Source organism: Peromyscus leucopus, chromosome 1 (genome assembly GCF_004664715.2).
Source record: "Peromyscus leucopus breed LL Stock chromosome 1, UCI_PerLeu_2.1, whole genome shotgun sequence".
Lineage (NCBI taxonomy): Eukaryota > Metazoa > Chordata > Mammalia > Rodentia > Cricetidae > Peromyscus > Peromyscus leucopus.
The window spans coordinates 81,242,175-81,356,604 of record NC_051063.1 but is presented as its reverse complement, the minus strand read 5'-3'; the positions used below and the strand labels follow the sequence as shown (position 1 = coordinate 81,356,604).

General features: G+C 43.3%; 1 protein-coding gene and 1 non-coding gene across 2 annotated transcripts; one reads left to right on the top strand and one right to left on the bottom strand.

The window, feature by feature from the left end:
• The first annotated feature begins 3,710 nt into the window (after positions 1 to 3,710).
• Lcmt1 (leucine carboxyl methyltransferase 1) lies at positions 3,711 to 68,427 on the top strand. The gene is made up of 11 exons (XM_028867890.2): positions 3,711 to 3,978; positions 29,987 to 30,078; positions 31,027 to 31,148; positions 35,839 to 35,915; positions 37,524 to 37,585; positions 49,870 to 49,972; positions 57,106 to 57,226; positions 61,161 to 61,262; positions 62,501 to 62,592; positions 66,116 to 66,213; positions 68,205 to 68,427. Exons 1-11 carry the CDS (start codon positions 3,872 to 3,874, stop codon positions 68,225 to 68,227), a joined length of 999 nt encoding a protein of 332 aa, XP_028723723.1. The 5' UTR covers positions 3,711 to 3,871; the 3' UTR covers positions 68,228 to 68,427.
• Positions 8,646 to 8,749, bottom strand: LOC114692245. The gene has a single exon (XR_003734373.1). It is a non-coding gene; the product is annotated as a U6 spliceosomal RNA (small nuclear RNA).
• Positions 68,428 to 114,430: the final 46,003 nt, after the last annotated feature.

The following is a 114,430-nucleotide window of genomic DNA, read 5'->3' as shown; positions in this document are numbered from 1 at the left end:
AGAAGATAGTGTTTAATAAGTGTTTCACAGGAGACTGTCAAAATGTAATGTCGTAGCCGGGTGGTGGTGGCTCATGCCTTTAATCCCAGCACTCGGGAGGCAGAGGCAGGCGCATCTCTGTGAGTTCAAGGCCAGCCTGGGCTACCAAGTGAGTTCCAGAAAAGGTGCAAAGCTACACAGAGAAACCCTGTCTCGAAAAACAAAACAAAACAAACAAACAAACAAAAAATGTAATGTCGTCCTATACACTTGGAGAAAGGCAGAGGTGTTAGGGTCATCCCAACAAAGGTTTTGTATAATGGCAGGGTTGTTCAGGTACCCTGAGGTATCCTGTCCCTTTCAAGGTGAAAGCAAATTGTGACTGAAGGGGCATTCAAAGAGGCAGAACATATTAATCAAATCTAGACTTTATGGGACTGATATCCCGGACAACTTGTTGATATATTTATTACCTACTGACACCTACAGGTGATATACAGTTCCAAGCTGGGACACTAAGCCTGTAAAGTGCTTTGCAGAGGACCACTTCAGGAAAAGGCGTGTTTGTTTCCTGTGATGGTTAGTGTTAAATGTCAGCTTGACGGAATCTATAATTTCTTGGGAGATGGGCTTCTGGAAATGTCTGTAGATGATTCTCTTGATGATATTAATTGAGGGAGAAAGACCCACACACTATGGGCGGCACGATTCTCTGGCTGGATCCTCCATTATATAAATGGAGGAATGGAACTGAGCCACAGCATGTATCCACTGCTCTCTGCTTACTGATTGTGGATTGGTGTGACCAGTAAGCCTCCTGGTCCTGCCGATATGCCTTCTGTTGTTGATTGTTTTTGCTCTTTTGGGGGGCCTGTCACCCAACTCTCCAATAAATCACATATGGAGGCTTATTCTTAATTATAAATGCCCGGTCTTTTTGCCCACAATCAGGACAAATCTTTGTCACCCGTCAGTCCCACAGCTGCTCAGACACAACCAAGTAAACACAGAGACTTATATTGCTTACAAACTGTATGGCCGTGGCAGGCTTCTTGCTAATTGTTCTTATAGCTTAAATTAATCCATTTCCATAAATCTATACCTTGCCATGTGGCTCATGGCTTACCAGCATCTTCACACGTTGCTTGTCCTGGTGGGGGCTAGCAGTAACTCCTTCTACCTTCCTGTTCTTTTTTTTCTCCTCTCTGTTAGTCCTGCCTATACTTCCTGCCTAGCCACTGGCCAATCAGTGTTTTATTTATTGACCAATCAGAGCAACACATTTGCTATACAGAACATCCCACAGCAGGTCTTAGTTTGGCTTGTTTCTTGCCAGCTTTTCTTAAATTATCCGTTTACCCTTTGCCTCTGGTTTTTCCATTTTCTTACTTCTGTGTATCTTTCTTTTACTCTGTGGCTGACTCCTAGCATCCTCCCCTCCTTCTCCTCTTGCTCTTTCTTCTTTCCTCCTAGATTTCTCCTATATATTCTCTCTGCCTGCCATTCCCGCCTTTCCTTTCTCCTGCCTTGCTATTGACCAGTTCTTTATTAGACCATCAGGTGTTTTAGACAGACAAGGTAACTGAGCTTCACAGAGTTAAATGAATATAACATAAACAAAAGTAACACACCTGAAAACAGCATTCCACAACAGCCGTCCCTGCCTGTTTCCATGTCTCTCTTGCCATTGATCCTTCTGGAGCTGTGTGCTAGTTGGAGTAAGAATGACCCCATAGGCTCATATCATATATTTGAATGCTTGGTTCCTAGTGGTGCAACTGTTTTGGGAGGGGTTAGGAAGTGGTTAGACCTTGTTGGAAGAGATGTGCTACTGGGGTGGGCTTTGAGGTTTCAAAAGTCTGCAGCAGGCCCAGTCTCTCTCTCAGTCACTCACTGGCTCTGCATCCATCCCTCCTTCTGTCCCTGCCCTTCCCCTTCACTCTCTCTCTCTCTGCCTCCAACTTTCAGATAAGATGTGAGCTCTCAGCTACTATCCCGGCACCATGCCTGCCTACATGCTGTCTTGCTCACCACTATGATAGCCATGAACTCATCCTCTAAAACTGTGAGCAAGCCTTTAATTAAATTCTTTCTTTTATAAGCTGCCTTGGTCATGGTGTCTCTTCACAGTGATAGAACAGTGACTAAGACACAGTGTAAGCAAAATACAGTATTTGTCCTTTAAGTTGCTTTCATCAGGGTACTTTATCATAACACCTCAGGATTATCTCCTACATTTCAAACTCCAGTTGTTTTATTGTCATCCCCCTGAAGTATCAGCGATTACTTGTGTCTCCAGTGAATAGTAAGTAAAACTAAATATATGAATACATATATTGATTTATTATTTTCTTTTTTAAAAGACTGAGTCAGGATGTAGTTCAGTTGGTATAGTATTTGCCTAGAATGCACAAAGCTCTGGGTTTGAGCCTCAACAGTTTACAAATTGCATGTGGTGATGCATTTCTACAGTCCCAGTACTGGATAAGTGGAGGCAGGAGGATTAGAAGTTCAAGGTCATTTTTGGCCATAGTTACAAGCCAGGCTGGGTTATAGGAGAAACCATCTACATTTTTAAAAAATTCAAAATAGATTCTTGCTATATTATCCATGTTGACCTCAATATGAGGCTCAAGGGGTCCTTATTACTCAAGTTTTCCAAGAACCTGGAGTGTGTGTGTGTGTGTGTGTGTGTGTGTGTGTGTGTGTGTGTGTTTCTAGTCTTAGACCCAAAACCTTGGAAATGATGGGCAAGGGCTTATCACTGCCCTATCTCCACAGAATTTTTGTGGGCATGATTCAAACTTCATAAAACTAGAGCCTATCATTTACTCACTAACAAACAACAGACAAAATGAAACATCCCCCCTTCAATTTTATTTAGAAAGTGTTTTATAGTGATGCATCATGAAATACTGTAATGCACATTTGAATATGCACAATTATGAAGCATATATACTCATTTGAGAAACTGAACTCCCTCTCAAGTTTCACCGGCTTCTCTCCTCCCACCTCCCTCATTTTATGTCATCTAGACCTTGATTCCTATTTACTAAGAATAGTATCGTTCCCATGTACTATTTTTATTACATACCTGTTATCAAAAATTATTTTTGCTTGGCTTGAACTTTATAAACATGTAAAATATCTCTCACGGAACATCTGTTGTTTCTGAAACAGAGGTCAAAGAATTTTTGTACTCCCTAGCCCTAGTTTACTGTCACGGTTACAGTTTTCCATGCTATTTTTTTACAACGTTTCCCCTCCGTTGCCGAGAACCCTGCTCAGGTAAACGTTCTGAGCTACATCCCTAGCCACTTCCTAACATCTCAAAGGCAAGGAACCTGGTACAGTGTTAACGCCCTCTAAAATTTGTTACATTGTTGAATGACACTGAGTCGCGACAGAAAGACTTTAAACTTGTTTCTTCTGGATGGGTTTTCTGCTCTTCATCCCAGTTCTAAGGATCCTGCTCCCACTTCTGCTCTGAGTTGACCGTATTTATAAAAGTTTCTGACCAGCGAAGAAGCAAAAGGCAAACTCAGAGCACCTAACACTACATTTCCCAGAGAGCATCGCGGCTCACCCAGCCGCTCTGGGCTCTCTTTAGAAACTTCCGGGTTGTGTAGGCGGAGCCTAAAGAGCCTTCCAATGAGCAGCTCCGTGGTCTGACTGGCGAGGCGCTTGGTCTAAGAACGTCACGACCCAGGCGCCAATCAGCAGGAAGGTGTCTGGGCGGCCCGCGGGGGCGGCGTCACTGGGCTGCGCCCGCCTAGCGCGCCTTGTCCCTGCTGCTCTGGTCTGTGTCTGTGTCTTGCCGCGTCTCCCACTGCTCGTCGCCCCCCGTTTCCATGTCTCTGGTGGGTGCCACACCCCAGAACATCCCACAATCATGGCCACCAGCTCGAGGGAGTCCTCGTTCTCTTCCTGCGCTTCAAGCTCTGACATTGATGACGAGGGAGTGCGCGGCACCTGCGAAGATGCTTCTCTCTGCAAGAGGTGCCTGGGGGCGCGGGGTTCAGGATGGGCGTCGGGGTCCCAGGCCTAGGTGGCAAGCGGGCCACTGTCCAAGGCACACGCTTGGACACTGGGAAGGAGCTGCCGCACCCACCTGGAGCGGCCCTCGCTTGACACCTGGGAAGTGCACGGAGCAGGGAGGGGTTCATTTAAGTTATAATTACCGAGCGTGTGTGAGTGAGTGAACCTGGGGTACCACGACTGGGAGTAAGGAGCTGAACAAAGCTTACTTGATCTTGGCCTTCAGGTAAGACAGGGTGTGTTGCAAGTATTAACTGCAGCGTTGATGGGTTGGAAATGCAAATTTTCTTTGCTTTAGGTTATAACCTGTTAAAATTGGTCATGATTTCCCACTGTGCACTTGAAACTCAGGCCTGTGAGGATAGATGGTAGGTCCTGGGCTCCGCAGTGTGTGTTTGTAGAGTCAGTACTACACACATGCCACAGTATTTGTGCAGTGGTAGCAGATGGTGGTGGGGCATTGCCAGTGCAGGTGTGCCTAGAGAAAACACAAAGTTTGCATGTCATTCATTAATTTTTCTTGCAGCGAAGTTATTGAGATATTACATTGTGCTGGGCCTTTATTTGAACTAATTGGTAGGGTTTCAGTGATTTTGAATACTTAAGGAGCAAAACAGACATGGTGTGGACCTACTAGACGACTCACAGCCTAGTTGGGAGGAAACACTCATCATTTAGTGTTGGGCTCTTGGAGATTCAGCAGCGTCTTTAGAGTTTGAAATTTATACAGGGATGTTAAAACTGGCAAGAAAAGACTGAAACAAGGGAGTAGGACAATGTTTAGAACAAGGGAGGAGTGTGGGCTTTAGAACAATTAGGACAATGCCCTGGAATAGGAGGAGTAAGCTGGGGGCCAGAGAGGTACTATGGGGTGGGGAATACAAGCTTTTGAGTGAAGTCTTTTTGCAGGATCCTAGAAACTAAGCATAGGGATTTAAAGCATCAATTCTGGAGCCAGACTCTGCCCAAGCTGTATAAACTTGGGCAAGTTCCTAACTTTAAAAAATGTGTGTGTTTGTGGTGTATGTGCACACATATGTATGTGTGGGTGAATATACCTATGGATGCTGGAGGGGGGATGCTGGGTGTCCTGCTCTATCACCCTGCCTTGTTTCCTTGAGATAGGATCTCTCACTGAACCAGAGACTCACCTTTTTAGCTAGACTGGCTAGGTAGCAAACCTTAGCAATCTCATCCTTTCCCTCTCCCCGCAGCTCTGGGGATACAAGTATGTGCACTCATGCCCTTCTTTTTAATGGGTGCTGGGGATCCAACTCAGGTCATCACGCTTGTACAAAAAGTGTTCTTACCCACTGAGCCATCTCCCCAGCCCCCTAACTTTTTTTTTTTTTTTGGCCTTAGTTTTCTTGTCTCTGAAGTAGGGTTGAACTAGGGCTGGGAGATAGCTTTATTGGTAAAGTGGACCTGAGTCCATATCTCCACCATCCATTAAAAAAACTGGGCATGGCATGCCTGTAACCCCAGCCCAGGGAGGTGGAGACAAGGAGATTCCCCGGAGCTTACCAACCAGCTAGTCTAGTCAAATTGGCAAGTTCCAGGTTCAGTGAGAAACCCTGAAAAAATAAGGTGGAAAGTGATAGAGGAAGACACCTAACACCAACCTCAGAGCTGTGCATGTGCATACTTAGTTACACACACCTGCACATACCGGTACACACGTGTATATCACACAGTACAAAACAAAAAACACAAAAGAAAGTGGAGATGACAGTGCTGGTTTCTTAAGCGCTTTTGAAGATCTAGTGGTATTTACTGTCTTTAGAGTAGTTGGGCATATAGTGGGTGCTTGTGTTACGCATTCAGAGCTTCTCTGCACTGGGTTCTCATCTGTGAGAATCTGTATATTTTTAAAAACATCTATATGTGTGTCTAAGTCAGTGCACACCGTGCTGACAGGGGTTGCCTGCAGAGGCCAGAAGAGGGTGTCCGGTCCCCTAGAGCTGGAGTTATAGGCAGTTGTAAACCACCCAGTGTGAGTGCTGGGAGTTGAACTTGGGGTTTAGTATTTGATCTTAACCACTGAGCCATTTCTTCAGCCCCCATAAATTAATCCTTAAGGTATACTTAAGGATTCGGTGTCTTTGGTTTTTGTCATACTGTGATCAGCATCCTTGAAGTTTTTTTTTTTTTAAAAATTACATTTATTCACTTTGTGTATGTCAGCAGATAATGTAGAGCAGTGGCCCTCAACCTTCATGATGCTGTGGCCCTTTGACACAGTTCCTCATGTTGTGGTGAGCCCCAACCATAAAATTATTTTCACTGCTACTTCATAACTGTAAATTTGCTACTGTTATGAATCGTGTTATAAATATCTGTGTTTTCCAGTGGTTTTAGGCAACCCCTGTGACAGGGTCATTTGACCCCCCTCAAGGGGTCGCAACTTGCAGGTTGAGAACTGCTGTTGTAGGGTGAGTCAGTTCTTTCCTTTTACCCTCCTGAGGATTGAACTCAGGTCATCAGATTTGGTTGCAAGCTCCTTTTCTTATTGAACCATTCTTGCCTGTGAGATCAGCATCTTCATTGTGTCATATAAAACTTTTCAATTTGCCAAAAGTTGTGATATCACTTGATGATTGCTTTTGGGACATAGGAACAAAGTATTCTTTTTGTCTAAGTCTTCCTCTCTCTCTCTCTCTCTCTCTCTCTCTCTAAATATGGGGATCATACAGTTAACATATCTTTTGGATGTGAGGATTAAGTGAGATAATTGATGCCAAAAGAAGATTGATGCAAATGTACCAATTGATAATTTGGTACAAAGTTAAGTTGTCAAAAACTTACTGGTAATAGTTTGGATTTTTGTTTTAATTGAAGTTGCTGAGCATGTAGTAGCAGTGGATCTGGCTGGTTCCTGCCACCCTGAGTTATAGCACCATATCCTGAAACAACAGTTACAAAGTCTGCCCACCTCCCAGGGCACCTACAGTTCTGTCACTGTGTTTTGGTTTGCTCCCTCCTTTGGTCCATGAAGTTGTGATGTGTTGTGTTGAAATGTTGTCTGTGTCAGAGGTTGGAGTGAGGATTGAGTATGGAATGTTTTCAGCAATGGCTCTAGCAGATGTTTCAGATTGTTGCCACTTTCACCCCTGGAGCCATCAAGCCATCAGCATCATGGCCCACTCTATACGTCAGGTTTATGTTTACCAGTTGATTTGCTATAGCAGCAGCCAATGGAAGACTGACCATCATAGCTGACTCTCCCTGATGTTGAATGTGGTTTAGCTCCAATCAGGTTGACAAGGCTTGATTCCTGCTGTGTCACTGTTGGGAGAGGGTACCTTTGAGAACTGTTGAGGTCTTTAAAATGACAATGCATTTTTTTTTTCCTTTTTGGTGTGAATGTGTATGAATATTTGTGTGTCTGTGGGTGTTGGTATTTGTGTGTGTGTGTGTGTGTGTGTGTGTGTGTGTGTGTGCGCACACACACACATGTGGAGACTGGAAAAGGATGTTGTAAATATTCTTTATCATGTCCTGTTCCTTTGAGGCAGGGTCTCTTGCTGAACCAGGAGCTTTTGTTTTCCAACTCCAGTTTACAACCTACAAGCCCCATCAGTCGCCCTCGCACCCTACCCTGGGATTACACAAATGTGCAAGACCAGGCTTGGCTTTTTGTGGGTGTGCTGAGATGCTTGCTTTTAACACTAACCATCTCGCCAACCCTGGATATTATATTTCTTGAAGGAAGGAGTTGTCATTCTTTGGGACTTGGTTGGTTGTTGTGAGAGTGGGCTGTCAGGAAACTCTCTTTCTCTCCTTTTTTTTTTTTTTTTTTTTTTGGTTTTTCAAGACAGGGTTTCTCTGTGTAGCTTTGCGCCTTTCCTGGAGCTCACTTGGTAGCCCAGGCTGGCCTCGAACTCACAGAGATCCGCCTGCCTCTGCCTCCCGAGTGCTGGGATTAAAGGCGTGCGCCACCACCGCCCGGCTCTCTCCTTTTTTAATATATCTTCTTCCCTATCCACTTCTTCACCTCATTATGACACAGTCAAGGGGTCCTTGCCAGGCTGCTGCCTTGCTGTTTGAACTTCTAGCCACCAGAATCATTTGCCAAAAGAACCTCTTTGCCTTTTAAGGTCCTAAGCCCAATTATTTTGTTATAGCAGCATGTGTCTTCTCCTCATGTTCATCATGCTTGCTCCAGTTGCTCTGGTTTTTGTTTACCGTGCCCCAGTGTCCACCATAGCTGCACTATTTCCTCTGGGATGAATGCTCCATATTCAGTAGCCCCCTTCAGTTCATCAGCCTCCTTGTAGCCACCGCTGTGCCTGAACGTTGATGCTTCCCCGTGGATGTCCTTTCCTGAAGCCTTAAGTGGTTCCTCTTGTTTCTCCTCTAGTATCCCCAAGGATGAGGTGTTTGAGATGTGTGTTCTCTGTGCTGTTTGTTACCCTTCCCATTTTCTGAGGTTCATTATGTCCTGCTGGATCACTTCCCCAATGGCTGTTGTTTACCCTTTCCCAGTTACTCAGCTGATTCCTTGAAGATTTGGGTGCATGGCTCACTTCTTCTATTCTTCCTTATTTCTTCTTTCTAGGCATGGGCCTTGGGGCAACCTCTCCAAATCCACAGCTGGTTGTTGTCAGACAACCTTTATAGGAAGGGTTCAAAATATGGAGCACTTCAAAACTTTTTGTATCCTCTTTGCACAAAGGCCATACTAACCTCTGTGTTGTTGAAGTTTTAGATTATGTGGTGCCGAAAGGAGCACCTTTCTTAATTCTTGATACAGCCCCTAGGTGAGCTCAGTGTCCCTGTAAGCGCCCAGTGAATCCTTTGTGACCACCCTTTCCCACCAGGATATCCTGGATCTCCATCCTGGGGTACAGCCTTCCTTCTTTGCAGTTGGCTTAGTTATTGGAGCTCTGCCCACTCTCCTCAGGATCTTGGCTTTCCCTATCCTCAAGTCAGAACCTAGAGTTCACAGTCCATCCTTTGGCAGTTGATTGGCAGTGCCCATATCTCTTGGCCTTTGGTCTTAGTAGACCTCTTCAGTGGAGTAGGTGAGTAGCTAGAAGGCAGACAATAGCAAGGAGTGGTCCTGCTGGGTATGGTGGATCTCAGAGAAATGTCACAACTTCTGGTTTCATTTCTTCCTGGAATACTTATAAAACACATAGTAGGGCAACTTGATACTACTGTGAATTTGTATCTGCTAGCCCTGTCTACTCCCCTAACAGGTTGTTATATAGTATGCTTCTCTGGACAACTCACTCTTACTCTTTTTTAAAAAATTCTGTTTGTGTCTGTGTCTGTTCATGCACATGTGTGCATATACATGTGTGTGCGCTCATTTGTGTACTGGCACATGTGCACATGTATGTGCATGTGGACATCAGAGTTGGATGTCAGGTGGCTTCCTCTGTTGTAGTCCACTTTATTTTTTGAGGAAGAGTCTCTCACTGAATCTGGAGCTCATAGATTCAGGTAAATTCTCGGGCCAGTGAGCTCCAGGGGTCTACTTATCTCTACCTCCCTCAGAACCAGGTGGCAGTTGCAGTTTCTGGCTTTTTCCATGAGTGTTGGGGATCTAAACTCAGGCCGTCTACTTTGCTTGCACAGGAAGAGCTTTGTTTGCTAGGAACTCTGGGATTATAGATCCTCATGCTAGGTGTCTGGCTGTTTGGGTGTGTTCTGGGTCCTGGGGGTTAAAACTCAGACCCTCATGCTTGTGTGTCAAGCACTTTTGCCCTCTAAACCATCTCCCTAGCACCTGGTGTGTTTGTTTTTGAGATAAGGTTTCATTGTGTAGCCCAGACAGGTCTTGATCTCCTGTCCTCTGTCTCAGTCTTATGAGTAGCTGGGACTAAATTTCATGACAACTGTATCTACTTCAAACTTGACTTTCTTCCCCCTCTAGTATACTGCTTACAAAGGCCACAGAAGCCTTCAAGTGGAACTGACTAATGTCCCTCCAGGAGCCTTAACAGTCCTTTCCTGTGGTGACATTTGTTTTTGTCCTATAGAGCACACCTGTAGCCAGAGAAGATGAGTTTAATAGTTGTAGTCTCTCAATAAGAGGGGGTAGGAAATACTTCTTAGGATGTGTGCTTCCGCTGGGTTGTTTGTAGGAGGATCCACGAAATAGATTTGCAGTGGCTCAAGAGCCAGGCAGCTCTGTTGGGGTGGGACACTCAGGCGTGTTAGAAGGTTTGTCTGGAGAAGGATTAAAACTGTAAAAGAAAAATTGTCAGCTGGGAGAAAGGGATGTATTTTTGTAGGTGACACAGTGCCTGTGCTAGTTAGTTTTTTGTCAACTTGATGCAAGCTTGGGTCATCTAGGAAGAAGAAACCTCAATTGAGAAAATGTCTCCATGAGTTTGGCTTGTAGGCAAGTCTATGGGGCATTTTTTGGATTCATGACTGATGGAGGAGGGCCCAGCCCACTATGAGCAAGTGACAGTGCTACCCCTGGGCAAGTGATCCTGAGTTATATAAGGAAGCAGGATGAGCAAGCCATGGAGAGCAAGCCAGTAAGCAGTGTTCCTCCAGGGCTTCTGCTTTGGGGCCGACCCCAACTTTCATTTATGATAGACTATGATCAGGGCATGTAAGCCAAAAAAATCCTTTCCTCCCTAAGTTGTTTTATCACAGCAATAGTAAGCAAACTAAGACAGTGATCTTGTCTTTAATCTGTGCTTAGAATTCAGCTGTGCACATATTCTGCATCATTTGTTACTCTTGCAGAATGCCTTGTGTTAGTGTTCTGTAAGATTGTTATGTCCAGCAGGAAAACAGCATGGCCTTGCTGTGGGTGCCAAGCCAGCTGCCCTCAGATGAAGGCCTGGCTCATGCTAGCCAGCCAGTTCCTAGAGGTCAAGGCTGCTTTCCTTGCACAGTGGAAGAGATGAATCTTCACGGTATACACAGAGGCTACCAGGTATGAGAAGAAGCATGGACATTGAGGCAGAGCAATATGTTAGGGGAACTTGTCAGAGGTGGAAAAGGGCAGCAGGAGAGGATTCTGCAGAGGGATGATGGCAAGACCCACAGAGGGTGGACTCTGTCCTCAGAGATGCAAGTGGGTGGGCCGACATGGTGTAGCAGCACTCTTCTGTTAGCTGTGCAGGAGGTGGCTGGTGACAAGGGAACTCTCTCTCTGCCACAGCCCAGTTCTTCACCTCCCTCCCTCAGTCCCTGAATGTGTATCTTTATTCTGCCTGCTGGCCAGGGTCATTTTTATAGTCACAAATAGTATCCTGTCACTTGAAAGTCTTCCAGATCTCAATCAACCTCAGGAACAAATCTACATACAGTGTGATGTTTTACCCACTGTGCCTTCTTATGATCTGCTGACTCTCCACTAGACATTTGTCTAATTAGAAATCTCCACTCAGATGTCTCAGAATGGCCTCAGATGCCCTACTGCTAACCCCCTGCTAAAGATTACCCTAGCCTGTTCTTCCTCTGCTGTCCACCCCTCAGCACAGTGATCTCTGGTCATCAGTTCACAGGAAAACATGGAGACATGGTCTTGGAAGTCCTCCATTTATATGGCGTGTTACCTAGATCTGTTATTTTTCCTCCCAAAGTATTTCTGGAATCTTCTTCTTTTTTTCCCACCTCTGCTTCTGGTTTCTCAGTGCAAGGTGAGGTGAGGTGTGATCTGAGTTAAGGCACTGGTTTGCCTCCTGGGCCTCCTTGGTCACGCTTTCTTCTAATATGTATGTCATAGTGAAGCCAGACGTCTGTGAAAGACTGGATGGATCATATCCCTTCCAGGCTTAATGGTTTCCTATTGATAATGACCTTACCCAGTTGGCAGGGTCCTCCTTGTTCTGAACTGTGCCCCCAGCATCACTTCATTTGACTCTGCCTTCATCTGTGCTCTCCTTCCTCAGAACCATTGAGCATGCCGGTCCCTCTGCTTCAGATGAGTTTATTTCATGTCATTTTACAGATCTGTACATTCATTCACCCAGAATTCTTTAGTGAGTGCCTGCTTCATTTATGGAAGTGGAGTTCTAGACTGTCAGTACAGAAGTGAATAAACCAACTGGAGCTCTCAGAAACCAGACAGGAAACAAGCCACATACCTGTCATGCCAGATGTGATTTGTAGGGAGGGTGACCAGGGAAGGTCCCACTGAGAAGACACATCTACAGCAAACACTTGCAGAAGTTGAAAGAGTAAGCCCTGGGGATATCTGAGGAAACAGTATCCCAGGCAGAAAAGGCTCCCACCCCTGCTGGACCTGTTCCATAAACAGCAATACAGAGTGATTGAGAGGGAGAAGAGTCTGTGCATGATACATTCTCATAACTTCAAAACATTGTAAATTATTTTATATGTATGAGTGGTTTGCCTACATGTGTGTATGTATACCACATGCACCCCAGGTGCCCACCAAGGTCAGAAGAGGGCATTGGGTCCTGTGGAGTTTCAGATGGTTATGGCTGATGGGAATCAAACCTGGGTCTTCTAGAAGAACAGCAAGTACTCTTAACCAGGGAGCCAGCTCTCCATCCCCTCTTGTAACCTTTCTCTTGTGAGTTAGAGTCCTTAGAGGATTCTGAGCTGGAGAATGAATTGCTGATGGGTTTTAAAAGGATCAGGACAGCTTCTCTGTGGAGAACAGACTGTAGTAGGCAGGGATGGAGGCAGGGAGATGAAGATTATCACTACCAGGAATGTCTTAAGTGAGAGCTGCACTGCAAATCCGTCACATTCTGGATGCTTTTGGAAGGAGGAACAACTGATATAAAGGCCAACAGATGGATGTGGGCGAGACTGAGGACTCTTAAGATGATTCCAGGATGTTTGACTTAGCTCAGCTGGGATGGGGCTCTCGCAAACAGATGCCTCTGATACCCACATGCCATGACCTGCATGGCTTTGGGATTGACCTGATTGGGGTGATAGGGAATGAAGAAATGACAGACTCATAGACGTACAAAAAAGATGGAATTGGATGGGCCTTGCTCTCTGAAAATACACTGGCGGCCCAGACACACCGTGTGCTTTATTATGTACTGCTAAAAGAGTTAAGTTAGCTGATCTTTGTAGGAGAGCAGTCTCAGGCTGTAGTCACCTTAGAGGAGGAAGCCATGGTCAATACTTTCAGTACACACTGTTGGCATTTGTACTAAGACCAGAAGAAGACCTCGCCATTCCTCCAAGCCTGACCTGGGCAAGGCCTTACCAGTACCATGGGTCTGAGGCATTAAGGTTCATGACATGGCTGTGCTCATATAAGCAGTAAACATTTACTCAGTACTTCATCTGTTCCCCATACCTGTAGTCCTAGCCTTCATCAATTGTTTGTCCAGCACTCCGTGTGTTTTCTTTGTGGTCAGCAGCTCAGGCATAGTTCAGAAATCCATTGCTTAATGTTTGTATCTCCCAGGAGAACAATAAACTCAACCCAGAGCAGGGATGCATACCTTTGAGCCACGAGACACAGGAGCACTTTATAGGGTTACCTGTAGGCAAAGCTAGATTTGCCCCTAGGGCTCTGGCCCAGGCCTTTCTGGTGTACTGATTACATCTTTAGAGCTGTGCACCAGAGAGCAAGGTAGAGATTTGGATCTAAAATATTTTCAAAGCAGGTTCTACTTTCCATTTCAAGAGAAAATACACTAGTCTAGAAGTGGACCATTCTAGTGAAGATAAATGAGCTTCAAAACTTTCCCATGAATGAAGTAAATTACATCCTGCTCCCACCTACCTGCCTGCCTTCCCTCCCTCTCTTCTTTCCTCCTTCCCTTCCTCTTTTGTTTATCTCTGTAGCCCAGGATGACCTCAGTTTATGACCTTCCTACCCAAGTTGGGAATGCATGCATACCTTCCTCAGCCTGCTTTGTGCCTTTCCAGTCTCTCTCTCTCTCTCTCTCTCTCTCTCTCTCTCTCTCTCTCTCCCCCCTTCCCTCTCCTTCCCTCTCTTTCCCTCCCTCTCTCCTTCTCCCTCCCCCCCTCTCTCTAATTTACATTTGTTTGTACATGTGTGCACATGTATTGCTGCTGTGGGATACATGTAGAGGCCAGAGGATAATTGATGGGAGTCAGTTCCCTTTCCACATGGGGATTGAACTCAGGTTGTTAATGCTTGGCAGAAAGCACCTTTAGCTGATAAGCTGTCTCACTGGTTCTGACAGTTTAATAAGTAAACTGTTAGTGGTGTGTTCTTTATATATTCTGGATATCAGTCCTCTGTCAGATGTGGGGATGGTGAAGATCTTTTCCCATTCTGTAGGCTGTCGCTTTGTCTTGTTGACGGTATTCTTTTTTCTACAAAAGCTTCTCAGTTTCAAAAGGTCCCATTGATTGATTGTTTCTCTCAGTGTCTGTGCTACTGGTGTTTTTTTTAGGAAGTGATCTCCTGTGCCAATGCGTTCAAGACTACTTCCTACTTTCTCTTCTATCAGGTTCAGAGTAACTGGATTTATGTTGAGGTCTTTGATCCACTTGGACTTAAGTTTTGTGCACGGTGATAGATATGGATCTATTTGCAGCCTTCTACATGTTGACATCCAGTTATGCCAGCACCACTTGTTGAAGATGCTTTCTTTTTTCCATTGTGCAGTTTTGGCTTCTTTGTCAAAAATTATATGTTCATAGGTGTGCGGATTAATGTCAGGGTCTTCAGTTTGATTCCATTGGTCCACATGTTGGTTTTTATGCCAGTACCAAGCTGTTTTTTTATTACTGTAGCTCTATAGTAGAACTTGAGGTCAGGGATTGTGGTGCCTCCAGAGGTTGTTTTATTGTACAGGATTCTTTTGGCTATCCTGGGTTTTTTGTTTGATCGGATGGCCAAACACTCTAACTGTTGTGGTAGAACTCTCATCCAGTGACTGATGGAAGCGGATGCAGAGATCCACGGCCAGGCCCCAGGTGGAGCCCTGGGAATCCAATCGGCGAGAAAGAGGAGGGATTGAATGAGCAAGAATTGTTGAGACCATGATTGGAAAAGCACAGGGACAAATAGCCAAACTAGTGGAAACACATGAACTATGAACCAATAGCTGAGGAGCCCCCAACTGGATCAGGCTCTCTGGATAAGTGAGACAGTTGATTAGCTTGAACTTTTTGGGAGGCCCCCAGGCAGTGGAACCGGGACCTGTCCTCAGTGCATGGCTGTTTGGAGCCTGGGACCTATGCTGGGACACTGTGCTCAGCCTGGGTGAAGGGAGGAGGGGACTGGACCTGCCTCCACTGAATGTACCAGGCTGAGCTGAATCCCCAGAGGAGTCCTTGCCCTGGAGGAGATGGGAATGGGAGGTGGGCTAGAGGGAGGGGGGGTGGCTCGGGAAGAGGGAGGACAGGGGAATCTGTGGCTGATATGCAAAATTAAATTATAAAACAAACAAACAAACAAACAAAACAAACTGGTAGTGGTGAGCACTCCCTCCCTTCACGCCTTAACGTGAGCATTTTGGACCTGTGGTTTCATAACAACCCACCTCATTCTCTTGAGCAGTTGTGCCGTGTCTACGGCATGTTGCACTTCGGTGCTTTTTTAAAAAGCTGTATTAAAATGGTTCCAGTGTTGCTAATAAAATCATACTATGTAGCCGAACAGTCAAGAGCTCAACAGGTAAGAGCACTGGCTGCTCTTCCATAGGACCTGGTGCTATGAATTACTGCGTGTGGGGGAGGGACGAGGGTATCCAGAGAAACATGCTGGGCAGGTACAGCAATGGGCTGAGTAGAAGCAGCACGCCATGCGGGCGGAGGCAGTGGTAATTCACAACCCAGACTCTGCAGACAGAAAGAGAGAGAAGGAGGGAGGGAGGGAGGGAGGGAGGGGGAGAGAGAGAGAGAGAGAGAGAGAGAGGGTGCACACCTCATAGGAGGAAAAGCAGAAGAGAGGGAGAGAGAGGAAGGGGAGGAGTTTTCCCTTAGAATGAGGCTTTTATGGCAGGATGCAGGGCGGAGCCAAAGGGTGGGATTTCAAGGGGCGGATCAGAATATTAACACCTGGGTTCAATTTCCAGCAACCACATGGCAGCTTACAACCACCTGTAACTCCAGTTCCAGGGAATCTGACACACTTTTCTGGCCTCTAAGGGAACTGCACACATGTGGTGTATAGACATATATGCAGAGAAAAGTCATACTCATCAAATTTCTAAAGAATAGAAAGGAGGAATAAAATCATGTTGTGGCCACCACCGCTTTTCCATTCGCTTTCCAGTAAAAGATTCCTGGGGTGAAGTTACAGAATCATCTCAGAAAGAGGCTATATGAGTTTGCCCAAAATAAACATGCTGTGAGTTATAGAATATTCTCAGTTTCTTAAGTTGTTTATCAACTGCCAGGTAGAAAATAATCTCTCTTGTTAATTTGTAATGAGTAATAGCTCTTATTTTAATTTATAGTTTCAACTTAGAATGTTCATTTTTTGATCTGTTCTCTGTTGGTTTTATGTGGATACTCACCATTTCATTTTTTCTATTGAATTGTCTTTTTTCTGCTCTCTGGTTTTTTTTTTATTATTATTTTATTTTACAGCATTGGGGATGGAACGCAGGGCCTTGGATTAGTTCTAGGCAAGAGCAGCGTTAAGCTACATTCTTATAATTGGTTATTTATATTTTTATTTTTTATTTGTAAGATCTTTTTTTTTTTGGTTTTTTTTTTTTTTTTTGGTTTTTCGAGACAGGGTTTCTCTGTGTAGTTTTATGCCTTTCCTGGAACTCACTTTGTAGACCAGGCTGGCCTTGAACTCACAGAGATCCGCCTGCCTCTGCCTCCCGAGTTCAGGGATTAAAGGCGTGCACACCACCGCCTGGCGATTTGTAAGATCTTTGAACACCAAGGATTGTAATTTTCCTTCTGTATTTGATGAAATATTTTCTGTAAGGCTGATGTGTGTCTTTCAGTTAAATTTGTTTGTTGCTTCCAACAGTAGTAATGGAATTTGTCAGTGTTTATGATGCTATTCCTGACACTTGTTGGGGGGTGGGGGGAGAGCGCAGCCCGAGAGTGCATATGGAAGCATGGAGATGTCAGGTATCTTTTCTTGATCGCTCTCTGCCTTTGTTTTTTTAGATAGGATCTCATGGAGTTTGAAGCTCGTTGGTCAGTTAAGCTCTGGCCAGTGAATGGCAGGGATCTGCCTGTCTGCCCCACCCAGTGCTGGGGTTACAGGTGTATGCCATTGTGCCCGAGTTTTTACATGGGCCTGGGGATCTCCACTCAGGTCCTTGTTGTGCGTGGCAGGCACTTTATCGAGTGAGCCACCTCCCCAGTGCAATCTTTACTTTCTGACTGATCCTTGGGAAGGATTGCCATTCCTATGTGTTCTAAGAGTTGCGTTTTAGCATTTTGGTGGGTTTTATGTTTTGAAATAAGGTTATATTATATGTGTTATAAGGATACAGTGTTAATTTTGCCCCTTATCTGCTGACTGTACTGATTTGAACCATATACTAAATTTTCATATTTTGTGTGTGTGTGTGTGTGTGTGTGTGTGTGTGTCCACCTTGTTTTGCAGTTGAGATTGCTTTTGTCACTTTGATGGCTGAAATCATTGACCTAAAAGTTACTTACTTGTACGTTACCCAGAGGCCCTTCCGTTGTTTATAAACTTCTCCTAGTTCAGTAGATGAGCTGTGGTTTAGGAAGGAAAAGCAAAAGCAGGAGACGCTGGCAGCAGATGTGTGTCTCGAGCCCCCTTCGTCAAGGGAGCAGTATCCTTTGGGGAAAGCCTACTGAATAGACTTGATGTTGTTTTGAGATTGTCTCTCCGTGTGGCTCTGGCTGTCCTGGAGCTTTCTGCTGGCCTCAGACTCACAGAGATCCGCCTGCCTTAGCCTCCTGACTGCTGGATTTAAGGCGTGTGCCACCATCAGGGAGATAAGAGCCATATCCCCAGCCCTAGATTTGACTATTCTTGGACAGTCTATAATGAATCATGTAGTACGTGTTCTTTCTTTTTTGACATAGGATTTCACTGTTTAGTCCTGGCTGGCCTGGAAGTTGCTGTATAGATCAGGCTGACCTCGAACTCAGAGAATGCTGGAATTAAAAGCCTTGTTCCAGTATGCTTTTGTATTCAATGTATTCTTTGAGGTTTATTCATATGTTTACCGTCAAAGATAACACAGACACAGATAATAAAGTAGATTTTAGTTGAGAAAACTCCTCCATTCCAACTCATTCCAGCATGAACTGAAACAGGCTTCTGGTTCCATAGAATTGGCTGGCTGAGTGTTTCAAGGAAGAACGAGAAAACAGGGAAGTATGCAGATGCTCAGTGGTGTTGGAGAGTTGAAAATCACAAACTCTGGGAAGGCAGGGTTGGCTCATGTCAAATCTGCCTGGTTTTGCTGTCTGGTGTTTGTGAAGTTAGGCACCCTTCCTCCCCCAACTCCCCAGGCTAGGAGACAGACAGGGCCCAGCTGGAAAGACAGTAACTTCTTTTAGCAGCCTCAGATTTTCTTAGACAGGTACCCTAAGGTGGGTTAGGGTCATCCTAGAGATGGGTCCTTAAGCTGTCAGCAATAGTGCTTGTTCAGATCTGTATCGCCTATGGCTAAGGCCTAGACAGCAAGCAGGCTCAGGAGCCTGGTTGGATATTTGGTTAGAAGTCATCCGCTCCTGTCTCTGTTGTCTGATTTGTTCATTCACCTGCACTCAATGGGTCATGTATGGGCCATTGTACATTGGCTTTGGTGAGCATTCTTTTTTCAGTCTTCCATTTCTCTCAGATTCTTTTTGTTTCAGAGTTGCCCAGTTGTGATTCAACATTCTGAAAATATCTCTTACATTCTAAGAGAATGGAACTTTCGCTGGACCTCACAGCCAGTTAATAATACACCTTGAGGTCACTTAAGACTTAAGACTGATAGCCTCCTGTGTACTCAAACTGTTTGTTTAACCTGCCTTTCGGAGAACAATGTAACAGTCAACTTTCTTTGCCTTGGGTTCCCATGAAATTAGCTTTTACACCCTTAGCTAATGCATAGCTGCCATCTTAAATTATACTCTTATATCCCCCTGACCAGAGTCATGCACGGGAGTCATTAGGTGAAAGCAACAAATACAGAAGCTAGAAGCAACTCCCAAAGATCTACCATAAAGGTTGAAAGCACCCACTTAAGGAGACTGGTTGATAAACAGTATTTGTTATCTGGTCAGGTGAGATCAGTTGGAGCCAGTGACTTAATCCCTGTAAAACTCTTGTTAAAGATTTCTGTCAAGTATCCCATTCCTTCTCCAGCTTTCTATGCTGTTCAGTAAGTACAGAACAAAGCCCTTTGTGAGGGACAGACACATAGACACAGACAGACACACACAGACAGAACATGCAGACACAGGGACAGATTCACAAGACAGCCTTCATCAGGCACAGATTTAGACTCATACCACAGACAACAGAGGACGGAAGACACAGCACAAAGCAGAGAATTCCGAGCTGGCCTTGGTTAAATGGCTCCAAGGGGAAGTCATTTTCTTCCTTTCCTTCATGCCACACTGATGCATTATTGGTGACTCAGTTAATCACTAGTGGCGTTAGAATTGATGAACCTAGTCATAGGGTAGGTTAATTTTCAACCACCACACTTCCCCAAACTTGTGTGTTTACAAGTCCCCCCAGCGATGCACTAGAACTCCAGTCTCTCTAGATTGTCACATGTAGCTTCGCCAGTGTATGTGAAATGCAGCTCATTATGGGTTTCAGTCATATTTTGCTGGTGACTAATGACATCAAGCACTTTTTTCTTGTACTTTTTGGCCATTTCTACATCTTTTGTCTAGTGTGTTCAAATCCTTTGTCTGTTTTTGTTGATGTTATTGTTCATTTGTTGGATGTCACATTATATATTCTAGGTAGAATCTTTTGTCAGGCAAATATGTTGTGTGTGCATCTATTTACATGCACAGGAAAATAAAATACTAGAATATCACTTATAATAGGACAAAAGATAAACTATGATAAGAATAAATCTAATGAGAGACGTGAAACCTCTCCCCACAGACAATTGCAGAATACTGATCAAGATTAAAGGTTTAAATGGGAATGTACCTTCTCACATTGGAAGGTAGGGTGTTGCTAAGATTTCCGAGTCAGGTGTGGGAATCATAGCATAATGGAAGTGGAGGCAGGAGGATCAGGAGTTTAAGGCCATTTTCAGCTACATAGTGAGTTTAGGACCAGCCTGGGACCCTGCCTCAGAAACAAAATAAAACAAAAAGTAGATTTCTGTTCTATTGAGATTGATATATAGAGTCATTGTAGTCCAATCAAAATCTTGTCCCATCTTTTTTTTTGAAGAAATAGCAGGTTCACTCTAAAATGCATATGAAAATACAAAGGATCTGGAAGAAAGATCCAGAGTGTCTTGAAAAGATCAGAATTGGAGAACTTACACTAACTAATTATAAAGCTTACTGTGAAACTGTGGAACGAACGGGGGCATAGAGATAGACAAGCCGGTCAGCACAAAAGCCAGGCAGTGGAGAGAGATGAACTCAGTTCCCTTCCTTTTATTCAGTTTAAAACCCCCAGCTCAAGGATGGCAAGGGTAAGGGAAATAGGCCCTCCTCCCCACCCCCTTGCCACCTGCAGCAGGCAGGAAAGCCGACCTTGGGGGCATGAGAATGGAACAGCTGTCCCTGCCCCTCACCCAGTGCAGCAATCCAGAGAGCAGACCCTGCACCTTGCCTGGGCAAAACAGTAGAGCTGGCCCTGGTGGTGTGAGTGTGGTGAGCTGGACCGAAGGTGTGAGGGCAGGAAAACTGGCCCCTCTCCTTGCTGTGTGCTACACTGGGTGAGCTAGCCAGGGCAGTGTTGGAGAGCTCCCCCAGGTGGTGATGATGAGGGAAAGCTGGCGGGCTGACAAACCCAGCTACCACCCAGGCCCAGAACTATAACTATAAGGTAGCCCACCCCAACACCCACCTCATGTATGAACTCTGGAGCATGTGAAGGGACAGACCTGCAGACCCAGAGCTACAGGATCTCCATGACACAAGGCAGCAAAAGGATATCCAAGGGGAGTCCCAGTGAGAGCCCAGTATCAAGGGTGTAGCAGAAGCTAGAGGCCTCGAACCAGACCAATGACTCATTGGAATGATCACTTACAAGTAAAGATTTACGGACTAAAGGGTATGCTGTGTGACTCACTGGGCCGCACTACAGCTTCCATACTGAGATTTTATTTGTTTCGTTTTTCTCTTTTGGTTTTACTTTTAAATTTTGTTTTGTGGGGGGAGGTTGCAAGAGCAGAGGGTGGAAGTGAGGGGACTGGGAGATGAGTGGGACCAGGGTGCATGATGTGAAGTCCACAAAGAATAAAAAAAAAAAGCTAAAAAAAGAACAAGAAAGCTCTTGCCCATGGAATGGTGCTGCCAACTTCTCTTAGTTAACCCAGTCTAGAAACTCCCTCAGGGGTGCTCAGAGATTTGCTTCTGTGGTGACCCCATCAAGTTGACAATGGAGACTGACCATCACAGCATCTTGGCCTTATATTACCTCTTGTTTTGCTAAGTTGGAGACATTGTACCAAGGGACCTTTCTGGTTGAAAACTCTCTTGCCGTTGCAGCCTGCTGTGAACGTTGGTACTGTTTCTCGGTGTTCAGTGACTGTTTTCAACAGTGCCTGGGTTCCTTTTCCATGACCAGATTGCCTGGTGTAGATAACTTAAGGGAGGAGAGATTTCTTTCGGCTCCCAATGTTAGAGGGTATAGTCCGTCCATGATTTCTTTGCCTCAGAAGCCTGAGTAGAAACATCATGGTGGTAGGAGCTTGTGGTGGAGGAGAAATGTTCTGGCCATGGCAGACCAAGAAGCAGAGAGGGAAACGCCAGTGCTCACTTGGCTTTTTTTTTTTCTCCTTCAATTCCATCTAGGCCCCCAGCCAGCAGCCTGGCACATCCCACGTTTGGGTGGGTCTCTGGAGGTATAGAGTTTCTTGTATGCTTCAAGAACTCAGATCTGGCAGGTGCACTAAGCCCTCAGAAAATGCTCAGGTACAGCCTATGACCCCGAAGATGCTGCTTTCTGCTTTCCATTTATAAAGCAAGAGGAAAATGCTCAGGCAAGGGAAAGGAAGAGTGAAATTGAAAGAAGTGAAAGAGCAGTAATAAAATTACAATTGGAGGCAGTGAGAGGCCTTGGAGACCACAAGCAGATTGCAGTTCACATCCAGGGTTGAAGTTTGGTACCAAGAACAGTCTTTGCAACCAAGAATAATATGTGTGTTATTTATATATCTAGATACACAGACACGTACACACACACACACACACACACACACACACACACACAGGTTTTCTACATTCCAAGAAGTTCCACAGCTTGTGATGTGCACCTTACTTGCTGCCTGTAAAGCAATACCACCCTCCAAGGAGAGTGTCAATATTTGCAATAATGCCTGGCATGTAGTAAGCATTTGGGGAGGGTCCAAACAGTACTTGAGGCACCAGCCTTGATTCTCAGGCTGGAAGGTCAGGAGGGCCCTACCCAGAACCTGTTAGAAGGGATTTTGCACCTCTCAGACGAAGGACTCGTAGTTGACACTTGGGCAAATTGGATGTGGTCAGTAAATGTTTCTCGAATGAATAGGTGGTTGGACTAGACTGGTGTTTCCCGTGGGAACAATGTGAGGTGGTTTTAGGTGGCACACAGACAGTTTACATCTTAATAAGTAAGTGTGTATTGCAGTGCGTGTTAGAAGAAAATACAAGGGAGCATGTCAGCTATGCAAAACAAAAAAGCGAGTCATTTAAAGACCTGCTGAATTGGGCAGGTCGTGGATGGGTGTTTAGAAATGAAAGCAAGAGTGAATTAAGTAAAGCCGGGCTAGCGCTCAGTGTCTTTCCGATCTGAGAGCTCTGTCTCTTTGGATGTAGACTTTGAAAAGGAAGGTGGGGTCTGCAGAGAAATGTTCTGGGGTATTGTGCAGGGGAGCGCTGTGGAACTGGCAAGTAGAGTTGGTGCTTAGCATCATGGGTGGCGAGGAGTTAACTGCTGCCGACAGCATTGCAAGCATTTGGTATTCCCTGGGGCAGTCTTGGGGACCTGTGGGATGTGGAGTTTCATGGGCAGTGTTCTTACGGAAAACTCGTTGTGCCCATTCTTGCTTATTTTCTTAGGACAAAATCCTGCAGTGGGATTGTTGGCTCACCACGTATGTGTGTATTCCGTGCTTTATATTCCTGTTGGCACAGCACCTGTGGCGGAAGTGTGCCCGATTGCTGCCTGGCAGGGATGCTTGAACGTCCTCTTTCTTCTCTAAACCCAAGGTCCACTCAAATGCTTTTGTTGCCAATTTGAAAGAGAAATAGCACTCTATTTGAGCTTTTATTTTACTTTTAAAAATTATTATTGAGGCTGAGTTGTGTTTGTTAATTAGCTGTATTTCTCTTCTGAGTTGTCCCCAAATATGTCTTTTCATTCACCTTTGTTTCTTCTGGGAATTCTGGGTGTTTTCTCCCTAATTTTTGAGAGTTCTTTATTTTTGAGGATATAAGTGCTTTGTGATGGGCTTTTGGTAGTTCTGGTTGAATCCTTGCCTTTTCTGTTTATTTGGTAGTCAGGTGTAAGTGTCTTCTGTGGGGAGGTCAACTATTGGATTCTGTGATGTGCAGGTCTTTGCACTTTACTCCTTTGGGGTCCGAAACCGTTTATCCTTTGTGTGTCTCACGGGCTCTGGCAGTAAGGGCCGCCATCACCCGTGCCTGTAGGTGCAGTAGGTATTTGCTGGCATGGCTGGGCAGTTGCCACTGTAGCCCCTGGTGCCTTTCTCAACATAGTGTTTAGGGGCCATTGAACACAGGCCTGAGTTTCTGTTTGAAACTCAGTGTTGATGCCTTCTGATCTGAGTCAGATGAAAGAGCTAACATCCAAACTCACAGAGTGAGAGTCAGAGGGTACAGCGACACTTTCTTTAAAAAGCCCCACATGGATTCTGTGCACTGGAACCAGTAAGCATTTCTTTTTGTAAATACACCAGTTCATTTAGCTAATCTCAGATTGATGGCCAGAAAATCCCAGAATTTGACGTTTCTCTTCCTTCCTTCAAGATTCTTTTTCTCCTTCTTTACCCATCATGTGTTGTAAAGTCCTTGTGTGTTGGCTGTTGTGCCGGATCAAATGGTGAGGTCCTGATCTAACAACTCAGTCTAGAACATTCCCTTCCCCTTCCCTGTGGTAAGGATTGGCAAGAACTGTTCTTGCTTCAGCTAAAGATATGCTTTTTGCCACTAGATGGCACTACAAGATTCCTCTGAAAACTCAGATAACCACCCACAGTGAGAAGACAGATCATTGCAACTCAACACATCTTCAAAACTTCTGGAAACAATCTTTGCTCTTTCTATGTGTAACACATGGTGGTATTTTCTATTTTATTCTCTTCTTCATGTTTAAAAAAAAAAAAGAAGATTTGTACACTGTTCAAATGGAATTTGATAGTAATGAGTCACACATTGTTGAAAAACACTTTTTAATTTTTTGTTTTTGTTTATTTATTTTGTGGTATTAGGATTGAATGTAGTGCCTTAGGCAAGAATGGTTCCACTGAACTGTTTTGTGTTTTCACTTTCTGAGACAGGATTTCACTCTGTAGCTCTGGCTGGCTTGGAACTCACTATGTAGATCAGGCTGGCTAGAACTCACAGAGATCCATCTGTGCCTCTCCTTCCCAAATGCTGAGATTAAAGGTGTGTGCCACCATGACTGGCTCTACCACTGAGCTTTACCCACTGTTTAGAGACTGAGTAAACTCACTGTGGTCAAACTCTAAGTGTGTTGTTTGCTTGGACTGTGTAGATATATGTAGCAAGGCCTGGGCATTAGTGTCTTGTATAATATTAGCCAGACCAGCCTTAATATTATACATCCCAGGGGCTCAGGAGAGAGAACAACTAACAGAGAGGACTATTTTCAGGAAATAGAATCTCAGCACACCAAGCTCTATCATCCACTTGCTTTAATTCCTCTGGCATAACCTCCTTTATACACAGCTTCAGTTCTGTTCTCATGTCTAGCTCCTTTCTTGCCTGATTTCTCTCTAAATTTATCTACTGCTTCCTCTAAGTTCTATTTTAATTCTCTCATCTTAATTCTGCCTCATCTAGGTCCTTTTCAGCTTGTTCTTACCCAGCTAATACTTCCCTATCTGGCTCTTCCTCATCTTCCATCTCATTCCTCTAGTACTCTCTTCTAGCCCTACAACTTAGTTCTTCCCCATCTCAGTTTGTTCCTCTCAAGTTCTTACCCGTCTGGTTCTTCCATTCTCTTTTCTCTTCTCTGTCCCCTGTGCCTTGGAAGTCCTGGTATATAAAGCCAGGCTTCCAGGGTCAAATGGAAGGGTGATACGAATCACATTGAGAGGCAATAACCGTTAATTATCATTTGCAACCCCAAAGGGAAGTGACCAATGGGGAAATGAATTAACTAAAGGCTAAATTCGGGTAATATCTAAGAAGAGGGAATCTTATGTGCTCAACTATAGTTGGTTGGTAGAAAATGTTAAGAATCTATAAGTTGCTAGGTCAATGGGAGAAAATAAAACTGTCTTCTTTTTTCCTGTGGCTCCTATCTGTCCAAGCTATCTGCCGTTTTTCTGCAGGGTGGGGGAAAGTGTGCTCAGTCACTAGGCAACCTGTGCACAGCTAGATGCCTCTGGTGATAGTTAAAGGGAGATCTGGAACCAGAGGTAAGGTTTGGGAAAGGAGGAAGTAAAGCTTAATTGGCACATCCGCCAGGCCTTCTCAAACAGGTAGCCTGGATGCTTAAGTCTGTTCTTAGAGAGTACAGAGGTATCTCTGATAGGGTACTTTCCTCCATCTGGGGATGGACCTGGCCGGATGCTGCCAATGATGATAATTACAGGGAGGCTTGAACTGGGGTTTTGGCTGAGCATAGCTATCAGTGCAGAGGGTTATCTAAATATTCCTAGAAGTGGTTAGGTAAGGAGTTAGCGGTCTATAAAGTTAGTAAGACTGTAAGAAAGGAGGGTCCAAGCTGAATTGTGTAAAGCTATTACTTAACGTCCACCTGACCTAGGTGGTGTCTCCTTGTGGAATTTACCTTAAATCAGGAGACTTGCATGTGGACTGTTACTACTGCTAGTCCTTGAAAGTGGCCAAGGGAGATATCTGATTTCAGAGCCTTTCCTGAGGCTCTTCTCCAAATACCTGGAATGTGTATGTCCAGAGAGTGATCAGTCCACACTGTTAGCCCTTCTTAGGGAAAAGTCAATTGGGAAAACTATGAAGGCACACATGATTTGTTGCTGGAGGTCTTCTCTCCAGGTTCCCCAAGCCCCACAGTCCCACAATCCACTTTATATAAAATAATCACTCAGACGCTTATATCACTTATAAACTGTATGGCCGTGGCAGGCTTCTTACTAACTGTTCTTATATCTTAAATTAACCCATTTCTATTAATCTATACCTTGCCACGTGGCTGGTGGCTTACCGGCGTCTTTACATGTTGCTTGTCCTGGTGGTGGCTGCAGTGTCTCCCTTCTTCCTGTTTCCCCAATTCTCCTCTCTCCTTGTCCCACCTATACTTCCTGTCTGGTCACTGGCCATCAGTGTTTTATTTATATAGAGTGATATCCACAACACTTCCCCTTTTCTTCTTTTTTTTTTAAAAAAGGAAAGTTTTAACTTTAACATGGTAAAATTACATATAACAAAACAATTATTGAGCAAGAATTACAGTTACAATATTAAAGATGTCCTATCTATCTTATATTTGTGAGTTTAAGGTTTTATATCTAACATCTTTTATCATAACTGAGGAAATTAAAACTATCTAGTCTTCAACCACATCAAAGACCTCAGAAGGATATAATGGTACCTGAGAAATGGTAGATGGATGCAAGCAACTTTCGGGAATCTTGCAAGAGTAGACGGAGACAGCTGGCAGCCTGGACAGTCACCTAATGTTTCTCAACATTGTTGGTACATTCAAATTGGCTACAGGCTAGAGTATCTGACAGACCATTTTCAGAAGCAGGAATTCTGAAAGACCATCTTACCCTGTCTTGGCAGAGTACAGTGGTCGCTTTCCTTGTGTCCCGCTTGCCCAGAAAGGACAGCATTGCATTTGTACTGTCAGCCATCAAGGCAAGGGCAGTTTTTGCCAGTAGGCCATTTTGTGCCAAAAAGACAAACTTCCAAATGGAAATGTCTTAGAAGCCCAACATTCTCTCGGGATCAAATTGGTGCAGCCAGGAGCAATTGTGTCTCACATCAACAGAATTCTAAGTTATTTAAATGCCATATTCTCTAGGTCTATGAAGTGTTTGAAGATTACCTATCTATCTGAAATATATCTATGTATACCTAGAAGACTTAACTAACATGGCTACAAATATGATTATCATAGATGACTAATTATTAATCTATTTTTAATTATCTATTACAATTTTAAATGAGTTAAACATAATACCTCAAACAAGAATAGAAATATATATATATATATATATATATATATATATATATATATACAGTATAACAAAATTAATTTCAAGTTTGTATCAATAAACTAAAGTCTATACCAATGTAAAACATTTTAAACATAAACTAAAATCTATACCAATGTAAAACATTTTAAACAAGTTGTTCTTTAAAAGTAGGTTCATTAATCTACCCTTTTATCTTATCATCTCTATATCCTCCTATATATCTATGTCATATCCCCTTTTCTTTTTTAGAAAGAGATCACATTTATAATCAACCTGTTTTAAATAAAAATAATGGTTTTTCTCTGTTCCACACCAGAGGGCTCTTCTGATTTGGGACACAAGAATCTCTTAACCATTTTTTTTTTTAAGCAATATGTCTGGGTTTAGATGGGGAGTGAGCCAATTCCACCTCTAAAGCCAGCTTGGTATATTTGGGAATTTGGGCGTAGCATCTCTTACTACTTCCTGCTGGAGGGGGGCGCTGTATCTTATGGGGAAGCAAAGAAAATTTTAAGCCTATGGGGTAGTCCGTGAGGCTGTATTGTGTGAACCAGTTGCCTTGAAACCGCTCTGGATGTTGGATCATCTGGGCCATGGTGTCATTGGAGACCTTTCAGGGGGTCTTGGCTGGTGAAACCTGATGTATCTTAATCTGGAACAAATCCACAGCCTCTGGCTTTCTGTGGAAACAAAAGCAGAACCTCTTTTCCAAAGCAACATATCCTTAAATCCAAATTTTGAAGTCAAGGTACCTTTAAAATATACATTTTGGCATAACTCAACAGCTTTTGCAATCAAATGTTTTTCTTCAGTTACGAATATCAAAGACAACATAATCCAGATTCTCTGTGTGGTAGCCATCTTTATGTGGCTTATTTTTTATATTACCTTTAGCCTATTGCTTTAAACTGCACCATTCTAAGACTGAAAAGGCGCTGTGGCTGCTGGTTCCACCCACTTCAGCTTTCCAGCATGGCAGTGGTACGTTTTCCGCTAGCTTTGGGAGTCATCAAGTCTTAGAAATAGTGGGTCTAAGCTTTTATCAAAGCAGTGTGTAGCCCAGAAACCTTTTTTTTTTTTTTTTAAAAATACTAGTAAAGACTAAATCTACCACACAGCTTAATGTGCCGCTGGCAGACGCCTCATTCCCGCCATACTGCCGGTCAAACGCACACGCCAGGAACCCGCCAGTGTTCAAACCTGCGTTTTGCGGCGTCTAACTGCCCGTATGAGACAAGAAGTAGGAACCTGGTTTTGGCTCTGTTTAGAATTGGTTATTAAATATTCTCAGGTTTAAGGTGGAAACTCGAGCCGTTGGGCACCATTTGTTGCTGGAGGTCTTCTCTCCAGGTTCCCCAAGCCCCGCAGTCCCACAATCCACTTATAAAATAATCACTCAGACACTTATATCACTTATAAACTGTATGGCCGTGGCAGGCTTCTTGCTAACTGTTCTTTTATCTTAAATTAACCCATTTTTATAAATCTATACCTTGCCACGTGGCTGGTGGCTTACCGGCGTCTTTACATGTTGCTTGTCCTGGCGGTGGCTGTAGTGTCTCTCCTCCTTCTTCCTGTTTTCCCAATTCTCCTCTCTCCTTGTCCCGCCTATACTTCCTGCCTGGTCACTGGCCATCAGTGTTTTATTTATATAGAATGATATCCATAGCAGTGATTTTCATAACAGAAGACAGCTGATATATAACAAGCCAAGTAACACCAAAAGCTCCTTGGGATTTGGCTTCCTCTGGAGGAATTCCCTGATTCCTCCAGGTAGTGACTTTGCCATAACCAGCTGAGTTCTTAGGATATTCCTGTGTCCTGCAGCATTAGTGAGTATTTTTGCATGCTCTATTAAATACCTCACTCCACATGCTTCCTCATGGTATCTGCACATGTGCAAATACCAGTGAGAGACAAGCTTATACAGAATATAATACCTACTGTGGCAAGGCAGAAGTCACCCTTGTTACTCCATGTGGTGTCGCACATCTGTAACCTCAGCCCTTGGGAGAATGAGGCAGGAGGGATGCCGGTGCCGAAACCAGCCAGGATGTATGGAGATCTTGTCTCAAACTCAAAATCAAATACGAAAAACAAGTCTGACTGGTAGCTACGGGGAAAAGATGTAGTGTCTGCTTCTGGTGACTTAGACTGTACTGCACACACCCTGAAGTCTTGTCATAGTTATTAAGGAACATGGGGTTGGAGGTGTGAAGACTCAGGGTGGCAGTTAGGAAGCTTTCTGGTATAACTGACAGTCGTGACATCACAAATCCATGTGAAGGGTGAGATGAGGTTATTTTTATTTAGGGTTTAGGGTCCTGGAATTAGCAATATGAAGAAGAGAGGTGAGACATGATGAAGTGGGAAACGTTCTGAGTGGCGTTGTGTTAGCGTGAAGATGGTAGGTGGGTCTTGTTAAGGGGGTTGTGAGGGAGTCCATGTCCATTTCTTGGCCTTTTGAAGTAGATGATTTCCCTTTGGATTCTCTACGTGGTTCTTGGGAACTTGACAGTGGTACCTAGGACTGGACAATCCATGCTCACTGCCTGCCTTTTCAACTCTTCCAGGTTTGCGGTGAGCATTGGCTACTGGCATGATCCATACATCGAGCATTTTGTGAGGCAGTCTAAAGAGAGGAAGGCTCCTGAAATTAGCAGAGGTAAGTGGCCAGCCATCTCAACACCATGAGCCCTAGGTTTTATAGATTCATTCTTAGAGAGCCTTTCAGGGTGTACTCTTTACACAGAACAGGGAAGGTCTTAGTTCCCAGTGTCCTCACCAACATGGTATGCTATAAAACTTTTTAATCTCAATCTGATCATAAAAATGGCATTACTGAAATTTTGTTGTCTAATTCTCCCATTTATAAAAGAGACTACATTTTCCTGTTTAAAATCTATTAATGGCTGCAGATGTGGCTAAGCACAGGTGCAGGGGTTCAATCCCTAACACTGAAAAATACACACACACACACACACACACACACACACACACACACACAACCTCTTTATAAGCCATATGTAGTGGGGCATGCCTGTATTTCTAGCACTCGGAAGGCTAAGATGGGAAAATTGTGAGTTTAAAGCCATCTGGGCTACTCAATAAGGCCCTGTCTTTAAAACAAACAAACAAACAAAAAAAAAAAACAACCCACTAAACAGAAGAAAACTGTTGTGTATTTTTTGCTATGAACTGTCTATGTGAGGGTAACTTTTTATGCCTTTTTATAGTGTTTAATAACACTGTTGGGTTTTTAAGTAATTTCATTAAGGATTTGAGGCGGAAACATGATTTACTTTCTGTCCCAGTGAAAACTGACTGAGCGATTTTAATTCATTTGTGTGCAGTGTCGGGGGACTCTTGGCCACTAGAGGTAGGTCCTTGCAGATAGTTTCTGTGAGCAGTGCAAAGAGATTTAAACACCACGGGTCCCTTTGTGAGGCCACGGTAGTTCTCTTGGCATTCTTCCCTGTGGTCTTGAGGCAGATTTCCTAATGAGTGTGCCAGAGCCACGGACCCTTGTGGTACCTGGTTCTCTGATGGCTTTGAGGGACAATGTGTTGTTCCTGAGTGACTGACAGCTTGTTTCTCTGGAATTCTCTTTAAGGATATTTTGCTCGAGTTCATGGTGTCAGTCAGCTTATTAAAGCTTTTCTCCGGAAGACAGAATGTGACTGTCAAATTCTCAACCTTGGGGCTGGGATGGACACTACCTTCTGGAAGTTAAAGGTAACGAAGGTTCTACTGCAGCTGCTGCAGTTTAATTCTTTGAAGATGACTACTTCATTTAAAATTTAAAAATACTAAAAGGGGGCTGTTGCAGCTGGTAAAGTATGGAGACCTGTGTTCAGGCCCTAGAAGCCATATAAAAAGCCGGGCATAGTGACTTGCTCTTGTGGTCCCAGCACTGGTTAGTGGGGGGCAGAGACCAGTGGGTCCCTGGAAGTTCTAGGGCCAGCTGGCTTAGCCTGCCTGGGGGATTTCCAGGCCAGTGAGAAATCCTGCTTCAAACAAAAAGTAGAATGCATCTGAAGGAATGACATTTGAGGTGTTCCTTTGCCTCCACATGTGTGTGCACACACAGTGACCATGCAAACACATGTGAACATATGCACATGCATAAATATGCACATGCATATAAATTTAAAATAGAAATATATTAAAAGTAATTCAGTGGTGGACTTTTTCATCCCCTTTTACCTGCCTAGATGTGCCTCATAGTCCCCTTATAGTAACTGTCAACTCTTTGTTTTTTTTTCCTCAGGGCCCAATAAGTTAGATTGTTTCTAATTGTTATTTCAAATGAGATTATACTAAAAATTCATGTATTTTCTTCTATGTGTTGATTGATATACAGCAGGAAGAAAAAAAAATCTTCCCCTAGAGTCACCGAGACCAAATCTATGAATTTGTTAGTTTGATAGTAACTAAGATCTGTTGACCACATAGTGTCATTTTGAGTAAGATTTAGAGATTTGTGAGATGGACGAGCAGGCTATGACGTTAAGCTTGTTGTGGTTGTTCTGGATCTCTGGCTACCCTGAGGGGTAGAGAGGAGGTTGATCAGACTCACAAGGAAGGGGACATGATTCTGCTGAAGTGCTGCTTTGACTCTGTGGCCTGGTTTTTCTGTGACATGTCCTCTGTGTTACATGTTCTTTTTACAGGTTTTTGTAGATTTCTTGACTTCTCTTTGAGGTCAATCATGTGCAATAATGGGTCTGTACATTTCCCTAGATTCCTTGTAAGTATAGAATAAAATAAATAAGAATGTATATACATAACCCTTAGATCTTTGGCCCCAATCAGGTCACCTGATAAGGACTTTGGTCATCAAAGCTCCCAGCTTTTGTTTTACGTGAGAAACCAGTGGTCAGTGTGATCTTGGTGTTCCTGTTTGCATCTACATTTTTCCTAGGATAAGATAACTGGCATTTATGAGAATTTTTTTTTTTGCTTTGAAATCTAAATTTCAAACAAGTTTTATTTAAGATCTGAAATACAATTCCTAAAATATCAACTTTTCAGAAAACTGTGGCTACACGATAATGCATTGCCTCTATCATGTTAGAACGTGCATTAGACTCAAAATACAAAAACCAGGAGACAAACCACCATCCTTCCACAATTTGAGCAAAGATAGAATGAATGCCTAAGGAACAACAAAGATGGATTTGCAGAGGATGGGCTGTTTACATCAAGCACCATTAAAAAAAAAAAAAAAAAGAGCACAAATGCATGGGTTTTCAGGTATATACATTAAGTTGAACCTTTGGCACTAGGAATCAGGGCATCTTATCACGTAGCATTAACACATATTAGAAAACCGTGTAGTGTCAAAGGGATAGAACCACCAGCATTCAAGCAATGAATAAATTCAGTAGAACATTTTATTGCCTAGTTGACAACATTTATGAGAACTTTTATGTGAGAGTTCTGGGAGGGGTTTCACAGAAGGAGGAGGAGGCGCTGGGACAGAGTGTCTTCTGGGATCCAACAGCCGGTGGCTTTAGAACGGGGACACACACTGCAATGAACTCATCAAGCCCTTGTGTACACACAGTGCTGTGGTTGTTCAAGGAGGCTTTTTGGGTGACATCTTTTCGGTAGGCCTGTTTTGTGTTTGTAGCAGAATGTTGCATGGTTGGTATAGGGAACTTGAGCAGATTCTGGGTAAAGGTGTTGCTGTTAAGAGATCCCTCCACTGGGCCCGAGATCCCTTGATCACATGGGTTGCTTTCTTACCCCTTCTTGTAGATAACTTGATAATTAATAAATCTGAGATTTTTATTTACGAACAAAGTTCACCTCTTCTAAGAAGAAAAATTGCCTGTCAGTAGTAAGAAAGGAAAACAGCAGAAAAATTGAAAGTCCTTTGTGGAAAATTTCATATTTTTATTAATAATCATGTTGGTCTGGAGCACTTTTTTCTTAAATCTAAAGTTCTTTTTTAAGGATATTATAGATATTTTCCTTGTTTGTTCTTTTATTTTTTTAAAAAATTTATGTGTGTGGATGTTTTGCCTGTATGTATGTTTGGTACCAAGTGAATGTCTGGTGTCCACAGAAACCAGAAGAGGGTCTCAGATCCCCTTAACTGGAGTTACAGATGATTGTAAGCTGCCTTGTGGGTCCTGGGAGTTAAACCCATGTCCTTTTGAAGAGAGCCAGTGCTCTTAACCATGGAGCTCTCCTTCCAGCTCCCTGTTTTCTCTTACATAGTAGGAGTTGCAAACTATAAGCTGTAGGCTAAATCTGGCCCATCACCTGTTTTTGTAAATAAAGCTTTATTGGAACAATAACTTCCATTTGTTTGTATATTGTCCACATTTAACAGCCATAGACTAGGTGACAATAGAGTTGACTAGTTACAACAGAGACCATCTGGCCTGAAAGGGTTAAACTGTTTTCTGGTTCTTTGCAGAAAAGAATTATGATTCTATGCTTTAGAGATGTATGCCTTTCTATAAAAGTATAGGAACAGCCTATTCATGCTCTTACTATGTCTCATACCTTCCAGCTAGAAAGACTGAATCTTCAGAAGTGAGACTATTAGTATGGACTTCCTGCTCTTTCTGTATGATCTTAGGGGCCCAAGACCCTTTGTATAGTTGGGGGTTTCCTTATAGACAGGAAATCTAGGACTGTCACAAAAGGAATAAGATTGAAGGGTGAAGCCCCTTAAGGTACCTTACTTTAATATCTCTTTAGTCATGTGGAAAGAAGCATGTGTGAAATGGTCAGCTGTGGTGGCTTCCCTCTGCATCTGAGTGATGCTCTTCCCTGGCTGTCCTGTGCAAGCCTGACCCAGACTTGGGGCCTTCTGTACCAGCTCATTAACTAGGAGCTCTTTAGGCTTGCGGTGTTGATGCAGAGAATCGGAGCATCAGTGATTGAAGCGTGATTTGCCATAGTTGTTTTCCCTTCCACTGGGAAGGAAGCAAGGTGGCTCAGGAGAAGAAGAACCTGGACTAGCCCTTGAAAGAAGACACTGTCCTATGAGTTATAGGTCGTTGTGAACTACCGTGTGGGTGCTGGGAATCAAACTTGACTCCTCTGGAAGAACAATCATGCTTTTAACCACTGAGCCTTCTCTCCAGCCCTCGTAAGTGATGACCCCTTGGCCCATTCAGATAAATGGTGGAGCTGGGATCTAGAAAAACAGTTATTGCTCCTAACCACTGAGCCTTCTCTTCAGCCCTGTCTTCCCTTTTATGTGATGACCCCTCGGCCCATTCAGATAGATGGTGGAGCTGGGATCTGAGCCTACTCTTCATCAGGTTTTGTTGTAACAGCAGAGAAATGATGCTAACTCTGTGCATGTGATGTTTCCTCACAGTAGCTGTTCATTCTAAATGAATCCCTAAAACGTTGGGCAGTACAAATTCTACATTGACTTCCTGATGGTCTCTGATTGTTCCAAGTGCTTTTGGAAGAATATTGTGTGTACTGTGTTTAGACACCTCACAACTCCTTTCCTACCATCTCAGCTTCAAGCTCTATAGATCTTACCTAGACAAATACAGAAACCTCTTTTTCTTGTATCTATTTTTAAATACATGTATATGTGTGTTCTTTGTGTGCGTGTGTGTGTGCGCGCGCATGCACATGCATGTGTATACAAACACATTTGGAGGCCAAAGGACAACCTTGGATTATCCTTAGGAACACCATCCACCTCCTTTGAGACAGGGTTTCTCACTGGCTTAGAGCTCAACTATTAGGCTGGACTACCTGGCCAAAGAGCCCAGGGATCCTCCTGTCTTTGCCTCCTCAGCACTGGGATTACAAACTCACACCACGGTGGTTGGCATTTTTACATGGGAATTAAACTCAGGTCCTCACACTTGTAAGACAAACACTGCACTAACTATCTCCTAGCTTCTGTATTTGTTCTCCCTCCTCTTAAATACATTTTTTGTTTGTTTGTTTTTTTGAGACAGGTTTCTCTGTGTAGTTTTGGTGCCTGTCCTGGATCTTGCTCTGTACACCAGGCTGGCCTCGAACTCACAGAGATCCACCTGCCTCTGCTTCCCGAGTGCTGGGATTAAAGGCGTGCGCCACCACCGCCCGGCTCAAATACATTCTTAATGATACCATAATAATTTGAAAATATTCTTCTGGGGCTGAAGAGATGGGTTACTAGCTAAGAGCCCTTACTGTTCTTACAGAGGACTCAGGTTCAATTCTCAGCACCCACATGGCGGTTCATAGCCATCTTTAAGGGCAGCAGGCACACACATACATACAGGCTTAGCAAACATTCATACACATGAATAAAAATAAATAAAAGGCTCTGATCCTCTGAGTCCCCCGACTAAAATCCCTAAGTACCCCCATTGTTGTTAGACGCTTAGTGCTTGCCTGTACATGCAGTGACTATGTGAGTTAAGGAATGATTCTGTGTGGTTTTCTCCAGGATGAAGGTCTTCTCCCAAAGAAATATTTTGAAGTCGACTTTCCAGTGATAGTCACGAGAAAGCTGCACATCATCAAGTAAGTGTGGCTTTGTTGGGGGACAGGATGCCAGCTGGTGGATACTCAGCTCATGGTGTAGTGGGTTGAATGTGAGAGACCGCATTGCAGAATGCTGGCTTTCAGTTTCCATCAGCCCTGCATGAGGTGTGATCTTCACCGTTCAGTGTCCCTTCTGCCTGACTCTCCTTATTCACCAGTGTAACTTCCCTGAACACTGAAGGTTGACCTATGCAGAGCAAAGTTGAGTGCTCTGAATTTTTTTTTTGTGTATTTTCATTACTGTTTTATCCTGGGGCATAGACAGTAAGTAGTCTGTCCCTGAATTAATGTAGTAATTTCTTTCTTGAGCATGTGAAATGCTGTGATGGCTGTTCTGAGGGACTTGCAGAGCTCAGGATGATACGTTTTTCTTCGCCTCTTGCTGTCTTGAGTGCTTTTTTTGGGTAGCTTACTCCTCATGGTAGACTTGGGAACTGAGTGCTCAGACCCTTTTTGGAGATGAAGAATCTTCTGCTCAGAGATGTTGACTTGCCCAGGGACATCTGGCTAGCGTGGGTGGAGCTATCTAAACCCTGACTTCCAAAGGCCTCTGTCAGGAATTGTTTGTTTTTTTATACCCTTACCCCACTTTAAGTAGTTATTTAAATAATAGCCTAGTTATTATATTTTTAAAATTCCATAGACATTAAAACTTTCAGTTTATTCTTTAGAGTTACTGCATTCCTGTGCAGCGGGAGTGTTTTTAAGCTTCTCATGGTCTATACTATGATTTTTCCAGTTTTTTCTAAATATTAAGTACATTTTATATTAAAAGGCTTTTAAGATGGTGAATGGTGACCCTTGGAACTGTGTAGTTCTGCTGAGCTCATTAGAACTCTGGGTGAGGTAGGCATGAATGGACCCTAGATGAAGCTCAGGTTGGCTTCTGGAAAGAAAAAACAGGTTTTACCTGTGCATAGCTGTGTGGTTCTCTGATTTCTGATTTTTTTCATTTGTTGGATTACAGGAATTACTTTATAAATATTACTGAACTTTAAGTCAGTTTTTTTTGTATCCCTGAGACAAAGAACAGCCAGGATCATAAGATATAATTTTGTTTGAGAATAAGCAAGAAACTGGAGGTAGCTGGAAAATCCTGGGACATTTAGAAAATTTATGTTAGCCTACTTTTAGCTATTTTTAAATCAAATTGCTTGGTGATCAGTGTGTGATTTAACTGCCAAATGCTATAGTGCAGAGCTGATCTAACCTGAAGCTTGTGTGGACTGAACTGCTACTGTGTACACAGGGCCAAATGTAGGTAGACTGAAAGGTTTCAGAAGTGGCCCTCATTCTGCACATTAACAATATACCAAACTTCCCTCTCCAAAAATATGAAATAAAAATGCTCCACAATCAGAAACATTTTCAGCACCATGTCAGTTAGGAAGTATAACACTAAAGTCTATGCAAATATTACAGAATCTCACAGACACCCCAAATCTGTACAGTTTTTGGTCCTAAGCGTTTTGCATAAGGAATATTCAGTAGGTACTCAAAGTTTGTGACAGACGCCTTCATTTTGGCAGTAAATGTACTCAAGAGTTAATTGACTCTCTTTTTTTCCTCTTTCTCATCTTCCCATAGAAACAAGCCGCTTCTGTGCAGACCCATCTTGGAGTTACACCCAGAGGACACTCTGCCGTTAGGCAAGTAGCCTTACAAGCAGCACAGTGGGGATCATAACACATTTGCTTGTTTGTCACAGGGTCCCTCTCTTCAGCCCATTCATTTATGTTAACCTGCCCAGCTCTGGCCATCAGTATTGCAGCTCAACAGTCTTCTTTTTGGTAGTGCTGGGGATCAATTCTAGGACCTTCTACATCCCTGGACCTCCATGTAATTATAATTGTTTCTGACACATTCTTTCAGTGCCAAGCCTTCTGGATTGTGGGTGGGTTTCGTGTGTGTGTGTGTGTGTGTGTGTGTGTGTGTGTGTGTGTGTGTGTGTGTGTTGTTTTTTTTTTTGTTTGTTTTAAAGATCCTTACCAAAATTTTCCATTATGTTCAGTTGTGGTTGACAGAGAAGGTCAAGGGGTTTAATAGTCATTCAAGCTTTGAGAGTGGCCTTCTCTGATTATCAACACAGTAGCCTTTAGGCACCCAAACAGACCTCCTTTTGTGCATACCTGCAATGCCATAGTCATGTTCCCTGTGACAGGAGTCTTGATTACATTTCTGCATAAGTCTGTGTGACTGCTAGCCTTTGTTTCCCCATACAAATTGGCTGTACCTGTTGTGACCATTCACATTTCTGTAACAGTTTTCTACACGCTTGGTTAATTGGTGTCACATTAGGGTCTGTCATGAGCACCCTTGCACTTGGCATTACTTTGATCAACAATGTGGAAATGTATGAAGCAGAGTCTCTTCCTATTGTACACACTCTCCATGTACCATTACCATGCTTGGATGTGTTCATTTTCACTTCTCTTTTTGAATTATAAGCCCCATGATTACAGGGGGTTTATTGTTGGTTGGTTGTTATTTTTTCTTCAGGATCCTGCTGGGTAGCTTGGGTTGACCTAGACCTCTCCTCAGAGCTGGGGTCACAGGCAGGCCATCATGTCTAGCTTAGACCACATCTTCTTGGGCATCCTTGTAGTCCCAGAATTGTCTCAGTGCCTTGTACATAGTGCCAATGAATTATCAGATTAGTGAGCGGATAGGTAAATTTATCTTGTATATAGGTAAAAAATCCACTTGAGACGGATTCCCTTTTACTTTAAAACAAAAGCAAAACCTAAGTGTTTTGGGAAAATCTCTTATCTAAAAAGAGCATTTACAGTCTTTAATAAATTAGTCTCTCATTGAAGAAGTAGTGGGTTGGATTGGTTGAGTTCAGTCCAGATCAGCATTCTTTTTGAAATGCTTACTTGAAAAATACCGGCACTGTTGACTCACTGTTTGCACATATGTGAGTGTTATTTATAGACCATGTAGCCTTGCTCAGCTCTTCACTTTGCTCATGCCTCTTCCTGAACTGTAGCTTCAGGCAGCAGTTATCACAGCCTTTATCAGTTACCCTTTGCTCTGTAAGAAACCACTGCAAACTATGTAGCCCAAAGCAGCTGCCATCTCACAATGTGGCTTGTCTCTTTGAATTAGGATCATTTGGGTAGAACTTTGTAGTTGGGCTCTTGTCTTTGCTAAAGGCCTTCAGTGTGTGCCCAGGCATTGAACTGACCCTGTCTCTTTAGAATTACAGTGTCTTGAAGGTCTCAGTAACTTCACACACAGTACCCTAGGCCAAAAGACATCTTTCACATTTCAGTTTATTAATTAGTTGGGTTCAGATATCTTAAGTATATATGTTGTAGCAATTTATTAGTCATTTGAAGAGTAGTAGAGAAGTTGCACAAGCACTGTTCATTCATACATTTAGACAAGTCTTGCTATATAGCCAAGACTGCCTTAAAGTTGTAATCTTGCCTCTGTCTCACAAGTGCTAGGATTCCAAATGTGCACCTGTGCTTCATGTGTGACTATTTCATTTTTTAAAAAACTACAGTTACTGATGAGACCTGTGTATGTGTTTGGTACCTCACAACTTCACCTTGGAATCGGGATAGGTGTTCCTCCTGTGTCCACATTGGCATTCACGTTGTTGACTTTTTTTCTTTTCTTTTTTACGTTCTTTTTTAATTTAATTTAATTTAATTTAATTTAATTTAATTTTACAATACCATTCAGTTTTACATATCAGCCATGGGTTCCCCTATTCTCCCCCCTCCCACGCCCTCCCCTTACCCCCCATTCCCACCTCCTTCAGGGCAATTCCTCCCCCGAGGACTGCGATCAGCCTGGTAGACTCAGTCCAGGCAGGTCCAGTCCCTTCCTCCCAGACTGAGCCAAGTGTCCCTGCATAAGCTCCAGGTTTCAAACAGTCAACTCATGCAATGAGCACAGGACTTGGTCCCACTGCCTAGTTGCCTCCCAAACTGATCAAGCCAATCAACTGTCTCACCTATTCAGAGGGCCTGATCCAGCTGGGGGCCCCTCAGCCTTTGGTTCATAGTTCTTGTGTTTCCATTCATTTGGCTATTTTTTTCAATAATTGAGTAAAACCGAAATTTATTATAAGCCACAGTTGTCCTAGGGACCTCCATGCTATATATATATAGCCTCCATGGTTCTATGGGTTGTGGTCTGATTGTTCTTTATTTTATATCTAGAATCCACTTATGAGTGAGTACATACCATGACTGTCTTTCTGGGTTTGGGTTACCTCACTCAGGGTGATTTTTTTCTAGTTCCATCCATTTGCCTGCACATTTCATGCTTTCATTGTTTTTCTCTGCTGAGTAGTACTCCATTGTGTATATGTACCACATTTTTTTCATCCATTCTTCCGTTGATGGGCATCTAGGTTGTTTCCAGGTTCTGGCTATTACAAATAGTGCTGCTATGAACATAGCTGAGCATGTATCTTTATGGTATGAATCAGCATTCCTTGGGTATATGCCCCAGAGTGGGATGGCTGGGTCTTGAGGTAGTTCGATTCCTAATTTTCTGAGAAACCGCCATACTAATTTCCACAGTGTTTGTACAAGTTTACATTCCCACCAACAGTGGAAGAGTGTTCCCTTTGCTCCACATCCTCTCCAACATTGACTGTCATTGGTGTTTTTGATCATAGCCATTCTGACAGGTGTAAGGTGGTATCTCAGAGTCGTTTTGATTTGCATTTCTCTGATGATTAAGGATGTTGAGCATTTCTTTAAATGTCTTTCAGCCATTTGTGATTCTTGTTTTGTGAATTCTCTGTTTAGCTCTTTAGCCCATTTTTTAATTGGACTGTTCAGTATTTTGATGTCTAGTTTCTTGAGTTCTTTATATACTGTGGAGATCAATCCTCTGTCAGATGTGGGGTTGGTGAAGATCTTTTCCCATTCTGTTGGTTGTCTTTTTGTCTTATTGACTGTGTCTTTTGACCTGCAAAAGCTTCTCAATTTTGAGAGGTCCCATTTATTAATGGTTGTGCTCAGGGTCTGTGCTGTTGTTGTTTTATTTAGGAAATGGTCTCCGGTGCCAATGTGTTCAAGAGTGCTTCCTATTTTCTTTTCTATTAAGTTTAGTGTAACTGGATTTATGTTCAGGTCTTTGATCCACTTGGACTTGAGTTTTGTGCATGGTGACAGATATGGATCTATTTGTAATCTTTTACATATTGACATCCAGTTATGCCAGCACCATTTGTTGAAGATACTTTCTATTTTCCATTGTATAGTTTTGGCTCCTTTGTCAAAAACCAGGTGTTCATATGTGCATGGATTAATGTCAGGGTCTTCAATTCGATTCCATTGGTCCGTGTGTCCGTTTTTATACCAGTACTAAGCTGTTTTTATTACTATAGCTCTATAGTAGAGTTTGAGGTCAGGGATGGTGATGCCTCCAAAGGTTGCTTTATCATATAGGATTCTTTTAGCTATCCTGGGTCTTTTGTTTTTCCATATAAAGTTGAGTATTTTTCTTTCCAAGTCTGTGAAGAATTGTGTTGGGATTTTGATGGGGATTGCATTGAATCTGTAGATTGCTTTTGGTAAGATTGCCATTTTTACTATGTTAATCCTACCTATCCATGAGCATGGGAGATCCTTCCATTTTCTGATATCTTCTTCAATTTCTTTCTTTAGAGATTTAACATTCTTATCAAAAAGGTCCTTCACTTGTTTAGTTAGTGTGATCCCAAGGTATTTTATATTATTTGTGGCTATTGTAAAGAGTGATGTTTCTCTGACTTCTTTCTCAGCCCTTTTATTATTTGTGTATAGGAGGGCTACTGATTTGTTTGAGTTGATCTTGTATCCTGCCACTTTACTGAAGAAGTTTATCAGCTGTAGGAGTTCCCTGGTAGAATTTTTGGGTTCACTTATGTATACTATCAAATCATCTGCAAATAGTGAAGGTTTGACTTCTTCCTTGCCAATATGTATCCCTTTGATCTCCTTTTGTTGTCTTATTGCTCTAGCTAGAACTTCTAGTACTATATTGAATAAATATGGGGAGAGTGGACAGCCTTGTCCTGTTCCTGAATTTAGTGGTATCGCTTTGAGTTTCTCTCCATTTTAATTTGATGTTTGCTGTTGGCTTGCTATAAATTGCCTTTATTATGTTTAGAAATGTTCCTTGTATTCCTGATCTTTCTAAGACCTTTATCATGAAGGGGTGTTGGATTTTGTCAAAGGCTTTTTCAGCATCTAAGGAGATGATCATGTGGTTTTTTTCTTTCAGTTTGTTTATATGGTGTATTACATTGACTGATTTTCGTATGTTGAACCATCCTTGCATCCCTGGGATGAATCCTACTTGGTTGTGATGGATAATTGTTTTGATGTATTCTTGGATTCGGTTTGCCAATATTTTGTTGAGTATTTTTGCATCAATGTTCATGAGGGAGATTGGTCTGTAGTTCTCTTTCTTTGTTGCATCTTTGTGTGGTTTGGGTATCAGGGTAATTGTAGCCTCATAAAAAGAGTTTGGTAGTGTTCCTTCTGTTTCTATTGTGTGGAACACTTTGAAGAGTATTGGTATTAGTTCTTCTTTGAAAGTCTGGTAGAATTCTGCACTGAAACCATCTGGTCCTGGGCTTTTTTTGGTTGGGAGATTTTTGATGACTGTTTCTATTTCTTTGGGGGTATTGGTCTGTTTAAATGGTTTATCTGGTCTTGATTTAATTTTGGTATGTGGTATTTATCCAGAAAATTGTCCATTTCTTCCTGGTTTTCCATTTTTGTGGAGTACAGGTTTTTGAAGTATGATCTGATGATTCTCTGGATTTCCTTGTTGTCTGTTGTTATGTCTCCCTTTTCATTTCTGATTTTGTTAATTTGGGTGCTCTCTCTTTGCCTTTTGGTTAATTTGGCTAGGGGTTTGTCTATCTTGTTGATTTTTTTCAAAGAACCAACTCTTTGTTTCATTGATTTTTTTTTTTTTGTATTGTTCTCTTGTTTTCTATTTCGTTGATTTCAGCCCTCAATTTGATTATTTCCTGACGTCTATTTCTCCTGGGTGAGTTTGTTTCTTTTTTTTCTAGAGCTTTCAGTTGTGCCATTAATTCATTGGTATGGGATTGCTCCATCTTCTTTATGTGTGCATTTAGAGCTATGAATTTTCCTCTTAGCACTGCTTTCATAGTGTCCCATAAGTTTGGGTATGTTGTACTTTCATTTTCATTGAATTCTAGGAAATCTTTAATTTCTTTCTTTATTTCTTCCTTGACCCATTGATGTTTCAGGTGGGCATTATTCAGTTTCCATGAGTTTGTGGGTTTTCTATAATTTTTGTTGTTGTTGAGGTCTAACTTTAAGGCATGGTGGTCTGATAAAATACAGGAGGTTATTCCAATTTTTTTGTATCTGTTGAGATTTGTTTTGTGTCCAAGCATGTGGTCAATTTTTGAGAAGGTTCCATGGGGTGCTGAGAAGAAGGTATATTCTTTTGTGTTAGGATGGAATGTTCTGTAGATATCTATTAAGTCCATTTGAGATATAACATCTGTTAGGTCCTTTATTTCTTTGTTAAGTTTCAGTCTGGTAGATCTATCTTTTGGTGAGAGTGGTGTGTTAAAATCTCCCACTACTAATGTGTGGGGTTTGATGTGCGTTTTAAACTTTAGTAGTGTTTCTTTTATGAATGTGGGTGCTTTTGTATTTGGAGCATAAATGTTTAGAATCGAGACTTCATCTTGGTGGATTTTTCCCGTGATAAATATGTAATGTCCATCCTGATCTCTTTTGATTGATCTTAGCTTGAAGTCTATTTTATTAGATATTAGGATAGCTACACCAGCTTGTTTCTTAGGTCCATTTGCTTGGAAAGCCTTTTCCAAGCCCTTTACTCGGAGGTAGTGTCTGTCTTTGAAGTTAAGGTGTGTTTCTTGTATGTAGCAGATGAATGGGTCCTGTTTTCTTATCCATTCTGTTAGCCTGTGTCTTTTTATAGGTGAGTTGAGACCATTGATATTGATGGATATTAATGACCAGTGATTGTTAATTCCTGTTATTTTTTGTGGTTGTGTTGTGTTGTCCTTCTGTGGTGTATGTTGGTGTAGGATTATCTATTGCTTGATTTTTCATGGATGTGTTTAGCTTCTTTGGGTTGGATTTTCCCTTCTAGTGCTTTCTGTAGGACTGGGTTTGTGGACAGGTATTGATTAAATCTGGTTTTATCCTGAAATATTTTGTTTACTCTTCCTATGGTGATTGAGAGTTTTGCTGGGTATAATAGTCTGGGTTGGCATCCGTGCTCTCTTAGTGTCTGCATAAAATTTGTCCATGATCTTCTAGCTTTCATAGTCTCTATTGAGTAGTCTGGTGTTATTCTGATGGGTTTGCCTTCATATGTTACTTGGTCTTTTTCCTTTGCGGCTCTTAATATTTTTTCTTTGTTCTGTGTGTTTAGTGTTTTGATTATTATGTGCCAAGGGGACTTTTTTTTTTTTGGATCCAGCCTATTCGGTGTTCTGTAAGCTTCTTGTATCTTCATAGGTTTTTCTTTCTTTAGGTTAGGAAAGTTTTCTTCTATGATTTTGTTGAATATATTTTCTGTGCCTTTGAGTTGGTATTCTTCTCCTTCTTCTATCCCTATTATTCTTAGGTTTGGTCTTTTCATGGTGTCCCAAATTTCCTGGACGTTTTGTGTTACGACTTTTTTGTCTTTAGTGTTTTCTTTGACTGACAAATCTATTTTCTCTATCGTGTCTTCAGTGTCAGAGATTCTCTGTTCCATCTCTTGCAATCGGTTGGTTATGCTTGTTCCTGTAGTTCCTGTTCGTTTAGTCAGGATTTCTATTTCCAGCATTCCCTTAGCATGTGTTTTCTTTATTGTCTCAAATTCATTTTTCAGATCTTGGAATGTTTCTTTTATCTGTTTAATTGCTTTTTCTTGGCTTTCTTTGATTTCTTCCCATTTTTTGTTCCTTTTTTCTTCCATTTCTTTTTTTTTTTTTTTTTTTTTTAAAGATTTATTTATTTATTATGTATACAGTGTTCTGCCTCCATGTATGTCTACAGGCCAGAAGAGGGCACCAGATCTCATTACAGATGGTTGTGATCCACCATGTGGTTGCTGGGAATTGAACTCAGGACCTCTGGAAGAGCAGTCAGTGCTCTTAACCTCTGAGCCATCTCTCCAGCCCCCTTCTTCCATTTCTTTAAGGGAGTTTTTCTTATTTCCTCTTTAATGGAGTTTTTCATTTCCTCTTTAAGGGAAGTTTTTATTTCCTCTTTGAGGGAATGTTTTATTTCTTCTTTAAGGGCCTCTATCATCTTCTTAAAGTCATTTTTAGGGTTGATTTCTTCTCTTTCTTCTGTCTTGGTATGTTCAGGTCTTGCAGGTGTAGAATCACTACATTCTGATGTTGCCATATAGGTCTTTATGTTGTTGCCTGTATTTTTGCACTGGCGTCTACTCATCTCTTCCTCTGCTCGGTGCTAGTGGTGTCTGTGTCTGAGAGTGCCTCCCTTGTTCTAATTTTTAGTCTTGGTTTAGTAGGAGTTCTTGGTTAAATTGGTGCTATTGGGCTGTTTCTTCAGGGGCAGCTGATCTCAGTCGGTGAAGTATATACTTATGATTCTGGTGATCTGGTTTGGTGGCTGGGCAGCGCCTTCTTCTGTGTTCCCAGGTCATGCTTTGTTTATTCGTCAACTCCTCAGCTGATCTTGTTTCTTCAGACTTCCAACTGTAGGCATCTGAATCCTCTCCCAGATGGGTTTCAGCTGAGCAACCAACACCTTCAAGTTGTTGAGTTTCGCAGGATCAGCAGCTGGGCCCTGTGTTGTCCTCAGAGTGTTCAGATTCGTTCTGGTTCCGTCCCACGGAGATAGCTTCTTCCCCGGGTGTTGAGGTTAGAGGCATTCCTGTTCCAAGCTGCGTCTGCTTGTCTCCCTCGCCCGGGCCTGTATGTCTCTGCCGGCTGCCGCCGGGCCTGTATGTCCCTGTCAGCTGCCGCTGAGTCTGTCTGCTTCTGCGGGCCGCCACCAGGCCTGTATGTCCTTGTCGGCCGCCGCCGCTGCCGCTGGGCCCGTCTACCTCTGTGGGCCGCTACCGCGGGCCTACCTGCGTCTGTTTGTCTCTGTCGCCGCCGGCCGGGCCTGTCTACCTCTGTGTGGACATACCTCTGTATGTCTCTGCCGGCTGCTGCCGGGCCTGAATGTCCCTGGCGGCATCTGCGGGCTGCCACCGCGGGCCTACCTGTATCTGCTTCACGTTGTTGACTTTTTATTCAGGGCATACAAGAGCTTAGATTCCCAGAGGGGTGATAACCTGGAGGGATTCAGAGTGATGTAGTGTTAAAACTGTGCTTTTGGTCTAGTAGTTTGCTCCTATCTGATTGATAATGAGTATCTTTGTTTCCTGCAGAAAATCAAAACACTCTGCTTCATCCCTGTGAATTTTCTATGCCACCCAAGGTACCTCAGTACACATTTAGGAACCTTGAGCTCATCAGTTAAACATCTTTAATACAAAAGATAATCATTTGAGATCAGCACTGTCTACATTTTATGATTAAAAGAGAGGTAGTCACATGCTTATGTTATTTGCACAGGCTGGCAGTGGCTAAGTTGAAATGTGACCATATGCTGTAAATTCACTTTTTGTTTTGGTGCGTGGTCTGCATAGACCACAGTGTGTAGTGTGATTCCTCCATCACTGAGTATTTAGGACTTTGAAGGATTGTTTGTTTGTTTTGTTAAAGTGAGTCTCGCCATGTTGTTTGGGCTGATGTCAAATCCCTCCTGAGTAGCTGGGACTCTGTGTTACTTAAGGACTTTTTAACCATGTATTACTGACTAGTAGATCTTGAGTTTTCACGCCTCTCTTTATGTCATGGTCTCTGTGTCTTCATTATTGAAGACCCTAAGGGTCTGATTCTGCCATGGGGTGAACCTACTTATCATGGGTTACTTCCACAGCACATCCTCCAGTTATGACAAACAATTATGTCTTTAGGTATTGTTACATGCTCTCGAGTGGCAACATTGCTCCTGGCTGAGAACCACTACTTAAACTGAAAAATGGCTAAGCTTATGTAATGAGGATTTTCATAATTGTCTCTTCAGTTTGGCCCTGTATAAGCTAGTTCTTAATTTTTTAAAGCCTGATTAGTTGTATTTTCAAAGCTTTTCCTTTGTCAATCCTCTTAACAGCAAGTCCTCTAAAGGAGTTTTGAATATAAAACTACCAATAGTAATGCATAGATGTTATTTTTAATTTTTTCCCCCCAAGACAGGTCTCATGAAGCTCAGGCTGGCCCAAACTCACTATATAACAGCGGCTGTCCTTCAACTCTCAATCCTTCTGCCTCTACCTCCAAGTGCTAGGATTTCAGGCTTGCAGCCCCTTACCCAATGATGGCTTTTAAATCAATGTTGGTTAGCTTTCCAGACCTGGATGTGCTCGTTCTGTAAGCATCACACAAAACACTTTGAACCTCCTCCCATGTTCTCTTATCAAAACACCTAGAAGAAAAGGAGGGATGCAACTCCCACGTCGTGGGCAAGTCCTTCCTGTCATCTTCTCCGGGGAGCGCTGCAGTGTGCAGGGCTTTCTGCTTAATGCGTGGTCTCTGGCCACTGCTGGATTTCATGAAAGTGTCTGTTTTCTCAGACTAATAAAACTTTGGAACTTGCACTGAGTCCACGTCCCCCACAGGTCCATTCTGTTCTCTGTGACATAGTGGAGAGGCTTCCTCTGAGGACAGACAACGGGCCTCATATATCTAAACAACTGGAACAGTTCCAGTCCTCAGGTTCTGTCACGTCAAAGGCTCAAGGTCATGTCCAGGGCTTCCTGCCTATTATGTGGATAGCCTACCTGACACAGGCTGGGGCTTAGAGCCTCTGATCACTGGATGCATTCACATCTGCTGTCCTTGGGCACCGTTGGCTTTTTGCTGTTTCCATACTGGTCCCAGTAAGATAAGTGTCTTCCAAACCGCTTGGTTGCCTCTTTCTACCACTGTATTCCTTATTAGAGAACTGCATGCTTCAAAATTCTGTTGTGTGTCTTTTGGGTTTTGGTCAGGAATGGAAAAACTCATTCAAGACTTGCTTCCTGTCAACATATTTTTTTTTAAGAAGACACACAGGCATATGGGAATTGTTTATTTCTATTACAGGCAGAGAGGTACTTTTGTATTCTTTATATTATTTTCTTGATCCAGCACTGCGGTACCCTGGGGCTGACTCTGGGTTTCCTGTTTGTCCTTTATTGCTTTACTGACATCTGAGGGGTTCCCAGGAGGTGTTTATATTTTCTTTCAATATGTTTGACCAAATGGGCTGATGAAGACGAGAAGGGGACCTGCTTACATGCTATAGTTTTTTCCTTAGTCCTGGGAATTGAATACAGGGTTTTATACACGCTAGACAGGCACTCTGCCATTTCCAGCACTTTTTGTGAGGGTTTTCAGAACTGGAACGTGCGTGAGTCAGTAGCAGTGGTTCAGGATTGCTGTTGTTTATTTCACCTTCCCACATGGTCTGTACCAGTGAGAAACAGTAAATAAGGCCTGTGTAGAAATAGCATTGATCCGGGTATGGTGACACACACCTGTCATCTAGGCACTCAAGCAGTGGGAGGATTGCTGTGAGTGCAAAGCCAGTCTGAGCTAAAGAGCAAGGCCTTGTTTGAAAAACAGACAAAAACCAGTCATTCAGTAATTGAGTTTCTAAGGACACACGAAGGTATCAGGACTACATTGATGACCCTCAAAGGCCAGTGTCATGGCATCCTATCCATGATTTTGTAAGTGTAGTCTCCAGACCGGCAGCATTAGAACCACCTCGGAATGTGCTAGTGATGCAGACTTCTGTGGGGAGGTCTAAGCAATCATAACTCTGGGTGCAGCCCTCAGGGTGACTGTGATGGTCCTAAAGCTTGAGAACCACTGCAGATACCATTCCATCCCACCTCTGGCACATCTGAAAACTCATGTTCTTACTCATTTGTAAATGCATTGCTACATAAACTCCTTTCTTTTAAACATAACACATTACAATGGTGTAGTGTTTGTGGAACCACCCACCCAGTGTTTAAATAGCTTAGTCTTTGACTTCTTAATTCCACTCACATTCCTCTGCCTTGAAGAAGTGACTGACAGGTACTTCATCAGTACCAGAATGCTCATTGCAGTGTCTCTAAGGGAGAAAATTTGGCAATACCATATGTCCAGTAGTAAAGGATTGGCTGAATACGAGGTGTTTTTGTTTGGTGATCCCCTGTGTCCCATAGTGAGGGATTGTGTTTTCCTTTCAGTGGCACGCTAGAAAATCACTATAGAAAACGGTGGCCAGGGCTGGGAGTCCTCTTCTGTCTTTCTCCACCTTATTGTAGCAAGACAGGGTCTTTCACTGAACCTAGAGATTGCTGTTTCAGTAATAATAATAATAATTATTATTATTTTAATTAATAAATATTTTTATTAGTATTATTATTTTGTTTGTTCTGTTTTTTTGGGGATAGAGTTTCTCTGTGTAGCTCTGGCTGTCCTGGAACTTGGTATGTTGAACTAGATTGGCCTTGAATTCACAGAGATCCAGCTGTCTCTGCCGCCCATGTGTTAGGATCAAAGGTGTGTACCACCATATCTGGATTAAGTTACTTTTATCTTGAAAAAGCTGTATCTAGGTTGGAGAGATCCTCAGCATTAAGAGCACTTGCTATTCTTCCAGAAGACCTAGGTTTGGTTCCCAGCATACGAAAAGGTGGCTTGAAACCATCTGTAACTCCAATTCCAAGGAATCTGATGTCCCCCTTCTGGCCTCTGAGGACACTAGGCATGACCATGATATACAGGCAAAACATCCATACACATAAAAAATTTAAAATAACCTTTAAAAAAGAAAAAAAAACCATGTCCATTAAAAGAATGATATCATTGGCTTGTGTTGAAATGAGAATTATTATTATTATTATTTTGTCTTTACAGATGGGCACATGCTGGATTCAAAGAGATATGCCATCATTGGAGCAGATCTCCGAGACCTTTCAGAACTAGAAGAGAAACTAAAGAAATGTAACATGAATACACAGTGAGATTTGTTTTTAACCCCTTATGTGTTTGTGATTTCGTGCGAGTTATAAGATGCAGTAGTTAGTCATTAGTACAGCTCAATACTCGCCTCTGGTCTGTATTGTGTCATTGCTACTTACATAGTTTTTTGAGATTTTTGTTTGTTCATTTGTTTGTTTTTGTTTTTTTGAGACAGGGTTTCTCTGAGTGGCTTTGGTTGTCTTGGGACTCACTCTGTAAACCAGACTGGCCTCGAACTCAGAGATCTGTCTGCCTCTGCCTCCAGAATGTTAGGATTAAAGGCATGTGCCTCCACTGCCTGGCATTTTTTTTTTTTTTTTTTTTTTTTTTTTTTTAAGATTTCAAAGCAGTCTTTTTCTCAAGTCTGTTTTTCACCTGTGACTCCTTTTAAAAATGCTGCCCTAATATAGTACACTAAGTGTGAGAGAGCCTATAACTACATGTAAAGGAGGAGCTACTCTTTAGAATACATGGAGACCAACGTGTACCAGGCTTTTTCGTTTTCTCTTAGGCCACCAACCAGCTCCTAAATTGTGACACAGAGACTTCTAATTAGTTATGAATGCTCAGCCTAGCTTAGGCTTGTTTCTTAACCAGTTTCTTATTAGCTCTTTTAACTTAACCAGTTTCTCTTTATCTACCTTTTCTTTCTGTATGTCCTACTTTTCCTTTTTCTTCTGTGTCTGTCTGGCTGATGGCTGCCTGGAAGGCTGGCCCTGGGTGTTTCCTTCTGTTTCTCCCTAGTTCTCTTCTCCTCCTTCTTCTCTCTTTCTTTTTCGCCTAAATTTCTCCTCCTATTTATTCTTGCTGCCTGCCCGCCCTGCCTATCCTTTCTCTGCCTAGCTATTGGCCATTCAGCTCTTTATTAGCCCAGTCAGGTGCCTTAGGCAGGCAAGGTGAAACAGCAACACATCTTTTCATGATTAAACAAATGCAGTAAGTATAAACAAATGTGACACATCCTTACATCGTTAAACAAATGCAGCATAAACAAATGTAACACATCTTTACATAGTTAAATATTCCACAACACCAGTACTCATAAAAAGTGCTTCCATAAATGACTGAAGATGGGTGGATAGTGAATGTGACAGAATGTCAGGATATATGATGCATGCATATCACCCAGGGCTATCAAGCCACAGTAGCCATCAGATGAAATTCTGTTTTTCTCCTACCAGGGTGGCAGAATGTAAATATGGCTGTGTATAGTGTTGGTAAGGATGTGGGTGGTAGGGAGTAGGCTGCAGTGACTCACCAAGTAGGAGCGAACTGGCTACAAGCCGTGGTGAGGCACACGGGAAGTAGCAGGCAGAGTTGTAATGTGATACCAAAGTTCCACTCTGGGTGTATTTTCCAAATACGGTGCTGTGCTTAAGGTGGGTGGGTGTTCATTGCAGCAAACGGTGTAGCAGCACACTGGAAATGCCTACTAGAGGATAGTGGATGAATAGAACTTGGAGTGCATGACTCAGATCAACGTGGATGTAGCATGAATCTTTGGTCTTATTAATAAAAACAAACCTGGAGCCAGGTACCGGGGTCGATGCTGGAAGATCAGAGAAGCAGAACAAGCCACAGCTTCCTCACCTCGAAATTCCTCAGCTGATCCTGTTTCCTCAGACTGGAAGTCTCTGTGTCCTTATCCAAATGGATCTCAGCTGAACTGCTTCTTGAAAGCCAGAAAGCTTAACTGACCTAGTTCCTGGTCCTCATGCCTTATATACCTTTCTGCTTTCTGCCATCACTTCCTGGGATTAAAGGCGTGAGTCACCATGCCTGGCTGTTTCCAGTGTGGCTTTGAACTCACAGAGATCCAGGCGGATCTCTGCCTCTGGAATGCTAGGATTTAAGGCCTGTGTGCCACCATTTTCTGGCCTCTCTATATAGTGGCTGTTCTGTTCTCTGACGCCAGATAAGTTTATTAGGGTGCACAGTGTTTTGGGGAACACAATTATCACCACACATGGAGACAGCTCAAAATCTAGCAGTGAATTAAAAATCAGGTTGCAGAATAATGCCCTCATTGTGAGACCAGATGTGTAAAGCTCACACCTCCAGATCACTGTGTTTTCATAAGCATGTGCTTACATTGCAGAAATGGCTTGTAAGTGATGAGGGGAGAAGAGGGGAATGATGGGTGGATTTAGAGCCAGGATGCTGCTCAAACTCAGACTGCAGCTCAGCACGTGGTGGGAGGTGTCTGCACAAGTGAAGACGGCATTGGGGTGAATGTTTGAAGTTAGTACACAGGAGCACGTTTAGAGGGAAGATGTGGTGCAGGGGATGTTACTAAAGAGAGTAAACCAAGGCAAAGCATCCATTGCAGAAGGTAAGAAATGAGCAGCTGGGGAAATGAGTACCAGGACAGTGTATTGGGGATAGAGATGAGGAGATGCAGAGCCTGGGCTGAGCTTAGCCATCCCTGGGTTCTTCTAAGGTGAGAGGAGGGTAAGGCTTAATGGGCATTAAACATGGGCAAGCTCTAGGAGACAGATGGAGAGAAAGGGGAGCATCAAGTCTTTTTTTTGTTTTGTTTTGTTTTTTAAAGATTTATTTATAAAAAAAATCTTTAAATCCAGTGTTCTGTCTGCATGTATGCCTGCAGGCCAGAAGAGGGCGCCAGATCTCATTACAGATGGTTGTGAGCCACCAAATGAGTGCTGGGAATTGAACTCAGGTCCTCTGGAAGAACAGGCAGTGCTCTTAACCACTGATCCATCTCTCCAGCTCCCTTCATGAATTTTCTAACTCATCTACTGTCAGTATGGGAGCTGGTGTCTCTGCACATTGACACTCTTCTTGACCTATTCGGTCTACACTCAGCAGCAGTGTTATTCTTAGTAGGACTTGTAGGCTCACCTGTCCCATTTGAGAAATGGCTTGTGGGGGACCAACCCCCACACTTATTTACCCCAGGAACTCTTGAAGATTGAGGGGTAAGAGACTTACTTAGAAATAGTGAGGCGAGAGAACAGAGAGAAAACACAAGATAGACTTGGGTGGGCCTGGATCCTTATCCAAACAGGTCCAGAACTTTATTCCAAAGGTCTCTTTATAACAATGCCAAGGGGTGGAGCAAAAGACCTCCCCCTTGCTATTTACAATCACCCATGGTCCAATCAACCTCTTATGCAGTCCTGCTGGGTACAGCCACTAGCAAACCTAGTGGGATCCAACAGTGGCTCCAATGCCTCGTGCTGCCATGGAGTCTTTGTCTGACTGAGTATTCAGAGAGCACTGTTGGTTCCCAGGCCATGCGCTGTTAGGAGGAGGACGTGGAACTAGGAAGAGGAACTTAGGAGTTAAATTGGGAGCGTGTTCCTGAAGCCACAGTCTGTCCCTTCCTCTGCTCCTGGTTATGAAGTGTACCCTATTTCACCATTTTTTCCTGGCTATATGGAGCCTGGCCATGAGCCCAAAGCAACAGAGCCAACTGGTCTTGGTTGGAAAACTCTAAAACTGTGCCAAAGTAAACCTTCTCTCTTTATGAGTTGGCTCTCAGCTATGTGTTCAGGATGAGAGAGAAGTGAGTCAGTGAACACTGAGTTCGTGCTTCTTGTCCCTTGGGTTTCCCACTGCACAGTTCTCAGATTATAGCATGTAGCATATTCTTCCTTTGGCTGAATGTATGTATTGTTATTCAAGGACCCTGGTTTCCTTAGGTTTGTGCTTTGAGAGGATGCTAGTGAGCGAGCCACCTGTGGATTGATTGGCTCAGATGCTCCTAGGTAACTGTGGTACCCTCATCATCAGGAGTATTAGCTCAATCAAGATAATTCCCCATAGGCATTATCAGCGGCCTGTCTCCATGGTGGCTCTAGATTCTGTGAAGTTGACAACACTCAGTCTTTTTCATGAAGATTTCCTTCTGTCCATAGCTTATGTAATAGTGATTGTCTTTTACCACTGAGCCCGGCAACCTGAGTTTGATCCTCAGGACTCACATGATGGAGGAAGGGAACTGATCCCCACAGATTGACCTCCACACACATACACATAAAATAAGTGTAGTTAAGGATTTTATTTTTAAAGCTTGGGCTGTATTTCTTTAGTCATTGACTTATTAGATAAAATAAGGTAATATTGTTTTTCTCATTTTCTGTAACCTTTCTAATAATATGAGGTTTTGTTTTGTTTGTTTGTCTTGTTTGGTTTTGTGTCATGGTTTTCGTGTACCCCATGCTGGCCCTGAACTTGCTATGCAGCCAAGGATGACCATGAACTTCTGATCTCCCTTTCTCCACCCCTGCAAGTGCTGAGATTGCAGGCCTGCACCGCCATGCCTGGTCTGTGTACTGCTGGAGAACCCAGGGGATGCTGGCTGAGCTTCCCCTAGACCGTGTAACTTGAGGTTGTAGATTTAGCTTATTTATTAGTCTGGAAAACAACCTTCCTTCCAGTGGTTTGCTTTCTGCTAGTGCCCATGTTTGCAGCACAGACTTAACTTCTGTCCCCTGGATTCAGTGTTCCCCTTCTGTGCTGTGATTCAGCTGCATCGGGTGGAAGGTGTCCAGTGGAGCTGGGAAGATGGCTCAGTGGGTGGGAGCCCTTGCTGTGCACAGATACGGACCTGTGTGTGCCTGTAACCTCAGTGTGCTGGGGAGGAGCAGGTAGATCCTGGTATGATTGGCCGGCCAGCCTAGCCAAAACGCAGAGAGAGCTTCTGGTTCTGTGAGAAGCAGTAAGGTCAGAGTGAATAGAGGAAGACTCCTGGTGTCCTCTTCTCTGCGCCCACCCACGTAGACAGACGTGTGTGGAGACTGGCCAGTGTTCCTGTGAGCATTGGATGTGCATCTTAAGTGGAGGTATAGATCATTTCACCGTTTAAAAAGCCAAAGTGGAATCCAGGGGAAACAGTGGCCGGTTGGTACTATCACCTCAGTGCCAGACTTCGCTGTGGACACTGTTTCTTTTCTCCCTGATGGCAGTTAGGAGTGTAGGTGCCATGTCCAGTTAAACAGATTGTACTTCTAATAGCAGTGTATACTAGGATGTGATTGTGAGCAGCTTATTTCACCGCTGTATTTCTACAGTTTTCTCTCTGGGCTACTGGAATAATATCAGAACCCAGCAATCCATGTTACAAGTTTATAGGAATGGTAACTGGGTTTTAAAAATCTGAGAAATGGGGCTGGGGACTTGCCTAGCATGCACATGGCCCTGGGTTTAGTCCTCAGTACTGAAAACAGAAAAAAAGAAAATGAGAACTGGCTGGGTGTGGTGGTGTATACCTGTATTACCAGCCTTAGGCTGGAGGACCATCACCAGCCTGGTCTTCAAAGTGAGACCCTGTCTCAGAAAACCGGAGATACAAATTACATTTCTCTAATTTTAGTTGTTGCTGATGGTTCTTAGAGGAGAAGTTACAAATAACTTCTAATTTTGGTATGTAGATATTATTACAGTTTTTGTAGTAATACATTAAAAGATACATTATGTTCTTTTTTTAATCCGTTTCTGATTTTTTATCATTTGATTTCATGTAGTTTATTTGTTCCATAATCTGAAATTAAAGACAAAAGAAAGTTACTTAATTTTGGAGAACTAGCCAGTCATGGGACTCTAGTTACTTATGGTGAAGGGAGGGGTGGGACCTAGCAGAGGAGTCAGAAGGAATGTAAATGACTAAGGACAGACCAGTGGGGATGTTCTAGAAGCACAGCGGAGTGTGTGGCGGTATGCTGGATGTGGGTCCACCCTAGACAGGTCACTCCTACCACCTTGCTAAGCCTTAGGGTGTGTTGTAGAAGAGGGGGTGGAAGTGTGTAAGAGCCAGGAGACAGGGTAAAGGGCTAGGAAATGCCACACCTTGGGCTTGACACAACTGTCCCAGTCATTGATTCACATTGCCGGTTTCCTGCACGTACTGATCCACACAGGACCACTCCTGTCAACAGCCGGTCCAGGGAGGAGGGGCTCACAGAGCCCTACCCTCTGTCCTGAACTACTGGTATTGATCATTTGGGGAAAGGAATGATTGCTGTTTATAGTTGTAGATCTGCTACTGAGCCCATCAGGCTCCAACAGACAGCTCCAAACCCATGCTCACACTGATGGCCCTGGCGAGTCTTGGTGGATCACAAAACAAAATGAACAAACATGAATGTGAGAGAGAAATTTGTTGGGGAGGGGAGAGGAGTGGTGACAGGGTGAGAGTGGCCGGTGTGCAAGGCATACATATGTGAAGTTGTAAAAAAATATAAAAAGAAGTATACTTTCTGAATTCTATAGGGATGTATTGTTTTTACTGTTTCATAATGTATTGTTACTTTGTGTCTGGTAGATCAGTGCATACTATTAATGGAATTTCTTAAAGAACATAACCATTCAAAACAACATTGTTTTTAGCTTTTAAAATTATTTTTTATTTAGTGTTGGGGATGGAATGTAGGGCCTGGTACATTCTAGGCAAGCACTGAACCACTGAATTATACTCCAAGTCTTTGTTTTTCAGCTCTTTATGGCAAGCCTTCACTTAAGAGGGATTAGATTCTGTTAAGTGAATATCAGAAATTTCTGTGTATCACATGTGGCTGAGGATCCTGTGAGTTGGCGGTGGGTGCTGGCTGGACTGGGTAGCTCTTTCTTGGGTCCAGGCATGCGGATAGCTCCAAAGGCCCGCTAGAGTGACCAGCGGATGGGCCTGCTAGCGACCATCAGCCAAGATGCTTCCTTCTCTTCCCATCACCTGGAGTCCACTCATTTTCTGTCAGGATTCCATTGTAGGAAGAGGTCAGGTTCCATTGTGGGTCATCGCCACACTGTCTGTTTTTGCTGCTGTCCTTATGCCAGAACAAGAGCCTAAGCAGCACCAGTTCCAGGGAAGAAGAATAAACTCCTGTGATAGGAGAATCTGCAGGGTTCCATTGCCCCAGGACAATAGGTGCACAGCAGCAGCAGATCTGTCTCCTTTTCTGCAGAACACCCATGTACCAAAGAACTCACTTTCATAAGATAGACTGACCTCCGCCCCTCATTCTCTCTTCTCGAGTTGTACGAGACGACATTGACCATACAGTGCTTGCTGTGTCTGGATTCTTGAATGTGAACTGCCAGTGCTCCAATGCTTGCGTAAGCTGATGTCTTGACTTGATGAAAACATACTTACCTCCTTTCTTTTTCCTGAAGGTTGCCAACACTCCTGATAACTGAATGTGTGCTGGTTTACATGACTCCAGAGCAGTCAGCCAGCCTCCTAAAATGGGCAGCCAGCAGTTTTAAAACAGCCATGTTCATAAACTACGAACAGGTAAGAGTCTCCTGAAAGGTGGATTCTGCATGGGCTTCCAGTATAGCTTTGCCTCTGTCCTTCCTTGTTCAGTTCCTTCTGTCTGCAGCCATCGGTCTGTCTGCAGCCCTTTTCTCTTAGTTTCTTGACTGCCCACCAGCTATTAGCAGAGATTTTGGAACTTGATTCTTGGGGAAAGTTTTCAAATTTTTATTTTATCATTGTATGATGGGGGAAATGTCTTTCTGTACACAGCGAATATGTGTTGCTCTGATTGGTTGATAAATAAAGCTGTTTCACCTATGGCAAGGCAGCTTAGAGGTAGGTGGGAAATTCAAAGAGAGAGACAGGAAGAAGGCAGGGGGAGACATCAGCCAGCCACCCAAGGAGCAGTATGTAATGGGACACAGGTAAAGCCACAGAAAATGGGGCAACTTTACAGATTGATAGAAATGGGTAAATTTAAGATATGAGAACTAGATAGCAAGAAGCCTGCCATGGCCATAATTTAAAAATAATATTAGCCTGTGTGTGTTTATTTGGGTCCGAGTAGCTGTGGACCAGGTGGGACCCAGGAAAACTCTCAGCTATAATTGTATTGTCTACAGAGGCAAAGAACGTGGCTTGAGGTAATTTTGGCTGTATTAGAAGGAGGGGCAACTCAAAGGCCCTTAGACAAGCAGGAATGTGAGTAGAAGACATTGACTGTTGGTGACTGGTGTGGAGGATGGGGACTAAGGGACCTGGGGCTGCCACTCATGAGTAGTGTGGAAGGTCTGACCTGAAGGGGCTGGAGAGGCCTCTTGTGAATGATGTGGAGGTTGGGGACTGAGGCAGCCTAGAGTGGCCACATGTGAACAGTGTGGAGAGATGGGGACTCATGGGCCTGGAGTGGCCACCCCTTAGGTCCAGCCAAGAGTTTCATGTGGACATTTGACCTAGAGTTGCAAGAGCTCCTGATTTTGTAAGGGAAGTTTGATATGCTCCTGTATTGTAGTGTAAAATGCCCTATTCCTACAATCACTGACATGGATCTAGTGGCTGCAGAAAAACAAAACAAAAACCCTTCGGGAGCTTTAAGACGATCCGGCTTAAGTCTGAGTCCTGTATGATGAGGCCACGTTGCATACACGCTGTGTGCCTTTGTTTCCTTGATTGAGAATAGTGATAGCCCTGCCTGCTAGTGTGTTGTGAGGCACGCGTGAGTTAGTCTGTGCATTTGCACCTGCAGCACGGCCCCAGTTCAGTAAGTGTGGGCTGTTCAAATTCCTCTGTGCTCCAGGCTGGGGGCGATTATATACCCATAAGCACCATGTGGAGGCCTCTGTTGCTCTCTGCCATGTTCCCCTGAGATGGGGTTTCTCGCTGAACTTGGAGCTTGCACATTTTTGGCTAGGCTGAATGGCCAGCCTAGCCCCGGTGATCCTCCTATCTCCAACCCCCAAGCCCTGGATTATAGTTGCAGTGGTCAGACTGTCTTTTTATGTGGGTTCTGAGCATCTGAAGTAGATCTTCAGGTTTGTGCAGCAAACTCTTGCCCGTGGAGCCACCTGCCTAGTCACAGTTCTTTGCTGTTTCGTGCTTACCTTGTAGAACTTCATGAGATGCTGTACAGCAGTAGGCAAATAACAAGCAGAATGTATGCTAGCTGTTTTTATTATTTACTTACTTAGTTTTTTTGAGATAGTCTCATTGTGTACCCTGGCTAGCTGGGAACTTGCTGTGTAGACCAGGCTAGCCTCATACTTGGGTGATCATCCTCCTTCTGCCTCCCAAGTGTTGGGATTCCAAATGTGCACCCCAATAATCAGCTTTTTAAAAAAATTCTCTTTTTAACGGGATCCCACTGTGTTGCCCTACCTCAACCACTTTATCCTTTCCTTTTTATTTCATTGCATGTAAGAACAGCAAAAAGACTTGGCCATATAATATAATTGTGGGCCGGTCCAGGCTAGACTGGGGTTCAGTACCTCCTTCCCAACTCCGGTCTGGGTTTGGGTTCTAGAGTCGCTGGTTCTTGGTTGGCTGACTGTCCTCCTTCCCACTTTTGAACTGCAAACATTCCTCAGCCTGTCTCCCCTTCAGGGCCACTGCTCATGGAAACTAGCCCTCAGCTTTCTGTTGATGTGACTGTCTCTGGGGCACGGTCTGCTTTTAGGATTCTCACCCGTGGAGAATGACTGCCACATGTCTGCCCTGTGTGTTCTGCTTTGTTCGTGTGCGTCTTCTGTACTCTGTCCAGAAGCATTTGTCTAGCATGCGTTGGAAGGTGGTGGGTTGATTCTGACTCAAGGCCTTCCACTCTGGAGCACGCCTGGGACCGTGCCAGATTTCAGTGTACTGTCCAGCTGTCCCGCACCCGGTTCAGCTCCCACCACCTTCACTTTGTCAATAGCAAGGAAACTTAAATCAGCAGTCGTCAACCACCAGCAGCCTCACAGTGTAGATGAGTTGCTGACATGCTTTTCCTAGTGTATTGTTACAGTGACAAAGCCATGTTGGTTAATGGGGTGATAACAGCACACACTGGGCTTTCACATACCTGTGCTCAGCACTGCTCTAAGTTCTCCATGTATTTGCTTACTTCGTTATCATACAAAACCATAAGGCTGGTGTTAGTACTGTCCTGATAGAGTTAAGTTGCCCAGTTTCTCCACAGTTACTGTCAAGCCAGGATTCAAACCCAGGCAATACAGTGAGGAAGAATGTGCTCAGACACTTTCTACCCTGAGGCACATGAGAGAGGCTAGCATTGCTGCTGGTCTGGCTTTGGAGGAGGGGATCTTACTGGTAAAGTGATGCCTTTTTATTCCCTTGTGTGTGATAGGGTTCTGGTGTGTATACTATGACACTATACAGTAGCACCATGTCTCCTGGCCCTCAGGAGGCTGAAGCAGGAGAGACACCAATTTAAGGCCCATTTAGGCAAGAGACTATCTCAGAAACAAAAACCAAACAATAAGAAAGGTTCTATCAAGACAAACAGATCTCTTTCTGACCCTAGACCTTAGTCTTCTACCTGGGAAACAGTGCTGCCTGCTGTGTTATATGCTTGTTAAATGCAGTCAAGACAGGTTAGTTTGCCTCTTGAAAGCACATGGTAATGTTCTGTTCAGATTTCTCTATGCCTTGTTTCTTCTTAAATTGTTTTTTACATTTATTTATTGTATATGTTTCTGCAGGTATATGGGCACACATGTGCCATGGTGAGTGTGTGTGTGTGTGTGTGTGTGTGTGTGTGTATAAGTCAAAGGATAACCTGTGGGAGTTGGTTCTCTTCCACCATGTGGATCCTGGGATTGAATTTAGGTCATCAGGCTTGGCAACAAGTGACTTTACTGCTGAGCCCTCTCACGAGTCCTGCACTTTGCTGCTGCTTTTTTGTTTGTTTCTTTGTTTTTGGTTTTTGGTTTTTGAAGACAGGATTTCTTTGTGTAGCCCTGGCTATCTCAGAATTAGTTCTGTAGACCAGGCTGGCCTCGAACTCACAGAAATCCACTTGCCTCTACCTCCTGAGTGCTGGGATTAAATGTGTGTGCCACCACTGCCCGGCTATACTTTGCTTTTAAGAGTTTATCTTAAAGTCATTCTGTGCCTATCTCTATATCTTTCTTGCCTGCTTTCACAGCTATATGATATTTCATTTTATGAAGGTAATAGAATGGATTGAACTTAATAGGTATTTCTTCCCATAGTCTTCCAGTTACACAAAGCTTGCATCTTTGAACATGTTTGTGAGCCTCTCTGGCAGCAATGGAATTGTTGCACTAGGCAGGCATGTAAGTGGGTGTGTGCTGCCCTGGGGGTGGTGGTGCACCAGCTCAGCTTGTGTCTTACAACCCTGCTGAGCTGCTACCCGGCATGCCACCAAATGTCAGCCTTGACTGGTGGTGTCTGTTGCTTATTTAGGACACAGACCTTTAAGGTTGTGGCTAACCAGCTTTTCCCTTCTCAGGTGAACATGGATGACCGGTTTGGACAGGTCATGATTGATAACCTCCGGAGGCGACAGTGTGACCTGGCAGGAGTGGAGACCTGCAAGTCACTGGAGTCGCAGGTCAGAGCAGATGCTGAGCACTTGCTCCTTCATTAGCCAGCAAAGCAGGACACTCTCCATGGCAGACACACCATGAAAAGCCCTGTTCTGCCTGTGACACAGGCAGAGTGCTCCTGATGGTAGGAAAACTCAAGTCCTGCTTGTCCCCTTGCTGTAGAAAACACAAATTGACAGTCCCTACAGCTCATTATTTTCATTATGCAGGTTTTTTGCACAATTTATATTATGCAAAATTTCAGACTAGCATAAAAGTAGAAAGAACAGTACAGCAAACACTTATATCCTATCACAGCTTCAGTAATTGTTAGTATTTTCAGTATTGTCTCTTACCCCACCATGATTGTATTTGTTGGTGTGGTCAGAATATTTTTAGACATAAACTAGACAATATGTGTTTTCACACTAAGTGCTTGTTAAAGACCCTGCTACTGAAGCTGGGTAGTGGTGGTGCATGTCTTTTAATCTTGGCACTTGGGAGGCAGAGGCAGGTGGATCTCTGTGAGTTTGAAGCCAGCCTGGTTTACAAAGCAAGTGCCAGGATTGTTAGAGAAAAAAACACAAAAGGCTCTTCTCCTGTTGAACTTCCTTCCAGGATGATGCTTCCGTGATCACCCCTCAACTCCACAATAGCTCGTTCAGGTATCTGATTCTCAGATCAGCTTCAGCTCTTCCTGAGAGTTTACAAGCATGTTTGTAGTTACTGTATTTGACTTGGCATCTATCCATGATCTACACTTTGTAGGTGATTAATATAGTTTCGTGTCTCTCTTAATCTGTAGTAGTCCCTTTACAAAAGAAAAGGTCGTTTATTTGCTGGAGATAACCTCCCATACTTGATGCCATTTAAATAAACTTTGTCACATGACTACTAAATGACATGTTGCTCGAGTTGAGTGTGGTAGCTCACACCTGTAATCCTACCACTTGGTAGACTGAGGCAGAAAGATCATATGTTTGAGACTAGCCTGGGCTAGCAAGCTCCAAAACAGCATAGACTACATGGCAAAACTCTGAAACCAGCCATCTATCCAACCAAACAAATAACTTGTTCATAGAAGAATTTTTTTCTTTGTGTCTCTACACTCTAGTGGGTTTCCCCATGTGCATATAGAAAATGGCAAACCGAAAAGAAAATGGACTGGATATGGGCTTTTGAAACACAGCTCAGAGAAATCCTGTGTGCCTTAGAGGCTCAGGTACATGCTGAGAATCATCCATGTCTCTCCACCCTCTTTCAGAAGGAACGGCTGCTACTGAACGGGTGGGAGACGGCATCCGCAGTGAACATGATGGAGCTGTACAGTAGGCTTCCTCGGGCAGAGGTGAACAGGTATGTGAGTGCCAAGCCCAGGCTCCAGATGACTGGGAGTCAGAGGCTGGCCGGCTGTGTTCTTTAATGTGAACAAAGCTAACCTTAACCACCCGTATTTTGAACTAAGGTAAATATTGGTAAAAGCTTGAGAGAGTAACTCATTAGCCACTGGCTGAGATAGCACCTTCACCAAAGCAGATGATTTGAATGGAAATAAGCTGTTATACCCGGAAAGTTCCCAGAGCCACCAGAGCAGTGGAAACTTTGTGTAATCCCTATTTTGGAGAGAAGATGATGTTGCCTACAATTTCTAAGAGATAAGACCTAGGATGACGCTTTTAAAGAGACTCTTCCTTTGTTATGAAAGAAAGATAGATTCACTGTTCTAAAACTATTTCTTGCTGAGGGCATGAAGTTTTGTATGTTTATGTGGTTCAGTTAGCTCCTATTATCAAGTTGGGCCTGTCCCCATACACAGGCAAATATTTACTTACTTACTTACTTATTTATTTATTTTGTTTTTCGAGACAGGGTTTCTCTGTGAACTCACTCTGTAGCCCAGGCTAGCTTTGAACTCACAGAAATCTGCCTAGTTCTGCCTCCCAAGTGCTGGGATTAAAGGCATGTGCTACCACTACCCAGCTTAAATATTTATTGATACATAGACTCTGGTTTCTAAATCAGTGGGTTCATACTACACACAGTAGTCTCAGAAGTCATACTCCCTTTTTAAAGTTTAATGGATCATATTTATATTTGTAATATCAAAATATTGAGGCCTCCATATTTTGTTTACATGTTTGCATAGCAATGTCGATAAGAATAACTGATACTGTGGTAAATTTAAAGAAATTTAAAAATGGCCAGTTCCGGACATTTCCTCATGTGGTCTCCGTTAAGACAGTGCTCAGGAACACAACCGTGCAGGCGTCCATCTGTGTTGTTGCCGGCTTGGTTCATTTCCTGGTGGCTCTGTGCTTCCTCATCAGTCCTGTCCCCTTTCCTTTGGGGTCTGCTAGAAGATCATGTGAAGAACTTTTGGCCTTGCTCTTCTGTAGATCTTACTGACATTTAGAAAAGTATCGTTTCTTTGTTTTCTTGTGTCCAAGTTTCAGTCGTCTAAGTAGTGAATGCTTTGAGAGTGCAGTCTCACAGGCTGACGATTTCTGGATTCTTGCGGAAGCTTCTTTTTTGTCAGGCAGGCTGGCTTCCACTTGCTAGGTGTCAGGGTGATGTTTCGAACATCCTTGGTCTGACATCTATAATGCTGTGGCTCTGGTAAATTAACTCTAAACTTCAGTGAGTGCTGCGAACTGGACTCAGGTCCCCTGGAAGAGCAGGAAGCAATCTTACCTGCTGAGCATTTTCCCAGCTTCTGGGCTGCATTCTTTTCAAATCTTTCTACTCCATTGCTTTTGGCTTCTGAGTCTCACCATAAACAGTCCTGCTGCTGCTGCATATCATGTGCTTGGCTTACGTGAAGGTTCCACCACCAGGTAAATCAGTCCATCATTTTGCATCTCTGCCGCACACAAAGTGGGCAAGATGCAATCAGATTGTCTGTCACAATGTGACAAGGGTGGCCTCGTGTCCAGTTCCCAGTATGTTTTCATTTTCACAATAAACTTCCTTGGCATTGCCGTGTTTTCTGGGTTTTTACCAGCATTCTGGCCTCACTCTGGCTTGCCTCTACTTCCCACACTCCTCTGGCACACCATCTCCAAAGGTCATTCAGTAATCAGGTCTGTGGCAGCAGGAAAAACCTGTCTTCTTCTCTAGGCTAATTTCCTGCACTAGTTAGCTTTCTGTTACTGTAATAAACACTAAGATGGATGACCCATGTCTAAAGTGAAAATACTTATTTTTCCTCAGAGTTTTAGAGTCATCCAGTCTGTGACAGGTAGGCCCCACTACTTTTGACCTGTCGTGAGGTCACATGATGACAGGAGCATGGTAGAGCAAAAGTCACAAGATTCATGACCTTGAAGCAAAAGGAAGATGAAGGGACTGGAGCCTCACAGTTCTATTTGGGGACACACCTGCAGTCATTTAAATTCCTCCTTCTAGGTCTCCTTCTTACGGGCTCCTCCACTTCTCAGTAGCACCACCCTGGGAACAAGCCCATCACTCTTCCTCAAACTATAGTAGATGCATTTAAGTTCAGCCACAGTACACTGGGGAGGGGCATTCTCCCTCCAGATGTGGTCCTTTGCCTCCCATGCCACAACAGAAATGATCACACAGCTACAGAGACATGCGTGTGTGTGCACACAAAGATTGCAAATGGCCAGAGGATGTTCTTTTGCTGTGTTAAAAGAGACAAAAGTACCCTCCAGGAAGGCACTTCTGTTTGGTCATCTTACTAGCAATTGAGAAAGTGCCTTTTCTTCAGTCTTTCAGTCTTTATCTGAGTGTAGAAAATTTGTTCTGGCTAGTTTTATGTCAACTCGACACAAGCTAAAGTCATCTGAGAGGAGGGAATCAATTGAGAAAATGCCTCCATAAGATCAGACTATAGACAGGCCTGTAGGGCATTTTCTTAATTAGTGATTGATGGGCCCAGTCCATTGTGGGTGGTGCCATCTGAGTCCTGGATTCTATAAGAAGGCAGGCTGAGCAAGCCAGTAAGCAGCACCCTTCCATGTACCTGCATCAGCTCCTGCCTCCAGGTTCCTGCCATTCTTGAGTTCCTGTCCTGGCTTCCTTTGGTGCCAAACAGCAATGTGGAAGTGTAAAGCTGAATAAAACCCTTTCCTCCTCAATTTGTTTTTGGTCATGGTGTTTCATCACAGCAATAGAAACTCTAACTAGGACAGCTATCTTGTGTTTTCATTTATATTTATTTTCTCATAAGTGAGTTTGAAGACCTCTTGTTTTTCTTTTCTGTTGGATTGATCTTTTCTTCATCTTTTAATGTAAAAGCTTTTCATGCTGAAATTTTGGAAATCTATAAAGAGTTACAGGGCAAAGAAAGTAGTCCTTTGCCATTAGCATTCCAGAGACCTTTCTAGTTTGTCTGGACTTGAGATAACCCTTCCTCCTCCTCCTCCTCTTCCTCCTCTCACCCTTCCTTGTTCTGCCCCTCCTCTTCTTCCTTCTCCTTCCTTCCCCTCCTCCTCCCTCCAAGACCACACATTAAAGTGTGTGCTGTCCCAAGCTAAACTCCCAGACTCTTTCTTCCTTTTGGAAATCTATCTTAATTTCATGTGCGTGAGTGTTTTGCCTGCATGTGCACATGCAATGTGTACCTGGTGTCCCCAGAGGCCAGAAGAGGGAACCAGATCTCCTGGAACTGGAGTTAAGGACAGTTTTGAGCCTCCATGTAGATGGTTGCTGAAAATTGAACCTGACTCCTGGAAGAGCAACAAGTGCCCTTAACCACTGAGCCGTCTCTCCACACTCCCCAGCCCCTTTCTTCTTGGCCACAGCATGCATGCTGCTGTGTATCCAGATTCTTTCCAGGTGGTCTCATGTCATGACTGTGGACCAGCATCTTCCTTCCTAACGGTCCTCTCCATCTCCTGTTCTGACTCCTGCACAGAATAGAATCCCTCGAGTTCCTGGATGAACTGGAGCTTCTAGAGCAACTCATGCGCCATTACTGCCTGTGCTGGGCCACCCGCGGAGGCCAGGAGCTCGGTAAGAGAGTGCTTCTGTCCCCTGGGCTGGGGGCAGGGCAGCTTTTTCTCCCAAGAATGAAAGGCACACCAAGCAGTTCAGGTTCAGAGAACTGGGGAAATATGTATGCATACTCACAGTGTATCCAAAGAAGTCATCGTTTGCTCTTCAGGTTTTTATAGCACAGAAATAGGCAAATTCTTTGAACCACAAATCCTCAAACAGCCAGCCAGCCCATGTCAGGCCTGCCATGGGGTTTCTACAATTGGGAAGGTTGAAAACCTTGAGAGGTTAAAGTAATAATCTTAATAAAAATAACCAGAGTTTGCCCTCTCACCAGCTCATAACCATGTTTACTAGATACTAATACACGGGCTGTTTGATTTCTAAAAGACCCACTCAGCTTCCAGGGCAGTTTCTCCCTCTCTCTAGGGCTGAGTGTCGTTTCCTGACAGGCATGGTAGACCACAGGGTTCCAGCAAGAACCCCAGCACCTGGCTCTCCGGGTTTGGGTCCAGCCTCTGCTGACTGTTCTCACTCCCAGTAGCTGGTTACTCCCGAGCATAAGAGCCCAGCAAGACCACATCAGATTCCAGGTCTCCGGTGCCTTCCAGCTTCCCACAATGTGGTCTTAGTGACAGCTGGTAGACAGGGAGCTGACAGTCCAGCCTGCTTAGCCTCCGAAGTTCAGCTCACAGAGTCCTTCCAACGTGGTTTGGGATGGAAATCCCTCTGTTGCTGTGTTTTATATTGGAACCTCCTAATAATAAAGGAAACTGCTGATGGGACTTGGGAAAATTGTAAAACGTAGAGCATAGAAGCTCTGCCTGAGGCCTGGTCCCAGGCAGCCTCTAGTGATGCTTCCTCTGCTGTTTTCTAATTAATCAATTAATTTATTTGCCTTTTTTTTTTTTTTTGTTTGATTATTTGAGACGTGTAAAGCAGCCTGGCCTTAAACTTGGCATTCTTCCTACTTTAGCCTACCGTAATTACAGGTGTGCCTCACCTGACTTCATGTTTTGAGGTTTCAAGATTTGAACTCCGGAACCTCACACATTTGAAAGCAGTGAACCACGAGGAGGGTGTGACACTGCCCTGGGCTACACCCTCTGCCCTTGTGCTGAACTCTTGTCTTATCTTTAGGAGAGCTGACTTTACGTGTGCATATAACTGGACTCGTGCATTTTTTTCCAGTTTAATCATGTGACATAACATTTTCTCCCTTGCTACTAAACTTCTCAAAGAACATAACTGTAATGAGTATATTAAATTCTATCACAAGACTATGTCTGAATGTACTTGACCTCCCCAAGCTTTTGGAAATACAGGTTTCTTTTTTTTTTCCTCTTCAATTTGACACACAGTTACCTTTTATTAAAGTATAAACCATAGCCTTTCCTTTCTTCTTCATTCCCCAAACTTCATATTAACAACTTAACATCAGGAAGTACAAGTTTCTAATGAGTTTAAGGTGACTGTTGTTAAACAGTAAGTTGAGCTGCTTTCATGTTTGTTTCCCTCCCTTTTTGGGGGGCGGATGTGCTTTGGGAACAGGGTGGTCGGAACCCAGGCTGGCCTCACACTTGTGGTCCTCCTGCTTCGGCCTCCCAGCGCTGTTTGCAGGTGAGCACCACCACGCCCGGGGGGAGGGGGGTGGGGGGGGTAGGATGAGCAGTTTAATGTCAGGCTTCTTTGGTGTGTCAGCACGCAGCGAAGAGCCAGCTCTGGGTTTGCTCAAAGTTCAGTAGTCAGCAGGTAGATTTCAGACATTTACTGCTGAGAGCCCATAAATTGTTATGAAATGCTTTCTTAATCCATTTTAAACCACCCATAAGCCAAAGCTGGCCTGACCTCTCACTTTCTTCTGAAATCTTGTCTCTTGCTGGAAGAGTGCGAGGTCCAGCAGTGAGTTAAGCTGGTGCCCAGGGCCGGCACATGGACACAGTGTCTTCTACCCCCAGTTCCTTTGCTCTGCCACAGGCATCTGACTGCACGTGTGTTCCTCCCCTTAGGTTTGAAGGAGATAACCTATTAATCTGCTGAAGGTACGAACCTGGTGAAGGTGGAGGCTGAAGTCTCTAGCGGAGCAAGTGCCCTGGGCCCCCTGAGGGATGGGTGGCTTCATCTCTGTTGTTGGCCCTGTTGCACACCCAGAGCCTTTGGTTACAAAGGTGGTCACGCCAGATCCTGTTCCTGTCCCTTATCATTGTTTAAATAAATCTCACTTGCCACTTGTCTGTGTGTTGGACTTGGCTGGCTGGCGACCGTTGACATTCTTGGCTCTGTGGGGGTGGGCCAGGGTTAACATCCATGGCAGCTAAAACCCAGGATCCTGAGTCTTACTGGACCTTGGTTTATCCTGTGAGTCAGAATCCATTTGGGAATTTACTCTTTCCTGTGCTCTTTATTGCAACACTTCATCGGCCCCGACCCTTGACCTGCCGCAGATGCTGGAGCTCTTCTCTGGTGTTGCTGCTGCCTTGGCTGGCTAAGTGCCTACTTGCCTCTTTATTTCCAGTTACCATGGTTGGATAATGCCTCCTTAAAATGCCCCAGATCCTTGGAACCTGCACACATGTCACCTGCTGTGGCAAATGGGCATTTTGCCAATGAGATTAAGATAAGGGTCTCACAACAAGATTGTCAGGGGTCATCTGGGGCTCTGATACAATCACCAGGATCCACATAAGTCAGACAAGAAGACACAGCCAGACAACTGGCAGTGACAGAGATTGTGGAGGGATGGGTTTTGAAGATGATGCAAAGAGCCAAAAGGTAAGGAACCATAAGCAACTTCTAGAAGCTAAAAAGGCCAAGAGGCTGGAGAGATGACTCAGAGTCAAGAGCACACACTGTTCTTGCAGAGGAACCAAGTGTAGTTCCCAGCACCTGTACTGGGCGGCTCATGACTACCTGTTACTCCAACTCCAGGGGATCTGAAGCCCCTGTTCTCTGTGAGCACCTGCACTCACAGGCACATACATACATCACTAAAATTAAATCTCTTTAAAAGGCCAGGAGTCCCTAGAAAGACACCCCCACACCCCACCCTCACCCCCACCTGCAGAAAACTTGACAGGCTGAAGTTATGGATTTCTTCTTTCAAAAACCTCCAGAACCATGAGTGGATCAACGTGTGGTGTTTTCAGGCTCTGTGCGTATGATAAGCCACCGTGGCAGGAATGAGATTAATATAGTCATTATGCTGCAGATTAGGGCCCCATAATTTAGAAGAAAACTCCAGCCTGATTCTGGAGGTGCATGAACAGGAATGGCTGTGGGGAAGCTCTGGCATGGTCCTCAGCTGAGGTCACAGTCCCCTGCTCCACTCTTAGGAACCTTGGAACCAGCATTCCCTGGACACTCAGTTGTGCTCCACTTGCAGTGTGCCTGTTATGGGAGTAGAGGTGTTAAGACAGCCTGAGAAGAAAGTGGAGTGTTTAATGAGAAGGCTGTTCCTTTCTGGTCACCTTTTACTCTCAGGACGGGAAGGACTTGGGTTTGTAATGGCGTTTCTTGTTTTCTTGAATATTCTTAACAGTGTATATGAAACCCTGGGGCCATAGTGGAAAGCTCAGTTTAGTGGAGCAAGTCTGTGATTTAATATGATAAGGAATGAAATAAACGTAAAAGCACATTGTCACTGGTAAATGTGGGCATTATTTTTTTTTTTTTTTTGGTTTTTCGAGACAGGGTTTCTCTATGTAGCTTTGCGCCTTTCCTGGAACTCACTTGGTAGCCCAGGCTGGCCTCGAACTCACAGAGATCCGCCTGCCTCTGCCTCCCAAGTGCTGGGATTAAAGGCGTGCGCCACCACCGCCCTGTTTTTTTTTTTTTTCTTGTTTGTTTGTTTTTGTTTTTTTTAGCCTGTGGTAGTTTGAAAGAAAATGGATCCCATTGGCTCATAGGGAATGGCACTATTAGGAGGTGTGGCCTTGCTGGAGTAGATGTAGTTTTGTTGGAGGAAGTGTGTCATTGGGGGTAGGCTTTGAGGTCTCAGATGCTCAAGCCACGCCCATAGTACATTCTTTCCCTGATGCCTGAGGATCCAGATGTAGAACTCTCAGCTCCTTCTCCAGCACCATGTCTGCCTGCACACTGCCGTGCTTCCCTCCATGATGATAGTGGACTAAACTTCTGAACTGTAGGCCAGCCCCAATTAAATGTTTTCCTTTGTAAGAGTTACCTTGGTTATTGTGTCTCTTTACAGCAATAAAACCCAAACTAAGACATAGCCTTTTTCATTTTTTTTTTTTTTTTTTTTTTGGTTTTTCGAGACAGGGTTTCTCTTGTGTAGCTTTGCGCCTTTCCTGGAACTCACTTGGTAGCCCAGGCTGGCCTCGAACTCACAGAGATCCGCCTGCCTCTGCCTCCCGAGTGCTGGGATTAAAGGCGTGCGCCACCATTGCCCGGCGCCTTTTTCATTTTTAATGTTTTCTTTTAAGTACTTATTTTTTGAGACAAGCTCTCATTATATATCTCTAACTGGCTTCGCTTGATATGTAGACCAGGCTGCCCTTGAATTCACAGAGATCTGCCTCCCTCTGTCTCCTATGTGCTGAGATTAAAATTGTGTGCCATCATGCAAGACTTCTTTCTTTTTTCTTTTTTCTTTTCTTTTTTTGAGACAGGGTTTCGCTGTGTTGTTTGGGTGCCTGTCCTAGATCTCGCTCTGTAGACCAGGCTGGCTTCAAACTCACAGAGATCCTTCTGGCTCTTCCTCTCAAGTGCTGGGATTAAAGGCATGTGTCACCATTGCCCGCCTGACTTTTTCCCTTTTAAAGATGTTTTTAGGGTTTTGTATGAGTATGTGTGAAGGTTAGAGGACAAATTGGAAGTTGGTTCTTTCTAGAGTGGGTACCAGGGTTCAAATGAGTCACCAGGCTTTATATAGCAAGAGCTGTATCATCCAAGTCACCTCGCTAGCTTGCCTTTCTCATTTCACATGTGCAGTTGTGCACTTTGTGAGTTGAAACTATGTTCTGCTTTTCTCCTCTCACTGTAGGCTGGCATCAGTCAGTGATGGATGGGTGGGTCTCATCTCCAGTCTTGGTTCCCTCTTCCACCCAGATAATACCTAGCTAAAAGTCAGGAGCCGAACATGTTCATTTTATTTCTTCTTTGCCTTTTATTTATATTTATGGACTGTCTGTACAAGGAAAGCAATGCTTCATCACCTTTAATGTCAGTGTTATGAAATGTCCCTCAAAATACCAATAAAGAGCACTTCCCTAGCACACTCAAGGCCCTGGGTTCCATCCTAGCACGAAAAACAAGAAACAATTTTATTTTAAAGCTGAGTTTATTTAGGGGCTGAAGAGATGACTCAGTGGGTAAAATACTTACTGCATGAGCATAAAAGCATGGGTTGAGATCCCTCACACCCATGAAAGGCTAGACACATTAACCCCAGCACCGTGGGGCAGGAGACAGAGACAAGGGATCCCCAGGTCTTGCTGACCAGGGCAAGCCAAAATAGCCCTAGGTTCAGTGAAAGGTAGAAAATGATAGAAGATACCCAAAGTCAATCTCTATACTCCTCGCCAAGTTCTCATGAACACTGAAAAGTGATTTGGCCTCCATAAAATCATGGCTAGCTACAGCTCAAGAGAAGCACAGCACTTCTCCCTTCCTGCCAGAATTGTAGGGAATGGTCTGAGCTCCAGTGAGACCCATGTTTGCTCATTCTTAGAGGCCTGGGTCTCCCTGCCCAGGGCCCCTTCATGCAAACCACTGACTTAATACAGAAATGAAATTCATGAAGCCAGTTCTGGGACCTCAGGACAAAACAGTCCAATTTTTTATAATGTGGGAAGCTGTATCAAATCAAGAGGAGGATTTTGAGAAAGTGCAGGAATAAAAGCTGCAGAGTAGATGTGCCTAAACGTCATCTCTGAAACCCAACTATTTTATATGAAATTCCATGGCAATGAATTTGAGTTCAGAACCTTTGGTAGAAATGTGAAGACCAGATTGATGAAGTGGCCAAGATCCAAATGCGTTCAGAGCTAGCCCAGTGGTAAGGAAGCAGGATTATATTCCTCACAGGAAGATGAGAGCGTGCCTCTTAGCAGGACTTCTTCCTGAGTGAGTTGCTCCAAATGTAGGATGGACCAGTCAATATTATCTTAAGCCCCCAGCATCCCCATTCTTCTTGGTGCAAGCTTTAATTCCTCCCCATCCCTTCAAGCCCAAGACCATAAATGTCACCCCACCTCACCTCCCACATCTCCAATGTCGCCCTCCCCTGACTGCAGTACTTTCCTGGTTCCTTTTCTCCAGCCTACCAGGCTTCCTCTAAAGGTATGTGCCACCTGCTGGTCCTTTTCCCCATCAGCATTATTTCATAAAGCATGATTTAAATATGTCCTCCTCATCACCCTGTGTAAACTTCCACTCTGGTTATGACCTAGCATTCTATCCTGTCTGTCACCTTCTTGGCCTTTGCCTGAATGTGTCATTTTTAATGTATCCCACAAGTACTCCTCAAGCACCATTTTTGTTTTGGGCATTGGCCTAATTGTCACAACACCATATAAAATTGATTAGCTCCTGTATCTGGGCACATTCTATCTACTGAGACAGACAGTGAAAACAATAAAGAAATAACAAAATCCCAGTGGACAACCTGAGAGTGTGGAAGGTGATATGGTCCTACCTGTAGATGAATATGTGATTTAAGGCTGTCTGAGAAAACATGCTTGGGATTCAGTTGTGGAGGACCCAGCTACCACCAGCAGTGGTCACTGCAGTGAGTTATGGGAAGGTTTGTTTGTGTCTGGTTCCCATTTCATATCACTGAACTTGGAGACCACAAGACCACACAAGAAACAGCAAAGATATGCCAGTGTTATCTGAGGCTATCCCAATGCTACACCATCAACTCTTGCTTAGCCCCTGCTGGGAAAGGCAGATGGTCAGGGAAGCTACTTTGCCTGGTCTGAAAACACGATCTTGCTCATTTCTGAAGCAGAGAAGAGATGTCATCAGCTGTGGCTGCTGACAGAGCTTGCTGAACTCGTGATGCGTGATGAAGTTGCCAGTGAGAGCTGGGGGAATGGAGCTAAGGCCCATCGCCTCCAGTGTTTGGCCACCCATGGTTTCTCAACTGGGTGAATTTAGGGCATAAAGGTCTGAAACCTGAAGGTGGGTCATGGCTTCAGAGGACAGGAGAAAGATGGAGGATGTAGAAATACACAGAGATGGGAGACTCACAAAGTAAGCGAGAGGGCCCTTGAGGACTGGTACTCAAGGAAGGGGACCCTAGAACCCAGTGAAGTACTGTTAGAACAGACATTCAGGCTGTGGGAAAGTACTCCCAAATGGCAGCTTTGATCTTAGGAGGTGGGGAACCTGGTGCTGTGGAATGTGGGATTCATATAAGTCAGTGGAACAAGAAGAAACGCTAGTGACCACAGGAATAGTGATTTGCAGTGGATTTCCCCTTCTCTAGTCACTTTTGGAACCTGGGTGACCACTGTGTGATGAAGACCTATGCAGACCATATGAGGCACAGCTTTACTGTCCCAGATGAGGCCCTCTCTACCTACATCCCAACCCCAGACCACTCGACAGCTGACCACAGATGTACAAGCATACCAGGAAAGAACAGCCAAGCCATCCTAGACAAGAAGATCCACCAGTGGCCTCTCAGAATTGTGAGCCAGCTCAACAGTGGTTGCTTTAAGCCACAGTATTGGGGGAGAGTTTATTACCCTAAAGAAACTCACTGACACATGCAGCTGGGAGGGAGGGTAGGAAGGAAGTGATTGACTGGACTTTAATTCTTATTTGGTGCTAGGCTCTGTGCTGAGTATAAAGAGACAACCAAGGACTCAGGAGGCACTTCCCCATTCTCGGGTACCATCCTTCCTGCAATGGTATGCACAAATGAACAGGCCCTGCCTGCAAGCACCTTGAGGCAAGCCCAGGAAGAAACTGGAAGAAGCTGCAATGTAAGCATGCTGTGTTAGAGTTGGGGATGAGCCAGGTGAGGGTTGGCAAGTGAAGGAAGTTTCTAGTAAACTTAATGTTGGAGTAGCCAGGCTAGTCATTTGTTGCTGCAGTGGTGCTTCTCGTGTGCGCATGTTTAATCTGGAGAGCAGCAAAGGCTTCCCAAGGGGGCCGAAAGTGCCCTGTGAAAGCATGCACACATAGAAGGGCCATTCGGCACTTGAAAGGGCAAGACTGGAGCTGGGCAATCTTCGCTCTCCCTCCTCACCTCTAATTCCAGAACCCTAGACTTAACCCCAGCGTTGTAGCAGACCACCTGCTCTGGCCTCTCCTTCCTCTCTTTCCCATTCCCAGGGGTCTAGAAAGACCCTAGTGGCACACCCAGCTTTCTTCTTTCCTGTGGACCCTCTTTTTTTCTTCCTTTCTTTTTTTCTTTTCTTTCTTTCTTTTTTTTAGTGTAGGCACTCTTTTTTTAAAATTTATTTTATTATTTTATTTTATTTTACAATACCATTCAGTTCTACATATCAGCCATGAGTTCCCCTATTCTCCCCCCTCCCACGCCCTCCCCTTCCCCCCAGCCCACCCCATTCCCACCTCCTCCAGGGTAAAGCCTTCCCCGAGGACTGAGATCAACCTGGTAGACTCAGACCAGGCAGGTCCAGTCCCTTCCTCCCAGACTGAGCCAAGTGTCCCTGCATAAGCTCCAGGTTTCAAACAGCCAACTCATGCAATGAGCACAGGACTTGGTCCCACTGCCTAGTTGCCTCCCAAACTGATCAAGCCAATCAACTGTCTCACCTATTCAGAGGGCCTGATCCAGCTGGGGGCCTCTCGGCCTTTGGTTCATAGTTCATGTGTTTCCATTCATTTGGCTATTTTTTTCAATAATAGAGGCAGTCATAAAAGGTCCCCCCGCCAAAAAAAAGCATAGGGCCAGATGGTTTCACCATAGACTTCTACCAGAATTTCAAAGAAGAGCAAATTCCAATATTCTCAAACTGCTCCACACAATAGAAACAGAAGGAATATAGCCAAATTCTTTTTATGAGGCTACATTTACCCTGATACCCAAATGACACAAAGATGCAACAAAGAAAGAGAATTACAGACTAATCTCCCTCATGAACTTTGATGTAAAAATACTCAATAAAATACTGCAAATCAAATCCAAGAACACATACAAAAGATCATCCACTATGATCAAGTAGGCTTCATCCCAGAGATGCAGGGAGGGTTCAACATATGAAAATCTGTCAATGTAATCCACCATATGAACAAATTGAAAGAAAAAAAAAACCCACATGATCATCTCATTAGATGCTGAAAAAGCCTTTGACAAAATCCAACACCCCTTCATGATAAAGGTCTTGGAGAATTAAACAGATGAAAGGAACATTCCAAGACCTGAAAAATGAATTTGAGACAATAAAGAAAACACATGCTGAGGGAATGCTGGAAATAGAAATCCTGACTAAACGAACAGGAACTACAGAAACAAGCATAACCAACCGATTGCAAGAGATGGAACAGAGAATCTCTGACACTGAAGACACGATAGAGAAAATAGATGCGTCAGTCAAAGAAAACATTAAAGACAAAAAAGTCGTAACAAAACGTCCAAGAAATTTGGGACACCATGAAAAGACCAAACCTAAGAATAATAGGGATAGAAGAAGGAGAAGAATACCAACTCAAAGGCACAGAAAATATATTCAACAAAATCATAGAAGAAAACTTACCTAACCTAAAAAAAGAAATACCTATGAAGATACAAGAAGTTTACAGAACACCGAATAGGCTGGATCCGAAAAAAAAGTCCCCTTGCCACATAATAATCAAAACACTAAACACACAGAACAAAGAAAAAATATTAAGAGCCGCAAAGGAAAAAGACCAAGTAACATATAAAGGCAAACCCATCAGAATAACACCAGACTACTCAATAGAGACTATGAAAGCTAGAAGATCATGGACAAATCTCATGCAGACACTAAGAGACCATGGATACCAACCCAGACTATTATACCCAGCAAAACTCTCAATCACCATAGGCAGAGTAAACAAAATATTTCAGGATAAAACCAGATTTAATCAATACCTGTCCACAAACTCAGCCCTACAGAAAGCACTAGAAGGGAAAATCCAACCCAAAGAAGCTAAACACATCCATGAAAAATCAAGCAATAGATAATCCTACACCAACATACACCACAGAAGGACAACACAACACAACCACAAAAAATAACAGGAATTAACAATCACTGGTCATTAATATCCATCAATATCAATGGTCTCAACTCACCTATAAAAAGACACAGGCTAACAGAATGGATAAGAAAACAGGACCCATCCATCTGCTGCATACAAGAAACACACCTTAACTTCAAAGACAGACACTACCTCCGAGTAAAGGGCTTGGAAAAGGCTTTCCAAGCAAATGGACCTAAGAAACAAGCTGGTGTAGCTATCCTAATATCTAATAAAATAGACTTCAAACTAAAATCAATCAAAAGAGATCAGGATGGACATTACATATTTATCATGGGAACAATCCACCAAGATAAAGTCTCAATTCTAAACATTTATGCTCCAAATACAAAAGCACCCACATTCATAAAAGAAACACTACTAAAGTTTAAAACGCACATCAAACCCCACACATTAGTAGTGGGAGATTTTAACACACCACTCTCACCAAAAGATAGATCTACCAGACTGAAACTTAACAAAGAAATAAAGGACCTAACAGATGTTATGACTCAAATGGACCTAATAGGTATCTACAGAATATTCCATCCTAACACAAAAGAATATACCTTCTTTTCAGCACCCCATGGAACCTTCTCAAAAATTGACCACATGCTTGGACACAAAACAAATCTCAACAGATACAAAAAAATTGGAATAACCTCCTGTATTTTATCAGACCACCATGCCTTAAAGTTAGACCTCAACAACAACAAAATTATAGAAAACCCACAAACTCATGGAAACTGAATAATGCCCACCTGAAACATCAATGGGTCAAGGAAGAAATAAAGAAAGAAATTAAAGAGTTCCTAGAATTCAATGAAAATGAAAGTACAACATACCCAAACTTATGGGACACTATGAAAGCAGTGCTAAGAGGAAAATTCATAGCTCTAAATGCACACATGAAGAAGATGGAGCAATCCCATACCAATGAATTAACAGCACAACTGAAAGCTCTAGAACAAAAAGAAACAAACTCACCCAGGAGAAATAGACGCCAGGAAATAATCAAATTGAGAGCTGAAATCAATGAAATAGAAAACAAGAGAACAATACAAAAAAATCAATGAAACAAAGAGTTGGTTCTTTGAAAACATCAACAAGATAGACAAACCCCTAGCCAAATTAACCAAAAGGCAAAGAGAGAGCATCCAAATTCACAAAATCAGAAATGAAAAGGGAGACATAACAACAGACAACGAGGAAATCCAGAGAATCACCATATCATACTTCAAAAACCTGTACTCCACAAAAATGGAAAACCAGGAAGAAATGGACAATTTCCTGGATAAATACCACATACCAAAATTAAATCAAGACCAGATAAACCATTTAAATAGACCAATAACCCCTAAAGAAATAGAAACAGTCATCAAAAGTCTCCCAACCAAAAAAGGCCCAGGACCAGATGGTTTTAGTGCAGAATTCTACCAGACTTTCAAAGAAGAACTAATACCAATACTCTTCAAAGTGTTCCACACAATAGAAACAGAAGGAACACTACCAAACTCTTTTTATGAGGCTACAATTACCCTGATACCCAAACCACACAAAGATGCAACAAAGAAAGAGAACTACAGACCAATCTCCCTCATGAAGATTGATGCAAAAATGCTCAACAAAATATTGGCAAACCGAATCCAAGAATACATCAAAACAATCATCCATCACGACCAAGTAGGATTCATCCCAGGGATGCAAGGATGGTTCAACATACGAAAATCAGTCAATGTAATACACCATATAAACAAACTGAAAGAAAAAAACCACATCTCCTTAGATGCTGAAAAAGCCTTTGACAAAATCCAACACCCCTTCATGATAAAGGTCTTAGAAAGATCAGGAATACAAGGAACATTTCTAAACATAATAAAAGCAATTTATAGCAAGCCAACAGCAAACATCAAATTAAATGGAGAGAAACTCAAAGTGATACCACTAAATTCAGGAACAAGACAAGGCTGTCCACTCTCCCCATATTTATTCAATATAGTACTAGAAGTTCTAGCTAGAGCAATAAGACAACAAAAAGAAATCAAAGGGATACAAATTGGCAAGGAAGAAGTCAAACTTTCACTATTTGCAGATGATATGATAGTATACATAAGTGACCCCAAAAACTCTACCAGGGAACTCCTACAGCTGATAAACTCCTTCAGTAAAGTGGCAGGATACAAGATCAACTCAAACAAATCAGTAGCCCTCCTATACACAAATAATAAAAGGGCTGAGAAAGAAGTCAGAGAAACATCACCCTTTACAATAGCCACAAATAATATAAAATACCTTGGGATAACACTAACTAAACAAGTGAAGGACCTTTTTGATAAGAACTTTAATCTCTAAAGAAAAAAATTGAAGAAGATATCAGAAAATGGAAGGATCTCCCATGCTCATGGATAGGTAGGATTAACATAGTAAAAATGGCAATCTTACCAAAAGCAATCTACAGATTCAATGCAATCCCCATCAAAATCCCAACACAATTCTTCACAGACTTGGAAAGAAAAATACTCAACTTTATATGGAAAAACAAAAGACCCAGGATAGCTAAAAGAATCCTATACAATAAAGCAACACTTGGAGGCATCACCATCCCTGACCTCAAACTCTACTATAGAGCTATAGTAATAAAAACAGCTTGGTTCTGGTATAAAAACAGACATATGGACCAATGGAATCAAATTGAAGACCCTGACATTAATCCATGCACATATGAACACCTGGTTTTTGACAAAGGAGCCAAAACTATACAATGGAAAAAAGAAAGTATATTCAACAAATGGTGCTGGCATAACTGGATGTCAATATGTAAAAGATTACAAGTAGATCCATATCTGTCACCATGCACAAAACTCAAGTCCAAGTGGATCAAAGACCTAAACATAAATCCAGTTACACTAAACTTAATAGAAAAGAAAATAAGAAGCACTCTTGAACGCATTGGCACCGGAGACCATTTCCTAAATAAAACACCAACAGCACAGACCCTGAGCACAACAATTAATAAATGGGACCTCTCGAAACTGAGAAACTTTTGCAGGGCCAAAGACACAGTCAATAAGACAAAAAGACAACCAACAGAATGGGAAAAGATCTTCACCAACCCCACATCTGACAGAGGATTGATCTCCACAATATATAAAGAACTCAAGAAACTAGACATCAAAGTACTGAACAGTCCAATTAAAAAAAATGGGCTAAAGTGCTAAACAGAGAATTCACAAAACAAGAATCACAAATGGCTGAAAGATATTTAAAGAAATGCTCAACATCCTTAATCATCAGAGAAATGCAAATCAAAATGACTCTGAGATACCACCTTACACCTGTCAGAATGGCTATGATCAAAAACACCAATGACAACCAATGTTGGAGAGGATGTGGAGCAAAGGGAACACTCCTCCACTGTTGGTGGGAATGTAAACTTGTACAAACACTGTGGAAATCAGTATGGCGGTTTCTCAGAAAATTAGGAATCGAACTACCTCAAGACCCAGCCATCCCACTCTGGGGCATATACCCAAGGAATGCTGATTCATACCATAAAGATACATGCTCAGCTATGTTCATAGCAGCACTATTTGTAATAGCCAGAATGTGGAAACAACCTAGATGCCCATCAACAGAAGAATGGATGAAAAAAATGTGGTACATATACACAATGGAGTACTACTCAGCAGAGTAAAACAATGAAAGCATGAAATTTGCAGGCAAATGGATGGAACTAGAAAAAATCATCCTGAGTGAGGTAACCCAAACCCAGAAAGACAGTCATGGTATGTACTCACTCATAGGTGGATTCTAGATATAAAATAAAGAACAATCAGACCACAACCCATAGAACCATAGAGGCTATATATATAGCATGGAGGTTCCTAGGACGACTGTGGCTTATAATAAATTTCGGTTTTACTCAATTATTGAAAAAAAAATAGCCAAATGAATGGAAACACATGAACTATGAACCAAAGGTTGAGGGGCCCCCAGCTGGATCAGGCCCTCAGAACAGGTGAGACAGTTGATTGGCTTGATCAGTTTGGGAGGCAACTAGGCAGTGGGACCAAGTCCTGTGCTCATTGCATGAGTTGGCTGTTTGAAACCTGGAGCTTATGCAGGGACACTTGGCTCAGTCTGGGAGGAAGAGACTGGACCTGCCTGGACTGAGTCTACCAGGTTGATCGCAGTCCTCGGGGGAGCACTTGTCCTGGAGGAGGTGGGAATGGGGGATAGACTGGGGGTAAGGGGAGGGGGTGTGATGGGGGAGAATAGGGGAACCCATGGCTGATATGTAGAACTGAATGGTATTGTAAAATAAAATATATATTAAAAATAAATAAATAAATAAAAGGGCTTGGAGAGGTCAGGGATATAAGGAACATATCTAAACATAATAAAAGCAATATATAGCAAGCTGAGAGCCAACATCAAATTGAATGAAGAGAAACTCAAAGCGATTCCAACCAAAATCAGGAACAAGACAAGGCTATCCACTCTCCCCATATTTATTCAATATAGTACTCAAAATTTTAGCTAGAGCAACAAGACAACAAAAAGAGATCAAAGGTATACAAATTGGAAAGGAAAAAGTCAAACTTTTGCTATTTGCAGATGATATGATTGTATACATGAATGACCCCAAAAATTCTACCAAGGAACTCCTACAACTGATTAACACCTTCAGTAATGTGGCAGGATACAAGATTAACTAGAAAAGAAAAAAAAAACAGTAGCCTTCCTTATACAAATGATAAACAGCCTGAGAAAGAAATCAGAGAAACAATATCCTTTACAATAGCCACAAATAATGTAAAATATTTTGGGGTAACTCTAACCAAACAAGTGAAAGATCTGTATGACAAGAACTTTAAATCTTTGAAGAAGATATCAGAAAATTCATGGATAGGTGTGGTAGTATTCTGTTCCCCAAAATATTGTGTACCTTAATAAACTTATCTGGGGTCAGAGAACAGAAAAGCCACTATTTAGGCAGTGATAGCACTGCCTTTAATCCTAACATTCCAGAGATAGAAATCCCTCTGGATCTCTGTGAGTTCAAGGCCACATTGGAAACAGCCAAGCATGGTGACACACACCTTTAATCCCAGAAAGCCAGCCTTTAATTCCAGAGAGTGGTGGTAGAAAGCAGAAAGATATATAAGGCGCGAGGACCAGAAACTAGCAGCATTTAGCTGGTTAAGCTTCAGGCTTTCGAGCAGCAGTTCAGCTGAGATTCATTCCAGATGAGGACTCAGAGGCCTCCAGTCTGAGGAGACAAGACCAGCTGAGGATCCGGCGAGGTGAGATAGCTGTGGTTTGTTCTGTCTCTCTGATCTTCCAGTGTTCACCCCAATACCTGGCTAGGGTTTAATTTTATTAAGAAGAACTTTTAAGATTCCTGCCACAGATAGGTAAGATTAACGTAGTAAAAATGGCAATCTTATCAAAAGCAACCTACAGGTTCAATGCAATCCCTATCAAAATCCCAACACATCCTTCACAGACTTCAAAAAAACAATACTCAACTTCATATGAAAAAAATAGCTGAAACAATTCTGTACAACAAAGGAACTCCTGGAGATATCACTATCCCTGACTTCAAGCTCTACTATAGAAATATAGTTATAAAAACAGCTTGGTATTGGCATAAAAACAGACACATGGATCAATGGCCCCTCAACTGAAGAATGGATAAGGGAAATGTGGTACATTTACACATTAGAGTATTACTCAGCTGTGAAAAAAAAACAATAACCTCATCAAATTTGCAGGCAAATGGATGGAACTAGAAAAAAATCATTCTGAGTGAGGTAACCCAGACTCAGAAAGACAAACTGGTATGTACTCACTCAAAAGTAGATATTAGGACTAAAGTACAGGATAACCAACTTACAATCCATAGCCCCAGGGAGGATACCAAGGAGGGCCCGAAGAGGGGTGCATGGATTTCCCTAGGAAGGGGAAATAGAATAGATCTCCTGGGTAAACTGGGGGGAGGGGTAGGGGAATGGGGAGATGGGAACTTGAGGGAGTGGGCTGGGCAGGCTCAGCATGGGAGGCAAGTTGTGGGAGGGACAGGGGGAGAGTAACAAAAGAGATATCTTGATGGGGGGACCATTTCAGGGTTGGGGAGAAACCTAATGCCAGGGAAACTCCCAAGAATCCACAACGATGACCCCAGCTAAGACTTCTAGCAATAGTTGAGTGAGTTTGCGCGCGCGCGCGCGCGCGCACGCGTGTACACACACACACACACACACACACACACACACACACACACACACACACACACAATATCCAGGCACAAAATATCTAGGAAATTCGGACACTATGAAAAGACCAAATAATATGAATAATAGGAATAGAGGAAGGAGAAGAAACCCAGGCCAAAGCACAGAAAATATTATTAACAAAATCATGGAAGAAAATTTCCCTAGCCTGAAGAAGGAAGTGCTTATCAAGGTACAAGAAGCATACAGAACACCAAACAGACTGGACTAGAAAAGGAAGTCCCCTCAGCACATAAGCAAACACTAAATGTACTGAACAAAGAAAGAATATTAAAAGCTGCAAGAAATAAACACCAGGTAACATATAAAGGCAGACCTATTAGAATAACACCTGACTTCTATGTAGAGACTCTAAAAGCCAGAAGGGCCTGGAAAGATGTTCTACAAACTCTAAGAGACCATAGATGCCAGCCCAAATGATTCTACCCAGCAAAACTTCCAATCACAATAAATGGAGAAAAAAGATATTGCATGATAAAACCAAATTTAAGCAGTACTGACCCTCAAATTCAGCCCTACATAAAACGTTAGAAGGAAAACTTCAACCTGAAGAGGCAACCACACCCAAGAAACACAAGGAATAAATAATCCCAGAGCAGCAATCAAAAGAGGGGGGTGAGACCCACATACAGCAATGGGAATCAACAAACACTGCTCATTGATAACTCTCAACATCAATGGTCTCTATTCCCAATAAAAAGATGCAGACTAAAAAAAAAAAGAAAAAAGAAAGCCGGGCGGTGGTGGCACACGCCTTTAATCCCAGTACTCAGGAGGCAGAGGCAGGCGGATCTCTGTGAGTTCAAGGCCAGCCTGGACTACCAAGTGAGTTCCAGGAAAGGCGCAAAGCTACACAGAGAAACCCTGTCTCGAAAAACCAAAAATAAATAAATAAATAAATAAATAAATAAATAAATAAATAAATAAAAAAGAAAAAAAGAAAAACAAAAAAGAGATGCAGACTAGCAGACTGTATTAAAAAACAAGATCTATCCTTCTGTCCATCCAAGAAGCACACCTTAACATTAAAGGTAGACATCACCTCAGGGTGAAAAGATGGAAAAAAATATTCCAAGCAAATGAACCCAAGAAACAAACTGATGTAGCCATTTTAGTACCAGACAAAACCAAAACTAATTAGAAGAGACAGGGAAGGACACTACATACTCATCAAAGGAAGAATCCACCAAGAGGGCATTTCAATTCTAATCATCTATACACCAAACACAAGAGCATTCAAATTCATAAAAGAAACACTACTAGAGCTAAAAATCACTTGTTGATGTGATTTTTTTCCATTCTGTAGGCTGTCATTTGCTTTATTTGCTGTGAAACTCTTGGCACATCTATACATTGCATCCACTCATTTTCTTCAACTGTATGACATTTCTTTATTTTTATTTTATGTGCATGAATGTTTTGCCTGTATATATGTAAATGTACCATGTTCATCCAGCAGCCAGAAGAGGATATCAGATCCTCTGGAGTTGAAGTTACAGTTGTGAGCTGCCTGGTTGGTGCTGGGAACTGAATCCAGAGTCTCGACAAGAACAGCTGGTGCTCTTAATCACTGAGTCATACCTGCAGTCCCCTGTGTGGTATTTCTTAATGGAGAGGTAGCAGAATACAGCCAACAGTTGATGAGTTCTATAACTTCCCTTTTTTTGTTTCACACACAGCACTGCCACAGATATCTCTGAAGCTGTCATGGGGAACTGAGAACTGGGGTCACTGTAATGGGGGGTGTTCTAAAAGATGCCCCCTAACTTTTTTCTAATGAGTATGTGTTTTCCATTACGGTTGTTTGAAAATATGTTTTCTTTTGTTCTATCACCTTGTAAAAATTACATTAAATACCAGGTTTCATAAAGTGAGCATGGTGGTGCTCCTAGTAATCCTAGTCCTTGAGAAGCTGAGGCAGAAGAACAGAAGTTCAAGGTCATCTTCAGCTACCAAGCAAGGCCAGTCTGGGTTACATGAGTCAAGGGAGGGAGGGAGGGAGGGGCGAAGGTCGGAAGAAAGGGGTGGAGGAAGAAGGAAGGGAAGGGGAAGAGGAAGGGGAAGGAAGGAAAGAGGACGACCTTTGAGAGTCAGTTCTCTCCTTCCACCATGTGGGTCAATCACCCTTAGCAGCTGAGCCTTCTCACCGGCCCTAAAGTAAATCTCTTATTTATTTATTTATTTATTTATTTATTTATTTATTTATTTATTCATTCTTTATTTATTTATTTATTTATTTATTTATTTATTTATTTATTTTCTTTTTATGTGCACTGATGTTTTGCCATGGGTGTTGGATCCCCTGGAACTGGAGTTATAGACAGTTGTGAGCTTCCCTGTGGTTGCTGGGAATTGAAGCCAGGACCTCTGGAAGAACAGTCAGTGCTCTTAACCACTGACCCATCTCTCCAGCCCATTATTTACTTATTTTTGCTTTTACATCCCAACCATAGTTTCCCCTCCCTCCCTCTTTTCCTCCCAATTCCTCCCCCGCCCCCCACCTCCCCTCTAACCATCCCCATCCACTCCTCCTCCACTGTTTCTCTTCAGGTACAGGCAGGCCTCCTACGGATATCAGCCCGCCATAGCATATCGCCATGGCATATCGAGTTGCAGTGAGACTAGGCTCCTCCTCTTCTATTAGGGCTGGAGGAGGCAATCCTGTAGGAGGAAAGTGTCCCCAAAGCAGGAGACAGAGTCAGAGGCAGCCCCTGCTCTCATTGTTAGGGGCTCACAAGAAGATCAAGTTACACAACTGTAACCTACGTGCAGAAGGCCTAGGTCAGTCCCATGCAGGCTCTCTGGTTATCAGTTCGGTTTCTGTGAGCCCCTATGAGCCCAGGTTAGTTGGTTCTGTGTGTGTGTGTGTGTGTTTTGTTTTGTTTTTATGGTGTCCTTGACCCCTTTGGCTCCTATAATCCTTTCTCCCTCTCTTCCATAAGATTCTCTGAGCTTTGCCTCATGTTTTGCTGTGGGTCTCTGTATCTGTTCCCATCAGTTGATGGGTGCAGCCTTGATGACAGTTGGGCTAGACACCAATCTATGAGAATACCAGAATATCATTAGGAATCACTTCATTGATTTTTTTTTTTTTTTTTTTTTTGCCAGTCCTGTTTGATTCTACCCTAGGTCTCTGGGGTATCCTGCCCCTGGCCCTCAGGGGTGAGCTTCTTCTCAGGGTCTGGATCTTCAGCTGGGCCAATCATTAGTTGGTATTCCCACAATTTCTGTGCCGTCTTTACCCCAGAGCATCTTGTAGGCAGGCAGGACAAGTTGTCAGTCAGGGGGGTTGTGGCTGGGTTGGTGTCCCAGTCTCTCCACTGGAAGTTTTGCCTGGTTACAGAAGATGGCCAGTTCAGACTCTGTATCCCCCATTGCTTGGAGTCTTAACTAGGGTCACCCTCATAAATTCCTGGGAGTCTCCATTGCTCTGGGTTTCTAGCTCTTCCCAGAGATGCCCCCAGATTCCAGCTGTCTCTCCCAGTACTCTCTCCCTCCAACCTCCCCGCACCTGATCCCTCCTGTTCCCATCCCCATTGCCCCTTCCAGCCCCTCCCCCCATACACTGGCAGTGTCCATTCTATTTCCCCTTCACGGTGAGATTCATGCCTCCCCACCTGAGCCCTCCTTGTTACTTAGCTTCTCGGGGTCTGTGGGTTGTAGCATGTTTCTCCATTGCTTTATGGCTAATATCCACTTATGACTCAGTACATACCATGTTTATCTTTCTGGGTCTGGGTTACATCACTCAGGGTGATCTTTTCTAGTTCCATCCATTTACCAATAAATTTCCTAATGTCATTGGTTTTTTTTTTTTTTTTTTACTCAATGCTCCATTGTGTATATGTACCACATTTTCTTTATCCATTCTTCAGTTGAGGGACATCTAGGTTGCTATTTCTGGTCCCAGTTTCTGGCTATTATTAATAAAGCTGCTATGAACATAGTTGTGCAAGTGTCCGTGTATGGTGGAGCATCCTTTGGGTATATGCCCAAGACTGAGATTCCATTTTACACCTGTCAGAATGGCTAAAATAAAAAACACAAGTGACAGCCTAAAGTAAATCTTTAAAAATACATTCTTGTGACTTGTGTTCCTGTAACCAAGAATGAAGCTATGACGTCATGAATGACACTGCCCAGCTTTTCAGGGTCATTAGTGGCTTTCACCTCCTTTTTTTGTCTCACCTGATCAAAATCTGGGTTGCCCTTGATATATGGGACTCTTCCAATTACAGAGTCAATTAGGCCTACATCCACTGTGGGCAAATATTTTCCTTTTATTTTGTTTGTCTTTGTGTGCTTTCATCTTGTAAGGGTATACTGCCATGCTCGTGGCTGGCCGCGGCTACCTCATGGAAAGGTCACAGTCAAGACAGGACCCAATGATACCTTTTAGAGCTTTATTAAGAAGAGAGAGAGAGAGAGAAAGAGACAGAGAGAGAGAGAGACCGTGCGGAGGGAGAGTGCAGAGAGAGAATGCGTGGGAGTTCACGTCTGCTTTTAGGCTGGGATGCAGTCACCTGCTGATGATGTACAGAATGCTTACACATCTGTTTTGCATTTTTAATGAAATCTAGGTTATCTTTTCAGGCCTTCATTTTGAAGTAACTACATATGGCATGCGTTTGTAAGAAAAGGTTTAGAGAGAGCTTATGTGACATTTACTCATTTCTCCCAGTGGTAGCATTGTTCTGTTCCATTGTTTTGTTGAGATAAGATCTTTCTATGTAGCCCAGGCTGGCCTCAAACTCACAATCCTCCTGCCTTGGCATTACATGCAGCTCTTGACCAATGTCAATAATACCTTAGGTGGTGTTGTTATTGTTGATTTTAGAACAGGTGTCACTATGTAGCCCTGGCCGGCCTAGCACTTACTATGTAAACAAGACTGATCAAACTCACATAGATCTGCCCATTCTCTACCTCCTGAGTGAGAGTCACCATGCCCTCTGGTGATACTTTAGAAACTGTAGCACAATGCTACAGTCAGGATACAGATGATTTTCGTTGTCCAAAGACCCCTCTTGGTCTTGTCTTCTTTATGGCCCCCACCATTCCTTTCCCTTCGCAGATCCTCCTTAAACTGTGGCAATCACTAATTTCTCTCAATTGCTATGGTTTTCTATCTTCAAGACTCTTCTGCACATGGCCTCTGGGGACTGGCTTTTCTTGGCATGATTCTCTGGAGAGTCATCCAAATTATTCCAGGTCTCAGTTTCCATCCTCTTGTGCCAAAGGTGTGTGCTGTCAGCACAACATGTCACAGTTGTTGGTGACCTTGATCACTAGGCTAGAGGTCGTGTTAGTGGGTTTTGTCTTCCATGAGGTCACCCTTCCCGTACCATTCTGTTTTAAAGAAGATGTCGCCATACAAAGCCCACACTGACACATAAGAAGCTGTGCTCCACCTCTTCTGTCTAGGAGATATTGTTCTTCTCTTGAAGGTCCCAGGAATATAAAAATATAAAATTATAAGCTTAAGAGATAAAAACTGACAGTCATCAGCTCTAAAGGTTAACTGCTAACAATGGCTCTCTGCTTTACAGCCAGCTCGTCTGTCAACAGCCAGGGGTTAACTTTTAACCCCATTGCCTTTTATAGCCAACTACTGCCTGGACCCAAGTTAGCTTTTAATAGTTGTTTACGTGACTTATAGCCTGCATCCCATGCCTGATGTTGCTACACCACTCCTAGCATGGACCCCATGCCTGAGACTATAAAAGGGGGCCAGGACCCACCTCCATGGCCACAGCCTCAGAATTCCAACATTGGCTGTGGTCTCAGCTAGCTGATAAGCTTTTGTGCCCCTCGGTGTTTTATTTTTAATTTTTTTTTTATTTTTCTGGAATAAAGTTTGCTTCTGGTTTAATAGACTTTGGTGGTCTGTCACTCATTATTGTGAGAGACTGGGGACCCAACATTGGTGCTGAAACCCAGGATCTCTTGCAATACTGGTTCTGGGTGGGGGCACCCCAAGTCTCTGGCAAACTTATTCTACTGGTTTTGGCCAATCGGTAAGTTTCTGGTTCTGGTATCTGGTGTCTGAACAGACTGGAGCTCAATAAGAGTAGGTGGACGCACCAATGACCTCTGAGCTGGAGGGGACGAGGACACTCCAAGCCCTCTTCTGTCCGTTGGGCTACTTATCTGCAGCCCTTCGGGACTGGTTGGGATACTGAGGTCCCTGTGGAAGACATTCACTCTTCTTTCTGAATGTCTTGTTTATTCTGTTGGTCCCATCACCTGTTGTCAGTCTCCTTGTGATGATTGTCAATAAATTAATGTTTACCCTGGGCCAAGGGTCCTCGAAGCCTTAGGCCCCTTTCAGGTTTTGTTTTCTCATTTCCAGGATTTCGGGAAAGTAAAGGTAGTTTTTGCCACCCTTCCCTGTCCTTTGCCACCTCAGGAGTCTAGGCTCCTAAAGACAATTGAACTGGCTCCAGTCTGTGAAGCAGCCCGTGTCGTGGCCACATCACTAGACCCCTGAGCAAGACCACCACAGAGCAGATATCCGATGCAAAACATACAGGGGTTTATTGATAACAAGCAAGCCTGGGCTTGGTCCGTGTCCAACACTCTGACACAGCGGGTAGAGGAGGACCGCCCTGAGCTCTCAGGGTGAGGGGTTTTTAAAGGGAAAAACTGCAAACAGTGTGGTACAAGCCTTGGCATCATATGACTGGGTGACGGTATGTAACCTTTGAATTTGCTGGTTGGGTGTTATAGTTATCATTTTGGGGCAGGCCTAGACAAGTCCCAGGCTTTGTCCTTGAGCTGCCATGGGGGCTGGCTGGCCTCACATGTTCACATTGACTCATGCACGTAGCTCTAAGTTGGTGAGGGGTCCCAGACAGTAAACAACTGGCTGAACCTTGAGCAGTCAGAGTACGTGCAGAAAGGGAGCTACTGCAAGGACTATGTCTTTTGTTTATGGCTCTCCCAGAAACTGCTTGCTCAAGTCTCAGGAAACTGAAATTGAGGCCTGATCTCTGAGAGAAGACTGAGCAGCCTGTTACGGCGGCATCTGCTTGGTCCTTTCACCTGCAGCAGGGGAGAGGACTGCCCCTCCCCACTGCAGATACCACAGTCTCCTGAACACCAAGGAGGAGCCCAGCAGGGAAAGGCAGAGCAGACTATGAGGCCAGGCACTGCCAGCTGCTTCTCCTGGATGATAATTTTTTAGATCCCGACAGAAATGGCACATGCTCTGAAGCTGCACAGGAAACACCAGGGTCAAACAGCGAGGAAGCAGCCCCATCAGGAAAGCAGGAACGGCCTGCCCCCCCCCCCCCGTCCCCCACCTAAAAATTCAGCCAAAAAATGTAAAAAAAGTTTTGTCTGGTTTGAATGCATGAAGGTGGCCACTAAATGCTTATTTCTAAATGTATAAGTCAACTATGTTCAATATATATTGGCTGCAGCCCTTATTTACTGCTCAAACTTAAAATTTACCTCTGGATGCTATGGTCATTGGGTCTGATATAATAAAGGTAAATAATAATAATATTTTTAAATTATACTATAAGCTTTTATCTCAGGACTTATAAATAACTCATGAGATATAGTTTAAATGCATAATCTATAACAAAATTTGGCTTTAAGCTCATGACAAAAGGCTTATAATTAAATTAAATTAAACTGTTTAAGATTTTATATGTATATACACACATATGTGACTTAAACTTAACTCTCTTTCTCTATATATATCTATATATATCTATATGAGCTGTATTTAATTATGCATATATATGCTTATAACTTCGATTCAATTATTATTATTAAAAAAACTACTGCTAGTTTCAGATGTTTCACGTTGGTACAATTGTTGATACAGATTTTAGAATTGTTCTTGTTATGGTATATGAATGTATTTCTGTTCTTGTTTAAAATACTATAGCCATACAATATATTTAGACTACTGAGGGAAACCACAAGAAAGACTTTGATAAAATTTCTATGTTTAAAAAAATTATAAAAGGCCAGAGGGGATATGAACTATGTTGGTTATGGTTTCTCATACCTACAAATACTGAATTTGAAATTTGACTTCATTAGGTTAATTCTGGTTGATTTTTCTTCATTTTAAAAATAGCTAATGATTCTTCACTACAAAATACTTACGTTAGGCTGGGTGGTGGTGGCACACACCTTTAATCTCAGCACTTGGGAGGCAGAGCCAGGTAGATCTCTGTGAGTTCGAGGCCAGCCTGGTTTATAGAGTGAGATCCAGGACAGGCACCAAAACTATATAGAGAAACCCTGTCTCGAAAACAAGCAAACAAACAAAAATATTTATGTTAAACATAGAGATACATACATATATGTATATAGACATGTATATGACTTGGATTTAACCCTATATGTGTGAATATAACTTGGATCGAATTGTGCGTGTGTACATGTAATTATTGTTTAGAAGAACATGTTTTAAACAGCAACCCCATGGCTTTTGGCAGTCATCTTTTACTAAAGTTATAAAGGTCTATTCAGATTAACAAAAGCTAACACAGGGATTTACACCTAAGTAAAAGTGTTCAACAGCAAGCTTCTAGAGAATTTAAATAGATGGCTACATGTGTTTGATAAATAAGGTATTTGATAAATATTAAAGCTGCACCTCAATTGCTTTTATACACAAAAATGTACCTTGCTCTGGCAGCTAAACTTTGTAATTTAAGAGTCACCCAGGTGATAGTCACCAGAAGCACCAGCCACAATGAAATGGAGCAGGCTGAGATCTAGAAGGCAGGCTATGTATGTGCTGCCAAGGGTAGGGCCAAAGAAATGATCCAAGCCTCTAAGTAACAGAACCAAAGGATTATAAATGAATCCCAGATACTGAACTTTGGAATTGTCTGCACTCTGGAACTTGGTTTTACTTTATACAGATTGTGGTGATGCTGTTTTTCTCCTTCTTAAAGTAAAAGAAGGTACTTTATTGTTGATATTGCAGAAAGAAATTTGAGAGATCTTAAACTTTTTAAAAACAGATTTTAAAATATTTAAATTTATAAGGCCATGGGACATTTTAAGTTTATAAAATGCCCTATATTGTTAATATTTGGACTTAAAATAAAAGGCTAGAAATTAGGGTCACAGCCATAAGCACCAAATACTAACCAGGAGCTGGGATGTGTGATGCAGCAGGACAATGAGCTAGGCAAAGGGATTGGAACAGCTTCTGACTCCATGAATCTCCACCCTTTGGGGATTTAAAAATTGTTTTTACAGGGGTAGCCTAGGACCACCTGTATGGGATGTTTGTATTGAGATTCAACAATGGCAAAACTGCAGTTATAAAATAGCATTGAAAAAGTTGAGAACCAGTGACTTGGAGAATGTTTCTCCTTACTCAAGGTCTGTTCAGACTTAAGAATGTTGTCGAGCCTCCTTGTCTTTGCTAAATTTGTTAAGCTTAAGCTATTTGGATAAACTGAGCTATATAAATGTTTTATATTGATATTTTATTTTGGTTTCTTTACTGAACCTGTATTTGATACTAAAAGAGCTTCGATTCAAAAATCATTGCTTTTAAGGCTACTTATTATAGATTGTTAGAGAACATAAGTAAATAGTCAACCATAAATAATCAAGTTCTTTAATTGTAGTCATGCTAAGTACTGATGTAATTAATTACAGGGATAAGCTTTATTCAGTCCCTTGCATATGTTTTCAGGGTTGAGCTTAAGACAAGTAACAAGAAACAAAGTTTGTCTATTCAGATATACCTGGACAGCCTTATACTTCAGAGATCTGCAGAATATGGCATTTAAAATGTTTATCTAAAAGCTTATTATATCAGACAGACTTCCAGATCTTAGCAATGACCCAAGGTCTCCAAAGAAGATTATGCACAGGGGGGTACCACAATGTTTCCACTTGGACTATGGCAACGCTGACCACAGGGCAAGATGTCCCTAATACAATGCCTGCTGCCAGGACCTGGCCCAGACTGTGGACAAGCAGCAGGACACTAGAATTGATTGCACTTCTTTTGCCCAGACACAGTAAGATCAGTCTTCCCGTGTCCCTCTTCCACAGGAAACACTCTGCCTTATGGGCCTGATGGCCAAAGAAGATGATGCTATTCCGATACTTGTGCCGCCAATGCTATGGAGACCTGGGTATGGACTGGTCCCTGTCATTTATAGAATTGGAGGCCTGCACTCAGATATAATTTATCCTTCTCTGATCTCTGATAGTACTGATGGCTAGGCTAGCTATAACTTTGTCAGGTTGGCAGCATCAGACAACCAGATCCTTCTGCAAGACTATAGCCAGCTTGTTAACTCATTTTTAAGAAAATGTTCTAAGATATAAAAGTTTAAATAAGTCATAAAGGCTTAAATATGGGTCTAAAAAAGGTCTGAGGATATGAAAGCTTATAAGCTTTGAGTATCTCAGAGAGTGATTTAAGATATAAATGCAAATTTTAAAAATATAAATAAATAATTTAGACTATGAAAAATGTTTCAGATTGCTTGCCCTTTCTACGATATAACAGTTCAGAGCTTAACATTTAATAGAGTTCTGAGCCAGGCGGTGGTGGTGCACTCCTTTAATCCCAGCACTCGGGAGGCAGAGGCAGGCGAATCTCTGTGAGTTCGAGGCCAGCCTGGGCTACCAAGTGAGTTCCAGGAAAGGTGCAAAACTATGCAGAGAAACTTTTTCTCAAAAAACAAACAAACAAACAAACAATAAATGAATAAATAAATAAACAAATAAATAAATGAAATTTAAAAAATAGAGTTCTGATAGGCTGGTAGAACAATGACTTCTTACTGTTCAGTAACAAGTTCAACATTTTAGATTGATTTTAGTTGTCATCTAAATATATCTAAATATAAACCTAGAAGTGCTTCTCATCAGGCCAAAAATCTCTGTCTAACTTATACCTGGCTTTCTGGACAGAAGGAAAATGCACATACCTTTAACCCAAATCTGTATTTCTTGTTGGGACTCACAGGTATGAGTCCACTTCTGCTGTTTTGCGGATACCCATTACCTGCTTTGTCTACGATATGGATTTCAGTACAGATGGGTAATACTAATGTATCTAAAACTTTTATGTCATTTTATAAGACAATTCATATGGGCCTCAAAGGATTAAAAGAGTCATAGAACTTGTATCCACTTCACAGAGGTTGAAAGGACCCCAGATAAGTACAGCTTATTCCTAAGAATGGTATTTTTTTTTTCTTTCTCCTGGTCTTGGGACTCCTGCTCTTCCCAGCTACTAAAAATGTGGGCCTAAGGGTTCCAAATAAGTTCATAAATTTAAACTTCTGTTTTTAGTTTAAAAGTGTCTCAACGGGTTTCCACTTGGCTGACAGACACCTCCAAGTTTCAGTTGCTGACTACACTGCTTTGGACTTGTTAAAGCTGACATGGACCAGCCCAGCCAATATGACTGTTCCCTGTGTCTAGAGCTGGGTCAAATCAGATGCTTCTGATAAATGCCCCATTGCCTAAATTCCCTCCTGACCTTTGACTCGTCTTTTTAGCCTCCTGGGCCTTGACCAACTATGTCCCGTTTCAGCTTGAAGAAGCTGTAGAAGAGAATACATCTTCCCTGCTCCCAAAACAGGCTAAGTAGGCCAAGTCAAAGGAAAACTCCCTGGCATAGGGGGAACACAGTGGCTAAGTGTAATTAATGCCCATTGATGTACCAAGAAAATGGATCCAGGGTTATCAACTGATAGATTCATTAACTGAAATGATTCTACAGTAAGATAAGACACTTAACCTTCTTTATACAGAGCCAAAAAGGTTATTATATGGCTTAAAATTATTATTTTTATATAAATCATTCAAGATAATCTGGCTCATATTTAGACATAAAAAAATCAAAGGTTTGATTCTGGTTATAACTCAAGGGGGAATGAAGGGTCCAGGAATATAGAAATATAAAATTATAAGCTTAAGAGATAAAAGCCGGCAGTCATCAGCTCTAAAGGTTAACTGCTAACAGTGGCTGTCTGCCTCAAACTCACAGAGATCCGCCTGGCTCTGCCTCCCAAGTCCCGGGATTAAAGGCCTGTGCCACCATCACCCGGCTCAAAGTTAACTTTTAATAGTTGTTCCTACGTCACTCCTAGTATGCACCCCATGCCTGATACTATAAAAGAGGGCCAGTACCCACCTCCAGGGCCACAGCCTCAGAATTCCAACATTGGCTGTGGTATCAGCTAGCTGATAAACTTTTGTGTCTCTCAGTGTTTTATTTTTTAAATTTTTATTTTTTTATTTTTCTGGAATAAAGTTTGCTTCTAGTTTAATAGACTTTGGGGATCTGTCTCCCGTTATTTCGAGACCCCAGACCCAACACTCTCTGACTTCCCAGCCCCCATGTTGTTGCTTTTTAAAGTCTTGATTATTTTGCTGGGTGTGTGTCTAGCTCACTGTGGTTTTCATTTTCATTTTCCTGAGGCCTCATGACATTGGACATCTCTTGTGCTCACTTGTCATCTTTAACAACACTGTGTTTTTTAAAATATAGTTTGCGTTCAGTGCCTTGTTTAGAAGGGTCTCCCCTGTTTCAGTAGTGTAAACTAATTAATATGCACCCTGGTTTTGTTTTTGTTTTTGTCTTGACCCTGGCGATTGAATCTTGGGCCTGCTGTGTGAGTATTTGTCACTTTCTGTGGCTGTAAAGAAACACCATGACTAGGAGCCACCGATGGAAGGAAGAGTTCATTTGTGCTTATAGTTCCAGAGGCATGAGAGTCCATCACGGCAAGGGAGCATGCCAGACATCGGCAGGCATGGTGGCCTGAGCGGGAACTGAGAGCTCACAACCTCCGCCTCGAGTAAGGAGCAGAGAGCAGGCAGTAAGTGGGGAAGACTACACACACCACAGCCTGCTCCCAGCGACGAAGCCCGTCCTCCAGCAGAGCGCCGCTCCCCAAGCTTTGTACAATTTTCCCCAAACAGCACCGCCAAATGGGTAGCTAGGGTCCAAATGCCTGAGCCTATGGGGGACATCCTCACTCACACCACCACATCAGCCATTGAACTATGCACCACCCATCCCAATCCCAAATCTTTCCACATTTTTTTTTAAAAACATTTAAAATGTGTTGTACTTAGAATTATTTTCTTATGCACATAAAAGCAGAAATTTGACTCTTCTGTTTCCCTCAGAGGTCAGCCTGTGCCCTCCCTATTCTTTCAAGTTTACTGACTGACAGCTTCATGAACTAAATTCCTGAAAACATTCGGAGGCTCTTCCCTAGGCTCATTTTTTCAGTTTTCCGCAATTCACCTCTTTCTTCAGTTCTGAACTACCTCATTATGTTCAGTGTCCAGACAATTCCCTTCTTTCTCAGAACTCCTAGTTATTCCCACGCATTTGTTTTCTTTATGATTTCCCTAGCCACGGGTCCTTGACCTCCTCTGATGCTCTCAAGGGCCTGTGGCTAGGGAAGTTATAAACTCTAGAGGGAGCTCCTGCTGCCGTTGTCTTGCTAAGTGGACAAGTCCATCTGCTTTCTAAATATTTATCTTTCTAGCTATAAATTAGTGCCCTTCTCAGCACGCCGTAGGAAAACTTCCCATTCAGTGGATGGTGATTAATGCAGACACTCATAAGTGGTCAAAGTGCCTGTCTGCCTGGCACCATGTTTTCCTCCATGGTGTTCATGGTGACCCTCTGAAGCTGTAAGCAAACCCCCAATTAAATGCTTTTTTAAAATAAGCTGCCTTGGTCATGGTGTTTCCTCATAGCAATAGAACAGTGACTAAGTCACTTGTCTCTCTCTGAGGAGCTATTGGTGGTTACTAGGAGCTGGGAATAGGGGAATCCTTTTCTTCAGGGGTGTAGCCACTGATAGTTCCCATGCTCCAGTAAATAATCTCCCACACATATTCCTGCAAGCATCCCTAATTAAACCCAGCGAGTCACACAGATGCACACAAAGACAGGAAAGCAGAAGAGGGGCTTTGGGGGAAGAAGAAGGGGTCCATCAGGAAGGGGTTTTAGAGTCAGTAATGGGGGTTAAAATGACTGCAATTCATTATATGCATATGTGAAATGTCAAAGAACTTTTAAAAAATGGTATAGGTAGGTGTGGCATCTCTGTAATCCTAGTACTCAAGAGGCTGAGGCCGGAGTATCACAGTGCAGGCCAATGTGGGCCACCTGGGGAAATTGTCTCAAAGCAAAGCAACGAACCAAAGAGGAGATGCGAGGAGCTGGAGTCTGAATCACAAAACCTTTAATGTTAATGCAACCATTGTCATCATAACTAATACACTAAACATCATTTTGCTGCGTTTCCCTGACTCTTGCTATGTGATTCTTAGGGTGGGTAAGAGAGCACTAACACCATACACTGCAGAGCATGATATCTGTTTAGATTAGCTTCAGTAGAATGTGAAATACATATTTTGTAGCATTTCAAAGATGGTGACCGTTCACAGGCCGCCATACTGCAGACATCTCTCTGTGTAGGCCGCCATACTGGAGACATCTCTCTGTGTAGGCAGTCCCATATTCTGTACGCGTTTAATACCTAAATGGAATCAGATGGCACTTTCTGTTTTATAAATTGACTGTATTGTTTACTTCATTGCTTTCCTTCCTTTTTTCTTTCTCTCCCTACCCCTCAAGAGAGGCTCTTATGTAGCTCAGGTCAGCTTTGAACTTACCATGTAGCTCAAGCAGGTCCTCCTGCCTCTGCTTCTCAAGTGTGGGGATTACAGATATGTTTCCACACACCTGGATTTATTTGTTTGTTTTCCAAATAAAGTCTGATTATACAGCTCAGGCTGCTCTGAAATTTGCTATGGAGTCCAGGCTGGCTTTGAACTCATGATCCCCCTATGTATGTCCTCCTAAGTTCTTTTTACTCCAAAATTTCTGAAATACATAGAGATCAAAAACAGAGAATAGTAGTCCTTCCTCTCTCATAAGTCTAGATCATAAACATTTTTGATTTTATGGGACAGGAGGAAGTTACATATCTTAATAAGTATTTAAAATGTAAAATCCTTTCAGTTTGTAGTCTATAAAATACAAGCCACTATCCACAGTTGGCCCACAGGCCATCGTCTGCCAGCCTCCCCCCACACGATCAGCTGCACACCCCTATTTAGTATGCTGTTCTGTGTTCTGTGCACAATAGTTCTAATTCATTACTGTAAATAGCTCGACAGTGAACATCCCTGTGAGGAAGTCAGGGACGGATCCTGGAAATAGTTACTCAGCCGAAGTGTGTGACGTTCTACTCTTTGATGTCTATTTATGCGTATTTATATTCTGGTCAAGCACACACAAGAAAGTCCGTCTTAGCACATCCTGACTGGCACTGGATATCATCACCTTTTAGTTGCTGCGTCTAGACATCTCCCCAATGTTCGCCTGCTTGTTCTTCACTTCGTTCACAAGGCTTTTTCCCACCTGTGAGTTCATTACTTACCAATTCCTGGGTTGTGTCTTGGCTTATTTTCCTCCATGACATTTTTTTCATAATTTATAAGCTTTTGGCATGCATCTGTTGAGGGGGGGTGTACTGTACATGCTAATAGGTGGATGTGGAGGCCAGAGGTCCTACCAGGTGCTTCCCCATCACCCTCCACCTTTCCTTTGAGACAGGCTTTCTCGCTGCACTTGAAGCTAACTGACGCAGTCAGACTAGCTGCCTGGAAACTCCCAGGGTCCTTCTGTCCTCACTTCCTCAGCCTTAGGTGAGTGCTACTACCCCTGGCTTTTTACATGAGCACTGGGGATCTGAACCTGGGTCCTCAGGCTGTGGGGCAAATACTTTACTATCTCCGCAGCACCCGTAAGAACTTTTTACACACAGTTACTGCTCAAATTCTCCCAGATGGTTTATATTTCACAAAACTATTTCCACTAAAATTCTTGTATGTCCCACTTTCACCATGACGCTAATTAGATAACTATTATCGTGCGAATCCACAGATGAGTCATTTCTTCATGACACTGAACCTTTCCGGACAGCACTTTTCCCCAGTTTTTGGGATTGTTTCTGGTGATGACTCTTCTGATTTACAAGTTCTGTATTGTATCTCACGAGGAATGATGGACTCCTTTACGAGGGTGCCTCACATTCAGGTCATACCTCTCCACCGTCTTTATAGGGATGCTCATCATGTTTTATTTTAGTGCTGCTATGGTCTCCTTACATGGTGACCTTTGGTTCACTTAGCGTTTATTTTGAGGTAAAGGATAAGATTCAGTTTCAACTTTGATTTGTTTGTTTGTTTGTTTGTTTTAACCAGGCAGCCTGGCTTTCCTCACACTATGTAGGAACCTTTAGCCATTAACTACAAACCAGGGAATCGCCATACATATTCTTGAGTCTAAAAGGACTCATTAAAAAAAAAAAAAAAAAAAAAAAAAAAAACTCATTTAGTTTTTATTCATCCTGGCTTTAAATCAAGAATGCCTTGAAAAGCAATGCATGCCTTATCTTTACCTGGCAGTGTTCATATGTCAAAGAGCTTTTTTGTTGTTGTATTTGGGTTGATAGGATTGTTTGTGGTTTCTCATGGGTAGCGTGGAATTGAGAACCTTGCCCATACACACGGTTGTGGATTTTCCTTGCTCACTCTCCCTCCACTAGTGTGACTGTGTTGATGGGAACAAATGGTTTGCAGCATGACTTCTAAATCTGAAGAGGTCCAATGGAAGCAGACTGCAAAATGGCATCTCACCAAGTTAGACACATGAAAAGGATAAGGCACTGGCTTTGGGGGTCACCTGGGTCAGTTCCAGCTCTACTGTTCACAGGGGCATGGTCTAACCACATAGTCTGTCCTTTACCTCCCAGAGCTTTGACTCTGTCCTGTATCAAACAAAAGTAATAATTATAAAACCCACCTCCTGCAGAGGACTGGGCACATTAAATGAGGCTATAACCCACTGTGTCTGGGGTTATCCATTGGCATTCATGTACCCCCCACCTCCTGCATGTGTCTCTCTCTATGCGTACACATGTGTGTGCACATGAATAAGTGTGTGTATAGAGACCAGACATCAATGTTGAGTGTGTCTTCCCTAATCTTTCTTCACCTTATTCTCTTTTAAGATTGATTTATTTTTATTTTATGTGTATGAGTTTTTTGCATCGGTATATACTTGTGCACCATGTACATGTTGGTGCCTGCAGAGGTCAGAGGAGGGCTTGGGATCCCCTGGAACTGGAATTATTTATGGTTGTGAACTGCCATGTGCATGCTAGGAACCAAACCTCTACAAGAACAACAAGTACTTTGAACCACTGAGCCGTCTTTCCAGCTCCCCCCACCTCCCCCACTCCACACCCAACCTTATTTTTTGAAACAGGATCTCTCGCAGAACCTGGAACTTGCTGATGTAAACTCGCTGGTGAGCTCCAGAGTTCTTCCTATCTCTATCTCCCTAGCACTGAGTTTAGGGGCTGTGCTCAGCTTTTCTGTATAGGGCGCCGGGTGTCAAGCTCTGGCCCTCATGCTGGTACCGCAGGCTCTTCCCTGACTGGGCCATTGCCTGCTGAGTTGTCCTAGTTTAGCCTTCAACCCCCTTTCACGTCGCCACCTCACCTCCTTTCAGCGTCTGGCTCTTACTGAACGTGCCAGCTCCAGACTTGCCACACAGTCTACTCAGCCGAACCCTTGACCTTTGCCCTGTCACTCCTAATTATTGCCTGAGTCCTGCTCATTGTCACTGCATTTCCAGTATTGTTGGGAAAGCCTTGGCCACCCACTGTGAAAACCTGTGGCTTCAGTCAGAGGCCACCCCTAAGTCCCCTAGTTGGGCTTCTGCCTGGGACCCTGACACTCTTTCTTCCTTTCTTGGCCTGTGGTACTGAGGCTCCGGATGGACACATGGATCACTACTGTTTCCTAATTCTACAGGGGACATTTATATTTCTGAGAGGATGGTGAAGAATGACTCCTCATACTGTCAGCATTCCTGAAAGTGTGACAAAGAAGGACGTGTGGCCTATTGTTGACCCCGGGGTCAGTTCATTGGAGGTGCCACAAAGTCCAGGGCAGTTTCTCTGAGCGTGGCTTTTGCTCTCACTTTCTGCCCCGTGGAACAGCTAGTTATGTTGACTGTGCTGCCCATAAACTCCTGAGACAGTGTCTGTTACTCATCTCTCACCTGGATAGATAGGTGTGCTGAAGGATGACTAAACTGTAGCCCTTCCCTTTATCTGTGAGCAATGTTGGTGGTCCAGGAGACCAGGGATGTGTCTCCCTGCTCTGATGTGCCTGGTTAATGGCTCCTAGAAAGTCTGAAACCTGAAAGGCCTACGGTAGCTTTGGAAGAATAATGGAGGCAGCAAGCAGGGTTTTCCCCTTTTCCCTTTTTGGCAAGGGAAATCCCCAACTTGAAGTGACTTAAGGAAAGGATGTGAGAAGAACAGATGGTGAGACCCAAGGTCCATGTGGGCCACTAGTCTTACTCTACACACGGTTCTACCTTCCTCTGAGCATCTCTGTCCTTCTGCTTTTCTGTCACAGAGGTGAGCGTGACTTTCCAGCACCTCCCGGTTGGCACCCTCTTTCTCATCAAGCCACAGAGAAAGGGCACTTTCCACGACCAGAAATCCCTGAGCCAATGAGTGTGGCCTGCAAGATGGAATGTCTGGCGAGCAAGGTCCCATGCCTCAAAGGTTGGGGAAAGCATCGTTTTGGGGAGCTGAGCATTGGTGGAAATGGGCGTCAGTGCTACCCAACTCATGTGAACTGAGATTGGAGGAAGGCTGGCTCCCTCAAGCTTAGTCAGGGTGCTAATATCAAAGGAAGGAAGAGTTAAGTCTTAGCAGGTACCCATCGCTGAGATGGAACAGGAGAGAGAGTATAAGAGAAAAAGAGAGACTTCTGGGATCACAGCCATTTATATTGGAAAAAGGAGACTAAGACCCGTTAAGGGCAGACATGGTGGGACACACCTGCAACCTATGGAGGCTTAGGTAGGAGGTTTCCAAGAGTGAGATGTGGCATATATGACTCAATGGATGCTGAGACCTGCAGCATGGATGAGCCCTGGGGACATCTATGATTCCACTTAGATGAGGCACTTAGAGCAGTTGGGTTTGCACAAATAAGAACAGCTGTGGCTTCTGGGGGCTTGACAAGGGGGAATGGGCAATTGTTTGATGGGTATATTAAATTTGTTGTATGAGTTTGACTTTCACAATATGGAAGGGTTTTAGAGATGGATAATGGTGATGGTTGTACAATGGTAAATGTATTTAATGCCATCAAACACCGCACTTCAAGAAAACTAAAATGTCATATGCCATAAAAAAATAACCATAGCACCATAAACCCTGTATATGTAATTTTGTTCTTTTCTAACATTGTTTTCTCTTGCTCCTTATCTTGTTTCCAATGGCAGTATTCAGTCCCCAAATCTGATATTAATTATAAACATAACCAAAAAGTAGAGTATTTTTGGATGAGATTAAAATTTTACTTTTGTGGGGAAAAAAAAAAGAAAACTAAAATGTCAGGTGGCTGTGGTGGCCCGTACCTGTAATCACAGCACTTGGGAGGTGAATGCAGGGGCATCAGAAATTCAAGACTAACTTTGGCTACATAGAAAGTTCAGGTCTAGCTTGGGCTACATGAGGCCTTATCTCAAAAAGTACGTACACAAGGGCTGGCAAGATAGCTCACTGGGTTAAGACACTTGTGTCAAGCCTGAAAACGTGAGTCCACACGGTTGAAGGAGAGAACTGACCCCTGCAGGAGGCCCTCTGACCTCCACGTGTGTGCAGTGGCACACTCAAGCATGTGCACACACGGTCACACCAACCAACAATTAACTATTGAGTTAGCTAATTAAAAATTAAACACACAGAGAAGAAGAAAGACTTTTCACTGCTTTCATCTCAGAAATTGAGAGGTAGAGGCAGGAGGGGCTATGAGTTCCAGGCCAGCCTGAGCTACATAGTAAGACTCTTTCACAAACAAACAAACAAACAAACAAACAAACAGATTAAGATGATGAAGTTTATATTATACAATGATAAAACAGATAAGCCATTCTAGCTGGGTCGGGGAAGAAGAGCTACTTTTGTCCTGTGCCTTTAACAATACATTGATCTCGAATTTCCTCATGATCTACAATCAGAAGAGGTTGATGAGCAAGCACTTGATGGATGCGGCAGAGGATCCATCTCTCGGCCCCATCACATCACAGTTTCTGAGCAAACAGTGAGATCATCATCTGCAAAAGACCAGCTCACTCCCTGGCTGTTGGGATCCATGTGGGGACAACAGCATTGCTAACAGAGGCTCAGTCATTGGCCTGTGGAGATCAGAAAGAGGAGCCTTCTGCAAGAGTCAGTTCTCTATATTCTAGACAAATATTTTGTTGTAAGCAGTAAGGTGTGTGTGTGTGTGTGTGTGTGTGTGTGTGTGTGTGTGTGTGTGTGTGTGTATGTGTGTGTGTTCTAGTTCTGAGAACCCAGGGTCTTTTTTTTTTTTTTTTTTTTTTTTTTTTTTTTTTTTTTTTTTTTTTTTACGCTAGGCAAATGCTCTACCATCAAGCTAGATCCACATTCTTGTGTCTTCCTGCCCCCCCACCCCGACCCTCCACACAGGGTTTGTCTGTATAACAGCTCTGCAGCTCTGGCTGTCCTGGAACTCACCATGTAGACCAGGCTGGCCTCAAAACTCACAGAGATCTGCCTGCCTCTGCCTCCAGAGTGCTGGGATTAAAGGCATGCACCACCTCTGGCTGGCTTCTTCTTCTTCTTCTTCTTCTTCTTCTTCTTCTTCTTCTTCTTCTTCTTCTTCTTCTTCTTCTTCTCCTCCTCCTCCTCCTCCTCCTCCTCCTCCTCCTCCTCCTCCTCCTCCTCCTCCTCCTCCTCCTAAGACATGCTTTTTTGGCCAGGCAGTGGTGGCACACACCTTTAATCTGAGCACTCAGGAGGCATAGGCAGGCAGATCTCTGTGAGTTTGAGGCCAGCCTGGTCTAAAGAGCTAGTTCTAGGACAGCCAGGGCTACACAAGAAACCTGGTCTTGAGAAAACAAAACAACAAAAAAGACATGCTTTTTTTGCGTGTTTATTTTATTAACTTTTTTTGAGATATGATCATATTATGTAGTGTTGGCTGTCCTGGAATCACAATGTAGACTGAGTTGGCCTTGAACTCATGGAGATCTGCCTGCCTCTGCCTCTGGAGTTCTGGGACTAAAGGTGTGTGCCACCACAGCTGGCTTATCCCCATTCTTTTAAGGGACATTTTTAGCTGTCATAACTGGGAGATGCTGCTGGCATCTTGTTAAAAAACACCAGAGAGGCATCTAAACATCCTACCACAGACAAGCAGGTCTCCCACAATGAAGACTTGCTCCTTCCTAAATGTGGATAATACTCACATCCACACACCCATACACACTCACGCCCTCACCTATACCCTCCTAGGTACCTTCCTGGTCTTTGTTAATTTTCAATGAATCACAAGAAGTTTATAGCATAAAGACACAGTTCTAAAATTAGCCTGTTGCACAACACCCTTTAACGCTAAGAGCCAGGTAGTCTATGTGTGTGTGTTTGGTTCTGGGCTGGGGTTCTTCTCAGGTCACAGGGCAGCAGAGGGAGGAGGGAGGGGCACCAGTGAACCATTCCCTCATCAATATGCAGATGTAGATATGACACACACAACAGACTTTCTGGAGGTTGTAGGGAGTCTTTGGGATAAGGACTGGAAAGCACACAAGGAAAAAAAAGGTTAATATGATGATATAGTTTTGTTTTTAAACAACCAAATGAAGACTTGACATTTCTGTGTTTCTGGAAAAGCACCCCCATTTGAGGATGCTTCAACTGGGCACAGTTGATCAGAAATTGAAATTTTCATTTAATCAACCAAGATTTTCTGTCAAAAAAATCAGAAAAATAAAAGCAGCAACAGAAAAGAGTAATTGTTTATTCTCTTCCCTGCTTCTCCTTCCCCCTTTTAGTGTGTGTGTGTGTGTGTGTGTGTGTGTGTGTGTGTGTGTGTGTGTGTATGTTTGAGATGTGAGTTCACAATGGAGCCGTGGCTGGCTTTAGACTTCTGACCCTCCTGCATCAGCACTGGGATGACAGGGGCTTCTCCACATTCAGCTCTCCCTGCTTTTGCCCTAGCCAGCTTCCGTGTGGGTGAGTTAAGCTTAATTAAATTTGTGTGTGGGCATGTGCTCTGCATGCACGTAGAGGTCAGAGCATAACTTGTGGGGATCAGTTCTCTCCATCTACATGTGGGTCCTAAGGCCAAGCTGTCAAGCTGGGTTGGCCAATGCCTTTATCCAGTGAGTCCTCCCACCAGTCCTGCTTTTGGTTTTGTGTTTATTTTCCTACCAGAGTTTCATGTACTCAGGTTAGCATTGACGTTTTTTATGTAGCCAAGGCTGGCATTGAACTCCTGATCTTCCTGCCTCTACCTCCCAAGTGCTGGGGTTATAACTACATGCTATAGGACATGGCTCAATTTTATTTTATTTTATTTTTATTTTTTGAGGCAAACAGGGTCTCATTAAATAGTCCTAGAAGGCCTGAAAGTTGCTATATAGACCAGGCTAGCCTGGAACGCAAAGAGATCTACCTGCCTCTGTCTCCTAAGTGCTAAGATTAAAGGCATGTGCCACCATGCCCAGCTGAATTTTTATCTTTTTATTTATTTTTTTGTTGTTGAGACAGGGTCTCATGTAGCCCAGGTTAGCCTTGAACTCACTGTGTAGCTCAGAATGACTTTGAAGTTGTTTCTCCTATTTCTGCCTCCTACATGCTGGGCTTAATAGGCAACCACCACTTCACCCAGGGACTGCAGAGTGAGACCCTCTCTGAGTAAAACAAAGCAAGTATGTAGAGGCAGCAAAGCCACTTGGACATGGAGATTGCATCTGATCTTCAATGAGTTGCAGTCTTTGAACCTTGGCTTCCTGTCTGCCTGCCTCACAGGACAGGCACGAGGAGTAGGTAGGGTGGTGTTTGTTAACCACTCAGTGCACGGCCTGGACCGGGACTACTGATCATTAACCGTATTGCTATGATAACAGTTTGATGACTGCAATAATAAAAGGCATAGTAAAGGTTTCTGCTTTTCCATTCTTTTTTTGAGGGAAATAGAGAGGGAGAGGGGGGAGAAAGGGGGAGAGGGACAGGGGGAGGGAGGGAGAGGAAGACTATATGGCCGAAGATGAAACTTTTGGTGATTCTCCTGCATTAGCCTTCTGAGTGTTGAAATTACAGGCATGAGCCACCACACCTGGCCTAAGATTTATGACTTTAAAAGATGGTTTTTCACTGCGAATTTTTCTATATTTACAGTGATAAAATATTGCCCTCAAAGGCTTCAAGACTGAATTCTGTATTCTCTTCTTTGGGGCTATGAGTTCACCTCTAGATTCCCTCTTTATGTCCAGAACGACATGCCCCAAATAGAAACACTATGTATCTAAAATCAGATTGGGCTTAGTTTTAGCTATTGACTGAAGCAGATCACACACAGAGAACCAGCGGCCACAGCGTTGTCTGTTATCACAGAGAGTACACCCACAGCAGCACCCACGCCATGACACAGATTGCATGTGCTCTGGCCTGGTGACCTCCCGAAGCTCAGGGCTGCCAGCTTCGCTCACTGCTGAACGCTGCAACATACGGGATGCATTCTTTTGTGTCTGCCTTCTGTTTCTTCCTTTTGAGATTCATTAGCCAATACACAGGATCCACACCTCCCTTAATGCTTCCCTCATCAAAACATTATCTTGTGTGTGTGTGTGTGTGTGTGTTATCTCATGTTGGTCTCAACAAAGCTGTTAATATTTATTAAGTCTAGTTGAGATTAAGTCTAGTTGAGACTTGGAGAATGAACAGGCGTTTGCCAGAATCGGGAAACAATGTAGGTGGAAGAAACAGTCTGTGTAAAGATTCAAAGGGAAAGTGGAGCTCAGGGGTGTTGAGGACACGGACAGTAGTCAGGCTTCTGGAGTAGACAGCCCATGCTCTGTCTAAATGTTTTCAGAACTGTCACACCCCAGCTGTGCCCTGTATTTTCTACAAACATAAGAATATATGAATAACATTGTCATCATTGTTCAAGTAAATATCCTCTTATATGTGGGGGCTTTTATTACATGTATAAATGTATGTGTATATATGTGTGTGTGTGGCGTGGGGGGGGCTGCACAAAGCTGTGTTTGTGTGTGTGTGCAGGCAAATGTAGAGGCCCGAGGTTGATACTGGGAGCCTTCCTTGATCACCCCCCAAAAACAATACTCACTGAGGCAGAGCTGAATGCAGCCGTTCTGCTGGTCAGCTTATTTCAGGGATCCCCCTCTGTATGCTGAGTGCTGGATTACAGGTGGACTGCATGGCTATTCAGTGTTATGAGGGTTCTGGAGATCCGAACTGTGGTCCTCACACTTGTATGGTGAGTGCTTAGCCACTAGCCGTCACCCCAGCTCATGGGAATTTTATTTCTCCAGCTTTCCAAATCTGAGACTTGTTGAGCCTGTGCGTACACACACACACACACACACACACACACACACACACACACACACACACACACACCACAGAGTTAGTAAATCTTGCAAGGCTGTGTTTCAATGTCTGCCTGTGCCCATTTTCCCCATTGCATCAGCATTGCTTGGTGATTGCTTTAAAGTCTACCAATCTAACATTAAAAATGTCATTTATTTTGCTTTATTTGATTTTTTTCCCACGAAAACATTGCATTTTTATGTTTATTGACCCTTTGGTTTCTCTTTTCCTTTTATTTTCTTTCTCTTCCCTTCTGTGCTGACCATTGAACCTTGTCCAAGCCTTCAACCACTGAGCTATTACCTCAAGCCCTGACCTCTCCCTTGGTATACTTTATCTAATTTGGGTAGCAGGACACAGGAAAAATGAGAATGAAAAAGGAGAAATGGGAACTTCGTGATCACGCATATAATGTAAGACAAGGTGATGCTTGGATTAGGCCCTCAGCAAATGGCTGTCATTTTTACTGCTCTACTGTTGTTGAAAAGATGCAGAGGATGGTGGGGAGATGGTCCATTGTCACCATGCCTTAGTGACCTGCTGTCCGTTCAGCAGCTTTCTGGCTGTAAGGAGTTCTGAAGTAGTCAGCATGTCTAGTTATCGATGGTGATCGTGACATGGGTCCTGGGGACTCCTCTGAGAAAGAGAGTCGCTCACGTTCGAACACATCCTGACATTTGAGCCGAGATTCATTTCCTGCAGTCATGTTGCCCCAGGCTCCAAGCCACCACACATGCTGAACAACCGCAGAGCTATCTCCACAGAGATGCATCCTGGGTTTCAGAACACAGATGTTCACTCTGCGCCTAGCCTCAAGGATTTCCTACTAGTTCTATTCATTAAACAGCTGGCTCCAAAAGTCTTAGTATTTATGCTCTGAGAGCTTACTTAGCCGTTTGGGGTGGGGGAGGTATGTATATTAAAAAACTACAAATATATTGAAAAATTAATACATACAAATTCTACATACAGAAAACATTTCTACTCACATTTTGTTTTTATTACATAACTATGACTAAGAAATTCATTTGAGTTCTGAAATAGCATTCTTTTCAGTGTAGGTATGTGCAGGTGTGCATGCATATGAAGGCCAGAGATTGATATTGTGAATCTTCCTCGACCATGCTCCATGTCGTTAAGGCCTGATGGCTCTCTGGCTGACCAGTGCTCACCTGCAGGACGAGTGTAGCTAGGTAGCTTGCTCAGGGAATCCCTATCTCTGTCTTCCAAGTGCCAGGATTACAGGCAGGTCGCCATGCCCACCTGGCTTTTATATGTGTCCTTGGGATCCAAACTTCAAAAAATGCGTAAGCCACAGAACCATCTCCACAGTCCATAACATTCATTCATTTATTTATTTTTTTAAGACAGGGTCTAACTATATATCCCTGGCTGTCCCAGAACTCTGTATATAGACCAGGCTGTAGATCAGGCTGGCCTTAAACTCACAGAGATCCTCCTGCTTCTGCTTCCCAAGTGTGAGATTAAAGGTGTGCACTACCCTGCCCAGCTAGTTTCTCAGACTTTGTAATCAGATTGGGAACTGCTATTCTCATTTTTCCTTCCACGTTGCTTTTCATGGGAATTTTTTAAAAATTATTTTTAATTTTATTATTTATCCAGACATCTGTATGTGTCTTATGAGTGTTTGCAATACATATGTGGGGGTGGATGCCAGAAGAGAGAGTCAGATACCCCCCCTCCTGCTGGATTACAGGCAGAAGTGAGACGCCTGACAAGGGTGCTGGGACTCGAACCCAGGTCCTCTGGAAGAGCAGCAGCTGCTCTTAGCTACTGAGCCATATCCCCAGCCCCGGATATTTGGATTTTTATCCTGGCGACTGCTATAAAATCAACTTCTCAAAGATAAAAGATCCATGGCAATTAAAAGGCAAGGGAGGTCAGCCAAGCTGTTGAGTTGGAGTTGTCCTGAGCTGGTCTCAACGTGGTTTCTGAGAGACACAGAGGAGCATCACTGTGTTTTCTCTGGAAATTTAAAATGTTCACAGCCTTTCTATGAACTTGCAAGTGCTCCCAGCCATGCCTTGGCACTCCATCTGGTGACTGCAAGGTAATTTCCTAGGTCTGGAGTAGATAGTCTGGGGTTTGATCTGGTGTCATGGTCATGATGTCATCATAGATCTGCCCACATTCTTTCGTGAGCAGAACAGCTGTCCATGCAAGAAAAGGGGAGGGCAATGTCCTGTCGAAAGCTAACTGCCCGTGAACTCCATCTGGATCTGGTGGGGGGACTACAGAGGTGTCTTAAAGTATTAGCATCCAAATAAAAATAAAACAGAGCCCGGCGGTGGTGGCCCACGCCTTTAATCCCAGCATTCAGGAGGCAGAGCCAGGCAGATCTCTGTGAGTTTGAGGCCAGCCTGGAAAGGCACAAAGCTACACAGAGAAACCCTGTCTCAAAAAAAACCAAAAAATTAAAATAAAATAAAATAAAAAATAAAACAGAGGCCTTGGTTATAGCAACCAGGGGTTGGAAAGCTGTGAAGTCATTAGGAAAAATTTATCACCCTAGCCTATTGGGATCTCTGCTGTTTGAGAGACCACATGTGCATGGGGTCATCCAGATACTTGGTAGTTCTCAGGGTGAAAACGTGCTGGTTAACTAGAGACTTGCCAACTTATTTTGGAGCTGTGGGAGCTAAGCTTGCCGTGAGTGGGGGAGGGGCGCGTTTAGAGGACTAACAGCTAGCTGGCCCAGGCAGCAGTCAAGGAGGATCTAGTTCGAGGTTTGAAGAAGCTGAAGTGGGTCAGAAGAGTCCATGTAGAGCAGCAGGGACAGGCATGAGCGCATGGGTCTGCTCAACTGTGTGGGCCCCTGCGTTGTGAGGTGAATCAGGGCATGGGACGGAAGGCCTGTGCGGCTGGCCAAGGGCTGACTTTTGAATGGGAAATGCCTCCGATGCTCCCCTGCGTTTGAACACTTGGTGCCTGGCTGGTGGGGCTGACTTGGAAACTTTTGAAGGTGTAGCATCTTGGGACTCGAGCCTCTGGCCCCACTTCCGGCCTGCTCTCTGCTTCCTGATGACAGCTGCAATGTGACCAGCCACTAGCAACCGGCAGCAGTGCCCTCTCCACCGTGAAGATGGTGCTTCTTCTTAAACTGTAACTAAGATAGGCCCTTCCTGCCCTGAGTTGCTTCCTTGTTAGAGATTCTGTCATTGGACTGACCGTGTAGGGAGCAGCCATCCTGGTGCTCACACAGTGCCTTTCTTTGTCTTCCCGTGCCCATCTCAGATTCTTCTGCAGTCAGCTGAAGCCATCTAACCAAGTTCTAGCCCATCAGGTATACCTGGAAGAGAGACTTACTTCCAGGCCCAGCCCATAGCAACCTCTCGCAGGACATTCTCTTTCTGCTTTTGCTGGAGGACACCCCAGGGCTGCAATATGAGGGGCTGAAAGATGGAAATATCCTGGTATCCCAGTGACCACTTAGTGGAAAACTGGGTGGACAGTTCTGTGAGCCAAGGACCCATTATTATTGTGTTAAGGCATTGAAGTGTTGGGGAGCATGTTTGTAACGGCATTTAATGTACTCTCGTAGAAGCCATAATGGCTACTATTTATTGGGGCCTATCTCAGTGTATTCATACAACAAGCCTATGGGCGTGGGCCCCTTCCATATGCTAGAAGAGGAGACTGGAGCCATGCTGGCAGCAGATGAAGAACAGAATATTCTGTTCCCCAAATGCAGACTCAAGTACCAAACTGTGCTGTATTGGCTCCCAGTGAGAAAGGAATGGATGAAAACTAGGTAGGTATGGGGACTGGATGAAGAGTTACTGCAGCGCTAGTAGCTGGGGGGCTGGGAGATGGGGAAACAGGGTATTTTCCATGCTGAATGAGGGGGTGTCTGAAGGGCTCAGTGCAGACAGGCCTAATTGTAGGTGTATAGTAAGTGCTGGCTTTATCTATCTATCTATCTATCTATCTATCTATCTGTCTGTCTGTCTGTCTGTCTGTCTGTCTGTCTATCTATCTATCTATCTGTCTGCTTGCCCGTCTGTCCGTCTGTCCACCCACCTGCCCATCTGTCTGCCTCTATCTATCTATCTATCTATCTATCTATCTATCTATCTATCTATCTATCTATCTATCTACCTATCTGTCTGACTGCCTATCTGTTTGTCTGTCTGTCTGCCTGCCTGCCTGCCTGCCTATGTATGTATGTATGTATGTATGTATCTATCTATCTATCTGCCTATCTGTCTGTCTGCCTGCCTATCTGTTTGTCTGCCTGCCTATGTATGTATGTATGTATGTATGTATGTATGTATGTATCTGCCTATCTATTTGTCTGCCTGCCTGCGTATGTATGTATGTATGTATGTATGTATGTATGTATGTATGTATCTTCCTGTCTGCCTATCTATCTATCTATCTATCTATCTATCTATCTATCTATCTATCTATCATCTAGCTAGCTACCCATCCATCTATGTGTATGTGTGTGTGTGTGTGTGTGTGTGTGTGTGTGTGTGTGTGTCACAGCTTACAGCCTTGTGTGTTATTCCTCATCTTCCGCTTTGCTCTTTTGAGACAGGGTCTTTGTTTATTGGATGCTGCATGCACTAGGCTAACCAGCTCACCAGTGTCCGGGGATTCTCTTGCCTCTGTCTCCAGCCCTGCCTCTGCCTCTCTGTGCTGTAGAAACTCTGGAATTATAGACTTGCTAGACCACCTCAGGCTTTATGTGAGTTCTGGGGATTCAGATCAAGTTTCATGCTGACATGACAAGGACTTTACTCATGGAGCCATCTCCACATTCCTCGTTTGAGTTTCTAAAACAAGAAGTGGTGCTGGTCTGGGAGGAAACAGGAGAGAGTTGTTCTGGAAGCTCCATGGGGAGGGTGTGTGGTGACTATCTTATCTTGCTGCTCACAGGGACACAGAAGGAAGGCTGAAGAAGCATCTTGTGCAGTGTGATTTTGAGGTAGGAAGAGGCAGGAAACAGGATGGAAGATAATCAGCATGAAAACAAAGTCCAAACCTTTGGCCATGCAAAGATGCTCAGCAGAGGCCTATGTCAGGGCTCTAGCTTTCAAGGCAGTCAACACACTGCCTAGCCTTTGTCTGGGTGTATCCACATCTGTCCTGGAGTGGATACTTGTAATCTGCACCACTGTGTTCAAATTCTTTAGTTTCTTTGTGTCTCCTTTAATCATCAGAAAATAAGGACAATGAATAACAGAACTTATCTCAGGGCTGTTGTGAAAAGATTCAGTGTGCTTGTAGGACTGGACGTGTAGTGCGCTATCAGCAAGTGGTAGAAGTGATCATTAAACTCTTTAGTCTTTAATATTAGTCTTCTATCTCTACACGCACAGAAACTCAGATCAGAGCTCTCAGCCCAGCAGAATCCCGAAACTCAATGATTAGAATAGTGATGGACTCACAGTAGCTATTTAAGTATTTGTGAGACAATCAAGGAAGCACATTGTACCTTCTTCTTTCCCTCCCTCCTTCTTTCCCTCCCTCCTTCCCTCCTTCCCTTTCTCCCTCAGTCTCTTCTGTCCTTAGTCCATCTGCAGATTTTTTGTTCTTGAAAGCTGAGAGTGTATAGCTGAGCTTATCCTTTCCTTCCAATAGTGCGTGTGACATGAAATGAACCATTTAACTAAGTGTGCAGTTTAGTGGCATTGAGTGCCCTCAACTGTTTCATCCACCTCTGCCACTCATATCTAGAATATTTTCAACCCCCCAACAAAAACCCAGGTACTGTTGAACACTAGCCCACTCTACTCCAGGCTCTAGAAACCACTAGCTCTTTAAAAAAACATTAATGTATTTATTTATAGACAGATAGTGTTTGTCCAGAGGTCAGAGGACAACTTTCAGGAGTTGGTTTCCCCTCTCTACTTTGTAGGTCCTGGAGCTCAAACTCAGTTTATCAAGCTTGGAGAAAAACAACTTTTACTCACTAGGCCGTCATGCTGCCCCCCCCCCCTTTTAAGACAAGGTCTCATATAGCCGGGCTGGCCTCAGACTTTTTCTGTAGCCAAGGATGACTTTGCATTCTCCTGTGCCCACCTCCCACATGCTGGGATTACAGGTGTGTATTGCCATGTCTGGTTCTGTGTGGTGCTAAGGAGAGGGTCCATCCCAGGGTTTCATGTGTGCTAAACAAGTACTCAACCAGCTGAGCCCCATCCTGGCCCGTTATTCTTTCTGTATTTATAAATTTGACTATCTGGGTATCTTACATAAGTGGAATTACATTGTCCTTTTGTGACTTCTCACTGTTTTTATAATCGTAGGCTACGTCATCCTGAAAACGCGCTTTCTCTTCTGTGGCTGTAAGGTAGCACCTACGTCATGGAATATTCACCAGGTGAATGTGAGACAATAGATACAAGGTTGTTAGCCAGTTCCTGGCTCACAGAAGTATGCAGTGTAACACCCAAGTATGTATTCTAAAGTTGATGGACAATTACCTATGCACTGTTTTATATGGTTATTGTAGGTGTTATCGCTCTGAGGAGAAAGGCTTCCCCAATGGAAGAGCTACAGTTTTGAGAGAAAAGACTTTCCCAGTGGAAGTATTACAGCTGGGGTGGGGGTGGGGTAATGTTTCTCCAAACTAAGTGTTAAGCTCTGCTTGTGTGTGTGTGTGTGTGTGTGTGTGTGTGTGTGTGTGTGTGTTGGTGGGGGGGACGGGGATGGGGACGGGGGATGGTTCCCCACTGCAAGTGTTACAGCTCTGCTTTGGGGGAGGGGAGGAAGGTTTCCCCAGTGCAAGTATTACAGCTCTGAGGGGAAAGGTATCCTGGCAGTTAGGAGCCAAGGAATACCACAAAGTCACACTGCCCAACAAACCTCACACAAGAGCTTGGGAGAATGGCTGCCTCTGCTCAGGTGAGAAGCAGTAGAGAACTGAGCAGAAGACAGGCTTTATAGGGTTTCTTGGGGGACAGAGCTTTCCAGGATGGAGATTTCCAGGGTGGGGATTAGGGGCATTTCAAGTCCTGAGTTTAGACTTTTTACTCTGTAGGGTGGAGCTTGGCTGCCTGTTTCTGGAGGGGCTGGGGCTGGCCATTATGGCAGGTAGAGTTTTCTGAGGTCCTCAGGGGTGGGGCTTGACCACTTGAGCCTTGCGGGGCTTATAGGTATGTTCTGAATTAATGGACTCTGGCATTTGGTAATGTATCTGGAGCTGCCGTGATCCCTTCTCATATATTCACTCACGGAAACCTTGTAAGGATGCCGTGACATGGTCCAGTCACT

What these genes read in the sequence shown, in the direction of transcription:
- Lcmt1 (XM_028867890.2), top strand. Translation starts at nt 3,872, where the DNA reads ATGGCCACCAGCTCGAGGGAGTCCTCGTTCTCTTCCTGCGCTTCAAGC. An exon ending in CCTCGGGCAGAGGTGAACAG is followed by an intron (nt 62,593 to 66,115) that starts GTATGTGAGTGC and finishes ACTCCTGCACAG; the next exon opens with AATAGAATCCCTCGAGTTCC. An exon ending in CCGCGGAGGCCAGGAGCTCG is followed by an intron (nt 66,214 to 68,204) that starts GTAAGAGAGTGC and finishes TCCTCCCCTTAG; the next exon opens with GTTTGAAGGAGATAACCTAT.